Source organism: Lissotriton vulgaris, chromosome 9 (genome assembly GCF_964263255.1).
Source record: "Lissotriton vulgaris chromosome 9, aLisVul1.2, whole genome shotgun sequence".
NCBI classification, from domain to species: Eukaryota; Metazoa; Chordata; class Amphibia; order Caudata; family Salamandridae; genus Lissotriton; species Lissotriton vulgaris.
The window spans coordinates 304561432-304705610 of NC_141697.1; the positions used below are offsets into that span (position 1 = coordinate 304561432).

The 144179-nt window shown below is 41.3% G+C and overlaps 1 pseudogene; it reads right to left on the bottom strand.

The window, feature by feature from the left end:
• Positions 1-7325: 7325 nt before the first annotated feature.
• On the bottom strand, positions 7326-112324 carry LOC147690039 (small ribosomal subunit protein eS1 pseudogene; annotated as a pseudogene).
• Between the last annotated feature and the right edge of the window lie 31855 nt (positions 112325-144179).

The window sequence follows — 144179 nt, forward strand, 5'->3', positions numbered from 1 at the left end:
AAACTGAACTGGAATCTGCCTTGTGATGTGATATATGTACAAAGAGGTTGTATTGCATATTGTCCATTTACATGGGCTGTAAAAATAAACAAACAAATCAACATTAAAAAGGCAGGTTGAATTTTACAATCCCCTGCGTCTGGCAGCAAAATGCAGGGATGTCCGCTCTCAAGAGGCAGTATATCAATTCAATTCAAAAATCTTTTATTTCGATAAAAATCATAAAAGACACATTAACAGGACAATTTACATTTATGGCTGATTAAACCAAATCCAGCAGCAAATAGCATCCAAAAAGCAGTAAGACATTACATAAAGTCAATCTCCATCGTTAAAAATATAAATAATTAATAAATAAAATAGTGGTGGATTTTTTGACCATTTTAAATAGAAACCAACTTTTCAATTTATAAAAAAAAAAAAATCGAATTATTTAAAAACACAGAAATAATTCCAACTCTGTATTGCTCTAAGACAGTAAAGTGACAAAGTGCAATTTTATGTGATTATATAAATACACACAACACATCAATATGTGCTAAGACCTCGGGCTCGTGTGATCCACATCCAGTGGAGAAATTTTGCAACAGCTATAACCACAGGCTGTGAGTTATTTGTTTTTAAAATCCTCAGTGCCTCACAACCTGTTTGTATACCTAGCTGGAGGCAAATGGGTCTCAACCATATCCTTCTTGGTACTTTATATTCGGGGCAAACGAATAGTATGTGGCCAATACTTTCCCTTTTGGAGGGACAAAAGGGACAAGTGGCACCGGAACCACTGTGCCATTTAGCAGTGTAGCTGTTAATGGTAACGTACCAATCCTAAACTGATGGTATCTTTTCCTATCTCCGGGAACAGTTATATAGTCCCAATAGCCCTCCAAGGCTGCTGTATGCTTGATGTCTAAAAAAGCAGCGGTCAGGGAAGGGCCACTACAGCGACCAAACCTTTTCTGGGCTACCAGACTCCAATAAAGTTCTCTAAGGCGATTCCTCGGTGGGAAGACATTGGCCTCAGGGTCTTGCCAGAGAGTTAATAACCCCATTGCTTTATATGTTACCCCAACCTCCCTCATCCATGAAATCTTATGGGCCCTGTCTGCATTTCGTACATCCATTTAAACCAGAGCATACTGGGAGAGTTCTGGGGTAACCCACAGTCTTCTCCAGAAGGCTATCGTTCTGTAGTGAGCCATGTCCTCCAAATGCAGGCAGCCTAGGTCATAAAAAAAAGGTGTCAGGGGGGTTGACGCCGGGAGAACTGTAATTCCCCATAGGAATTTATTTTGTGCTATCGTTAGACAACTGAGGTTACTAAACCCTCACAATTCTTCCCCATAGAGAACAGATGAGCCAATCTTCGCATCATAAATCTTAAGAACTGGACTAACCGGCCTGGTGTGGGAGAGATAGAATTCCTTTGTTAAGGCCCCTGCCAATTGTGTGTGTTTTATGGCCAATTGGTTAGTATGATGTTTCCAATCCATTTTGGAAGCCAGGGTGATACCCAAATATGAGAAAACCTCTGTCTGCTCGAGCTGTACCCCACTCACGAGTGCCCTGCCTCTGACTTGCTTAGATTTATGTAAGACCATAAACTTGGTTTTATTAACGTTTATAACAAGTCCATGGTCTTTGCAAAATAATTCAAAAGCATCTATGGCCTTCTGTACGCCCTGCTAGTTTTTTTTCATTAAAAGGGTGTCGTCGGTGAACATCAAGAGGGGGATCAGCTTCCCATCCAACGTGGGGGAATCAGTTGGTTGGTTCTCAAAATAGCTGATCACCCTGTTGATGTACAACGAAAAGAGGGTCGGTGCCAAAACGCACCCTCGGCGCACACCCCTGGGTATTGGGAGTTTTTCTGTAACGCTCCCCTGTTGATTCCAGTGGACTTGGGCATAATTACCCTTGTGTAAGTTAATTAAAAAGGAGAGAATGTTCAAGGGCATACCCTGTTCTAAAAAGACAGTCCACATTTTATGACGGAGCACCAAGTCGAACGCTGATTTCAAATAAATAAAAGCAGCGTACAGTGTACCCCCCCCAGTACCACCACCCGCCAATAAATTAAAACAAATCTAAATACTTGATCGATCGTACTAGTGTGAGTATTGGAATTGGAAGCACATATTTTTAAGCAGTCCATTTCCCTTAAAAATACATTCCTCTTTGGAAAAACCTCAGGGGGAGCAGGCAGTGGTCCTCAGGGTCTCTACCCAAGGCCATCTAACAAGATTCCAAACGGGGAAGCTTCCCCACTGCAATTCCCATCAATAATCACTGACACATGTCATGGCAAATCCCAGTTAGAAGGGGACATCCTTTTCATGTCCTTCGAATTGCAACTCTCACACAAGAAACTGGCATCATCTCCGATGCAATGACCACGTTACTAAGAATGGGTTAAAGAACAATTTCTTATCAGAAGACAAAAACACACTTTCATATAATAGAAATAGTATCAGGACAGGACGGTAAATAGAATAAGTATTTTCAACACTGATTTTGAAAGTACAGCTTCTGCAAATGCAATACAGTCCATATAAGGCACAGTAGAATTTGAAATGGCGTTACTTCTCATTCACTGCAAAGAAGACTAATGTACTTTAAAACATGACATGCCCAACTTCTTAACCTATTTAAACCACATTTAATAACCTCATTAAATATAGAATTCTTAACTGCCGTAAAGATATTTGAAGAATGGCTTTGACAATGTACCAGTGAAAATGACCATAGTAAAAAAAATCAAATATGAAAAAATCCTAGAGTTTTCCAAAAATTTAAAAATTATACATTTTATTTAGAGGGTTGGTCTCCTCCTCAATGTGGTCTTTCACATGGGAAAAATATTTGTAGAAGTTTGATTTGATGCTCTTACATGACTTTTATATAGTGTAAGGGTAAATGTTTGCATTAATTGCTGTTGGATGTGACTAAAAACTGCTTGGTCATGATGGCAATGAAAAATCACTCGATTTCTGGCAGACGTGGTAAGCAGGTAGAATTAGAATAATACTCAACAAAATACTTCAAATCCATATTTGTATGCCAACCCCCTACATCCTTTGAATGTCAATCCACTCCTGTTAAAGAACCTTTCAAAACTCATTCTTTAGTATTGTCAAGCACTATCAGTTATTTGTTTCAGAATCTTGATACTGCTATTGGCTCATCTGAATCCATCACCCCTTTATCCAACTTGGGGAATTCACCATAAACCTCAGGATCCTTCTACAGAAGATTATTTTTCCTAATCATTGTCTAGTCACTTACTATTTAATACACTTGTAATCAGGGAAATTCTGATGATCTTCAAATAATTTGATTTGTACCTGCTATACATAGTTTACCAGTTTTGATTACATTTTATGTCTCTTTTTTCTTACTTCACAGCAGTTTTTAATTTATAAAATAATAAGAGCTCGTGTCCAAAGTGCCGCTCAGAAACCAGTGACTGGCACTATTAAATGTCAATGCACCAAATACCAAGGCTTTGTAGTCCTCGTTCCACCTCAGACCACCTCTTTATCCCACTGCCAGCCACATCCTGCCCCTTTACATTACTGTTCCGGGTTCCTACTGTCTCCCTAGGTTTTGTTTTTTCTGACTTTCTCTTCCTCCTTCATTCCACGTTGTGTGCCCCACCAGAAACCACCAGCTCAAATTAAGCACTCCTACCATCCACAGCATGTGAAAAATAGAAGAAATATGCCAGATGGTTTATAATTTCATCTCGTCCGCGGTTCGTTTACATAATTTAGTAGAAAAATTATTATTACTTTGTCCTTTTGAACAGGACTGATATATGATGTAAGTCGTTCATCTAATATGGATTTAATTAGGATTCATTGATTTGTATAATGTGCACTTTGGCATGTGAGCACTTTTCCTCTTGACTTCTCTTACGTAAAATTACTATGAATTGTTCTTTGTATTTACTATATAGCGTGATCATTTTCAGTTTTAATTGTATTTTAATTGTATGTTCGATGTACTCTTTCATGGTTATGGAAATAACCTAATAAATAATCTTGATGATGATGATGAAGCACTGCTACACAGTGAAGGAGTTGTGATAAATCATACAGATAGATGATGAGATACATGACATAGACAGAGTAAGGACCCGATTATGATGTTGTTAGGAAACTCTCCCGAACCAATCGGTTCTGGACTAGTTTTGAAACAAATCGGGTCCTGCAAGTCCGGATGACTGATTAAAATGCTTCCTAACATCATTCAGTTAGACTCTCTTTGACTTCAATGGGAGGCTGTGTTCAAAACGAGAACACAGGCTGCCATTAAAAAAAGGGGTGGTTGGGGAAAACCTTACACCTTGTGACGAGCACCCCATGGTGCCTGCCACATTGGGCATGGTTAGGAAGAAGCATCCCTTGGGTACCCCCATGGGCTACATTCATACATCGCTGGATGAAGGGAGGCCCGCAACGGGCCCCCAAAGACTGATTCCGGCAGCTGTTTTGTCTCAGGAAAACCGATTTGGAACTGCTGTCTGAATCAGTCATCATAATTGCTCGTCCAGAACCGTGTCCTCAGAGCTGTACGAATCGGCTCTAAAAATACTCGGACTGTCTGAATGCCGGTTTACGGGCATCGTAATCGGTCTTTGGGAAATCTGTATGATTCAGTCAGAAACAAGGGTTCTGAATCGGTTTCTGCAATACGGAATCTCATCCGGAACCTTTCCTAATAACATCGTAATCAGGCACTAAAATTGAGCCCTATTGCAGAGGATAAGTGACCATAACATATGTTCTTGATTACGACCAGTGATCTATGCATGCTTCATTGACAAAGCATAGCTAAATAGTTCTGTCCTCAAGTGCTTCCTGAACTGCTCACAATTGTGTTATTTCTTAAGATAGTCTCTCCTCTTTCGGCAATTTCAACCGTTTTTAGGTAGATGATGAAGAAACCTTCTCCTTTTCCACCTGAAAATTCTGTCCTAAATCATGCACTTTTGAATCTCTCAGTACCATTTGTTATTGGATGGCTGTCAGGTCTCTTATGCTGAACTTCTCCAATGTGGAGGTCCCCTGCTTGCCTTCCTAACTGCTGCTACCCTCAACTCTCCACTTAGTTCTTCTCCCATCCACACCGTACTATGACTTCATCATTCTGTACTAGAAATATCCGTGTCCATTTTATCTTTGAATCATATGCCATAGTTTATTACTACCACTGACAAGGCAACAAAGTTTCAAGTACTAAATATATGAGAAATGTGCCAGTGTCTCTATTATATAGTACCATGACACTATTATTGGAATAATTCTTAATTCATTAAATTATTGCAATGGCCTACTTTTGGTTTCCTCAATTTTCTCTCCACTGGATGAGGGTCTTAACTTTGCTACCCAATTGTAATTCAATCGGCCCAGGTAAACATCTAGTGCTCCCTTCTGTCATTAAGCCAGGTAGCTCTTAGTGCTGACAGTTGTACCAGAAGTGGTCCACAGCATTTTTTCCTGAATTATCTTAACAAGCTACTGATATAATACACTCTGACCAAAATCCACACTAGAACATTCCGGCCCCACCCAAGCCATTTTATGAAGTTCCCAGACTCTCAAATCTCTGCCTTGTGGGCTCAACTCACTGCAATGTACTACTTCCTCATATTTGAATCTGTCCCTTGCACAGTAAGCTCAAAACCATTTCAAATTGCATTGCTGTGAGATCAAGATATGCACGCCACAAATAACATAACATTAAAAACCGAATGTAAATATGCCTTTTGTCAAACGTCTCTGAAACGTTTGTGAAACTTTAATGTTCTTTTTTGCTCTTAGTGTCTTTCGCTTCTAGAACAACATCCAGCACAATCTCACAATAAGTATTTTCTCCATTGTGTGGATAATAAATTAAAGGAAATTCAACTGAAGGATTCTCTTTCAGATTTGACACTTCCTCTAAAAATTTGCCGATCTTAATTTGCCACCCAAATCTAAATGAAGCCTTTAATGCCTGAAGCTGGAGGCATAGCGGTACAAACAACCAATAATGTTGATGAGAGAGGCTTCCCAGGTACTTAATGACAAGGGGACATTTAAGGGTTCTGGGTTAACTTTGTAATCCAAACTAGCCAGCATAGGGCAATAGTTATCTTGGACTCAAAGTATTTCGTTATTACTGGGTATTCATCAAGAGATGCATGGATGTTACATCATAATCCGCAGTGTAAGAGTCACTGATTGATTGCTAAATAATTGGAAAATAAGTCTGTCTTCCCAACTAATTGACAATCTTAAGAAAGAGTGTTATTCCCGTGGTAAGCTATGGACCACAAGCCACCAGAGAACTACGTGGACATAATGTAATGATGCTCTAAAAAGGTGGGTACATGATATGGTTTCTAAAGTTAAAAATAGCAAAATACGAGATCAGCTTCACTTCTCATCTAATTTTCTGTGTCATTTGAAGACACTAGAGTACTTCAGTTCGCATAGTTTAAAAAGATGTCAGTGCAAAACTAGGTAGCTTTAAAGTGTCATTGTGCTTTAGAGCCTGGGTGAGTGTAAGTTACTTGAAAAGATTTTATCCTTATGAAAAAAGAATGCATGGATGTTGATGTCCACTATAAAATCAATCAGAGAATGGAGGTTGTGGTCAAAGAATTCAGAAGAGACTGGAAATTGTAAACTCCATATCTGAAGGATAATATAAACTAGTGTTCTTCATATCGCACAATACGAATACAATATCATACGACAATTTAGTGACACTAACACAAGTGAGTTACATTGATAAAGATACTTTGAAATGCAGAGGTCAATTACAAGTGTTGAAATAGTCATGATGGAGATGATAATGGTAGTTGTCAGCCACCTCAGGATTCCAAGATTTACAGTAACTCTATTGATCTTGTGGATCTCAAATTGAAATACTAGCCAGAAATAAGGAAGAACCAGGGAAATCAGGACAATGATTTCAGACTGCCCTCTTAATTCCTTTTTACTAAAGGGACACTCCGAGTTCCACATTAATACCTGTTCTATCAACCCCTGGAGTTGTAGATGCCCACAGTATCAGTAACTCAGAAAGGCGACCAAAGCCGCGTTGGTGCAGCGACACTTGTAATGAGGTCTACAGAGAAGTCACAATGGCCAATCCAATCATGCCTAAGCTAAAAAACGGACTTATCTGCAGGTCATCCATTCAGGGTGGCAAGCTAAAATGACCAGATACAATTTATTTGCATACATTTGTATTTTTGTTGTAGGTTTTTGAACAATTGAGACTGATTCTTACGTAGGAAGCTCATAGACATCAGCCCCTTCCACAATTTCACAAGTTTAATCTCCAGCAGGATTCCTCATGACACCCCTTTTACCATGCAGCTCCATTAATTTTCCCTGTTCCAACTCTGGCTTTTTAGCCATCTTAACCTAGTGTACATAAACATTATGACAAGTGTAGATCGACTTGCGAGCCTTCTCAATGTCTTTGCCAACACTGTCTAGGATCAGCTTGTTGACCACTTTTTTCAAGTCATTTGTCGGCACCTCACCGGTCATAATTGCCATAATTTTCCTGTGAATCTGATGCATCTGCTGGTACAGGTCATAGGGTGCTTTTCTTGGTGAAACCAACTGAGAAGAATTGGAAAAGACGTATTCACTTTAAAATGAGACTTAACCTTAATTCAGCCATGGATCACATTTTGTCTAGGGTGGGATTTATTCAGTGGAAACTGGCGCAGTTTTTGCCTTAGAAATCATCTGTAACAAAAAACTCAAATTTCCAGAAGGCCACGACGTCATTCTGGAAATCAGCAAAACTCACCTCAAAAACACAGCCTTTAAGACCCTCTGAGACAATTTTGGTCTAGTGGGTTTGGGTGATTAAAGTCTTTCCAATGTTGCGGGTATTGAACATCGCTGGTGCTATGACATCATACCTATCCTTTTTGGAGAAGGGTTTCAAAATTCTGTTAGCACCTTTCTTGCCTCCTGTGATCAGTATGTTCTTGCCGACTGGTATGTTTGTGCTTGGGGAACTAAAGATATAGATAGCATAATATAAAGAAATAGTGTCCTGTGTTGCAATGCGAGATAAGTTACTCACTGCAACCTGTGTCAAAAGCGTTATTCCTCCCCCCGATATTTGCATTATCCCACAGCTTTAAATGCAATTATGATTCCATCTTTATCGTTTTGTCGTGTAGTTCCTACTAGTCCATAGGATCTATGCATTCTTTGGACAACATAAACTAGGGGCTAGGTGACAAGACTGATTCCGGACACCACTGCAGGATATGTTGGCCTATAGACCAGCTATCTCACAGTGCATCCCCCTAACCTACCAGGAAGAAAACAGTTTCTGGCAACCTCCGAACATGACAACACTGACCCCTCAGGGATCGTGGAAACAGTGCAGAACATTTCGCTCAGTCACTCGTGCTCACTCATTCTCAGTGAAGTATACAGAGACTACATAGTGGGACATTTTCAATATATTTATTGAACCAACGTTATTCTAGTATAGTATACATGTTCTGCAATGATTCATGACAGAAGCAGATAAAAGTTATTACAAGCACCAAAAGTGTGACTAGTAGATATAGCTCTACCATGGTGCTAAAAGAATGTATATACGCCGTCATATAGAACAAGACAATAATCAAGTGTACTCCTACTATGTGAACCATACTCTAAGTGTACCTTGTGTGTAGGTGTAGAGCCAAGAATCCCATCAAGGGACTATCCAACCCCATTACCTGGGGGAGAGAATGAAGGACAACATCTTGTCATGAAGTGGACACCTCTAATGAGATGTCAGACCGCTGTGTGGTGAATTCACAGCATGCATGGACCTCTGGTGTCAGCTGGAGTGCCCCCTTGGCTAATCTATTGGGATGCTCATCTTTTATAATAGAAAGCAGACTTGTGATGTGCGTATAGATTAGGATGGTATGGATATGTAGATAGCTCTGTCGCCCCGAGGATGAAGATAGAGATGACATTTGTACGTAGTGTGAAAAGGGACCTTGTACATAATGTTCAAAGATCTGTGTTTTGCAAAACTATATGTGTAAACAAGTTTGGTTTCAGGGAAACAAATCCAAAATTCTTGCACAGGCAATAATTTGGAAAAGTTTACGGCTGTAATGTTATTGTGAGGAGAGTGTAAGAAATAAGCTTCTTTGCTGCATGGGCATAACACGGTAATATAACAGTTTCATCTTGCCCAATTTTACCTGACAGGTTAATAGATTACTACTACTTCTAATTACTGGTGAGGGCAGTATGTGGGAGCAAATCCTCGTGCCACCTCCCCATGCGAAAGCTCTCCTGTCCAGCTTGCATGCAGTCTGCTACCCTCTACTGCCTGTCTACCTGCTGCCCTCAGTTTGTGCCTCCTCTGCTTGTTTGCTGCTTTGTTTAGCTTTTTCTGCTCATTTACTGCCCTCTGTTGTGCCTTTTCAGCGTGTTTTTCTGCCCTCTGTTTGCCATCTTCTGCTCTGTTTTGCCTTTTCTGACTATTTTTCTGCCCTCAGTGTGTGCCTCCTCTGCTCATTTCTTGCTCTGTTTTGCTGTTTCTGCCAGTTTTTCTGTCCTCTGTTTTGCCTTTTCTGCCACCCGTTCTGGTTTTCTGCTCATATTTATGTCCTTTGTTTTGCCCTCTTCTGCTCTGTTTTGTCTTTTTGGCTCTTTTTTGGGCCCTTCATTTTGCATTTCTGCTGGTTTTTCTGCCCTCTGTTTTGTTTCTTTCTGCTTGCTTCTTCCCGCTGTTCCCCTCTTTCGCCCGTATCCCTCCTCCAGGAAACCCTTTAAGTGTGACGCTCGTTCAGCGGACGTCGCGTGCACTACCTAGGTAGTGCTGTTCAGGTCAGCTGAACGTCGCGGTTCCGCCCACACAATAGAACGTTCCGCACCAGCGCGGAACGTTCAGCGCAGCGGAGGGGTTAATGGAGGCCTCACCGAGACACCATTGAGAAGGTCCCCATGCCAGCTCCCTCCGCGACAGTTCTACTGTATAACTTGCCCACAGTCTGCTACTCTCTGCTGCCTATCTACCTGCTGCCCTCAGTTTTGTCTTTTCTGCTCTGTTTTGCCTTTTCAACTAATTTTTCTGCCCTCTGTTTTGCCTTTTGTGCTTATTTTTTTGCCCTCCGTTTTGCCTTTTTCTACTTGTTCCTTCCCCCAGACCTAACTTTTCAACGGAGACCTCACGCCACAGCACCCTGAAATCCCCACGGGTGTCAGTGTCCTGCTCTACAAATGCTGATAGATTGATTGATACTAACCGGACACAACACATGTGAAATTGAGAAACTACTTGCCATTCTTAACAGGTCACAGGCGAGGGTGCCTGCTAAGAGAGCTTTGTGCAATCTCACAGTTTGGGCTGATAAAACGCCTGGCGTGTTCTAAAGGCAGCACACGAAACTCACATGACAAGAGCCCTGAGTCTGCTTTATTATCATGGATCCTTTGAATGCCATCAGCACATCCTTTGGCATAATTTTTCACGCTCACCCCCGTATCATCTTAAGCAGCTCTCCTCATAGAGGCGCTCTGTGTGTCTGATTCAGATGCAGAACGATGTGAATTATCAGCTTTCCATCACAGTGTAGACAGCATTCTAGACACATCGCCAAGAGCCATGAAAATACCCAAGAAATAATGATATGGAAAGGAGTATTCATTCTTGCATAATGTTTGAAGTCCCTGGAAATATAACACTGAACTTACGGGGGAAACATTAATGCAAATCAGACAGTTGAATGTAGGAATATCACGTCTTTAGTGAAAGTGATACTGATGCAAGGATATACCTGAGGAGAAATATATATACAACTAAAATATAGGGGCATATTACCAACGTTTAGCGATATTTACCGCTAACGATGCTTAGCAACAAATTTTTTAACGCTAAGCATCGCCGGAAATTATCGCAGAGATAACTTGCTATTAGCAAGGTTTATCTCAGTAGTGATAAAAATCCTCGCTTTAACTGCCAATTGAGAGATTATCGCTGGAAAACCAACGATAATCTCTCAAAGTTTGGTGTTAGCTTGATAATAGGGGCTCACAAACTTAGCCATGATATCCACCTTCCATAGGATATCATGGCTAAGTCAGGAAAATACCAGGTGTAAAAAAAGCAGTGCTAACCGCGGTTAGCGCTGCTTTTTTTATCACTAACAGGGTTAGCGAAATCCTTGATAATAGGAGAAATGTCGCTTAACAACATTTCTCCTATTATTTTTCTCTGGAACACCCCCTTTGCATCTCATTAGAGATGCAAGGGGAAGCGTAGAGAAAAAGGGTGCTAACATGCAAATTTGCGTGTTAGCTCCCTGTTGCTGATAGGGAGATAATTTTATCTCAGTTTTCTTGGCTTTTAAAGCCAAAAAAGCGGAGATAAATCCCTTGACAATATGCCCCATATTTACCATACAGACAGGTATGCACTCTGCAAGTCCAAGATTTAGCCAATGATTAGTGGTTATGAGATTTTTGGTTTCCACCATATTCACAGGAAACGCTGCAGAGATTTTTCTTTTTGCACTGTAACTAAAATTCTCAATGATTTCATTCAGAATTTGCAATTATAATAATTTGGGTTCCTTTCTCCCAAAAATCCACTCCGACAAGATGTAGCCTAACAAAGTTGTGGAGCCAGTGGAGCAGGGCAACAGCAATTCAAAGACATGGACACATGGATATAGCCTCTAAACTCCATTTTCTTAACCAGGCACTCGCTAATACTGGCCCTTTGGGACTTTTGTAGGTTTTATTAACTTTCTGTCTGGCCCAGACACATCTTAAGCTGTCTCTCCAGCACCATGAGTTTATTTCATGCACCTAGGCAAGTGCTAGGTTGTCTCATTTTCCTGTTTGCCTTAATCTACCAAAAACAAGTTACATTTGTTTGACAACCAGTATACATAGGGAAAAAGGTGCTGCATAGCCATAGATGGGCCACCTGCAGTTAGGAGTATTGACAGTTTAACCATCTGTGTCGGTTCACAGCAAACCACTATGGTTGCAGAGGCCAGTTGCCAGCGACGTGGAAAATGAGCACCATCAAGCACAAACTGGATTTTGCAAACTCTGCTAGGGCAAGGAACAACTATCCAGCTATTCACTGAACTAAGTACTATCACTTAACTTGCTACATCTGCTTTTATTACTGTTGAGATTAAAGACATTAGTAAGCATAAAGTAAATGTACTCACTAGCCATAATCGTTGTAAAGCAATGTCTTTAAGTATATGGGGGCATATTATCAAGGGGGTTTATCTCCGCTTTTTTGGCTTTAAAAGCCAAGAAAGCGGAGATAAAATTATCTCCCTATTACCTAGCTGTCGCTAACACCAGTTAGCGACAGCTAGTAGGAGATAGCGACCATCTTGGGCCCCACTTTGCATGTCAGTGATATTTATCACTAATGACATGCAAAGTGGGCGTGCCAAGATGTTAGCGACTAAAAACAGTCGCTAACATCGCTATCTCCTATTACCAACATTTGGAGATATTCGCTAAGCGCTAATATCTCCAAAAGCTAACACCTGCCCTGAGCAGTTCTTAGCCATGTTATCCAATGGGAGGTGGATAACATGGCTAAGAGCATTAGCTCGGTAATGCATGAATATCGCTGACTTTTCAGCGATATTCATGCATTGCGGGGATTTTTATCGCATTTGCGATAAACTTTGGTAATACCAAGGTTTATTTGCGGTAGACATCGCCGCAGCTCAGCGGTAAATTTTTGTCTCTAACCAAGCAATAGCGATAATTATCGCTATTGCTTGGTAATATGCCCCTTGGTTACTCCCCAAAAACAACTCTAGTATACATCCAATATGGATCGATCTCAGGCTGACCTCGTTGCCATCACAAACAAATGGCTCTAGGCTTCTTCCAGGTCTGATATTGTGTTGGCGATCCCCACAGGACACAAAATAATTGAGAAGAACAGGTACTTGGGTAGTAGAAACCATGTAGCACTGAATACTTTGAAATGTCACTTTTGGTTTTTCATTGGACAGAGAAAATAAACTGTCTTGCTATATTCCTATCCTATTGACCCAGGTAACTGGTTACTTTTTAAAAGACACTCGTGCTTAGTATGTCCTCAAATAATAGAAAAATAAGTCTTCAATATATTGGCTGACTGCCCTGATATTAGGGATATGCATGTATTAATTGAGTCTTGAAGGCTGTCAGGCTTGGAAACATGTGGGAAAGATTCTGTCACAATGACTGTAAATCTTGAATCTTGTTTCCAGCTACCCACTGGACTACCTTCGCCCCTGCTTTCACCACTAGGTAGACCGCCCTATCGGTCCTGCTTTTGAAACCTTCCAAACACAAAGTGGATTCTTGGTGAAAAACGTGCACCAGCTGTACCTCCTCCAGTTGCCAGGCACTAGTGGGAATGCTGATTTAGTGATTGGTTATTGACGTGTAGATCCAGAATTAATACAATTTTTCACTGTCCCCAAGTGATGCAAAGTCATGCAAAATGGTGCAAGTGGTTTTCCTTTCAGTGTAAAAGGTATTTTGCATTTGAAAGCAGCCCTTTCTTCAGAGTACACAGAGCTTTACACAGTTTTGTGTCCATTTTACTCAAGGGAGAGTCACTAAGGCATCACCGTGCAATTACCCATAGTTTGTGATACAAAGCCCAGTCTCCTAAAATAGGCCGACTGGGATTTGCATCAACAGCTAATTGCTCCTTCAAGCAGCTGATAACAAAGCAAAATATTTTAATTTATCAAAGAACCGCACGCAGTGCATTTCTGCTGAGTTACACAGCCCTCACCCGGTGTGTGGGATCCTTCGGTGCTTGTCTGCATGTAGGAGTGTACCCTGGAACAGCATACTTCTAGTAGAAATCCTATGCTTGATAGTTCAAAGTGACCTCTGCACGGCTGTGAGTTACACAAGGCTGCCTTTAAGAGTACAACTGCAGAGGAAGACAAAACAGCAGGCCAACTCAACCTTGCTCAACACAGTGCAGCAATGTGGATACTGCTTTGAGTTGCATTGAAATTAGAAAATCTTTTGCGTAGTGTGCACATTTACCGCTGTTTACCGTGGACATGGTGTAGTGAACTTTCCACCTCTCTAACTAACTCAGAGACTTATTTGCAAGCCCCTTGCAATTCAAAAGCCTGACTTTTAATGTGTCAAAAACTGATGTCATACACCTGCAACCACAAATCCAATCTTGGAATTGAGTTCAACATGAATGCTAGTACATGTTTTTCTAAGATGATAAGCATTTACCATCTGCTCCTAACACGATTATATGATTTTATGAAAGACTACCTCTAAATCTCTACTCGCTTTGCCATTTTAGTATGGAATATGCCCTGATGTCATTAAACAATTCAGTCAGATGAAAAAACTTCCACAGTAGGCATCTATATTTACTACCCCATACACTTCTTCATGTTTCCACACCCTCAGAATGCTAAATAAGAATTTAAATGACTCCCTAGCAATGCCAGAAAAACCTTCACCCATATCCTCACCATTAGTAAACTGGCCAAGAGAAACGCCCTCAATGCTGGAATCACCAAGCAGCTCCCCAAGCCTGCAAACCATCCAGAAAGCAGCAGCCAGGCTCATCTTTAATCTTCCATGCAGGACTCACATGACACTACGCCTAAGGCAGCTCCACTGGCTCCCGATACACAAGCATGCACAGTTCAAACTGCTCATCCACACCTTCAAAGCCCTTTCCAACACAGGACTGGTATACCTGAACAGCAGCATCTCCTTCCACCAACCTTCCAGACACCTCCGCTCTGCTGTACTTCTTCTCACAGAAATCCCATGCATACACAGGAACAGAACCAACGGCAGTGGCGTAGCTAGGGGGGGGCGGGGTACCGGTCCTCCCCAGGCAGCACCATTTATGAGGCGGCCGCAGTGGCCCTGGAGGCCCGTTGCGGCGGCCTTTATAATTTATTTGGGAATGAACACAGTGTCCCAACTCCCCAAATAAATTATAAAGGTGGCCGCGGCCACAACGGGCCTCCAGTGCAGCGGCCGCCACCCGTGGCCCAGTATTTTAAAAATGCAAAGCCGCCCTTACTGCAGCCTGCACTCCTTCTGACCTGCGTCCATTTGGTAACTGCTGCACAGTGCACAGAAACGCAGGACTTAATTTTTGGCAATTTAATTGAAAGCACTGTTGTTGCAGGCGGCCGTGGTGCTTTCAATAAATTGCCAAAAACGAAGTGCCGCGTTTGTGTGGACTGTGCAGCAGTTACCACTTACCGAACGCAGGTCAGAAGGAATGCAGGCTGCAGCACGGCTTAACTAAGTCCCGGGTTAGTCTCCTCGACCAGGCTGCTGCTGGTCATTAATGCCAGAAGCAACAGTGGAATCGGGATACAGTTTTTAGTGCCATCTCTCGCAGTGGGTGCCTCTGAACACAAACACTTCTGCGCCTCCCTTAACCCACCCCACAATCTTACCTTCACACTAGTGTGAAGGCGGTGCGGTAATGGTGTGGAAACGTGTGGGGGGGTGGGAGCGTGGGAGGGGGTTGGGAGGAAGATTGCAGGAATTAATAGGTGCTAAACAGGGTGCATGCAGCATATTAAAAGAGAACCGATTACAAGCAGTTATGAAGAATAACCATCCCTTTCAGAGGTAGACTGCTACATGCACAACCTTCATGCGGACAGGTCTGTGGGTCCTTCTAAAGTTTGGCAGCCTGGGCCCAGCTCGCCCATGCCAAAAGCCGACCCTGGAGGCAACTCCTTCAGGAGCACACGAAGTTAGAAAAAACTTATCAATGTTGCAGCTGAGCAGTGCCCTGGTTCCATGGCATGCCCTAATAACCAGACTATAAATACTGGGGGCTATGTTAGAGAAAGTTCCCGTGGCCCAGTACTTTAAAAGTGCAAAGCTGCCCGCGCTGCAACCTGCACTCCTTCTGACCTGCGTTTGTTCGGTAACTACTGCACAGTGCACACAAACGCGGGACTTAATTTTTGGTAATTTAATTGAAAGCACTGTTGTTGCAGGTGGCTGTGGTGCTTTCAATTAAATTGCCAAAAACTAAGTCCTGTGTTTGTGCGCACTGTTCAGCAGTTACCACTTACCGAACGCAGGTCAGAAGGAGTGCAGGCTGCAGCGCTGCTTAACTATGTCCTGCGTTAGTCTCCTCGACCGTTGTTGGCCCCCCTCAGAGTCCAGGGCCGTCAATCTTGTAGCGTGCGCAGCGTGCGCAAGCGCTACTAATGACTGCCCTGTAATGACATTTTTGGCCAGCCCTCACTCGCAATTAGAATGTAGCAGTGACGCTTTACGCGCTTCACCGCTATGCTCTCGTCATGAGGAGTCAATTCTGGCCTGGGGCAGTGCTACTTTATACATGCAGGCAGCTTTGGGCGTTTTGCTGGACTGGCTCTCTGGATTACTGTGAGTCTGGCTGCTGCACTGCAGACTCACTACTAATAGGGGAACAAAGTTGAAACCGAACCACCCCTGCCTGCCATAGACCCTGCGTGGAGCGAGTGAGGTAAGAGGAGAGCAGCAGATTAAGAGGGGTGGGTGGCTGAGTCTGTGGCTCATACATGATAGCTGCCAAGGTTTCAGATTGCTATGTGTGGCACTTTCACTTTCAGAATTTCATTGTAATTATGAGTGACATTTCGAATCACTGACATAACCTCGAATGACCGAATATCGACTAGACAAAATATCGGTGACAAATTATCAACTACAAAAATATCGACTCCCAATACTTAAACAAGAAAACACAAAAATATCGAAACCACAATATTGTTAAAAAAACATATCGACTACAACTAAATCGACCAACAATATTATCGCATTTAAAAACATCGATTTTCACATCTTAACGTGAAACATAGCCAAAATATTGAACAAAAAAATATAGAATGCAAATATATCGTCATTTAAACATTATCGTTTTTTCAAAATACATAAAAAATGTTCTTTTAAATGAAATATAATTATTATATTCATCACATAAACAACGTTTGCAAATTATAAAACATTTCTTACCGCACATTATAAACATTCTAGCACTTTCAAGGGAAAAAAGGCATTAACTATAGAAAAAAAGTCCTTCACACATAAAAATAATTGTAATTGGCGTCACCCATATAAGGAAGCTAATTAGCATAAAATTTAAAAACATTCAAATGCACAAATAAAAACTTTCAAAAACAATTAAACTAATGCTATAAAAACTAGATTAAAACCAGCTAAAATTGCAGTCAAAATCTCCAAAGAAAAGGAAGGGGAAACTCTGCAGGATTGCTGAAAGAAAACTGATTGACTTCAACAGAAAACCAACTAGACCTATCAAAAGTAAGTACTACCACCTTTATATATATCCAAAACCTAACTCAAAATGCTCAAACCTGTATTTAAAAAATAAATACCTAAAACATATCTTTTACTTCCACTCTATTGTCTACAGAGGAAAATAAAATAAAGAAGACCTGCACAACATCTGCACTTCTAAGAAAAAATATACAAAGTAAGTATATAATTTAAAACATCACTTACAACCTTATTAGATAGGTAACAAAGTACAAACTAGCTAGCAGAGCACAACCAAAGAAACATAACTGCTTTAAAATGATTGTAACACACTTTCTAAATCTCCACAGGTACTAAATAAATACACAGAAAAGAACAGTTTAAAGAAAAGCAACACCTGAAAAGAACAGTTTGAAGAAAAGCAACACCTGAAATCAACATAGAAATATACAGGTAAATAATAAATGTACAAAATTGTGTTATTAGAATACAACATACTTGATTTAGAAGCTTTTCTAATATTCGATTTTTAATTTCTCCTAGCACAAAAAGGCAAGCATGACTGAAGGAGCAAAATGTATTTATTCTCAAAAAGGGAAAATGCTTCTATGTTCTATGGGATATGTTTACACACAGGAGAAACAGAAAGATATGAAAGTTTTTTGGAAGTGCACAAAATACTATTCTAGCAAATGTTATGGTAGAGCGATTACTCAGGAGACCACTGTTACTTATACTAAGGAACATAATCACCCACCCAATGTAACTGAAATAGAGATTAGAGAAATGCTTGATTCTCTCAAAGAAGCTAGTACTAGTACTGATCAACCAACAACTGCTATTTTGAAACAACATTTAAGTGTACTGCCCCAACATGCCTTTAGCCAACTACCATCTATAGAATCCCTTAAAAGAACTATAGCTAGACAAAAAAGAGCTACCTCAACTACACCTCCCACACCAACAACTTTCGAAGAAGTGCAAATTCCCCCTGAACTCTCTGTAACTCACAGTAAAGAACCATTTATACTATATGACAACAAGTCTAAAGATAAAAGAGTTATACTGTTTGCCACAGCAAACAACATGACTAAACTAAACCAATGCCAAACTTGGATGATGGACGGTACTTTTTCAGTATGTCCTAAACCTTTTTACCAAATGTACACTATCCACGGCCATTTCCAAAATGCAAACATTCCCTTCCTATATGCCCTCCTACGAAACAAACAGCAATCTACCTATCAGGAAATACTAACCCAAGTCAAACAACATACTAATTACTATTTTCCACAAAGAATAATCATTGACTTTGAGAAAGCAATGATTAACAGCATCCTTAAAACATACCCACACACAGCAATACAGGGTTGCTACTATCATTTCAATCAATGTATATGGCGACACCTAAAAAATCAACATTAAGGGGTCGATTCCGATTCGGGAAAAACCGTTCCGAATAGCCGTTCGGAGCGTTTTTCCCGTACGAATCGTACCCTGAAATGTTCCCCGTAGGTACGACGAAGTACGATTCGTACCAGGAGCCGTACTCCGTACTAGTCGTACAAGACACCGTACGACTCTAATCTCTGTACGATTCTCCCTCGGAACCAGCTGTATGCGACATCTGTACGGTTTGCGGCTGGTTTTTACGACCCAGCAAGTACAATACGTATCGGGTGCGCACCGTACAACCCTTTTTCTTCGGGAGCTAAAAACAGCCGTAAAAGCAGAGTTTGTGCCGAAACAGGTACATATCGCCCCCCCCCTGGTACGGTGCGTACCCACCATGATCGCAGGGGTACGCACCGTACCCCTGCGATCATGGGGAGTACGAGCAGTACCCCCATTGTACGATTGGTGTTCGATCAGTGTACGAGCCGTACCCCCATTGTACGATCGGTGTACGAGCTGTACCCCATGTACAATCGGTGTACAAGCCGTACTCCCATTGTACGATTGGTGTACGATCGGTGTACGAGCCGTACCCCATGTACGATGGGGGTATGACTCGTACACCGATCGTACAATGGGGGTACAGCTCGTACACCAATCGTACATGGGGTACGGCTCGTACACCGATCGTACACCAATCGTACAATGGGGGTACGGCTCGTACACCCCATGATCACAGGGGTACGGTGCGTACCCCTGCGATCATGGGGTGTTCGGACCGTATGGTGTGTATGTGTTTGTGTGCTTTTCCGTACGACTAGCCCTTACCTGATGTGGACCGTACGAATTGTGTCCTCATACCCTGGCCCAGATCGTACTCGTCGGTTCGTACGGCATGTGTACGAGTCGTACGGTATGTGTACGAGTCGTACGGTTCACAGTTTCAGCCTTGCAATACGTACGGATAGCGACAATTCGGACGGATTCACGGAATACGGATCGTACTTCGCGACTCGGACGGACGGGTACGATTCGTACGGAGAGGGCTCCGGATACAAATCGTACGGACGGTTTTTTTCCCAAATCGGAATCAACCCCTAAGTATCCAATACGCCACAGACAGCACCTTTGCTTTTCAAATCAAAAAAATAATTTTGCTAGCCTATGTGCCTGTGACAGATGTTGCAGAACACTATAACTTAATAATAGAAAGCCCCTACTATAAAAGAAACGAAGAAAGACTAAGCTCTATGCTTGACTACTTCGAGGACACATGGGTAGGAAGGCTACACCGATCTGGCCATAGAAGACAACCGAAATATCAAATAGCCTGGTGGAATGTCTACCTTAGCACACTAAACAAAGAAGCTAAAACCAACAATGCAGTTGAAGGATGGCATAATGCCTTCCAATCAACTACAGGCAGAGGGACACCTACCCTTCACAAATTACTATAATCCTTACAAAAAAGAGCAGAATTACCAAGAGCTCCGAATGGAGCAATCAGTAACCCTGATTGGACCTAAATTAAGCAAAGAAACTAAAAAAATGTATAGCACACTCCAAAGCCAAGTTACCCTCTATCCAACTAGCAAAGGACTGGAATATCTGTCAATGATCGCTAAAACTATTCTATAAAATATAACAAATACATATGCTACATTAGTCACTTCTAAATATAACAATTCCTACCTTTGTTATATCTAACAATTTGTAATTAAATTATCAAATACATTGTAAAAACATATGTTAAATGTATGATGATAATTTATTTACCAAATGTTACATATAACATAACAATATAACACATTAAAACAGATTTCCCACCCAAAAACATTTTAATTAAATACTTACATTTCCGTCGCTGGTCGAAACGTAATCCAAGGTCAAACAATCCATACCCAATATTTAAAAATATCCATACAATCCAAGGAAGCCCAAAGAAAATGGAAAAATACAAGCAAATCCATGGCGATTCTTCTCCAATGTAATCCACAGTGTGTACCCTTCAAAACCCGAAAATAGTAATTTAATAAAATAAACGCTCCTGGAAAACCTGAAAAATAAAGTATGTGTGTAAAAATAAGAGTATATTTCCGCCAAAACATTAAACCGCGACGATAACCTGAAAAATAGAAATATACATACCCACCCACACAAATACACCCATACATATATAAAAATACATATTTATACTCTAAACATATCCATTACGAACATTTTAACATATTAGCATACCTCTCATACCTACAACTGAAACGCGGTAAAAACCAAATATCGTACACTCTAACTAACACCTAAAACACAATCTAGGATAGATAATACTATCTAACTAAACCTAAACACACCACACATACACTTAAAATAACTTCATTAACTTATAAAATATTATGAAAACAAACATGCCCTCTCCAACATGAAGCAGCATCTAACCGCAACATTTTCCGTCACCAAATGAGCCAAAATGACATTATGCAGTAAAAAAAATAGTCCCTGTATATGTGAAAAGGCTATTTAATTTCTATTTTTGAATACTTTAAAATTAAAAACATAGCCTTACATAATATGTTATTACTGATAAATATTTTTTTAATTATTTATAAAATACCCTTTGTTTAAAAAAATTATTTGCAGTTATTTAACTAACTGTTAAGAAGAAATTATTATTTAAATGTACACTTTGTAATGATTTTACAAGTAAAAATTACTTCTATATGTAACTTTGTGTTAAACATTATGTTAATAAATATGTTAATGTTATTTTGAAAATTACTAATTTGTTTACAATATATTCTGAATTATTAACCTATGTAAAAATGAATAATATTTATATTTTCAATATTAATTTTATTAATTTCTAAATTAACCTATTCCCAATTTGTAACCCACAAAAATGTTACTATTGTAAAAACTTAATACCAATGTATCTATCAATGTTCTCTACTTTGAAAGATGAAAAAATGTATGTACAACAAATATACCAATTATTTTCAACATGTTTATTATTTAAATTGTTATATTTTGTAAGTAATTAGAATAATTGTTATTAAATAAAATGTACACTATGTTATTATGATTGTTTATAAAATGTACAGTTCAAATAAATGTGAATAAACATAAACATTATTTAAATCCAATTGTTATTTTTTTGTATGAATTTATATTTTGACTTGGTATATTTTTTGTGATCATAAACAGTATCTAGTTATTAATTTGTACTGCTAATAAAGTTATTTTTTCAACTTCCCATTTGTTTTTCCATTTCAATAAACTGTATTTCAATTGTTCCATGTAACCCTGTGTATGTCTAATTTTGTTTTATAAAAAAAATATATAATTAAATACTATTTTTAATATTTTGAGATACATTTTTAAATTTAATAATTATTAGTACTTATGTATCAATTTATTAATAAATTTACATTAATTAGAATTACTACTATATTTTTCATATTTTTATACATATAATTCCTGTACTATTCTATGAAGAAAAAAAATAATGTTCTGCAAATCTTTTCCTATTCCCACTTCAGCAATTATAAACTTTGAAAATGTACTAGAAAGTAAACCCATAAAAATTACTATTCCCACTCCACCAAATATAAACTCATAGACGTTGCTGGACACTATAACCATATAAATTACTATTCCCACTCCACCAAATATTAAGTCAGGGAAGGTGCTGGACGCTATAACCATATAAATTACTATTCCCACTCCACCAAGTATAAAGTCAGGGAAGGTGCTGGACGCTATAACCATATAAATTACTATTCCCCCTCCACCAAGTATAAACTCAGGAAAGGTGCTGGACACTATCACCATATAAATTACTATTCCCACTCCACCAAGTATAAACTCAGGGAAGGTGATAGATATTCAACGCATATAAATTACTATTCCCACTCCACAAAGTATAAAGTCAGGGAAGGTGCTGGACACTATAACCATATAAATTACTATTCCCACTCCACCAAGTATAAACTCAGGAAAGGTGCTGGACTCTATCACCATATAAATTACTATTCCCACTCCACCAAGTATAAAATCAGAGAAGGTGATGGATATTCAACCCATATAAATTACTATTCCCACTCCACCAAGTGTAAACCCAAGGAAGGTGCTGGACACTATAACCATATAAATTACTATTCCCACTCCACCAAGTATAAACTCAGGGAATTTGATAGATATTCAACCGATTTAAATTACTATTCCCACTCCACCAAGTATATTTCAATTGTTCCATGTAACCCTGTGTATGTCTAATTTTGTTTTATAAAGTTACATTAATTAGAATTACTCACGCGTGGTGTGCCCCAGGGGTCCTCGCTCAGTCCCACCCTGTTTAATGTCTACATGGCCCCGCTGGAGGACGTGGTTACCCGCTATGGGATAAAAATAGTCAATTATGCCGACGACACACAACTCGTCGTCTCCCTGTCCCAATTAGATAAGAACCCTGAAATCTTACTTAACTGTCTGCAAGACATACACACCTGGATGTGTGAATCCGCGCTGAAACTGAACGGGACAAAAACAGAAATCATGCTGCTGGGCAACAAATGGTCTTCTGTCCCTCCCTCAGCCTGGCCAGACTCCTTTGGTAACATCCCCACGCCCAAGACTGAAATTAAAACACTGGGCTTCTGGCTGGAGCAGGACCTTTCCTTGAAGACCCAGGCAGTTAAGACCGCGGGCACATGCTTCGGGCTTCTCCGATCTATCCGGAAGATCCTCCCCCTCTTGCCCCCCCTGTCCAGGAAACTTCTGGTCCAAGGGCTCATACTATCACGCCTGGACTACGGCAACGCTGCATATCTCGGTGCTCCGGAAACCACCCTGAGCAAACTTCAGCGTGTACAAAATGCCGCGGCGAGACTCATTCTCAAACTTCCCCCCAGAGCCCATACCACACCGGCCCTCAAATCGCTGCACTGGCTACCGGTCCACCAGTGAGTGGAGTTTAAGGCCTTGTGCATCACGCACAAACTCATTAATGGGGTTGGACCTGCCACCCTCAAAGATATGATCACACCGTACAAAGCCCATAGAAACCTCCGCTCGGACAACGAACATCTGGCCACAGTCCCAAGATTCAAGAAGGCGCGCACCGGTGGACGACGCTTCTCGGTCAAGGCCTCCTCCACATGGAACGCACTCCCTCGGCTGCTGCGCGTGGAACCCAGCCACACGCTGTTCCGCAAAAGACTTAAAACCCTCCTCTTCCCAAAATAGTTCCTGGCTCTCGCCTGTCCCGGATTTTACAGTATCATAGCGCGGGGATGCCTTCGGGTCACCAGGCGCTTTACAAATCTCAAAATAAAATAAAAATACTACTATATTTTTCATATTTTTATACAAATAATTCTTGTACTATTCTATGAAGAAAAAAAAATAATTTTCTACAAATTTTTCCTATTCCCACTTCAGCAATTATAAACTTTGAAAATGTACTAGACAGTAAACCCATAAAAATTACTATTCCCACTCCACCAAATATAAACTAATAGAAGTTGCTGGACACTATAACCATATAAGTTACTATTCCCACTTCACATAAAGTCACATAAAGTCAGGGAAGGTGCTGGGCGCTATAACCATATAAATTACTATTCCCACTCCACCAAGTATAAAGTCAGGGTAGGTGCTGGACGCTATAACCATATACATTACTATTTCCACTCCACCAAGTATAAACTCAGGGAAGGTGATGGATATTCAAACCCTATAAATTACTATTCCCACTCCACCAAGTATAAACTCAGGGAAGGTGCTGGACACTATACCCATATAAATTACTATTCCCACTCCACCAAGTATAAAATCAGGGAAGATGATGGATATTCAACCCATAAAAATTACTATTCCCACTCTACCAAGTATAAACTCAAGGAAGGTGCTGGACACTATAACCATATAAATTACTATTCCCACTCCACCAAGTATAAACTCAGGGAAGGTGCTGGACACTATAACCATAAAAATTACTATTCCCACCCCACCAAGTATAAACTCAGGGAAGGTGATGGATATTCAACCCATATGAATTACTATTCCCACTCCACCAAGTATAAACTCAGGGAAGGTGATAGATATTCAACGCATATTAATTACTATTCCCAATCCACAAAGTAGAAAGTCAGGGAAGGTGCTGGACACTATAACCATATAAATTACTATTCCCACTCCACCAAGTATAAACTCAGGGAAGGTGCTGGACACTATAACCATATAAATTACTATTCCCACTCCACCAAGTATAAACTCAGGGAAGGTGATGGATATTCAACCAATTTAAATTACTATTCCCACTCCACCAAGTATAAACTCAGGGAAGATGCTGGACACTATAACCATATAAATTACTATTCCCACTCCACCAAGTATAAACTCAGGAAAGGTGCTGGACACTATAACCAGATAAATTACTATTCCTACTCCACAAAGTATACACTAAGGGAAGGTGATGGATATTCAACCCATATAAATTACTATTCCCACTCCACCAATTATAAACTAAGGGAAGGTGCTGGACATTATAACCATATACATTACTATTCCCAATCCACCAAGTATAAACTCAGGAAAGGTGCTGGGCACTATAACCATATAAATTACTATTCTCACTCCAGCAAGTATAAAATCAGAGAAGATGATGGATATTCAACCCATATAAATTACTACTCCCACTCCACCAAGTATGAACTCAAGGATGGTGCTGGACACTATAACCATATAAATTACTATTCCCACTCCACCAAGTATAAACTCAGGGAAGGTGCTGGACACTATAACCATATAAATTACTATTCCCACTCCACCAAGTATAAACTCAGGGAAGGTGATAGATATTCAACCCATTTAAATTACTATTCCCACTTCACAAAGTATAAAGTCAGGGAAGGTGCTTGACACTATAACCATATAAATTACTATTCCCACTCCAGCAAGTAAAATCTCAGGAAAGGTGCTGGACACTATAACCATATAAAGTACTATTCCCACTCCACCAAGTATAAAATCAGAGAAGGTGATGGATATTCAACCCATATAAATTACTATTCCCACTACACCAAGTATAAACTCAGGGAAGGTGCTGGACACTATAACCATATAAATTACTATTCCCACTCAACCAAGTATAAACTCAGGGAAGGTGCTGGACACTATAACCATATACATTACTATTCCCACTCCACCAAGTATAAACTCAGGCAAGGTGATGGATATTCAACCCATATAAATTACTATTCCCATTCCACCAAGTATAAACTCAGGGAAGGTGCTGGACATTATAACCATATAAATTACTCTTCCCACTCCACCAAGTATAAAGTCAGGGAAGGTGCTGGACACTAAACCCATAGAAATTACTATTCCCACTCCACCAAGTATAAATTCAGGTAAGGTTATGGACACTATAACCATATAAACTACTAATCCCGCTCCACCAAGTATAAACTCAGGGAAGGTGCTGGACACTATAACCATATAAATTACTATTCCCACTCCACCAAGTATAAACTCAGGGAAGGTGCTGGACACTATTACCATATAAAGTACTATTCCCACTCCACCAAGTACAAACTCAGGGAAGGTGATGGATATTCAACCGATATAAATTACTATTCCCACTCCACCAAGTATAAACTCAGGGAAGGTGCTGGACAGTATACCCATATAAATTACTATTCCCACTCCACCAAGTATTAAGTCAGGGAAGGTGCCGGACACTAAACCCATAAAAATAACTATTCCCACTCCACCAAGTATAAACTCAGGGAAGGTGATGGATATTCAACCCATATAAATTACTATTACCACTCCACCAAGTATAAACTCAGGTAAGGTGCTGGACATTATAACCATATACATTACTATTTCCACTCCACCAAGTATAAAGTCAGGGAAGGTGCTGGACACTAAACCCATAAAAATTACTATTCCCACTCCACCAAGTATAAACTCAGTTAAGGTGATGGACACTATAACCATATAAACTACTTTTCACACTCCACCAAATAAAAACTCAGGGAAGGTGCTGGACACTATACCCATATAAATTATTATTCCCACTCCACCAAGTGTAAACTCAGTGAAGGTGATGGATATTCAACCCATACAAATTACTATTCCCACTCCACCAAGTATAAACTCGGGGAAGGTGCTGGACACTATAACCATATAAATTACTATTCCCACTCCACCAAGTATAAACTCAGGGAAGGTGATGGACACTATAACCATATAAATTACTATTCCCACTCCACCAAGTATAAACTAAGGGAAGGTGATGGATATTCAACCCATATAAATTACTATTCCCACTCCACCAAGAATAAACTCAGGGAAGGTGCTGGACAGTATACCCATATAAATTACTATTCCCACTCCACCAAGTATTTAGTCAGGGAAGGTGCCGGACACTAAACCCGTAAAAATAACTATTCCCACTCCACCAAGTATAAACTCAGGGAAGGTGATGGACACTATAACCATATAAATTACTATTCCCACTCCACCAAGTATGAACTCAGGGAAGATGCGGGACACTATAACCATATAAATTACTATTCCCACTCCACCAAGTAAAAAGTCAGGGAAGGTTCTGGACACTATAACCATATAAATTGCTATTCCCACTTCTCCAAGTATAAAGTCAGGGAAGGTGCTGGATACTATAACCATATAAATTACTATTCCCACTCCACCAAGTATAAAATCAGAGAAGATGATGGATATTCAACCCATATAAATTACTACTCCCACTCCACCAAGTATGAACTCAAGGATGGTGCTGGACACTATAACCATATAAATTACTATTCCCACTCCACCAAGTATAAACTCAGGGAAGGTGCTGGACACTATAACCAGATAAATTACTATTCCTACTCCACAAAGTATACACTAAGGGAAGGTGATGGATATTCAACACATATAAATTACTATTCCCACTCCACCAAGTATAAACTCAGGGAAGGTGCTGGACACTATAACCATATGAATTACTATTCCCACTCCACCAAGAATAAAGTCAGCGAAGGTGCTGGACACTATAACCATACACATTACTATTTCCACTCCAACAAGTATAAACTCAGGGAAGGTGATGGATATTCAACCCATATAAATTACTATTCCCACTCCACCAATTATAAACTAAGGGAAGGTGCTGGACATTATAACCATATACATTACTATTCCCAATCCACCAAGTATAAACTCAGGAAAGGTGCTGGACACTATAACCATATAAATTACTATTCCCACTCCACCAAGTATAAAATCAGAGAAGATGATGGATATTCAACCCATATAAATTACTACTCCCACTCCACCAAGTATGAACTCAAGGATGGTGCTGGACACTATAACCATATAAATTACTATTCCCACTCCACCAAGTATAAACTCAGGGAAGGTGCTGGACACTATAACCATATAAATTACTATTCCCACTCCACCAAGTATAAACTCAGGGAAGGTGATAGATATTCAACCCATTTAAATTACTATTCCCACTTCACAAAGTATAAAGTCAGGGAAGGTGCTTGACACTATAACCATATAAATTACTATTCCCACTCCAGCAAGTAAAATCTCAGGAAAGGTGCTGGACACTATAACCATATAAAATACTATTCCCACTCCACCAAGTATAAAATCAGAGAAGGTGATGGATATTCAACCCATATAAATTACTATTCCCACTACACCAAGTATAAACTCAGGGAAGGTGCTGGACACTATAACCATATAAATTACTATTCCCACTCAACCAAGTATAAACTCAGGGAAGGTGCTGGACACTATAACCATACAGATTACTATTCCCACTCCACCAAGTATAAACTCAGGGAAGGTGATGGATATTCAACCCATATAAATTACTACTCCCACACCACCAAGTATAATCTCAGGGAAGGTGCTGGACACTATAACCATATACATTACTATTCCCACTCCACCAAGTATAAACTCAGGCAAGGTGATGGATATTCAACCCATATAAATTACTATTCCCATTCCACCAAGTATAAACTCAGGGAAGGTGCTGGACATTATAACCATATAAATTACTATTCCCACTCCACCAAGTATAAAGTCAGGGAAGGTGCTGGACACTAAACCCATAGAAATTACTATTCCCACTCCACCAAGTATAAATTCAGGTAAGGTTATGGACACTATAACCATATAAACTACTAATCCCGCTCCACCAAGTATAAACTCAGGGAAGGTGCTGGACACTATAACCATATAAATTACTATTCCCACTCCACCAAGTATAAACTCAGGGAAGGTGCTGGACACTAATACCATATAAAGTACTATTCCCAATCCACCAAGTACAAACTCAGGGAAGGTGATGGATATTCAACCGATATAAATTACTATTCCCACTCCACCAAGTATAAACTCAGGGAAGGTGCTGGACACTATAACCATATAAATCACTATTCCCACTCCACCAAGTATAAACTCAGGGAAGGTGATGGATATTCAACCCATATAAATTACTATTCCCACTCCACCAAGTATAAACTCAGGTAAGGTGCTGGACATTATAACCATATACATTACTATTTCCACTCCACCAAGTATAAAGTCAGGGAAGGTGCTGGACACTAAACCCATAAAAATTACTATTCCCACTCCACCAAGTATAAACTCAGTTAAGGTGATGGACACTATAACCATATAAACTACTTTTCCCACTCCACCAAATAAAAACTCAGGGAAGGTGCTGGACACTATACCCATATAAATTATTATTCCCACTCCACCAAGTGTAAACTCAGTGAAGGTGATGGATATTCAACCCATACAAATTACTATTCCCACTCCACCAAGTATAAACTCGGGGAAGGTGCTGGACACTATAACCCTATAAATTACTATTCCCACTCCACCAAGTATAAACTCAGGGAAGGTGATGGACACTATAACCATATAAATTACTATTCCCACTCCACCAAGTATAAACTAAGGGAAGGTGATGGATATTCAACCCATATAAATTACTATTCCAACTCCACCAAGAATAAACTCAGGGAAGGTGCTGGACAGTATACCCATATAAATTACTATTCCCACTCCACCAAGTATTAAGTCAGGGAAGGTGCCGGACACTAAACCCATAAAAATAACTATTCCCACTCCACCAAGTATAAACTCAGGGAAGGTGATGGACACTATAACCATATAAATTACTATTCCCACTCCACCAAGTATGAACTCAGGGAAGATGCGGGACACTATAACCATATAAATTACTATTCCCACTCCACCAAGTAAAACGTCAGGGAAGGTTCTGGACACTATAACCATATAAATTGCTATTCCCACTTCTCCAAGTATAAAGTCAGGGAAGGTGCTGGATACTATAACCATATAAATTACTATTCCCACTCCACCAAGTATAAAATCAGAGAAGATGATGGATATTCAACCCATATAAATTACTACTCCCACTCCACCAAGTATGAACTCAAGGATGGTGCTGGACACTATAACCATATAAACTACTATTCCCACTCCACCACGTATAAACTCAGGGAAGGTGCTGGACACTATAACCAGATAAATTACTATTCCTACTCCACAAAGTATACACTAAGGGAAGGTGATGGATATTCAACACATATAAATTACTATTCCCACTCCACCAAGTATAAACTCAGGGAAGGTGCTGGACACTATAACCATATGAATTACTATTCCCACTCCACCAAGAATAAAGTCAGCGAAGGTGCTGGACACTATAACCATACAAATTACTATTTCCACTCCAACAAGTATAAACTCAGGAGAGGTGATGGATATTCAACCCATATAAATTACTATTCCCACTCCACCAATTAAAAACTAAGGGAAGGTGCTGGACATTATAACCATATACATTACTATTCCCAATCCACCAAGTATAAACTCAGGAAAGGTGCTGGACACTATAACCATATAAATTACTATTCCCACTCCACCAAGTATAAAATCAGAGAAGATGATGGATATTCAACCCATATAAATTACTACTCCCACTACACCAAGTATAAACTCAGGGAAGGTGCTGGACACTATAACCATATAAATTACTATTCCCACTCAACCAAGTATAAACTCAGGGAAGGTGCTGGACACTATAACCATACAGATTACTATTCCCACTCCACCAAGTATAAACTCAGGGAAGGTGATGGATATTCAACCCATATAAATTACTACTCCCACACCACCAAGTATAATCTCAGGGAAGGTGCTGGACACTATAACCATATACATTACTATTCCCACTCCACCAAGTATAAACTCAGGCAAGGTGATGGATATTCAACCCATATAAATTACTATTCCCATTCCACCAAGTATAAACTCAGGGAAGGTGCTGGACATTATAACCATATAAATTACTATTCCCACTCCACCAAGTATAAAGTCAGGGAAGGTGCTGGACACTAAACCCATCGAAATTACTATTCCCACTCCACCAAGTATAAATTCAGGTAAGGTTATGGACACTATAACCATATAAACTACTAATCCCGCTCCACCAAGTATAAACTCAGGGAAGGTGCTGGACACTATAACCATATAAATTACTATTCCCACTCCACCAAGTATAAACTCAGGGAAGGTGCTGGACACTAATACCATATAAAGTACTATTCCCACTCCACCAAGTACAAACTCAGGGAAGGTGATGGATATTCAACCGATATAAATTACTATTCCCACTCCACCAAGTATAAACTCAGGGAAGGTGCTGGACACTATAACCATATAAATCACTATTCCCACTCCACCAAGTATAAACTCAGGGAAGGTGATGGATATTCAACCCATATAAATTACTATTCCCACTCCACCAAGTATAAACTCAGGTAAGGTGCTGGACATTATAACCATATACATTACTATTTCCACTCCACCAAGTATAAAGTCAGGGAAGGTGCTGGACACTAAACCCATAAAAATTACTATTCCCACTCCACCAAGTATAAACTCAGTTAAGGTGATGGACACTATAACCATATAAACTACTTTTCCCACTCCACCAAATAAAAACTCAGGGAAGGTGCTGGACACTATACCCATATAAATTATTATTCCCACTCCACCAAGTGTAAACTCAGTGAAGGTGATGGATATTCAACCCATACAAATTACTATTCCCACTCCACCAAGTATAAACTCGGGGAAGGTGCTGGACACTATAACCATATAAATTACTATTCCCACTCCACCAAGTATAAACTCAGGGAAGGTGATGGACATTATAACCATATAAATTACTATTCCCACTCCACCAAGTATAAACTAAGGGAAGGTGATGGATATTCAACCCATATAAATTACTATTCCAACTCCACCAAGAATAAACTCAGGGAAGGTGCTGGACAGTATACCCATATAAATTACTATTCCCACTCCACCAAGTATTAAGTCAGGGAAGGTGCCGGACACTAAACCCATAAAAATAACTATTCCCACTCCACCAAGTATAAACTCAGGGAAGGTGATGGACACTATAACCATATAAATTACTATTCCCACTCCACAAAGTATGAACTCAGGGAAGATGCGGGACACTATAACCATATAAATTACTATTCCCACTCCACCAAGTAAAAAGTCAGGGAAGGTTCTGGACACTATAACCATATAAATTGCTATTCCCACTTCTCCAAGTATAAAGTCAGGGAAGGTGCTGGATACTATAACCATATAAATTACTATTCCCACTCCACCAAGTATAAAATCAGAGAAGATGATGGATATTCAACCCATATAAATTACTACTCCCACTCCACCAAGTATGAACTCAAGGATGGTGCTGGACACTATAACCATATAAATTACTATTCCCACTCCACCACGTATAAACTCAGGGAAGGTGCTGGACACTATAACCAGATAAATTACTATTCCTACTCCACAAAGTATACACTAAGGGAAGGTGATGGATATTCAACACATATAAATTACTATTCCCACTCCACAAAGTATAAACTCAGGGAAGGTGCTGGACACTATAACCATATGAATTACTATTCCCACTCCACCAAGAATAAAGTCAGCGAAGGTGCTGGACACTATAACCATACAAATTACTATTTCCACTCCAACAAGTATAAACTCAGGAGAGGTGATGGATATTCAACCCATATAAATTACTATTCCCACTCCACCAATTAAAAACTAAGGGAAGGTGCTGGACATTATAACCATATACATTACTATTCCCAATCCACCAAGTATAAACTCAGGAAAGGTGCTGGACACTATAACCATATAAATTACTATTCCCACTCCACCAAGTATAAAATCAGAGAAGATGATGGATATTCAACCCATATAAATTACTACTCCCACTACACCAAGTATAAACTCAGGGAAGGTGCTGGACACTATAACCATATAAATTACTATTCCCACTCAACCAAGTATAAACTCAGGGAAGGTGCTGGACACTATAACCATACAGATTACTATTCCCACTCCACCAAGTATAAACTCAGGGAAGGTGATGGATATTCAACCCATATAAATTACTACTCCCACACCACCAAGTATAATCTCAGGGAAGGTGCTGGACACTATAACCATATACATTACTATTCCCACTCCACCAAGTATAAACTCAGGCAAGGTGATGGATATTCAACCCATATAAATTACTATTCCCATTCCACCAAGTATAAACTCAGGGAAGGTGGTGGACAATATAACCATATAAATTACTATTCCCACTCCACCAAGTATAAAGTCAGGGAAGGTGCTGGACACTAAACCCATAGAAATTACTATTCCCACTCCACCAAGTATAAATTCAGGTAAGGTTATGGACACTATAACCATATAAACTACTAATCCCGCTCCACCAAGTATAAACTCAGGGAAGGTGCTGGACACTATAACCATATAAATTACTATTCCCACTCCACCAAGTATAAACTCAGGGAAGGTGCTGGACACTATTACCATATAAAGTACTATTCCCACTCCACCAAGTACAAACTCAGGGAAGGTGATGGATATTCAACCGATATAAATTACTATTCCCACTCCACCAAGTATAAACTCAGGGAAGGTGCTGGACACTATAACCATATAAATCACTATTCCCACTCCACCAAGTATAAACTCAGTTAAGGTGATGGACACTATAACCATATAAACTACTTTTCCCACTCCACCAAATAAAAACTCAGGGAAGGTGCTGGACACTATACCCATATAAATTATTATTCCCACTCCACCAAGTGTAAACTCAGTGAAGGTGATGGATATTCAACCCATACAAATTACTATTCCCACTCCACCAAGTATAAACTCAGGGAAGGTGATGGACACTATAACCATATAAATTACTATTCCCACTCCACCAAGTATAAACTAAGGGAAGGTGATGGATATTCAACCCATATAAATTACTATTCCCACTCCACCAAGAATAAACTCAGGGAAGGTGCTGGACAGTATACCCATATAAATTACTATTCCCACTCCACCAAGTATTAAGTCAGGGAAGGTGCCGGACACTAAACCCATAAAAATAACTATTCCCACTCCACCAAGTATAAACTCAGGGAAGGTGATGGACACTATAACCATATAAATTACTATTCCCACTCCACCAAGTATGAACTCAGGGAAGATGCGGGACACTATAACCATATAAATTACTATTCCCACTCCACCAAGTAAAAAGTCAGGGAAGGTTCTGGACACTATAACCATATAAATTGCTATTCCCACTTCTCCAAGTATAAAGTCAGGGAAGGTGCTGGATACTATAACCATATAAATTACTATTCCCACTCCACCAAGTATAAAATCAGAGAAGATGATGGATATTCAACCCATATAAATTACTACTCCCACTCCACCAAGTATGAACTCAAGGATGGTGCTGGACACTATAACCATATAAATTACTATTCCCACTCCACCAAGTATAAACTCAGGGAAGGTGCTGGACACTATAACCAGATAAATTACTATTCCTACTCCACAAAGTATACACTAAGGGGAGGTGATGGATATTCAACACATATAAATTACTATTCCCACTCCACCAAGTATAAACTCAGGGAAGGTGCTGGACACTATAACCATATGAATTACTATTCCCACTCCACCAAGAATAAAGTCAGCGAAGGTGCTGGACACTATAACCATACAAATTACTATTTCCACTCCAACAAGTATAAACTCAGGGAAGGTGATGGATATTCAACCCATATAAATTACTATTCCCACTCCACCAATTATAAACTAAGGGAAGGTGCTGGACATTATAACCATATACATTACTATTCCCAATCCACCAAGTATAAACTCAGGAAAGGTGCTGGACACTATAACCATATAAATTACTATTCCCACTCCACCAAGTATAAAATCAGAGAAGGTGATGGATATTCAACCCATATAAATTACTATTCCCACTACACCAAGTATAAACTCAGGGAAGGTGCTGGACACTATAACCATATAAATAACTATTCCCACTCAACCAAGTATAAACTCAGGGAAGGTGCTGGACACTATAACCATACAGATTACTATTCCCACTCCACCAAGTATAAACTCAGGGAAGGTGATGGATATTCAACCCATATAAATTACTACTCCCACACCACCAAGTATAATCTCAGGGAAGGTGCTGGACACTATAACCATATACATTACTATTCCCACTCCACCAAGTATAAACTCAGGCAAGGTGATGGATATTCAACCCATATAAATTACTATTCCCATTCCACCAAGTATAAACTCAGGGAAGGTGCTGGACATTATAACCATATAAATTACTATTCCCACTCCACCAAGTATAAAGTCAGGGAAGGTGCTGGACACTAAACCCATAGAAATTACTATTCCCACTCCACCAAGTATAAATTCAGGTAAGGTTATGGACACTATAACCATATAAACTACTAATCCCGCTCCACCAAGTATAAACTCAGGGAAGGTGCTGGACACTATAACCATATAAATTACTATTCCCACTCCACCAAGTATAAACTCAGGGAAGGTGCTGGACACTATTACCATATAAAGTACTATTCCCACTCCACCAAGTACAAACTCAGGGAAGGTGATGGATATTCAACCGATATAAATTACTATTCCCACTCCACCAAGTATAAACTCAGGGAAGGTGCTGGACACTATAACCATATAAATCACTATTCCCACTCCACCAAGTATAAACTCAGGGAAGGTGATGGATATTCAACCCATATAAATTACTATTCCCACTCCGCCAAGTATAAACTCAGGGAAGGTGCTGGACATTATAACCATATACATTACTATTTCCACTCCACCAAGTATAAAGTCAGGGAAGGTGCTGGACACTAAACCAATAAAAATTACTATTCCCACTCCACCAAGTATAAACTCAGTTAAGGTGATGGACACTATAACCATATAAACTATTTTTCCCACTCCACCAAATAAAAACTAAGGGAAGGTGCTGGACACTATACCCATATAAATTATTATTCCCACTCCACCAAGTGTAAACTCAGTGAAGGTGATGGATATTCAACCCATACAAATTACTACTCCCACTCCACCAAGTATAAACTCGGGGAAGGTGCTGGACACTATAACCATATAAATTACTATTCCCACTCCACCAAGTATAAACTCAGGGAAGGTGATGGACACTATAACCATATAAATTACTATTCCCACTCCACCAAGTATAAACTAAGGGAAGGTGATGGATATTCAACCCATATAAATTACTATTTCCACTCCACCAAGAATAAACTCAGGGAAGGTGCTGGACAGTATACCCATATAAATTACTATTCCCACTCCACCAAGTATTAAGTCAGGGAAGGTGCCGGACACTAAACCCATAAAAATAACTATTCCCACTCCACCAAGTATAAACTCAGGGAAGGTGATGGACACTATAACCATATAAAGTACTATTCCCACTCCACCAAGTATGAACTCAGGGAAGATGCGGGACACTATAACCATATAAATTACTATTCCCACTCCACCAAGTAAAAAGTCAGGGAAGGTTCTGGACACTAACCATATAAATTGCTATTCCCACTTCACCAAGTATAAAGTCAGGGAAGGTGCTGGATACTATAACCATATAAATTACTATTCCCACTCCACCAAGTATAAAATCAGAGAAGATGATGGATATTCAACCCATATAAATTACTACTCCCACTCCACCAAGTATGAACTCAAGGATGGTGCTGGACACTATAACCATATAAATTACTACTCCCACTCCACCAAGTATAAACTCAGGGAAGGTGCTGGACACTATAACCATATAAATTACTATTCCCACTCCACCAAGTATAAACTCAGGGAAGGTGATAGATATTCAACCCATTTAAATTACTATTCCCACTTCACAAAGTATAAAGTCAGGGAAGGTGCTTGACACTATAACCATATAAATTACTATTCCCACTCCAGCAAGTAAAATCTCAGGAAAGGTGCTGGACACTATAACCATATAAAGTACTATTCCCACTCCACCAAGTATAAAATCAGAGAAGGTGATGGATATTCAACCCATATAAATTACTATTGCCACTACACCAAGTATAAACTCGGGGAAGATGCTGGACACTATAACCATATAAATTACTATTCCCACTCAACCAAGTATAAACTCAGGGGAGGTGCTGGACACTATAACCATACAGATTACTATTCCCACTCCACCAAGTATAAACTCAGGGAAGGTGATGGATATTCAACCCATATAAATTACTACTCCCACACCACCAAGTATAATCTCAGGTAAGGTGCTGGACACTATAACCATATACATTACTATTCCCACTCCACCAAGTATAAACTCAGGCAAGGTGATGGATATTCAACCCATATAAATTACTATTCCCATTCCACCAAGTCTAAACTCAGGGAAGGTGCTGGACATTATAACCATATAAATTACTATTCCCACTCCACCAAACATAAAGTCAGGGAAGGTGCTGGACACTAAACCCATAGAAATTACTATTCCCACTCCACCAAGTATAAATTCAGGTAAGGTTATGGACACTATAACCATATAAATTACTATTCCCACTCCACCAAGTATAAACTCAGGGAAGGTGCTGGACACTATTACCATATAAAGTACTATTCCCACTCCACCAAGTACAAACTCAGGGAAGGTGATGGATATTCAACCGATATAAATTACTATTCCCACTCCACCAAGTATAAACTCAGGGAAGGTGCTGGATACTATAACCATATAAATCACTATTCCCACTCCACCAAGTATAAACTCAGGGAAGGTGATGGATATTCAACCCATATAAATTACTATTCCCACTCCACCAAGTATAAACTCAGGGAAGGTGATGGATATTCAACCCATATAAATTACTATTCCCACTCCACCAAGTATAAACTCAGGGAAGGTGCTGGACATTATAACCATATACATTACTATTTCCACTCCACCAAGTATAAAGTCAGGGAAGGTGCTGGACACTAAACCCATAAAAATTACTATTCCCACTCCACCAAGTATAAACTCAGTTAAGGTGATGGACACTATAACCATATAAACTACTTTTCCCACTCCCCCAAATAAAAACTCAGGGAAGGTGCTGGACACTATACCCATATAAATTATTATTCCCACTCCACCAAGTGTAAACTCAGTGAAGGTGATGGATATTCAACCCATACAAATTACTATTCCCACTCCACCAAGTATAAACTCGGGGAAGGTGCTGGACACTATAACCATATAAATTACTATTCCCACTCCACCAAGTATAAACTCAGGGAAGGTGATGGACACTATAACCATATAAATTACTATTCCCACTCCACCAAGTATAAACTAAGGGAAGGTGATGGATATTCAACCCATATAAATTACTATTCCCACTCCACCAAGAATAAACTCAGGGAAGGTGCTGGACAGTATACCCATATAAATTACTATTCCCACTCCACCAAGTATTAAGTCAGGGAAGGTGCTGGACACTAAACCCATAAAAATAACTATTCCCACTCCACCAAGTATAAACTCAGGGAAGGTGATGGACACTATAACCATATAAATTACTATTCCCACTCCACCAAGTAAAAAGTCATGGAAGGTTCTGGACACTATAACCATATAAATTGCTATTCCCACTTCACCAAGTATAAAGTCAGGGAAGGTGCTGGATACTATAACCATACAAATTACTATTCCCACTCCATCAAGTATAAACTCAGGGAAGGTGATGGATATTCAACCCATATTAATTACTATTCCCACTCCACCAAGTATATACTCAAGGAAGGTGCTGGACACTATAACCATATAACTTACTATTCCCACTCCACCAAGTAGAAACTCAGGGAAGGTGCTTGACACTATAACCATATAAATTACTATTCCCACTCCAGCAAGTAAAATCTCAGGAAAGGTGCTGGACACTATAACCATATAAAGTACTATTCCCACTCCACCAAGTATAAAATCAGAGAAGGTGATGGACACTATAACCATACAGATTACTATTCCCACTCCACCAAGTATAAACTCAGGGAAGGTGATGGATATTCAACCCATATAAATTACTACTCCCACACCACCAAGTATAATCTCAGGGAAGGTGCTGGACACTATAACCATATACATTACTATTCCCACTCCACCAAGTATAAACTCAGGCAAGGTGATGGATATTCAACCCATATAAATTACTATTCCCATTCCACCAAGTATAAACTCAGGGAAGGTGCTGGACATTAAAACCATATAAATTACTATTCCCACTCCACCAAGTATAAAGTCAGGGAAGGTGCTGGACACTAATCCCATAGAAATTACTATTCCCACTCCACCAAGTATAAATTCAGGTAAGGTTATGGACACTATAACCATATAAACTACTAATCCCGCTCCACCAAGTATAAACTCAGGGAAGGTGCTGGACACTATAACCATATAAATTACTATTCCCACTCCACCAAGTATAAACTCAGGGAAGGTGCTGGACACTATTACCATATAAAGTACTATTCCCACTCCACCAAGTACAAACTCAGGGAAGGTGATGGATATTCAACCGATATAAATTACTATTCCCACTCCACCAAGTATAAACTCAGGGAAGGTGCTGGACACTATAACCATATAAATCACTATTCCCACTCCACCAAGTATAAACTCAGTTAAGGTGATGGACACTATAACCATATAAACTACTTTTCCCACTCCACCAAATAAAAACTCAGGGAAGGTGCTGGACACTATACCCATATAAATTATTATTCCCACTCCACCAAGTGTAAACTCAGTGAAGGTGATGGATATTCAACCCATACAAATTACTATTCCCACTCCACCAAGTATAAACTCAGGGAAGGTGATGGACACTATAACCATATAAATTACTATTCCCACTCCACCAAGTATAAACTAAGGGAAGGTGATGGATATTCAACCCATATAAATTACTATTCCCACTCCACCAAGAATAAACTCAGGGAAGGTGCTGGACAGTATACCCATATAAATTACTATTCCCACTCCACCAAGTATTAAGTCAGGGAAGGTGCCGGACACTAAACCCATAAAAATAACTATTCCCACTCCACCAAGTATAAACTCAGGGAAGGTGATGGACACTATAACCATATAAATTACTATTCCCACTCCACCAAGTATAAACTCAGGGAAGATGCGGGACACTATAACCATATAAATTACTATTCCCACTCCACCAAGTAAAAAGTCAGGGAAGGTTCTGGACACTATAACCATATAAATTGCTATTCCCACTTCACCAAGTATAAAGTCAGGGAAGGTGCTGGATACTATAACCATATAAATTACTATTCCCACTCCACCAAGTATAAAATCAGAGAAGATGATGGATATTCAACCCATATAAATTACTACTCCCACTCCACCAAGTATGAACTCAAGGATGGTGCTGGACACTATAACCATATAAATTACTACTCCCACTCCACCAAGTATAAACTCAGGGAAGGTGCTGGACACTATAACCATATAAATTACTATTCCCACTCCACCAAGTATAAACTCAGGGAAGGTGATAGATATTCAACCCATTTAAATTACTATTCCCACTTCACAAAGTATAAAGTCAGGGAAGGTGCTTGACACTATAACCATATAAAGTACTATTCCCACTCCACCAAGTATAAAATCAGAGAAGGTGATGGATATTCAACCCATATAAATTACTATTCCCACTACACCAAGTATAAACTCAGGGAAGATGCGGAACACTATAACCATATAAATTACTATTCCCACTACACCAAGTATAAACTCAGGGAAGGTGCTGGACACTATAACCATATAAATAACTATTCCCACTCAACCAAGTATAAACTCAGGGAAGGTGCTGGACACTATAACCATACAGATTACTATTCCCACTCCACCAAGTATAAACTCAGGGAAGGTGATGGATATTCAACCCATATAAATTACTACTCCCACACCACCAAGTATAATCTCAGGGAAGGTGCTGGACACTATAACCATATACATTACTATTCCCACTCCACCAAGTATAAACTCAGGCAAGGTGATGGATATTCAACCCATATAAATTACTATTCCCATTCCACCAAGTATAAACTCAGGGAAGGTGCTGGACATTATAACCATATAAATTACTATTCCCACTCCACCAAGTATAAAGTCAGGGAAGGTGCTGGACACTAAACCCATAGAAATTACTATTCCCACTCCACCAAGTATAAATTCAGGTAAGGTTATGGACACTATAACCATATAAACTACTAATCCCGCTCCACCAAGTATAAACTCAGGGAAGGTGCTGGACACTATAACCATATAAATTACTATTCCCACTCCACCAAGTATAAACTCAGGGAAGGTGCTGGACACTATTACCATATAAAGTACTATTCCCACTCCACCAAGTACAAACTCAGGGAAGGTGATGGATATTCAACCGATATAAATTACTATTCCCACTCCACCAAGTATAAACTCAGGGAAGGTGCTGGACACTATAACTGTATAAATCACTATTCCCACTCCACCAAGTATAAACTCAGGGAAGGTGATGGATATTCAACCCATATAAATTACTATTCCCACTCCGCCAAGTATAAACTCAGGGAAGGTGCTGGACATTATAACCATATACATTACTATTTCCACTCCACCAAGTATAAAGTCAGGGAAGGTGCTGGACACTAAACCAATAAAAATTACTATTCCCACTCCACCAAGTATAAACTCAGTTAAGGTGATGGACACTATAACCATATAAACTATTTTTCCCACTCCACCAAATAAAAACTAAGGGAAGGTGCTGGACACTATACCCATATAAATTATTATTCCCACTCCACCAAGTGTAAACTCAGTGAAGGTGTTGGATATTCAACCCATACAAATTACTACTCCCACTCCACCAAGTATAAACTCGGGGAAGGTGCTGGACACTATAACCATATAAATTACTATTCCCACTCCACCAAGTATAAACTCAGGGAAGGTGATGGACACTATAACCATATAAATTACTATTCCCACTCCACCAAGTATAAACTAAGGGAAGGTGATGGATATTCAACCCATATAAATTACTATTCCCACTCCACCAAGAATAAACTCAGGGAAGGTGCTGGACAGTATATCCATATAAATTACTATTCCCACTCCACCAAGTATTAAGTCAGGGAAGGTGCCGGACACTAAACCCATAAAAATAACTATTCCCACTCCACCAAGTATAAACTCAGGGAAGGTGATGGACACTATAACCATATAAATTACTATTCCCACTCCACCAAGTATGAACTCAGGGAAGATGCGGGACACTATAACCATATAAATTACTATTCCCACTCCACCAAGTAAAAAGTCAGGGAAGGTTCTGGACACTATAACCATATAAATTGCTATTCCCACTTCACCAAGTATAAAGTCAGGGAAGGTGCTGGATAATATAACCATATAAATTACTATTCCCACTCCACCAAGTATAAAATCAGAGAAGATGATGGATATTCAACCCATTTAAATTACTACTCCCACTCAACCAAGTATGAACTCAAGGATGGTGCTGGACACTATAACCATATAAATTACTACTCCCACTCCACCAAGTATAAACTCAGGGAAGGTGCTGGACACTATAACCATATAAATTACTATTCCCACTCCACCAAGTATAAACTCAGGGAAGGTGATAGATATTCAACCCATTTAAATTACTATTCCCACTTCACAAAGTATAAAGTCAGGGAAGGTGCTTGACACTATAACCATATAAATTACTATTCCCACTCCAGCAAGTAAAATCTCAGGAAAGGTGCTGGACACTATAACCATATAAAGTACTATTCCCACTCCACCAAGTATAAAATCAGAGAAGGTGATGGATATTCAACCCATATAAATTACTATTCCCACTACACCAAGTATAAACTCGGGGAAGATGCTGGACACTATAACCATATAAATTACTATTCCCACTCAACCAAGTATAAACTCAGGGGAGGTGCTGGACACTATAACCATACAGATTACTATTCCCACTCCACCAAGTATAAACTCAGGGAAGGTGATGGATATTCAACCCATATAAATTACTACTCCCACACCACCAAGTATAATCTCAGGTAAGGTGCTGGACACTATAACCATATACATTACTATTCCCACTCCACCAAGTATAAACTCAGGCAAGGTGATGGATATTCAACCCATATAAATTACTATTCCCATTCCACCAAGTCTAAACTCAGGGAAGGTGCTGGACATTATAACCATATAAATTACTATTCCCACTCCACCAAACATAAAGTCAGGGAAGGTGATGGACACTAAACCCATAGAAATTACTATTCCCACTCCACCAAGTATAAATTCAGGTAAGGTTATGGACACTATAACCATATAAATTACTATTCCCACTCCACCAAGTATAAACTCAGGGAAGGTGCTGGACACTATTACCATATAAAGTACTATTCCCACTCCACCAAGTACAAACTCAGGGAAGGTGATGGATATTCAACCGATATGAATTACTATTCCCACTCCACCAGGTATAAACTCAGGGAAGGTGCTGGATACTATAACCATATAAATCACTATTCCCACTCCACCAAGTATAAACTCAGGGAAGGTGATGGACATTCAACCCATATAAATTACTATTCCCACTCCACCAAGTATAAACTCAGGGAAGGTGATGGATATTCAACCCATATAAATTACTATTCCCACTCCACCAAGTATAAACTCAGGGAAGGTGCTGGACATTATAACCATATACATTACTATTTCCACTCCACCAAGTATAACGTCAGGGAAGGTGCTGGACACTAAACCCATAAAAATTACTATTCCCACTCCACCAAGTATAAACTCAGTTAAGGTGATGGACACTATAACCATATAAACTACTTTTCCCACTCCACCAAATAAAAACTCAGGGAAGGTGCTGGACACTATACCCATATAAATTATTATTCCCACTCCACCAAGTGTAAACTCAGTGAAGGTGATGGATATTCAACCCATACAAATTACTATTCCCACTCCACCAAGTATAAACTCGGGGAAGGTGCTGGACACTATAACCATATAAATTACTATTCCCACTCCACCAAGTATAAACTCAGGGAAGGTGATGGACACTATAACCATATAAATTACTATTCCCACTCCACCAAGTATAAACTAAGGGAAGGTGATGGATATTCAACCCATATAAATTACTATTCCCACTCCACCAAGAATAAACTCAGGGAAGGTGCTGGACAGTATACCCATATAAATTACTATTCCCACTCCACCAAGTATTAAGTCAGGGAAGGTGCTGGACACTAAACCCATAAAAATAACTATTCCCACTCCACCAAGTATAAACTCAGGGAAGGTGATGGACACTATAACTATATAAATTACTATCCCCACTCCACCAAGTATGAACTCAGGGAAGATGCGGGACACTATAACCATATAAATTACTATTCCCACTCCACCAAGTAAAAAGTCATGGAAGGTTCTGGACACTATAACCATATAAATTGCTATTCCCACTTCACCAAGTATAAAGTCAGGGAAGGTGCTGGATACTATAACCATACAAATTACTATTCCCACTCCATCAAGTATAAACTCAGGGAAGGTGATGGATATTCAACCCATATTAATTACTATTCCCACTCCACCAAGTATATACTCAAGGAAGGTGCTGGACACTATAACCATATAACTTACTATTCCCACTCCACCAAGTAGAAACTCAGGGAAGGTGCTTGACACTATAACCATATAAATTACTATTCCCACTCCAGCAAGTAAAATCTCAGGAAAGGTGCTGGACACTATAACCATATAAAGTACTATTCCCACTCCACCAAGTATAAAATCAGAGAAGGTGATGGATATTCAACCCATATAAATTACTATTCCCACTACACCAAGTATAAACTCGGGGATGGTGCTGGACACTATAACCATATAAATTACTATTCCCACTCAACCAAGTATAAACTCAGGGAAGGTGCTGGACACTATAACCATACAGATTACTATTCCCACTCCACCAAGTATAAACTCAGGGAAGGTGATGGATATTCAACCCATATAAATTACTACTCCCACACCACCAAGTATAATCTCAGGGAAGGTGCTGGACACTATAACCATATACATTACTATTCCCACTCCACCAAGTATAAACTCAGGCAAGGTGATGTATATTCAACCCATATAAATTACTATTCCCATTCCACCAAGTATAAACTCAGGGAAGGTGCTGGGCATTAAAACCATATAAATTACTATTCCCACTCCACCAAGTATAAAGTCAGGGAAGGTGCTGGACACTAATCCCATAGAAATTACTATTCCCACTCCACCAAGTATAAATTCAGGTAAGGTTATGGACACTATAACCATATAAACTACTAATCCCGCTCCACCAAGTATAAACTCAGGGAAGGTGCTGGACACTATAACCATATAAATTACTATTCCCACTCCACCAAGTATAAACTCAGGGAAGGTGCTGGACACTATTACCATATAAAGTACTATTCCCACTCCACCAAGTACAAACTCAGGGAAGGTGATGGATATTCAACCGATATAAATTACTATTCCCACTCCACCAAGTATAAACTCAGGGAAGGTGCTGGACACTATAACCATATAAATCACTATTCCCACTCCACCAAGTATAAACTCAGTTAAGGTGATGGACACTATAACCATATAAACTACTTTTCCCACTCCACCAAATAAAAACTCAGGGAAGGTGCTGGACACTATACCCATATAAATTATTATTCCCACTCCACCAAGTGTAAACTCAGTGAAGGTGATGGATATTCAACCCATACAAATTACTATTCCCACTCCACCAAGTATAAACTCAGGGAAGGTGATGGACACTATAACCATATAAATTACTATTCCCACTCCACCAAGTATAAACTAAGGGAAGGTGATGGATATTCAACCCATATACATTACTATTCCCACTCCACCAAGAATAAACTCAGGGAAGGTGCTGGACAGTATACCCATATAAATTACTATTCCCACTCCACCAAGTATTAAGTCAGGGAAGGTGCCGGACACTAAACCCATAAAAATAACTATTCCCACTCCACCAAGTATAAACTCAGGGAAGGTGATGGACACTATAACCATATAAATTACTATTCCCACTCCACCAAGTATGAACTCAGGGAAGATGCAGGACACTATAACCATATAAATTACTATTCCCACTCCACCAAGTAAAAAGTCAGGGAAGGTTCTGGACACTATAACCATATAAATTGCTATTCCCACTTCACCAAGTATAAAGTCAGGGAAGGTGCTGGATACTATAACCATATAAATTACTATTCCCACTCCACCAAGTATAAAATCAGAGAAGATGATGGATATTCAACCCATATAAATTACTACTCCCACTCCACCAAGTATGAACTCAAGGATGGTGCTGGACACTATAACCATATAAATTACTTCTCCCACTCCACCAAGTATAAACTCAGGGAAGGTGCTGGACACTATAACCATATAAATTACTATTCCCACTCCACCAAGTATAAACTCAGGGAAGGTGATAGATATTCAACCCATTTAAATTACTATTCCCACTTCACAAAGTATAAAGTCAGGGAAGGTGCTTGACACTATAACCATATAAATTACTATTCCCACTCCAGCAAGTAAAATCTCAGGAAAGGTGCTGGACACTATAACCATATAAAGTACTATTCCCACTCCACCAAGTATAAAATCAGAGAAGGTGAAGGATATTCAACCCATATAAATTACTATTCCCACTACACCAAGTATAAACTCAGGGAAGATGCGGAACACTATAACCATATAAATTACTATTCCCACTCCACCAAGTAAAAAGTCAGGGAAGGTTCTGGACACTATAACCATATAAATTGCTATTCCCACTTCTCCAGGTATAAGGTCAGGGAAGGTGCTGGATACTATAACCATATAAATTACTATTCCCACTCCACCAAGTATAAAATCAGAGAAGATGATGGATATTCAACCCATATAAATTACTACTCCCACTCCAACAAGTATGAACTCAAGGATGGTGCTGGACACTATAACCATATAAATTACTATTCCCACTCCACCAAGTATAAACTCAGGGAAGGTGCTGGACACTATAACCAGATAAATTACTATTCCTACTCCACAAAGTATACACTAAGGGAAGGTGATGGATATTCAACACATATAAATTACTATTCCCACTCCACCAAGTATAAACTCAGGGAAGGTGCTGGACACTATAACCATATGAATTACTAGTCCCACTCCACCAAGAATAAAGTCAGTGAAGGTGCTGGACACTATAACCATACAAATTACTATTTCCACTCCAACGAGTATAAACTCAGGGAAGGTGATGGATATTCAACCCATATAAATTACTATTCCCACTCCACCAATTATAAACTAAGGGAAGGTGCTGGACATTATAACCATATACATTACTATTCCCAATCCACCAAGTATAAACTCAGGAAAGGTGCTGGACACTATAACCATATAAATTACTATTCCCACTCCACCAAGTATAAAATCAGAGAAGGTGATGGATATTCAACCCATATAAATTACTATTCCCACTACACCAAGTATAAACTCAGGGAAGGTGCTGGACACTATAACCATATAAATAACTATTCCCACTCAACCAAGTATAAACTCAGGGAAGGTGCTGGACACTATAACCATACAGATTACTATTCCCACTCCACCAAGTATAAACTCAGGGAAGGTGATGGATATTCAACCCATATAAACTACTACTCCCACACCACCAAGTATAATCTCAGGGAAGGTGCTGGACACTATAACAATATACATTACTATTCCCACTCCACCAAGTATAAACTCAGGCAAGGTGATGGATATTCAACCCATATAAATTACTATTCCCATTCCACCAAGTATAAACTCAGGGAAGGTGCTGGACATTATAACCATATAAATTACTATTCCCACTCCACCAAGTATAAAGTCAGGGAAGGTGCTGGACACTAAACCCATAGAAATTACTATTCCCACTCCACCAAGTATAAATTCAGGTAAGGTTATGGACACTATAACCATATAAACTACTAATCCCGCTCCACCAAGTATAAACTCAGGGAAGGTGCTGGACACTATAACCATATAAATTACTATTCCCACTCCACCAAGTATAAACTCAGGGAAGGTGCTGGACACTATTACCATATAAAGTACTATTCCCACTCCACCAAGTACAAACTCAGGGAAGGTGATGGATATTCAACCGATATAAATTACTATTCCCACTCCACCAAGTATAAACTCAGGGAAGGTGCTGGACACTATAACCATATAAATCACTATTCCCACTCCACCAAGTATAAACTCAGGGAAGGTGATGGATATTCAACCCATATAAACTACTATTCCCACTCCGCCAAGTATAAACTCAGGGGAGGTGCTGGACACTATAACCATACAGATTACTATTCCCACTCCACCAAGTATAAACTCAGGGAAGGTGATGGATATTCAACCCATATAAATTACTATTCCCACTCCACCAAGTATAAACTCAGGGAAGGTGCTGGATACTATAACCATATAAATCACTATTCCCACTCCACCAAGTATAAACTCAGGGAAGGTGATGGATATTCAACCCATATAAATTACTATTCCCACTCCACCAAGTATAAACTCAGGGAAGGGAATGGATATTCAACCCATATAAATTACTATTCCCACTCCACCAAGTATAAACTCAGGGAAGGTGCTCGACATTATAACCATATACATTACTATTTCCACTCCACCAAGTATAACGTCAGGGAAGGTGCTGGACACTAAACCCATAAAAATTACTATTCCCACTCCACCAAGTATAAACTCAGTTAAGGTGATGGACACTTTAACCATATAAACTACTTTTCCCACTCCACCAAATAAAAACTCAGGGAAGGTGCTGGACACTATACCCATATAAATTATTATTCCCACTCCACCAAGTGTAAACTCAGTGAAGGTGATGGATATTCAACCCATACAAATTACTATTCCCACTCCACCAAGTATAAACTCGGGGAAGGTGCTGGACACTATAACCATATAAATTACTATTCCCACTCCACCAAGTATAAACTCAGGGAAGGTGATGGACACTATAACCATATAAATTACTATTCCCACTCCACCAAGTATAAACTAAGGGAAGGTGATGGATATTCAACCCATATAAATTACTATTCCCACTCCACCAAGAATAAACTCAGGGAAGGTGCTGGACAGTATACCCATATAAATTACTATTCCCACTCCACCAAGTAAAAAGTCATGGAAGGTTCCGGACACTATAACCATATAAATTGCTATTCCCACTTCACCAAGTATAAAGTCAGGGAAGGTGCTGGATACTATAACCATACAAATTACTATTCCCACTCCATCAAGTATAAACTCAGGGAAGGTGATGGATATTCAACCCATATTAATTACTATTCCCACTCCACCAAGTATATACTCAAGGAAGGTGCTGGACACTATAACCATATAACTTACTATTCCCACTCCACCAAGTAGAAACTCAGGGAAGGTGCTTGACACTATAACCATATAAATTACTATTCCCACTCCAGCAAGTAAAATCTCAGGAAAGGTGCTGGACACTATAACCATATAAAGTACTATTCCCACTCCACCAAGTATAAAATCAGAGAAGGTGATGGACACTATAACCATACAGATTACTATTCCCACTCCACCAAGTATAAACTCAGGGAAGGTGATGGATATTCAACCCATATAAATTACTACTCCCACACCACCAAGTATAATCTCAGGGAAGGTGCTGGACACTATAACCATATACATTACTATTCCCACTCCACCAAGTATAAACTCAGGCAAGGTGATGGATATTCAACCCATATAAATTACTATTCCCATTCCACCAAGTATAAACTCAGGGAAGGTGCTGGACATTAAAACCATATAAATTACTATTCCCACTCCACCAAGTATAAAGTCAGGGAAGGTGCTGGACACTAATCCCATAGAAATTACTATTCCCACTCCACCAAGTATAAATTCAGGTAAGGTTATGGACACTATAACCATATAAACTACTAATCCCGCTCCACCAAGTATAAACTCAGGGAAGGTGCTGGACACTATAACCATATAAATTACTATTCCCACTCCACCAAGTATAAACTCAGGGAAGGTGCTGGACACTATTACCATATAAAGTACTATTCCCACTCCACCAAGTACAAACTCAGGGAAGGTGATGGATATTCAACCGATATAAATTACTATTCCCACTCCACCAAGTATAAACTCAGGGAAGGTGCTGGACACTATAACCATATAAATCACTATTCCCACTCCACCAAGTATAAACTCAGTTAAGGTGATGGACACTATAACCATATAAACTACTTTTCCCACTCCACCAAATAAAAACTCAGGGAAGGTGCTGGACACTATACCCATATAAATTATTATTCCCACTCCACCAAGTGTAAACTCAGTGAAGGTGATGGATATTCAACCCATACAAATTACTATTCCCACTCCACCAAGTATAAACTCAGGGAAGGTGATGGACACTATAACCATATAAATTACTATTCCCACTCCACCAAGTATAAACTAAGGGAAGGTGATGGATATTCAACCCATATAAATTACTATTCCCACTCCACCAAGAATAAACTCAGGGAAGGTGCTGGACAGTATACCCATATAAATTACTATTCCCACTCCACCAAGTATTAAGTCAGGGAAGGTGCCGGACACTAAACCCATAAAAATAACTATTCCCACTCCACCAAGTATAAACTCAGGGAAGGTGATGGACACTATAACCATATAAATTACTATTCCCACTCCACCAAGTATGAACTCAGGGAAGATGCGGGACACTATAACCATATAAATTACTATTCCCACTCCACCAAGTAAAAAGTCAGGGAAGGTTCTGGACACTATAACCATATAAATTGCTATTCCCACTTCACCAAGTATAAAGTCAGGGAAGGTGCTGGATACTATAACCATATAAATTACTATTCCCACTCCACCAAGTATAAAATCAGAGAAGATGATGGATATTCAACCCATATAAATTACTACTCCCACTCCACCAAGTATGAACTCAAGGATGGTGCTGGACACTATAACCATATAAATTACTACTCCCACTCCACCAAGTATAAACTCAGGGAAGGTGCTGGACACTATAACCATATAAATTACTATTCCCACTCCACCAAGTATAAACTCAGGGAAGGTGATAGATATTCAACCCATTTAAATTACTATTCCCACTTCACAAAGTATAAAGTCAGGGAAGGTGCTTGACACTATAACCATATAAAGTACTATTCCCACTCCACCAAGTATAAAATCAGAGAAGGTGATGGATATTCAACCCATATAAATTACTATTCCCACTACACCAAGTATAAACTCAGGGAAGATGCGGAACACTATAACCATATAAATTACTATTCCCACTACACCAAGTATAAACTCAGGGAAGGTGCTGGACACTATAACCATATAAATAACTATTCCCACTCAACCAAGTATAAACTCAGGGAAGGTGCTGGACACTATAACCATACAGATTACTATTCCCACTCCACCAAGTATAAACTCAGGGAAGGTGATGGATATTCAACCCATATAAATTACTACTCCCACACCACCAAGTATAATCTCAGGGAAGGTGCTGGACACTATAACCATATACATTACTATTCCCACTCCACCAAGTATAAACTCAGGCAAGGTGATGGATATTCAACCCATATAAATTACTATTCCCATTCCACCAAGTATAAACTCAGGGAAGGTGCTGGACATTATAACCATATAAATTACTATTCCCACTCCACCAAGTATAAAGTCAGGGAAGGTGCTGGACACTAAACCCATAGAAATTACTATTCCCACTCCACCAAGTATAAATTCAGATAAGGTTATGGACACTATAACCATATAAACTACTAATCCCGCTCCACCAAGTATAAACTCAGGGAAGGTGCTGGACACTATAACCATATAAATTACTATTCCCACTCCACCAAGTATAAACTCAGGGAAGGTGCTGGACACTATTACCATATAAAGTACTATTCCCACTCCACCAAGTACAAACTCAGGGAAGGTGATGGATATTCAACCGATATAAATTACTATTCCCACTCCACCAAGTATAAACTCAGGGAAGGTGCTGGACACTATAACTGTATAAATCACTATTCCCACTCCACCAAGTATAAACTCAGGGAAGGTGATGGATATTCAACCCATATAAATTACTATTCCCACTCCGCCAAGTATAAACTCAGGGAAGGTGCTGGACATTATAACCATATACATTACTATTTCCACTCCACCAAGTATAAAGTCAGGGAAGGTGCTGGACACTAAACCAATAAAAATTACTATTCCCACTCCACCAAGTATAAACTCAGTTAAGGTGATGGACACTATAACCATATAAACTATTTTTCCCACTCCACCAAATAAAAACTAAGGGAAGGTGCTGGACACTATACCCATATAAATTATTATTCCCACTCCACCAAGTGTAAACTCAGTGAAGGTGTTGGATATTCAACCCATACAAATTACTACTCCCACTCCACCAAGTATAAACTCGGGGAAGGTGCTGGACACTATAACCATATAAATTACTATTCCCACTCCACCAAGTATAAACTCAGGGAAGGTGATGGACACTATAACCATATAAATTACTATTCCCACTCCACCAAGTATAAACTAAGGGAAGGTGATGGATATTCAACCCATATAAATTACTATTCCCACTCCACCAAGAATAAACTCAGGGAAGGTGCTGGACAGTATACCCATATAAATTACTATTCCCACTCCACCAAGTATTAAGTCAGGGAAGGTGCCGGACACTAAACCCATAAAAATAACTATTCCCACTCCACCAAGTATAAACTCAGGGAAGGTGATGGACACTATAACCATATAAATTACTATTCCCACTCCACCAAGTATGAACTCAGGGAAGATGCGGGACACTATAACCATATAAATTACTATTCCCACTCCACCAAGTAAAAAGTCAGGGAAGGTTCTGGACACTATAACCATATAAATTGCTATTCCCACTTCACCAAGTATAAAGTCAGGGAAGGTGCTGGATAATATAACCATATAAATTACTATTCCCACTCCACCAAGTATAAAATCAGAGAAGATGATGGATATTCAACCCATTTAAATTACTACTCCCACTCCACCAAGTATGAACTCAAGGATGGTGCTGGACACTATAACCATATAAATTACTACTCCCACTCCACCAAGTATAAACTCAGGGAAGGTGCTGGACACTATAACCATATAAATTACTATTCCCACTCCACCAAGTATAAACTCAGGGAAGGTGATAGATATTCAACCCATTTAAATTACTATTCCCACTTCACAAAGTATAAAGTCAGGGAAGGTGCTTGACACTATAACCATATAAATTACTATTCCCACTCCAGCAAGTAAAATCTCAGGAAAGGTGCTGGACACTATAACCATATAAAGTACTATTCCCACTCCACCAAGTATAAAATCAGAGAAGGTGATGGATATTCAACCCATATAAATTACTATTCCCACTACACCAAGTATAAACTCGGGGAAGATGCTGGACACTATAACCATATAAATTACTATTCCCACTCAACCAAGTATAAACTCAGGGGAGGTGCTGGACACTATAACCATACAGATTACTATTCCCACTCCACCAAGTATAAACTCAGGGAAGGTGATGGATATTCAACCCATATAAATTACTACTCCCACACCACCAAGTATAATCTCAGGTAAGGTGCTGGACACTATAACCATATACATTACTATTCCCACTCCACCAAGTATAAACTCAGGCAAGGTGATGGATATTCAACCCATATAAATTACTATTCCCGTTCCACCAAGTCTAAACTCAGGGAAGGTGCTGGACATTATAACCATATAAATTACTATTCCCACTCCACCAAACATAAAGTCAGGGAAGGTGATGGACACTAAACCCATAGAAATTACTATTCCCACTCCACCAAGTATAAACTCAGGGAAGGTGCTGGATACTATAACCATATAAATCACTATTCCCACTCCACCAAGTATAAACTCAGGGAAGGTGATGGATATTCAACCCATATAAATTACTATTCCCACTCCACCAAGTATAAACTCAGGGAAGGTGATGGATATTCAACCCATATAAATTACTATTCCCACTCCACCAAGTATAAACTCAGGGAAGGTGCTGGACATTATAACCATATACATTACTATTTCCACTCCACCAAGTATAACGTCAGGGAAGGTGCTGGACACTAAACCCATAAAAATTACTATTCCCACTCCACCAAGTATAAACTCAGTTAAGGTGATGGACACTATAACCATATAAACTACTTTTCCCACTCCACCAAATAAAAACTCAGGGAAGGTGCTGGACACTATTACCATATGAAGTACTATTCCCACTCCACCAAGTACAAACTCAGGGAAGGTGATGGATATTCAACCGATATAAATTACTATTCCCACTCCACCAAGTATAAACTCAGGGAAGGTGCTGGATACTATAACCATATAAATCACTATTCCCACTCCACCAAGTATAAACTCAGGGAAGGTGATGGATATTCAACCCATATAAATTACTATTCCCACTCCACCAAGTATAAACTCAGGGAAGGTGATGGATATTCAACCCATATAAATTACTATTCCCACTCCACCAAGTATAAACTCAGGGAAGGTGCTGGACATTATAACCATATACATTACTATTTCCACTCCACCAAGTATAACGTCAGGGAAGGTGCTGGACACTAAACCCATAAAAATTACTATTCCCACTCCACCAAGTATAAACTCAGTTAAGGTGATGGACACTATAACCATATAAACTACTTTTCCCACTCCACCAAATAAAAACTCAGGGAAGGTGCTGGACACTATACCCATATAAATTATTATTCCCACTCCACCAAGTGTAAACTCAGTGAAGGTGATGGATATTCAACCCATACAAATTACTATTCCCACTCCACCAAGTATAAACTCGGGGAAGGTGCTGGACACTATAACCATATAAATTACTATTCCCACTCCACCAAGTATAAACTCAGGGAAGGTGATGGACACTATAACCATATAAATTACTATTCCCACTCCACCAAGTATAAACTAAGGGAAGGTGATGGATATTCAACCCATATAAATTACTATTCCCACTCCACCAAGAATAAACTCAGGGAAGGTGCTGGACAGTATACCCATATAAATTACTATTCCCACTCCACCAAGTATTAAGTCAGGGAAGGTGCTGGACACTAAACCCATAAAAATAACTATTCCCACTCCACCAAGTATAAACTCAGGGAAGGTGATGGACACTATAACTATATAAATTACTATCCCCACTCCACCAAGTATGAACTCAGGGAAGATGCGGGACACTATAACCATATAAATTACTATTCCCACTCCACCAAGTAAAAAGTCATGGAAGGTTCTGGACACTATAACCATATAAATTGCTATTCCCACTTCACCAAGTATAAAGTCAGGGAAGGTGCTGGATACTATAACCATATAAATTACTATTCCCACTCCACCAAGTATAAAATCAGAGAAGATAATGGATATTCAACCCATATAAATTACTACTCCCACTCCACCAAGTATGAACTCAAGGATGGTGCTGGACACTATAACCATATAAATTACTTCTCCCACTCCACCAAGTATAAACTCAGGGAAGGTGCTGGACACTATAACCATATAAATTACTATTCCCACTCCACCAAGTATAAACTCAGGGAAGGTGATAGATATTCAACCCATTTAAATTACTATTCCCACTTCACAAAGTATAAAGTCAGGGAAGGTGCTTGACACTATAACCATATAAATTACTATTCCCACTCCAGCAAGTAAAATCTCAGGAAAGGTGCAGGACACTATAACCATATAAAGTACTATTCCCACTCCACCAAGTATAAAATCAGAGAAGGTGATGGATATTCAACCCATATAAATTACTATTCCCACTACACCAAGTATAAACTCAGGGAAGATGCGGAACACTATAACCATATAAATTACTATTCCCACTCCACCAAGTAAAAAGTCAGGGAAGGTTCTGGACACTATAACCATATAAATTGCTATTCCCACTTCTCCAGGTATAAGGTCAGGGAAGGTGCTGGATACTATAACCATATAAATTACTATTCCCACTCCACCAAGTATAAAATCAGAGAAGATGATGGATATTCAACCCATATAAATTACTACTCCCACTCCACCAAGTATGAACTCAAGGATGGTGCTGGACACTATAACCATATAAATTACTATTCCCACTCCACCAAGTATAAACTCAGGGAAGGTGCTGGACACTATAACCAGATAAATTACTATTCCTACTCCACAAAGTATACACTAAGGGAAGGTGATGGATATTCAACACATATAAATTACTATTCCCACTCCACCAAGTATAAACTCAGGGAAGGTGCTGGACACTATAACCATATGAATTACTAGTCCGACTCCACCAAGAATAAAGTCAGTGAAGGTGCTGGACACTATAACCATACAAATTACTATTTCCACTCCAACAAGTATAAACTCAGGGAAGGTGATGGATATTCAACCCATATAAATTACTATTCCCACTCCACCAATTATAAACTAAGGGAAGGTGCTGGACATTATAACCATATACATTACTATTCCCAATCCACCAAGTATAAACTCAGGAAAGGTGCTGGACACTATAACCATATAAATTACTATTCCCACTCCACCAAGTATAAAATCAGAGAAGGTGATGGATATTCAACCCATATAAATTACTATTCCCACTACACCAAGTATAAACTCAGGGAAGGTGCTGGACACTATAACCATATAAATAACTATTCCCACTCAACCAAGTATAAACTCAGGGAAGGTGCTGGACACTATAACCATACAGATTACTATTCCCACTCCACCAAGTATAAACTCAGGGAAGGTGATGGATATTCAACCCATATAAATTACTACTCCCACACCACCAAGTATAATCTCAGGGAAGGTGCTGGACACTATAACAATATACATTACTATTCCCACTCCACCAAGTATAAACTCAGGCAAGGTGATGGATATTCAACCCATATAAATTACTATTCCCATTCCACCAAGTATAAACTCAGGGAAGGTGCTGGGCATTAAAACCATATAAATTACTATTCCCACTCCACCAAGTATAAAGTCAGGGAAGGTGCTGGACACTAATCCCATAGAAATTACTATTCCCACTCCACCAAGTATAAATTCAGGTAAGGTTATGGACACTATAACCATATAAACTACTAATCCCGCTCCACCAAGTATAAACTCAGGGAAGGTGCTGGACACTATAACCATATAAATTACTATTCCCACTCCACCAAGTATAAACTCAGGGAAGGTGCTGGACACTATTACCATATAAAGTACTATTCCCACTCCACCAAGTACAAACTCAGGGAAGGTGATGGATATTCAACCGATATAAATTACTATTCCCACTCCACCAAGAATAAACTCAGGGAAGGTGCTGGACAGTATACCCATATAAATTACTATTCCCACTCCACCAAGTATAAAGTCAGGGAAGGTGCTGGACGCTAATCCCATAGAAATTACTATTCCCACTCCACCAAGTATAAATTCAGGTAAGGTTATGGACACTATAACCATATAAACTACTAATCCCGCTCCACCAAGTATAAACTCAGGGAAGGTGCTGGACACTATAACCATATAAATTACTATTCCCACTCCACCAAGTATAAACTCAGGGAAGGTGATGGACACTATAACCATATAAATTACTATTCCCACTCCACCAAGTATAAACTAAGGGAAGGTGATGGATATTCAACCCATATAAATTACTATTCCCACTCCACCAAGAATAAACTCAGGGAAGGTGCTGGACAGTATACCCATATAAATTACTATTCCCACTCCACCAAGTATTAAGTCAGGGAAGGTGCTGGACACTAAACCCATAAAAATAACTATTCCCACTCCACCAAGTATAAACTCAGGGAAGGTGATGGACACTATAACTATATAAATTACTATCCCCACTCCACCAAGTATGAACTCAGGGAAGATGCGGGACACTATAACCATATAAATTACTATTCCCACTCCACCAAGTAAAAAGTCATGGAAGGTTCTGGACACTATAACCATATAAATTGCTATTCCCACTTCACCAAGTATAAAGTCAGGGAAGGTGCTGGATACTATAACCATATAAATTACTATTCCCACTCCACCAAGTATAAAATCAGAGAAGATAATGGATATTCAACCCATATAAATTACTACTCCCACTCCACCAAGTATGAACTCAAGGATGGTGCTGGACACTATAACCATATAAATTACTTCTCCCACTCCACCAAGTATAAACTCAGGGAAGGTGCTGGACACTATAACCATATAAATTACTATTCCCACTCCACCAAGTATAAACTCAGGGAAGGTGATAGATATTCAACCCATTTAAATTACTATTCCCACTTCACAAAGTATAAAGTCAGGGAAGGTGCTTGACACTATAACCATATAAATTACTATTCCCACTCCAGCAAGTAAAATCTCAGGAAAGGTGCAGGACACTATAACCATATAAAGTACTATTCCCACTCCACCAAGTATAAAATCAGAGAAGGTGATGGATATTCAACCCATATAAATTACTATTCCCACTACACCAAGTATAAACTCAGGGAAGATGCGGAACACTATAACCATATAAATTACTATTCCCACTCCACCAAGTAAAAAGTCAGGGAAGGTTCTGGACACTATAACCATATAAATTGCTATTCCCACTTCTCCAGGTATAAGGTCAGGGAAGGTGCTGGATACTATAACCATATAAATTACTATTCCCACTCCACCAAGTATAAAATCAGAGAAGATGATGGATATTCAACCCATATAAATTACTACTCCCACTCCACCAAGTATGAACTCAAGGATGGTGCTGGACACTATAACCATATAAATTACTATTCCCACTCCACCAAGTATAAACTCAGGGAAGGTGCTGGACACTATAACCAGATAAATTACTATTCCTACTCCACAAAGTATACACTAAGGGAAGGTGATGGATATTCAACACATATAAATTACTATTCCCACTCCACCAAGTATAAACTCAGGGAAGGTGCTGGACACTATAACCATATGAATTACTAGTCCGACTCCACCAAGAATAAAGTCAGTGAAGGTGCTGGACACTATAACCATACAAATTACTATTTCCACTCCAACAAGTATAAACTCAGGGAAGGTGATGGATATTCAACCCATATAAATTACTATTCCCACTCCACCAATTATAAACTAAGGGAAGGTGCTGGACATTATAACCATATACATTACTATTCCCAATCCACCAAGTATAAACTCAGGAAAGGTGCTGGACACTATAACCATATAAATTACTATTCCCACTCCACCAAGTATAAAATCAGAGAAGGTGATGGATATTCAACCCATATAAATTACTATTCCCACTACACCAAGTATAAACTCAGGGAAGGTGCTGGACACTATAACCATATAAATAACTATTCCCACTCAACCAAGTATAAACTCAGGGAAGGTGCTGGACACTATAACCATACAGATTACTATTCCCACTCCACCAAGTATAAACTCAGGGAAGGTGATGGATATTCAACCCATATAAATTACTACTCCCACACCACCAAGTATAATCTCAGGGAAGGTGCTGGACACTATAACAATATACATTACTATTCCCACTCCACCAAGTATAAACTCAGGCAAGGTGATGGATATTCAACCCATATAAATTACTATTCCCATTCCACCAAGTATAAACTCAGGGAAGGTGCTGGACATTATAACCATATAAATTACTATTCCCACTCCACCAAGTATAAAGTCAGGGAAGGTGCTGGACACTAAACCCATAGAAATTACTATTCCCACTCCACCAAGTATAAATTCAGGTAAGGTTATGGACACTATAACCATATAAACTACTAATCCCGCTCCACCAAGTATAAACTCAGGGAAGGTGCTGGACACTATAACCATATAAATTACTATTCCCACTCCACCAAGTATAAACTCAGGGAAGGTGCTGGACACTATTACCATATAAAGTACTATTCCCACTCCACCAAGTACAAACTCAGGGAAGGTGATGGATATTCAACCGATATAAATTACTATTCCCACTCCACCAAGTATAAACTCAGGGAAGGTGCTGGACACTATAACCATATAAATCACTATTCCCACTCCACCAAGTATAAACTCAGGGAAGGTGATGGATATTCAACCCATATAAACTACTATTCCCACTCCGCCAAGTATAAACTCAGGGGAGGTGCTGGACACTATAACCATACAGATTACTATTCCCACTCCACCAAGTATAAACTCAGGGAAGGTGATGGATATTCAACCCATATAAATTACTACTCCCACACCACCAAGTATAATCTCAGGTAAGGTGCTGGACACTATAACCATATACATTACTATTCCCACTCCTCCAAGTATAAACTCAGGCAAGGTGATGGATATTCAACCCATATAAATTACTATTCCCATTCCACCAAGTCTAAACTCAGGGAAGGTGCTGGATACTATAACCATATAAATCACTATTCCCACTCCACCAAGTATAAACTCAGGGAAGGTGATGGATATTCAACCCATATAAATTACTATTCCCACTCCACCAAGTATAAACTCAGGGAAGGTGATGGATATTCAACCCATATAAATTACTATTCCCACTCCACCAAGTATAAACTCAGGGAAGGTGCTCGACATTATAACCATATACATTACTATTTCCACTCCACCAAGTATAAAGTCAGGGAAGGTGCTGGACACTAAACCCATAAAAATTACTATTCCCACTCCACCAAGTATAAACTCAGTTAAGGTGATGGACACTTTAACCATATAAACTACTTTTCCCACTCCACCAAATAAAAACTCAGGGAAGGTGCTGGACACTATACCCATATAAATTATTATTCCCACTCCACCAAGTGTAAACTCAGTGAAGGTGATGGATATTCAACCCATACAAATTACTATTCCCACTCCACCAAGTATAAACTCGGGGAAGGTGCTGGACACTATAACCATATAAATTACTATTCCCACTCCACCAAGTATAAACTCAGGGAAGGTGATGGACACTATAACCATATAAATTACTATTCCCACTCCACCAAGTATAAACTAAGGGAAGGTGATGGATATTCAACCCATATAAATTACTATTCCCACTCCACCAAGAATAAACTCAGGGAAGGTGCTGGACAGTATACCCATATAAATTACTATTCCCACTCCACCAAGTATTAAGTCAGGGAAGGTGCTGGACACTAAACCCATAATAATAACTATTCCCACTCCACCAAGTATAAACTCAGGGAAGGTGATGGACACTATAACTATATAAATTACTATCCCCACTCCACCAAGTATGAACTCAGGGAAGATGCGGGACACTATAACCATATAAATTACTATTCCCACTCCACCAAGTAAAAAGTCATGGAAGGTTCTGGACACTATAACCATATAAATTGCTATTCCCACTTCACCAAGTATAAAGTCAGGGAAGGTGCTGGATACTATAACCATACAAATTACTATTCCCACTCCATCAAGTATAAACTCAGGGAAGGTGATGGATATTCAACCCATATTAATTACTATTCCCACTCCACCAAGTATATACTCAAGGAAGGTGCTGGACACTATAACCATATAACTTACTATTCCCACTCCACCAAGTAGAAACTCAGGGAAGGTGCTTGACACTATAACCATATAAATTACTATTCCCACTCCAGCAAGTAAAATCTCAGGAAAGGTGCTGGACACTATAACCATATAAAGTACTATTCCCACTCCACCAAGTATAAAATCAGAGAAGGTGATGGATATTCAACCCATATAAATTACTATTCCCACTACACCAAGTATAAACTCAGGGAAGGTGCTGGACACTATAACCATATAAATTACTATTCCCACTCAACCAAGTATAAACTCAGGGAAGGTGCTGGACACTATAACCATACAGATTACTATTCCCACTCCACCAAGTATAAACTCAGGGAAGGTGATGGATATTCAACCCATATAAATTACTACTCCCACACCACCAAGTATAATCTCAGGGAAGGTGCTGGACACTATAACCATATACATTACTATTCCCACTCCACCAAGTATGGAAAGGGGCGACCACTCGGTCCCCCCGAACGTATGGCTGAGTGCCTCGATCCCCCCGGGAAGCCATTTTTGGGCGGGAGGCGCGTCTCGGCTGGTATGCCCGAAGCGGCGTAGCCGGGGCGCGCTTTTTCCCGCCCTAGAGTGGGCTGGCCTAGACACCAACGCAGCCAGCCACGCCCTCGGGGCGGGCAGGGGCGGGTTTTCGCCCGCCCTGAAGACGGATAAAAGAAGGCGCAAGACCAGAAGACGTCCTCTTGTTCTTGTGCTCCGAAGCTGCACCTCCTCGCTACACGTGAGCTCGGGACAGAACGAAGAGCCAATTTTGAGCGTTTTGATCCTTTTCTTTGTCTTCCAGATACTTCCTCGGAGAGATGCCCAAGAAAGGCGCAAAGAGAATGACGACCGACCAGATGGTGCGGGCCCTTTGCAAAGAGGTGTCCGACATAAAGAAACGGTTGGCGGAGCGAGATGGGGAGGAGGGTTCGGGCCCTGCGCCGGCTGGAGGGAGACCTAAGAGGCCGAGAAGGGTTCCAGCCGGTGGAGACGCCCCGGTTCCCTCTGCCCCGCTCGAGGCGCCGACCCCAGTACCGGTCGAGGGGAATCCAATCCCCGTTGTCGTCACCCCGACACCCAAGGAAGACATGCCCCCCGAGCTGGCAGCACAGCTAGCAGCATGGTTGGGGGATAGCAGTGATGGCGCCACGGCTGCCGAGGCACAGGCGCTGATAAAAGGGCTTCGTGAGAAGAAAGAGGCAGCTAGAGTGGCTGCACCGTTGGCAGGGATAGACAAGCCGCAAGCGGCAGAAGCTGCGTCCGGTTCAGGTAAGCGGCCATTGCCGATTGCACGGGACGAGTCAGCACCTTCTCGTAGAGAGAGATTGGGACAACATGTCCCCTTAGCGATAAAGGAAAAGATCTGGGCAGGGGAATACGTGAATATTTTTTCCTTGCTTGTTGATCATTATGATGTGGAGCATGTAAAAAGTCAGAAGGACCTAATGCATCCGAGTGTTTGGCGCGCAAAAATGGCCGCCTTTAAGGTAAATGAGAATATTGGTAACTGGGGCAATGCGTGGGGTATTTTTACATCAATTTTGGGGGAACGTAGGCCCGAGCTGCTTCCTGAGTTTCCCGTTTACCAATCAAGGATTATGAGTTACTCGACAGCGTATCAAGGTAACCATTGGTTTTGTTATGATAATCTGTTCAGGAAAGAAAAAGAACATAACAAGAGTTTGACTTGGGATTGTTACGATTCTTTAACATGGGATAAAATGAAAGAATCGGGAATGTTAAGAATGCCATTGGTTGGGAGCAATGTTGTTGATTACTCCCGCCAAAATGTGGGGTCGCCCTTTCGACCAAGTTCGAGCACCGACGACCAGTCGAGGCCCGCAGGCAATACAGGGAGAAAGGGTTTCTGTTATAACTTCAACAGAGGGAAATGTACCAGGCCTCCGGGATCATGTAAATTTAGACACGAATGTAGTACGTGTGGGTCATCCCATCCTGAGTCAGCGTGCAGAGCCAGAACGAGTGAGAATGGGGGTAAGGGAGGCGCCAAACAGGTCTAAGCTAGGCCGAGGGGCGCCTTTACCAACTCCGATTGATACCTTGGCAATGATTCCCTGGCTCAGCGAATACCCGGATCGGACTTCTGCCGGGATGCTGCGGAACGGTTTTACACATGGTTTCCGCATCCCGGTAGGGGACTTTCAGGGTGTAGGGGTGTGCAAAAATCAACTTTCCGTTCTACAACATACATCTGTAGTGCAAGAGAAAATTCAGAAAGAGGTTAGCCGGGGACGGGTCGCCGGCCCGTTTAGTGTACCCCCGGTACCGGATTTTGTTTGTTCTCCGTTAGGGGTGGTCCCCAAGAAGGACCCAGGTGAGTTTCGATTGATTCATAATCTGTCTGCTCCACATGGTCTTTCAGTGAACGACGCAATTGATCCAGAAGTTTGTTCGGTGCGATACGCATCTTTTGATGAGGCAGTAGCCATCTTGAATCGCCTGGGGCCCGGGACGTTGATGGCGAAATCGGATATCGAGTCAGCGTTCCGGTTGCTCCCGGTACACCCAGACGATCAGCGTCTTTTGGGATTCGGGTTCCAGGGATCATTTTACATGGATAGGTGTATGCCAATGGGATGCTCTATATCATGTGCTTATTTTGAGCAATTCAGTACTTTCCTGCAATGGGTGTTCACTAAGAAAACGGGTTTTCGAAATGTAATGCACTACCTTGACGATTTTTTGTTCCTTGGTCCCGCCCAAAATCCCGAATGTGCCCAGGCCTTAGATGAATTCTGTGTGTTGATGGGTCAATTTGGCGTGCCGTTGGCACCGGGTAAAACTATGGGTCCCACGACTTGCCTCGAGTTTTTGGGGATCGAGTTGGACTCAGGGGAGGGGTGTTTTCGTTTACCAGCTAGCAAAGTGTTTAAATTCAGGACAGCCCTCCAAGTATGTTTGAATACACCTAAGGTTACACTGCATCAGTTGCAACAATTAGTGGGGAAGTTAAACTTTGCCTTGAGAGTAATCCCAATGGCTCGCCCCTTTTCCCGCTCCATTGCCCAAGCGATGGTTGGCCTGAAGGAGGGTCATCATCGAACGAGGTTATCGGCTGAGGTCCGCCAGGACATGCGGATATGGTTAGCATTCTTGGCGGACTTCAATGGCCGAGTCGTCTGGAACAAGCCAGCCGTGTCCTCGGAAGAGCTTGGGCTATGGACGGATTCAGCAGGAAGCATAGGTTTTGGCGCCATCTTCGGCACAAACTGGTCTGCTCAAAGATGGCCCTTATGGTGGCACGAGAAGGGGCTAACGAGTAATATTGCTTTCCTTGAATTATTTCCCATTCTCGTGGCCCTGAGAACCTGGCCAGAAGGTTTCAGAGATCATTCTGTCATTTTTTGGTCCGACAATATGACCGTGGTAGAATGCATCAATAGTCAGTCAGCCCATTGTAAATTGATTTTGAGGCTGCTTAAAGAAATCGTCCTACTTTGTATGCAACTGAACGTGGTATTCAGAGCAAAACATGTCCCAGGGGTGATGAATCAGGCTGCTGACGCATTGTCTCGTTTTCACATGCAGGCTTTCTCGGGTTTCCTTCCCTCAGCGGACCCGGAGCCGGCACCCTTCCCCGAAGCTCTCTGGTCTCTCGGTGCCCCGAACTTCGTCACCTCGTGGGAGAGAGTCTAGCACCCAGGACAAGGAAGGCATATGAAGGGGCGTTCCAGGCCTATTTAGCCTTTTTGGGGGCAGAGAGAGGGGGTCTTTGGGGTCAGGAAGAGTGGGTAGTGCTCTTTCTTATGTCTTTGCACAGGGCTGGGAAATCGGTGGCTACGGCCCAAAGGCATCGTGCCGCCATTTCCTTTGTTGCCAGGGCCCATGGCATCCGGGACCCAACAGCGTCTTTCACAGTACAGAAAGCGCTGCGTGGGTGGCAACGCCTAGAGGGTCGCAGAGTAGACGTGAGACGACCGATAGGTCTAGACAGGTTGTCCCAGTTACTGGCCACACTCCCGAACACATGCTCGTCCCCTTTTGAGACTTGTTTGTTCCGGACTGCATTTACGCTGGCGTTTCACGGGGCTATGAGAGTTAGTGAGCTGGTTGCAAGGAACAAACAGGATGTGACGGGGGGCTTGTGCAGGGAACATGTTCAGATCAGGGGGGATGCGATGATTGTCTCCTTTCTCAGGTCTAAGACTGACCAAGATGGGAGAGGGGACTGCACGATCATTCGCAGGAACCCCGAGTCATCCATGTGCCCGGTACAGTGCTTAGAAAATTACCTAGCACAGAGAGTGGCATCATGGGGGGGGACATTGTTGAGGCATGCAGACGCCACCCCGCTGACGAGGTTTCAGTTTCAACGGGTGCTTGCAATGGCCATTGCCGCAGCGGGTTTGGACCCGGGCGAATTTGGGACCCACTCCTTTCGTATAGGGGCTGCCACTGAAGCTACAGCCAGGGGTCTTAATGTAGAACAAGTGAAACGTGTGGGGCGCTGGTCCTCCAATTGTTATAAGAGGTACGTGCGATTGCACATGTTGTGAAGCTGTAATCATGTACTCACGCCTCTTGTCTTTTGTTTGTTTTCAGTTGCGCAAGCCTACGCGGCAGGGCAGACTGAGCAGTCAACCCAACACCGGGCCAGCGGTCGCACGTCACCGGCTGTGAGGAAGGAGGTGTGGGTCGTGGGCCACTCATACGTGAGACGGGCCGCAGACGTATTCAAAGCAGGTGACATGATTCACGTACCTGGGGAATACGGGTACAGAGTGTCCTTCTACGGAAGGGGCGGTCTCTGTATTGACCAGTTTCAGGAATTTTTTGAGGGCTTGTTAGAGCGGATAAGGTCACCGCCGTCCATAGTCATAGTGCATTTGGGGGGCAATGATTTGGTCACCACCGGTAGACGACTTCTCCTGGAGGCTATGCTTTCCACGGTAAGTTGGTTAGCGAGGAGAGTTCCGGGGTGCCTAATTGCGTGGTCTCATATGATCCCACGAAAAGTGTGGCGGGGGGCTATATCGATCCCTGCTTTGAATCATTCCGTTAAAAAATTGAATAATAAAGTGAGTAGGTTGTTCCGTTCCAAGACATTGCATTCGATCTCGCATAATTGTATTAATGATGACAGTATGTATCTGGGGGATGGTGTGCATTTGTCGAGGGCGGGGAATGAGTTACTCATAGGAGACTTCCTAGCCTGGTTAAAATCTTTAAAACATGACCTTTAGGTAGGAGTTTTTGTGGGGGGTCCGGATAGCCGGTCAACTATCCGGACCTGTGGCGGTAAGGTCATGATCGGTGAGCACTAATTGGTAGATCCCTATGAGTAGGCGTCACCCAACACGGATGGGAGCGCTCGGGAGAGGTGGCCATTGGCCCCTCAGTGGGGAGGCGGTCCCGTCTAAGGGCGGGTCGCCGGAAGTAAAGGAAAGGCGGTCAAGGCCCCTTCCTTTGTAGGAGGGGTTACAGCCCCCTCCTGGGGAATTTCCCGGGGCCAGTGTCATCTGCGACGGCAGATGCGGTAAGTTGTGTGGGGTGGGGAGAGGTCAACGATACCTTCTAGATACCACACACAAGTGTTCGAACGACCTTTAAATGGCGTCGAGTCTTAAGTGCCCCCGTCAAGTCAAGGGAAATTGTTCGTAGTTGCACTTGAGGTAAGCCTCTGTGCTGTCGCCCCTCCCACGTGGGAGGGGTAAGTCTGGTTAGGGATCTTGACACCGGTTATGACCTTGCCGTTGGCCCTTAAACGTTAGGATGTACAATTTCAGTGTTATTAGAGAATGTTTTTGTAGGATGCTAGTTCGGCTAGGAGAACCTCTGTATTAGAGATTATGTTAAGGTTAGCCAAACATCGTAATGTGATAATGAAATTGTACATAACATGAAAACGTTTAATGTTTAATTTTTTGTTTTAATAAATACGGCCGGGGATGGTCACTCCATCCCACATCCAAAAACTTTAAGAACTGTTTCCGGTTTCCCTCCTTTTGGGGATTGTGTTGAGAGGGGGTGGCGGGTATCTCAGCCATATGGAAAGGGGCGACCACTCGGTCCCCCCGAACGTATGGCTGAGTGCCTCGATCCCCCCGGGAAGCCATTTTTGGGCGGGAGGCGCGTCTCGGCTGGTATGCCCGAAGCGGCGTAGCCGGGGCGCGCTTTTTCCCGCCCTAGAGTGGGCTGGCCTAGACACCAACGCAGCCAGCCACGCCCTCGGGGCGGGCAGGGGCGGGTTTTCGCCCGCCCTGAAGACGGATAAAAGAAGGCGCAAGACCAGAAGACGTCCTCTTGTTCTTGTGCTCCGAAGCTGCACCTCCTCGCTACACGTGAGCTCGGGACAGAACGAAGAGCCAATTTTGACCCACCCACCAGCCCCTGAGGACAGCAAGTTGTTGTGCAATAAAGTGAATTGATAAGTTTGTTTTTTCCATTTCGTTTACAGGCTGTGACAGTATCAGTTTGTGGTTAATCATAATAAAGTATGGTGAATATCGTCTAGGTTGTTACGATTAAAATGATTTGATGTAGTGTTGCATTTCTAGCATGTTCTTTCGGTCGTAGCGACCAATGTTTTATAGGTTTAAGAATTGTCGTATTTATTTTTTGGTAGGCGGTAAGGTCATGATCGGTGAGCACTAATTGGTAGATCCCTATGAGTAGGCGTCACCCAACACGGATGGGAGCGCTCGGGAGAGGTGGCCATTGACCCCTCAGTGGGGAGGCGGTCCCGTCTAAGGGCGGGTCGCCGGAAGTAAAGGAAAGGCGGTCAAGGCCCCTTCCTTTGTAGGAGGGGTTACAGCCCCCTCCTGGGGAATTTCCCGGGGCCAGTGTCATCTGCGACGGCAGATGCGGTAAGTTGTGTGGGGTGGGGAGAGGTCAACGATACCTTCTAGATACCACACACAAGTGTTCGAACGACCTTTAAATGGCGTCGAGTCTTAAGTGCCCCCGTCAAGTCAAGGGAAATTGTTCGTAGATGCACTTGAGGTAAGCCTCTGTGCTGTCGCCCCTCCCACGTGGGAGGGGTAAGTCTGGTTAGGGATCTTGACACCGGTTATGACCTTGCCGTTGGCCCTTAAACGTTAGGATGTACAATTTCAGTGTTATTAGAGAATGTTTTTGTAGGATGCTAGTTCGGCTAGGAGAACCTCTGTATTAGAGATTATGTTAAGGTTAGCCAAACATCGTAATGTGATAATGAAATTGTACATAACATGAAAACGTTTAATGTTTAATTTTTTGTTTTAATAAATACGGCCGGGGATGGTCACTCCATCCCACATCCAAAAACTTTAAGAACTGTTTCCGGTTTCCCTCCTTTTGGGGATTGTGTTGAGAGGGGGTGGCGGGTATCTCAGCCATATAAACTCAGGCAAGGTGATGGATATTCAACCCATATAAATTACTATTCCCATTCCACCAAGTATAAACTCAGGGAAGGTGCTGGACATTATAACCATATAAATTACTATTCCCACTCCACCAAGTATAAAGTCAGGGAAGGTGCTGGACACTAAACCCATAGAAATTACTATTCCCACTCCACCAAGTATAAATTCAGGGAAGATGCGGAACACTATAACCATATAAATTACTATTCCCACTCCACCAAGTAAAAAGTCAGGGAAGGTTCTGGACACTATAACCATATAAATTGCTATTCCCACTTCTCCAGGTATAAGGTCAGGGAAGGTGCTGGATACTATAACCATATAAATTACTATTCCCACTCCACCAAGTATAAAATCAGAGAAGATGATGGATATTCAACCCATATAAATTACTACTCCCACTCCACCAAGTATGAACTCAAGGATGGTGCTGGACACTATAACCATATAAATTACTATTCCCACTCCACCAAGTATAAACTCAGGGAAGGTGCTGGACACTATAACCAGATAAATTACTATTCCTACTCCACAAAGTATACACTAAGGGAAGGTGATGGATATTCAACACATATAAATTACTATTCCCACTCCACCAAGTATAAACTCAGGGAAGGTGCTGGACACTATAACCATATGAATTACTAGTCCGACTCCACCAAGAATAAAGTCAGTGAAGGTGCTGGACACTATAACCATACAAATTACTATTTCCACTCCAACAAGTATAAACTCAGGGAAGGTGATGGATATTCAACCCATATAAATTACTATTCCCACTCCACCAATTATAAACTAAGGGAAGGTGCTGGACATTATAACCATATACATTACTATTCCCAATCCACCAAGTATAAACTCAGGAAAGGTGCTGGACACTATACCCATATAAATTACTATTCCCACTCCACCAAGTATAAAATCAGAGAAGGTGATGGATATTCAACCCATATAAATTACTATTCCCACTACACCAAGTATAAACTCAGGGAAGGTGCTGGACACTATAACCATATAAATAACTATTCCCACTCAACCAAGTATAAACTCAGGGAAGGTGCTGGACACTATAACCATACAGATTACTATTCCCACTCCACCAAGTATAAACTCAGGGAAGGTGATGGATATTCAACCCATATAAATTACTACTCCCACACCACCAAGTATAATCTCAGGGAAGGTGCTGGACACTATAACAATATACATTACTATTCCCACTCCACCAAGTATAAACTCAGGCAAGGTGATGGATATTCAACCCATATAAATTACTATTCCCATTCCACCAAGTATAAACTCAGGGAAGGTGCTGGACATTATAACCATATAAATTACTATTCCCACTCCACCAAGTATAAAGTCAGGGAAGGTGCTGGACACTAAACCCATAGAAATTACTATTCCCACTCCACCAAGTATAAATTCAGGTAAGGTTATGGACACTATAACCATATAAACTACTAATCCCGCTCCACCAAGTATAAACTCAGGGAAGGTGCTGGACACTATAACCATATAAATTACTATTCCCACTCCACCAAGTATAAACTCAGGGAAGGTGCTGGACACTATTACCATATAAAGTACTATTCCCACTCCACCAAGTACAAACTCAGGGAAGGTGATGGATATTCAACCGATATAAATTACTATTCCCACTCCACCAAGTATAAACTCAGGGAAGGTGCTGGACACTATAACCATATAAATCACTATTCCCACTCCACCAAGTATAAACTCAGGGAAGGTGATGGATATTCAACCCATATAAACTACTATTCCCACTCCGCCAAGTATAAACTCAGGGGAGGTGCTGGACACTATAACCATACAGATTACTATTCCCACTCCACCAAGTATAAACTCAGGGAAGGTGATGGATATTCAACCCATATAAATTACTACTCCCACACCACCAAGTATAATCTCAGGTAAGGTGCTGGACACTATAACCATATACATTACTATTCCCACTCCTCCAAGTATAAACTCAGGCAAGGTGATGGATATTCAACCCATATAAATTACTATTCCCATTCCACCAAGTCTAAACTCAGGGAAGGTGCTGGATACTATAACCATATAAATCACTATTCCCACTCCACCAAGTATAAACTCAGGGAAGGTGATGGATATTCAACCCATATAAATTACTATTCCCACTCCACCAAGTATAAACTCAGGGAAGGTGATGGATATTCAACCCATATAAATTACTATTCCCACTCCACCAAGTATAAACTCAGGGAAGGTGCTCGACATTATAACCATATACATTACTATTTCCACTCCACCAAGTATAAAGTCAGGGAAGGTGCTGGACACTAAACCCATAAAAATTACTATTCCCACTCCACCAAGTATAAACTCAGTTAAGGTGATGGACACTTTAACCATATAAACTACTTTTCCCACTCCACCAAATAAAAACTCAGGGAAGGTGCTGGACACTATACCCATATAAATTATTATTCCCACTCCACCAAGTGTAAACTCAGTGAAGGTGATGGATATTCAACCCATACAAATTACTATTCCCACTCCACCAAGTATAAACTCGGGGAAGGTGCTGGACACTATAACCATATAAATTACTATTCCCACTCCACCAAGTATAAACTCAGGGAAGGTGATGGACACTATAACCATATAAATTACTATTCCCACTCCACCAAGTATAAACTAAGGGAAGGTGATGGATATTCAACCCATATAAATTACTATTCCCACTCCACCAAGAATAAACTCAGGGAAGGTGCTGGACAGTATACCCATATAAATTACTATTCCCACTCCACCAAGTATTAAGTCAGGGAAGGTGCTGGACACTAAACCCATAATAATAACTATTCCCACTCCACCAAGTATAAACTCAGGGAAGGTGATGGACACTATAACTATATAAATTACTATCCCCACTCCACCAAGTATGAACTCAGGGAAGATGCGGGACACTATAACCATATAAATTACTATTCCCACTCCACCAAGTAAAAAGTCATGGAAGGTTCTGGACACTATAACCATATAAATTGCTATTCCCACTTCACCAAGTATAAAGTCAGGGAAGGTGCTGGATACTATAACCATACAAATTACTATTCCCACTCCATCAAGTATAAACTCAGGGAAGGTGATGGATATTCAACCCATATTAATTACTATTCCCACTCCACCAAGTATATACTCAAGGAAGGTGCTGGACACTATAACCATATAACTTACTATTCCCACTCCACCAAGTAGAAACTCAGGGAAGGTGCTTGACACTATAACCATATAAATTACTATTCCCACTCCAGCAAGTAAAATCTCAGGAAAGGTGCTGGACACTATAACCATATAAAGTACTATTCCCACTCCACCAAGTATAAAATCAGAGAAGGTGATGGATATTCAACCCATATAAATTACTATTCCCACTACACCAAGTATAAACTCAGGGAAGGTGCTGGACACTATAACCATATAAATTACTATTCCCACTCAACCAAGTATAAACTCAGGGAAGGTGCTGGACACTATAACCATACAGATTACTATTCCCACTCCACCAAGTATAAACTCCGGGAAGGTGATGGATATTCAACCCATATAAATTACTACTCCCACACCACCAAGTATAATCTCAGGGAAGGTGCTGGACACTATAACCATATACATTACTATTCCCACTCCACCAAGTATAAACTCAGGCAAGGTGATGGATATTCAACCCATATAAATTACTATTCCCATTCCACCAAGTATAAACTCAGGGAAGGTGCTGGACATTATAACCATATAAATTACTATTCCCACTCCACCAAGTATAAAGTCAGGGAAGGTGCTGGACACTAAACCCATAGAAATTACTATTCCCACTCCACCAAGTATAAATTCAGGTAAGGTTATGGACACTATAACCATATAAACTACTAATCCCGCTCCACCAAGTATAAACTCAGGGAAGGTGCTGGACACTATAACCATATAAATTACTATTCCCACTCCACCAAGTATAAACTCAGGGAAGGTGCTGGACACTATTACCATATAAAGTACTATTCCCACTCCACCAAGTACAAACTCAGGGAAGGTGATGGATATTCAACCGATATAAATTACTATTCCCACTCCACCAAGTATAAACTCAGTTAAGGTGATGGACACTATAACCATATAAACTACTTTTCCCACTCCACCAAATAAAAACTCAGGGAAGGTGCTGGACACTATACCCATATAAATTATTATTCCCACTCCACCAAGTGTAAACTCAGTGAAGGTGATGGATATTCAACCCATACAAATTACTATTCCCACTCCACCAAGTATAAACTCAGGGAAGGTGATGGACACTATAACCATATAAATTACTATTCCCACTCCACCAAGTATAAACTAAGGGAAGGTGATGGATATTCAACCCATATAAATTACTATTCCCACTCCACCAAGAATAAACTCAGGGAAGGTGCTGGACAGTATACCCATATAAATTACTATTCCCACTCCACCAAGTATTAAGTCAGGGAAGGTGCCGGACACTAAACCCATAAAAATAACTATTCCCACTCCACCAAGTATAAACTCAGGGAAGGTGATGGACACTATAACCATATAAATTACTATTCCCACTCCACCAAGTATGAACTCAGGGAAGATGCGGGAAACTATAACCATATAAATTACTATTCCCACTCCACCAAGTAAAAAGTCAGGGAAGGTTCTGGACACTATAACCATATAAATTGCTATTCCCACTTTACCAAGTATAAAGTCAGGGAATGTGCTGGATACTATAACCATATAAATTACTATTCCCACTCCACCAAGTATAAAATCAGAGAAGATGATGGATATTCAACCCATATAAATTTCTACTCCCACTCCACCAAGTATGAACTCAAGGATGGTGCTGGACACTATAACCATATAAATTACTACTCCCACTCCACCAAGTATAAACTCAGGGAAGGTTCTGGACACTATAACCATATAAATTACTATTCCCACTCCACCAAGTATAAACTCAGGGAAGGTGATAGATATTCAACCCATTTAAATTACTATTCCCACTTCACAAAGTATAAAGTCAGGGAAGGTGCTTGACACTATAACCATATAAATTACTATTCCCACTCCAGCAAGTAAAATCTCAGGAAAGGTGCTGGACACTATAACCATATAAAGTACTATTCCCACTCCACCAAGTATAAAATCAGAGAAGGTGATGGATATTCAACCCATATAAATTACTATTCCCACTACACCAAGTATAAACTCAGGGAAGATGCGGAACACTATAACCATATAAATTACTATTCCCACTCCACCAAGTAAAAAGTCAGGGAAGGTTCTGGGCACTATAACCATATAAATTGCTATTCCCACTTCTCCAAGTATAAAATCAGAGAAGATGATGGATATTCAACCCATATAAGTTACTACTCCCACTCCACCAAGTATGAACTCAAGGATGGTGCTGGACACTATAACCATATAAATTACTATTCCCACTCCACCAAGTATAAACTCAGGGAAGGTGCTGGACACTATAACCAGATAAATTACTATTCCTACTCCACAAAGTATACACTAAGGGAAGGTGATGGATATTCAACACATATAAATTACTATTCCCACTCCACCAAGTATAAACTCAGGGAAGGTGCTGGACACTATAACCATATGAATTACTATTCCCACTCCACCAAGAATAAAGTCAGCGAAGGTGCTGGACACTATAACCATACAAATTACTATTTCCACTCCAACAAGTATAAACTCAGGGAAGGTGATGGATATTCAACCCATATAAATTACTATTCCCACTCCACCAATTATAAACTAAGGGAAGGTGCTGGACATTATAACCATATAAATAACTATTCCCACTCCACCAAGTATGAACTCAGGGAAGATGCGGGACACTATAACCATATAAATTACTATTCCCACTCCACCAAGTAAAAAGTCAGGGAAGGTTCTGGACACTATAACCATATAAATTGCTATTCCCACTTCACCAAGTATAAAGTCAGGGAAGGTGCTGGATACTATAACCATATAAATTACTATTCCCACTCCACCAAGTATAAAATCAGAGAAGATGATGGATATTCAACCCATATAAATTACTACTCCCACTCCACCAAGTATGAACTCAAGGATGGTGCTGGACACTATAACCATATAAATTACTACTCCCACTCCACCAAGTATAAACTCAGGGAAGGTGCTGGACACTATAACCATATAAATTACTATTCCCACTCCACCAAGTATAAACTCAGGGAAGGTGATAGATATTCAACCCATTTAAATTACTATTCCCACTTCACAAAGTATAAAGTCAGGGAAGGTGCTTGACACTATAACCATATAAATTACTATTCCCACTCCAGCAAGTAAAATCTCAGGAAAGGTGCTGGACACTATAACCATATAAAGTACTATTCCCACTCCACCAAGTATAAAATCAGAGAAGGTGATGGATATTCAACCCATATAAATTACTATTCCCACTACACCAAGTATAAACTCAGGGAAGATGCGGAACACTATAACCATATAAATTACTATTCCCACTCCACCAAGTAAAAAGTCAGGGAAGGTTCTGGACACTATAACCATATAAATTGCTATTCCCACTTCTCCAGGTATAAGGTCAGGGAAGGTGCTGGATACTATAACCATATAAATTACTATTCCCACTCCACCAAGTATAAAATCAGAGAAGATGATGGATATTCAACCCATATAAATTACTACTCCCACTCCACCAAGTATGAACTCAAGGATGGTGCTGGACACTATAACCATATAAATTACTATTCCCACTCCACCAAGTATAAACTCAGGGAAGGTGCTGGACACTATAACCAGATAAATTACTATTCCTACTCCACAAAGTATACACTAAGGGAAGGTGATGGATATTCAACACATATAAATTACTATTCCCACTCCACCAAGTATAAACTCAGGGAAGGTGCTGGACACTATAACCATATGAATTACTAGTCCCACTCCACCAAGAATAAAGTCAGTGAAGGTGCTGGACACTATAACCATACAAATTACTATTTCCACTCCAACAAGTATAAACTCAGGGAAGGTGATGGATATTCAACCCATATAAATTACTATTCCCACTCCACCAATTATAAACTAAGGGAAGGTGCTGGACATTATAACCATATACATTACTATTCCCAATCCACCAAGTATAAACTCAGGAAAGGTGCTGGACACTATAACCATATAAATTACTATTCCCACTCCACCAAGTATAAAATCAGAGAAGGTGATGGATATTCAACCCATATAAATTACTATTCCCACTACACCAAGTATAAACTCAGGGAAGGTGCTGGACACTATAACCATATAAATAACTATTCCCACTCAACCAAGTATAAACTCAGGGAAGGTGCTGGAAGCTATAACCATACAGATTACTATTCCCACTCCACCAAGTATAAACTCAGGGAAGGTGATGGATATTCAACCCATATAAATTACTACTCCCACACCACCAAGTATAATCTCAGGGAAGGTGCTGGACACTATAACAATATACATTACTATTCCCACTCCACCAAGTATAAACTCAGGCAAGGTGATGGATATTCAACCCATATAAATTACTATTCCCATTCCACCAAGTATAAACTCAGGGAAGGTGCTGGACATTATAACCATATAAATTACTATTCCCACTCCACCAAGTATAAAGTCAGGGAAGGTGCTGGACACTAAACCCATAGAAATTACTATTCCCACTCCACCAAGTATAAATTCAGGTAAGGTTATGGACACTATAACCATATAAACTACTAATCCCGCTCCACCAAGTATAAACTCAGGGAAGGTGCTGGACACTATAACCATATAAATTACTATTCCCACTCCACCAAGTATAAACTCAGGGAAGGTGCTGGACACTATTACCATATAAAGTACTATTCCCACTCCACCAAGTACAAACTCAGGGAAGGTGATGGATATTCAACCGATATAAATTACTATTCCCACTCCACCAAGTATAAACTCAGGGAAGGTGCTGGACACTATAACCATATAAATCACTATTCCCACTCCACCAAGTATAAACTCAGGGAAGGTGATGGATATTCAACCCATATAAACTACTATTCCCACTCCGCCAAGTATAAACTCAGGGGAGGTGCTGGACACTATAACCATACAGATTACTATTCCCACTCCACCAAGTATAAACTCAGGGAAGGTGATGGATATTCAACCCATATAAATTACTACTCCCACACCACCAAGTATAATCTCAGGTAAGGTGCTGGACACTATAACCATATACATTACTATTCCCACTCCACCAAGTATAAACTCAGGCAAGGTGATGGATATTCAACCCATATAAATTACTATTCCCATTCCACCAAGTCTAAACTCAGGGAAGGTGCTGGATACTATAACCATATAAATCACTATTCCCACTCCACCAAGTATAAACTCAGGGAAGGTGATGGATATTCAACCCATATAAATTACTATTCCCACTCCACCAAGTATAAACTCAGGGAAGGTGATGGATATTCAACCCATATAAATTACTATTCCCACTCCACCAAGTATAAACTCAGGGAAGGTGCTCGACATTATACCCATATACATTACTATTTCCACTCCACCAAGTATAAAGTCAGGGAAGGTGCTGGACACTAAACCCATAAAAATTACTATTCCCACTCCACCAAGTATAAACTCAGTTAAGGTGATGGACACTTTAACCATATAAACTACTTTTCCCACTCCACCAAATAAAAACTCAGGGAAGGTGCTGGACACTATACCCATATAAATTATTATTCCCACTCCACCAAGTGTAAACTCAGTGAAGGTGATGGATATTCAACCCATACAAATTACTATTCCCACTCCACCAAGTATAAACTCGGGGAAGGTGCTGGACACTATAACCATATAAATTACTATTCCCACTCCACCAAGTATAAACTCAGGGAAGGTGATGGACACTATAACCATATAAATTACTATTCCCACTCCACCAAGTATAAACTAAGGGAAGGTGATGGATATTCAACCCATATAAATTACTATTCCCACTCCACCAAGAATAAACTCAGGGAAGGTGCTGGACAGTATACCCATATAAATTACTATTCCCACTCCACCAAGTATTAAGTCAGGGAAGGTGCTGGACACTAAACCCATAATAATAACTATTCCCACTCCACCAAGTATAAACTCAGGGAAGGTGATGGACACTATAACTATATAAATTACTATCCCCACTCCACCAAGTATGAACTCAGGGAAGATGCGGGACACTATAACCATATAAATTACTATTCCCACTCCACCAAGTAAAAAGTCATGGAAGGTTCTGGACACTATAACCATATAAATTGCTATTCCCACTTCACCAAGTATAAAGTCAGGGAAGGTGCTGGATACTATAACCATACAAATTACTATTCCCACTCCATCAAGTATAAACTCAGGGAAGGTGATGGATATTCAACCCATATTAATTACTATTCCCACTCCACCAAGTATATACTCAAGGAAGGTGCTGGACACTATAACCATATAACTTACTATTCCCACTCCACCAAGTAGAAACTCAGGGAAGGTGCTTGACACTATAACCATATAAATTACTATTCCCACTCCAGCAAGTAAAATCTCAGGAAAGGTGCTGGACACTATAACCATATAAAGTACTATTCCCACTCCACCAAGTATAAAATCAGAGAAGGTGATGGATATTCAACCCATTTAAATTACTATTCCCACTACACCAAGTATAAACTCAGGGAAGGTGCTGGACACTATAACCATATAAATTACTATTCCCACTCAACCAAGTATAAACTCAGGGAAGGTGCTGGACACTATAACCATACAGATTACTATTCCCACTCCACCAAGTATAAACTCAGGGAAGGTGATGGATATTCAACCCATATAAATTACTACTCCCACACCACCAAGTATAATCTCAGGGAAGGTGCTGGACACTATAACCATATACATTACTATTCCCACTCCACCAAGTATAAACTCAGGCAAGGTGATGGATATTCAACCCATATAAATTACTATTCCCATTCCACCAAGTATAAACTCAGGGAAGGTGCTGGACATTATAACCATATAAATTACTATTCCCACTCCACCAAGTATAAAGTCAGGGAAGGTGCTGGACACTAAACCCATAGAAATTACTATTCCCACTCCACCAAGTATAAATTCAGGTAAGGTTATGGACACTATAACCATATAAACTACTAATCCCGCTCCACCAAGTATAAACTCAGGGAAGGTGCTGGACACTATAACCATATAAATTACTATTCCCACTCCACCAAGTATAAACTCAGGGAAGGTGCTGGACACTATTACCATATAAAGTACTATTCCCACTCCACCAAGTACAAACTCAGGGAAGGTGATGGATATTCAACCGATATAAATTACTATTCCCACTCCACCAAGTATAAACTCAGGGAAGGTGCTGGACACTATAACCATATAAATCATTATTCCCACTCCACCAAGTATAAACTCAGTTAAGGTGATGGACACTATAACCATATAAACTACTTTTCCCACTCCACCAAATAAAAACTCAGGGAAGGTGCTGGACACTATACCCATATAAATTATTATTCCCACTCCACCAAGTGTAAACTCAGTGAAGGTGATGGATATTCAACCCATACAAATTACTATTCCCACTCCACCAAGTATAAACTCAGGGAAGGTGATGGACACTATAACCATATAAATTACTATTCCCACTCCACCAAGTATAAACTAAGGGAAGGTGATGGATATTCAACCCATATAAATTACTATTCCCACTCCACCAAGAATAAACTCAGGGAAGGTGCTGGACAGTATACCCATATAAATTACTATTCCCACTCCACCAAGTATTAAGTCAGGGAAGGTGCCGGACACTAAACCCATAAAAATAACTATTCCCACTCCACCAAGTATAAACTCAGGGAAGGTGATGGACACTATAACCATATAAATTACTATTCCCACTCCACCAAGTATGAACTCAGGGAAGATGCGGGAAACTATAACCATATAAATTACTATTCCCACTCCACCAAGTAAAAAGTCAGGGAAGGTTCTGGACACTATAACCATATAAATTGCTATTCCCACTTCACCAAGTATAAAGTCAGGGAATGTGCTGGATACTATAACCATATAAATTACTATTCCCACTCCACCAAGTATAAAATCAGAGAAGATGATGGATATTCAACCCATATAAATTTCTACTCCCACTCCACCAAGTATGAACTCAAGGATGGTGCTGGACACTATAACCATATAAATTACTACTCCCACTCCACCAAGTATAAACTCAGGGAAGGTTCTGGACACTATAACCATATAAATTACTATTCCCACTCCACCAAGTATAAACTCAGGGAAGGTGATAGATATTCAACCCATTTAAATTACTATTCCCACTTCACAAAGTATAAAGTCAGGGAAGGTGCTTGACACTATAACCATATAAATTACTATTCCCACTCCAGCAAGTAAAATCTCAGGAAAGGTGCTGGACACTATAACCATATAAAGTACTATTCCCACTCCACCAAGTATAAAATCAGAGAAGGTGATGGATATTCAACCCATATAAATTACTATTCCCACTACACCAAGTATAAACTCAGGGAAGATGCGGAACACTATAACCATATAAATTACTATTCCCACTCCACCAAGTAAAAAGTCAGGGAAGGTTCTGGGCACTATAACCATATAAATTGCTATTCCCACTTCTCCAAGTATAAAATCAGAGAAGATGATGGATATTCAACCCATATAAATTACTACTCCCACTCCACCAAGTATGAACTCAAGGATGGTGCTGGACACTATAACCATATAAATTACTATTCCCACTCAACCAAGTATAAACTCAGGGAAGGTGCTGGACACTATAACCAGATAAATTACTATTCCTACTCCACAAAGTATACACTAAGGGAAGGTGATGGATATTCAACACATATAAATTACTATTCCCACTCCACCAAGTATAAACTCAGGGAAGGTGCTGGACACTATAACCATATGAATTACTATTCCCACTCCACCAAGAATAAAGTCAGCGAAGGTGCTGGACACTATAACCATACAAATTACTATTTCCACTCCAACAAGTATAAACTCAGGGAAGGTGATGGATATTCAACCCATATAAATTACTATTCCCACTCCACCAATTATAAACTAAGGGAAGGTGCTGGACATTATAACCATATAAATAACTATTCCCACTCAACCAAGTATAAACTCAGGGAAGGTGCTGGACACTATAACCATACAGATTACTATTCCCACTCCACCAAGTATAAACTCAGGGAAGGTGATGGATATTCAACCCATATAAATTACTACTCCCACACCACCAAGTATAATCTCAGGGAAGGTGCTGGACACTATAACCATATACATTACTATTCCCACTCCACCAAGTATAAACTCAGGCAAGGTGATGGATATTCAACCCATATAAATTACTATTCCCATTCCACCAAGTATAAACTCAGGGAAGGTGCTGGACATTATAACCATATAAATTACTATTCCCACTCCACCAAGTATAAAGTCAGGGAAGGTGCTGGACACTAAACCCATAGAAATTACTATTCCCACTCCACCAAGTATAAATTCAGGTAAGGTTATGGACACTATAACCATATAAACTACTAATCCCGCTCCACCAAGTATAAACTCAGGGAAGGTGCTGGACACTATAACCATATAAATTACTATTCCCACTCCACCAAGTATAAACTCAGGGAAGGTGCTGGACACTATTACCATATAAAGTACTATTCCCACTCCACCAAGTACAAACTCAGGGAAGGTGATGGATATTCAACCGATATAAATTACTATTCCCACTCCACCAAGTATAAACTCAGGGAAGGTGCTGGACACTATAACCATATAAATCATTATTCCCACTCCACCAAGTATAAACTCAGGGAAGGTGATGGATATTCAACCCATATAAATTACTATTCCCACTCCGCCAAGTATAAACTCAGGGAAGGTGCTGGACATTATAACCATATACATTACTATTTCCACTCCACCAAGTATAAAGTCAGGGAAGGTGCTGGACACTAAACCAATAAAAATTACTATTCCCACTCCACCAAGTATAAACTCAGTTAAGGTGATGGACACTATAACCATATAAACTATTTTCCCCACTCCACCAAATAAAAACTCAGGGAAGGTGCTGGACACTATACCCATATAAATTATTATTCCCACTCCAACTAGTGTAAAATCAGTGAAGGTGATGGATATTCAACCCATACAAATTACTACTCCCACTCCACCAAGTATAAACTCTGGGAAGGTGCTGGACACTATAACCATATAAATTACTATTCCCACTCCACCAAGTATAAACTCAGGGAAGGTGATGGACACTATAACCATATAAATTACTATTCCCACTCCACCAAGTATAAACTAAGAGAAGGTGATGGATATTCAACCCATATAAATTACTATTCCCACTCCACCAAGAATAAACTCAGGGAAGGTGCTGGACAGTATACCCATATAAATTACTATTCCCACTCCACCAAGTATTAAGTCAGGGAAGGTGCCGGACACTAAACCCATAAAAATAACTATTCCCACTCCACCAAGTATAAAGTCAGGGAAGGTGATGGACACTATAACCATATAAATTACTATTCCCACTCCACCAAGTATGAACTCAGGGAAGATGCGGGACACTATAACCATATAAATTACGATTCCCACTCCACCAAGTAAAATGTCAGGGAAGGTTCTGGACACTATAACCATATAAATTGCTATTCCCACTTCACCAAGTATAAAGTCAGGGAAGGTGCTGGATACTATAACCATATAAATTACTATTCCCACTCCACCAAGTATAAAATCAGAGAAGATGATGGATATTCAACCCATATAAATTACTACTCCCACTCCACCAAGTATGAACTCAAGGATGGTGCTGGACACTATAACCATATAAATTACTACTCCCACTCCACCAAGTATAAACTCAGGGAAGGTGCTGGACACTATAACCATATAAATTACTATTCCCATTCCACCAAGTATAAACTCAGGGAAGGTGATAGATATTCAACCCATTTAAATTACTATTCCCACTTCACAAAGTATAAAGTCAGGGAAGCTGCTTGACACTATAACCATATAAATTACTATTCCCACTCCAGCAAGTAAAATCTCAGGAAAGGTGCTGGACACTATAACCATATAAAGTACTATTCCCACTCCACCAAGTATAAAATCAGAGAAGGTGATGGATATTCAACCCATATAAATTACTATTCCCACTACACCAAGTATAAACTCGGGAAAGATGCTGGACACTATAACCATATAAATTACTATTCCCACTCAACCAAGTATAAACTCAGGGGAGGTGCTGGACACTATAACCATACAGATTACTATTCCCACTCCACTAAGTATAAACTCAGGGAAGGTGATGGATATTCAACCCATATAAATTACTACTCCCACACCACCAAGTATAATCTCAGGTAAGGTGCTGGACACTATAACCATATACATTACTATTCCTACTCCACCAAGTATAAACTCAGGCAAGGTGATGGATATTCAACCCATATAAATTACTATTCCCATTCCACCAAGTCTAAACTCAGGGAAGGTGCTGGACATTATAACCATATAAATTACTATTCCCACTCCACCAAGTACAAAGTCAGGGAAGGTGCTGGACACTAAACCCATAGAAATTACTATTCCCACTCCACCAAGTATAAATTCAGGTAAGGTTATGGACACTATAACCATATAAACTACTAATCCCGCTCCACTAAGTATAAACTCAGGGAAGGTGCTGGACACTATAACCATATAAATTACTATTCCCACTCCACCAAGTATAAACTCAGGGAAGGTGCTGGACACTATTACCATATAAAGTACTATTCCCACTCCACCAAGTACAAACTCAGGGAAGGTGATGGATATTCAACGGATATAAATTACTATTCCCACTCCACCAAGTATAAACTCAGGGAAGGTGCTGGATACTATAACCATATAAATCACTATTCCCACTCCACCAAGTATAAACTCAGGGAAGGTGATGGATATTCAACCCATATAAATTACTATTCCCACTCCACCAAGTATAAACTCAGGGAAGGTGATGGATATTCAACCCATATAAATTACTATTCCCACTCCACCAAGTATAAACTCAGGGAAGGTGCTGGACATTATAAGCATATACATTACTATTTCCACTCCACCAAGTATAAAGTCAGGGAAGGTGCTGGACACTAAACCCATAAAAATTACTATTCCCACTCCACCAAGTATAAACTCAGTTAAGGTGATGGACACTATAACCATATAAACTACTTTTCCCACTCCACCAAATAAAAACTCAGGGAAGGTGCTGGACACTATACCCATATAAATTATTATTCCCACTCCACCAAGTGTAAACTCAGTGAAGGTGATGGATATTCAACCCATACAAATTACTATTCCCACTCCACCAAGTATAAACTCGGGGAAGGTGCTGGACACTATAACCATATAAATTACTATTCCCACTCCACCAAGTATAAACTCAGGGAAGGTGATGGACACTATAACCATATAAATTACTATTCCCACTCCACCAAGTATAAACTAAGGGAAGGTGATGGATATTTAACCCATATAAATTACTATTCCCACTCCACCAAGAATAAACTCAGGGAAGGTGCTGGACAGTATACCCATATAAATTACTATTCCCACTCCACCAAGTATTAAGTCAGGGAAGGTGCTGGACACTAAACCCATAAAAATAACTATTCCCACTCCACCAAGTATAAACTCAGGGAAGGTGATGGACACTATAACCATATAAATTACTATCCCCACTCCACCAAGTATGAACTCAGGGAAGATGCGGGACACTATAACCATATAAATTACTATTCCCACTCCACCAAGTAAAAAGTCATGGAAGGTTCTGGACACTATAACCATATAAATTGCTATTCCCACTTCACCAAGTATAAAGTCAGGGAAGGTGCTGGATACTATAACCATACAAATTACTATTCCCACTCCATCAAGTATAAACTCAGGGAAGGTGATGGATATTCAACCCATATTAATTACTATTCCCAATCCACCAAGTATATACTCAAGGAAGGTGCTGGACACTATAACCATATAACTTACTATTCCCACTCCACCAAGTAGAAACTCAGGGAAGGTGCTGGACACTATAACCATATAAATTACCATTCCCACCCCACCAAGTGTAAACTCAGGGAAGGTGATGGATATTCAACCGATATAAATTACTATTCCCACTCCACCAAGTATAAACTCAGGGAAGGTGCTGGACAATATAACCATATAGATTACTATTCCCACTCCACCAAGTATAAACTCAGGGAAGGTGCTGGACACTATAACCATATAAATTACTATTCCCACTCCACCAAGTATAAACTCAGGGAAGTTGATGGATATTCAACCAATATAAATTACTATTCCCACTCCACCAAGTATAAACTCGTTGAAGGTGCTGGACACTATAACCATATAAATTACTATTCCCGCTCCACCAAGTAAAAAGTCAGGGAAGGTCCTGGACACTAAACCCATAAAAATTACTATTCCCACTCCACCAAGTATAAAATCAGGTAAGGTGATGAACACTATAACCATATAAAATACTATTCCCACTCCACCAAGTATAAACTCAGGGAATGTGCTGGACACTATAACCATATAAATTACTATTCCCACTCCACCAAGTATAAACTAAGGGAAGGTGATGGATATTCAACCCATATAAATGACTATTCCCACTCCACCAAGTATAAACTCAGGGAACGTGCTGGACACTATAACCATATAAATTACTATTCCCACTTCACCAAGTATAAAGCCAGGGAAGGTGCTGGACACTAAACCCATAAAAATGACTTTTCCCACTCTACTAAGTATAAACTCAGGGATGGTGATTGACACTATAACCATATAAATTACTATTCCCACTCCACCAAGTATAAACTCAGGGAAGGTGCGGGACACTATAACCATATAAATTACTATTCCCACTCCACCAAGAATAAAGTCAGGGAATGTGCTGGACACTATAACCATATAAATCACTATTCCTAGACCACCAAATATAATATATTTTGTACCACACTATTAAGATACTAAATCAAAAACCAAACCTAATTTTGTTAATTTAATAACAAAAAAATATATATAAATATTTGATAAAAAAATTTTCTTTTTAAAAATTTTAAATAAATATTAAAAATATTTATACATTTTTATCAAACTAATCCAAAAAAATAAACACTAAATAATAATGAATGTAACTATTACCAATAAAAATCATAACTTTAACCAGATAAATGAAAAATCTTTTTTCTAAATATTTCCAAAATTTAATTTTTAAATACATTTCTATAATTAAATTCCAATAATTATTGAAATAGTTCCAATCCTATTCCTCTATATTAAAAAAAACAATATTATTACAAACAATTCATACACAAATTTTAAATAAAAATGTTTTTTATTATTTTAATTTATATACATTTGCTAAATTAGTGCCATACACAAATTATTTTTATAATTATATGTGAAATTTTAAATAGAAATAAATTTATAAATTTTGTTTATCCATTTTATAATATTATTTAAATTTATTAAATTAAATTTTGTAAAGAAATGTAAATATTTAAATTTTGAATACACTTCCCACACCATACCCCAAAAAACCCACAACCCGCTCCTTTATCATTTTAGTTTAAATTTAATTTGAAATTAATTTGGTAATTTTGTTTTTAAATTTTAAATTATTATTTACATTTTTTAAATTAATGTTTTTTAAATTTTAATATTGAATTTTTATACACTTCCCACCCTATTCCCCTAAAAACCCACAACCCGCTCCTTTGTAATTTTTGTTGAAATTTTAAATTGAAATAATTTTGGTAATTTTGTTTTTAAATTTTTAAATTTTAAATTTTTTTAAACTAATTTTATAAATTTAAGTTTAATATTTAAATTATTCTTACCAATATCGTACATACATTTTAACATTTATTGAAATTTTGTATATATATTTTAAAACACTTCCCATCCTATTCCCCTAAAAATCCACAACCCGCTCCTAAAAAATATTATACATTTTTATCAACTTTTTTTTTTAATTTCAACAATAATTGGTATAATTTACATTTTTTTATAATTTAAACAAACTTTTATTTATTTATTTTAATACACTTTCCACCCTATTCCCCTAAAAACCCACAACCCGCTCCTAAACATTATTATACATTTTTACTATATTTTTTTTTCTCAAATGAAAAAATTCTATATTTTATAACAATAAATTAACTAACATATTATTTATTTTAAACTAAAAAATCAACATTGCTATATTTTAAACAGTCAACATTTAAAATATCGATATTTTAACAGTCGATATTCTGACATTTGATATTCTGACAGTCTATATTTTAATTTTCGATATTTTTTACTAATATTAAGAAACAATATTGTTTACAATCGATATTAATAACTCGATATTTTTAACTTCGATATTTTTAACTAAACATACAAATCGATAAAAATAACTTTGATATCACTTACCTCAATATTACTGCCATCTCGATATTCTGGAGTCGATATTCTGTCCAGTCCAAATAAAAAACTCGATATTTTGACTGCATACCTGACATTTCATCGTCTAGAAGTCACACTTTCTCAGGGGCAAAAATTGAAATCCCTCAATAAAGATGAAGGAAACATATGAATTCCAGAAATTGCACCCATTTGATTATGGGGAAACTCTTAACATTTTGAAACAGGTGCAAAGCTGCTGATCTTTGCAGCACGCATTTTAACCCTATATCTGCCATAGACCCTGCCTGGACCGAGTGAGGTAAGAGGAGAGCATTAGATTCAGAGGGGTGGGTGACGGCGTCTGTGGCTCATCCATAGCTGCCAAGGTTTCAGATTGCTATGTGTGGCACTTTCACTTTCAGAATTTCATTGTAATTATGAGTGACATTTCAACGTCTAGAAGTCACACTTTCCAGGGGTAAAAATGTAAATCCCTCAATAAAGATGAAGGAAACATATGAATACCAGAAATTACACCCATTTGATTATGGGGAAACTCTTAACATTTTGAAACAGGTGCAAAGCTGCTGATCTTTGCAGCACGCATTTTAACCCTATATCTGCCATAGACCCTGCCTGGAGCGAGTGAGGTAAGAGGAGAGCATTAGATTCAGAGGGGTGGGAGACGGCGTCTGTGGCTCATCCATAGCTGCCAAGGTTTCAGATTGCTATGTGTGGCACTTTCACTTTCAGAATTTCATTGTAATTATGAGTGACATTTCAACGTCTAGAAGTCACACTTTCCAGGGGCAAAAATGTAAAATCCCTCAATAAAGATGAAGGAAACATATGAATACCAGAAATTACACCCATTGGATTATGGGGAAACTCTTAACATTTTGAAACAGGTGCAAAGCAGCTGATATTTGCAGCACGCATTTTAACGCTATATGCACAATTTTATGGACAGTCAAAACTGCTACTAGACAAGTAACTATCTAGCAGGGGCTTTTACACCCACGTCTAAGTCCATCAAGCTTTCTGCACCTTGCTATTCAGTGAAGATGTATGAGATACATGGATGGCCTGTCTGCCCCCTAGTTATTCAGTGAAGAGGTATGAGACACATGGGTGGCCTGTGTGCGCCCTTGTTATTCAATGAAGAGGTATGAGGTACTTGGGGGGGCCTGTGGGCGCCCTTGTTGTTCAATGAAGATGAGTGAGATACATGGGTGGCCTGGGTGTGTGCCCTTGTTATTCAATTAAGAGGTATGAGATACATGTGTAGCCTTTGACCGTGTCATGTATGTGCATGTAACTTGCATGATCGAGGTAACTATTAGCAGCAATACTACGTGTCTCTCAGACATCTTTCAAGTGCTCACAATCTGAGGGATAGCCCCGGGCTCCACAAACTCTAGCTACGCCCCTCACCAGCGGTGCATACACAGTAACCAGTGGTGGCTGCCACCAAAAAGTTCAGGTGAGGCGTGGTCAGAAGAGGGATAGGAGGGTAGAAAATCAAATGAAATTACTTACCTAGCTGCCGGCCACCACCTTCGCAGAGCTTTGTCTTTTTCAGTTCCTGTAGGAAGCACAAGGGCTCCCCTAAGCAAATCACACAGCTGCTGGCATCATGAAAGCTGATACAGAAAACAGTTGGTCCCAACAGGAATTATTCAAGTCATGTATCAGTTAGTACCTGATATCACAAATTAAAAATACTTTGAGACATTGGTATCAAATTTGTTTAAACAGAATATTCATTAATCACTTCTAGTCACAATATTTCATGCGACACAGATGCTCCCCAGTGAGTGGAAAGTCGGTGTAAATAAGAATGCTCGTGAATAGATAAGAAGAGAATGAGAATTACAAGTGAGAATATATATGGTGTAAGCAATGATTTCAGATAAAGACCAGCTGAGGATACTTTTTCTAATTAAATTATCCACAAGTCATTAGATACACCATTAGAATAGCCCAATCCCAACTTCACCGCACGAGTAAAACTACAGTGGGTTCAAGGGGAGCCACTGTGCCAATTTGTATCATACACGTTTACACGTATTCCAGAAGAGTTTATTGAGTTATTGATTGCTCCTATCTGTCCTGAAGAAGAACCCATTGCAAGGTTCCATTGGTCCTCCTCCCTTTCGGGGTTAAAACATCAACATCTGTAACCCTATCGACCTGGACTGCAAAATACGTCCACATCAAGATAAACACAGGATTCAAATGGTGTATCTAATAACTTGGGGATGCGCGAACAAACAGAGCAGCAGTTTCCAGGTTCTGGGGGCAGGACCACAGCATCCACCAGGCTGTGCTGGTTGAGGCACGTCACCCTTTCCTCGCCAGGAGGCGCATAAAAGCAATACCGGGCTCCCGCAGTGCGGGACGCACGCGGGTGAAGCCCAGGCCAAGGGAGGGTCCGTCTGTGCCCTTCAGAGCCAAGACGAGGCGGGGCAAGACCAGGCTCTTTATAATTCATTCCATAGCTAACTTCTGAGTGCACTTTTATTTGGTACGTTTTGCCCCTAATGTTGGAAAAAAGGGGGCTTGGCTTGTAAACTCATTCACTGTGGGTACTACACTGCTGGACCGGGGAGCAGCCGTCTATACCTGGGAAAATGTCGCCTAAACGGAAAGGAGGGGGTACAAAGGTGAACACACCGAAGCAATTAACAAGTTCAACCCTGGATTGCTATTTTCTTAAAGCAACGAAGGCAATCAAAAAAGAAATTGAGTCGGCCGAGTGACGGATGTCGGTTGGAGGAGGGGTGGTAAACAATCAAGCAACCCTGGGTACTTTGAACCTTACCCAATTCACTACGCCAAATGACATTGATATTGATGCCAACATTGAGAGCGAACCATGTAATCTAAACTTGTGCCCAGTAGATGACACAATCTTAACCTTGGATCATCTGGGCTCAAGGGTGGGAGTGACAGTAGATCATGGTGGTGGTGCTAAGAAAAAGAGGAAAGTGAAACATACTAGTCAAGCTTCCTATATCCGTAATAGATCAAGGCATAAGGCAAAAGAACTAGCATCTGATGAGGTTGATGCAAGTGATGAATGTCATGTGACAAATGGCCTAATCACCCCAGGCAACTTGGATGCCTCAGTGGCTTGTATAGTGGACGCACTAATTGTGCGCCTTGATCAATCGATGTCAAAAATTCTTCCTCCAATAATTTCGAGATTGGAGAAACTTGAGGCATCTGTAGATCTAATGTATAAATGTGTCAAAGGAATTTCAGGGCATTAGGGAGGCAAGCGTAATAATGGGGGAAGTGGCATAGAGGTCAGTTCAGGTAGGGAGCAAGGTCTCCGAGCACCCCCTAAAAGGGCCGAGGGTAAAACAGGGTGGATGGATAAATCAAACAGTAAGTCTATACTAGAGCAACCCACTATACCTCCTAGTGTAACACTCCCAACACAGGGAGGATTTATCCCTTGTGGAGTACAAGACAAGGTAAATACTCTATCTAGACCAGCAGGCATTGGTACCAACCTATGTAATGTATCTGGCAAGAGGAGGGAAAGGTGCTCTAATGAACCACCTAAATCCAACCCACAACCCGGGCCTATTGGAAACTCCAATGGCGCTAAAACAATACTACATCTTCCCCCTGAATGTTCCCCGTATGTGGTTGTGCTTGCAAATGTTGTTCCCCTAATGGAAAACAAATGGGAATCTTTTATTGAACTAAAGAACAAAGTATGCCATTGGCTATCTCAGCACACAAACGTTTTTTTCAGGATATCCTGTATGTAAGGCGGGTGGACTGGATTGGTGCTTCTGTGAAGTCTGTTGCTCTGGATTGCATAGTTATAAATTGCAAATCCCCACATATGACCTCGTGGCTTCTTAGTTGGGGCTCCGAGCTGGAAGCACTCAGGGATGGAAGAGGACCTAAGTTATTCCCCCTTGCTTTCTTTTATAGTCACTTTGTACAGGAAGTATGGCAGATTAAGGGAAGTAGGGCTCTCCCACAGCATGAACTTAACCCTAAGCCACCTCATGCACCTGAATTAAGAAATAGATTCCAACTGTTGACAGGCCTGGATGATCTAGACTGACTAGATATGAGCAGGGACATTGCACCTCCTGAGTTAGAGGGCACGAGAGGCACAGACCTGACAAAATCGATTGTCTGGCCTAGAGAGGTAGCTGTCATCCCTAAATCCCCTACTGTATGCAACTTTTCGCTGATACAGCCAGAAGGTGGGGGTGAGGGGGGGCATCCCTCCTTGAAAGGGATCCCTGGACCATAGAGAAAAAGGTCCAGGATCTGGAAATTATGTCCTGGAATGTGGCAGGTATTACACAGAAACTACACGATCCAGACTGGTGTACCATGATGGATACATTTCACATTTGCCTTTTGCAAGAAAACTGGGCAGTTATAAAAGTGTACAGGGTTGGCTATACTACTTTTAGTATTGAAGCCAAAAAGGGGCAAATGGGTCGACCTGTAGGTGACCTTATGATTTGGATTAAAAACACAATAGCCTGCAAACTTAAAGTTCTCGATTTAGGCTCGGCGGATATTTTAGGGCTGTCATTAGGGCTTGCAAAAGGGAAACCCCCAAAAAAGTTAATTCATTTATATAATCGTTGTAGTAATCAACACAAACTTTCTGACACTATAACTACACTGTCAAACCATCTAGAACTAGATAGAGGGAACCATCTATTGATATTTGCTGGCGATTTCAATGTTTTGTTTGAGCTGGCAGATTATATCCAGGAACTAATAGCTGATGAGGATGAAGTGAGAGGCATTAAGAAACTAGAAATCCCGCCAATAAAAAAGAGTACAAGGGTTGCACAACAGGTCATGTCCTTGACTATTTATTTTGGTGTTCGGGTCTGTAATGGCAGAACAACATCTGATAGAAATGCGTGCCATAAATTCCAGAGAGGGTCATGCAGATCCAGAATAGACTCCTCTGCCTGAGCTCCCACCTGAGGCAGTACCCTTTGTGGTAGTTTTAACAGGGGTGCCTGTGTTAGGACCAAATAAAAGGGAGGGTTTTGCCCAACTAAAAAATAAGATCATGCATTGGCTCAGCTTATATAGGCCAATTGCAAATCATGTTAATGGCGAAATTGTCCATGTACGTCGCCTACATTGGTTGGGGGGCAGACCCAAAGATATTGATGGTGATGTGGTGGTGGTGAACTTTAGAGACCCAAACGCTGTCCAATTCATTTTGAATTGGCAGACATGTAATGCGAAAAATATAATCATCCCCAAACCGCAGACTTACTTTTACCCGAGGTCAGTGGTGTTTCCACCACAGCACCATCCGCCGCAGTACCAACCATCACAGCACATACCTGTAATTCAACCTAGTAATCATCCCATGGTACAGAACGTTGGGAGCAACTATTATCCCTCATACCCTCCTCCCCCCCTCTTACAGAATGCAAATAATATGCATTACATCCCATGCCCTGTGAGAGCACCAGACCCGTTGGGATGGAATTATGTATCGGCCAAGACACACAATACCATGAAAGGTAGGATGGACAACCTTAAACCCTTTACACTGCTAGAAACCTTTAATAGGTACGACATCTTCAGCGGTTTGGAAGATTGTGATTGATGCCATGAGGAGTGGGGGTGTGTGGGGCTAGATACATCGAGTTTTGGGGATATGAGCACTAACAGTTCGAACGCAATGGCCAATGCTGTACCATTTGTTGACGATGTTAATGATGTACTGACCAACACTGTGTCCCCTTGTATGGGAAGATTTGTCTTTGATAATGCTATTGTACCCCATGGTGTAAAAAATCTAGAGGAGCAGGTGTTGCAGACAACCGTTCCGCATACTAATTCACATTTAGAGGTAATGCCCTTGGCGACTCAATCTGTGCACGAGGAGATGCTCAGGGTTATTATTGAGAGATCAGTTATTACCGAAACCCCGACTAAAATGATCTGTTGGAACATAGCTGGCGTAGAAAAACACCTAAGGGACCCTGAGTGGGCAAACTACATAGATTCCTTTGATCTCTGCCTTTTTCAGGAAACTTGGGCAGTGGAGACGCCACATAGGGTGGGTTACAAGACCTATGGGAATGGTGCGATACCCTGTAGACGTGGTATGCCGTCAGGGGGACTTCTGATATGGGTGAAAATTAATTTAAGGGTAGACATTGAGGAGATACCCACTAACTCTGCAGATATACTAGCTTTAAAGATCACAGCTTATAATGGGAAGAACTTATTTCTTATAAATGTTTATAACAGGCCTTTACCCTCCTCAAGAGAATCACTGACCATTGCTAACTTAGATTGTCTTCTGAGTAGACTAGATCCCAGGGAGGATTTTGTTATTTTGGCTGGCGACCTAAATTGCAATTTCGAGCCAGTTTTGGGTCTTAGTGAAATTTTTGATGAGGAAGACCAAGCAAACAAAATCCCTATCCTGGAGAATGTAAAACCGGTTAAGTGTACAACATTGGGCTTGCAATTGATTAATCTATGTACGGTTCACTCACTTAGGGCCTGTAACGGACGGTTACCCTCCGACAGCTCTAGAAAACCAACATTCACCAGGAACAACTACAAAAATAACTTAGATTTTGTGATTGCTTCTGTCCCCCTCTGGCCTCATCTTTTGGACCTTGAAGTAAGGGAACGGTTCGAAAGCGATCACTATCCCTTAAACTTGACTTCGGACGCTTATTTGCTCAACGATATGGCCCAGCACCCTATACTTGAGGAAAGTGATGCTGTTAATTCTGAGATCCATATCAGTAATAATAGAAGATCACTAAAATGGCCATTTATTTTGGATCACAGTGACATTCTAAGTGAAATATGGCAGGTACTTTTGGCCCTTACCTAGCTGCAATAGGCGATGATGAAAGTAAAACTTCATTTCTCCAAACTCACCAGAAATTCTTTGCAGACCTGAGGCTACTAGTTACTAAGATGCCAAAAAAAAAACAGCAGAATACCCAGAATCTGTCCTACAGCAAGCCATGGTATGACAGATCCTGTAAAGAGTCAAAAAGGGAATTGCTAATGGCAATAAAGAGTAAATTACCAACAGATGTCAAAAGAGCTAGGAGTAAGTACAAATCTGTCCAGAGAGCCGCAAAGATAGCATGGGAGGAAGACAAATGGGCTGATTTGTTGCTAGCTGCTAGGTCACGGGACAATGTGGCCTTCTGGAGGCTGGTCGCAAATGGGAACCATGCAGGTAGGGTAACTAAAGATGTCTTTTTGGATGAACAAACTTGGGTCACACATTTTACAAACCTATATAAGAAATACGAGGACCCACACATGAATACAATCCCAGAAAAATTAGAACCTCAAGTAAACCATTTGGACTTCACTTTAGGAGAAACAGAGTTAGCAATATCACAAATTAAATCCGGGAAAGCTCCAGGCCTGGACAAAATCCCGGGGGACCTATACAAGCACGATCTAGGAGTATGGGCACCTTATATTAATTATCTGTGCAATACATTTTCACGTACATTAGAATATCCTGAAAGTTGGAAGGGAGCGGAAATCGTTTTAATTTTTAAAAAAGGAGATCGGATGGACCCGTGTAATTATCGGCCAATAAGTCTAATGGACATTTTACTGCAAATCTACTCACGACATATCTTATTACGCGTGAGTAATTGGCTAGATGAAAATGATTTTTTAACTAAATTCCAAGCCGGTTTTAGACCGAAGGTCAGCACAATAGACCAAATCTTTAGATTCTGCTGCCTCTATTGGAAGTACGTAGTGATTAAGAGGTGCCATCTTTATGTTGCCTTTGTAGATCTAAGGGCCGCTTTTGACTTGGTGCCTCGTAATCTCTTATGGGAAACCTTGAGTGCAGCAGGTATCCCAAATAATCTTGTCGTTCAGATCAAAGAGTTACATGAAGGGAACTTTGCAAGAGTAAGATGGGGCCCACACGGTGAATTAACTCATAAAATACCCATCGAACGTGGTGTACGTCAGGGTTGTGTCCTGGCGCCGACGTTATTTTCCCTTTTTGTAAATGACATCCCTTCCTTTCTAGGTAGATGTAAAAATGACTCTCCCAAACTGAATGGCGAAAAGGTGACATCTTTGCTATTTGCTGACGATACGATTTTGATATCCCAAACGAAAAATGGCTTACAGACTTTATTGAATACTTTCAATGAATACTGTAGCCAAAAGGGGTTGGAGATCAATGGCAAGAAGACCAAATGTATGGCCCTAAATCCAATTAAACCGGATAAGGGCTGTCTAACATTAAATGGAATCAAGTTGGAATCAGTGCCTTATTTCTCCTACCTAGGGGTGACTATCGATTCTAAATTTACTTGGAAAGCCCAAATTGATAAAAGTAAATTAATCTATGCCCAGAATGTAAAACCAATTCTTAGGGAGCATAGTATGAGCACAAGTAAAGCGGTGTCCCCAGTGATGGAATTATTTAAATTTAAGGTCCAAGCATCTGTCCTTTACGGTGCCGAAATATGGGGTACTGGGTAGCCTTGTAAGGATCCCTAGAGGCACCCCACTAGTTCCCCTGGAGCTTGACCTAAATTTCAAAAGGACAGATTACCATGTGTTGATCCGACCTCTAATGCTGTGGGTAAGACTATGGCAGGTACCCGAACTCCAAGATTACCGAGACGGGTTGAAGGAGATTATGATTTTGGATAGCCAAAGCAATACCCCATGGCTAAGACATATCAAGACATGGTTGAACAATATAGGATTGCAACATTTTTGGGAGAATCCAGAGCAATTACCTGCAAACCCCAAAATAATCCTAAAAAGGGCCTTCTGGGCTTTTATGTTAAGTAGGACTGTAAATAATATGACCAATGGTACCTTGGTTGCAAAATTCCTAAACTTTAAGGATGAACCGCTCTATGAGATATTTATGGACGAGATAGAGCCGCCTCTTGCCAAAACGTTGTTTTTAAAATTTCGGTATGGGAATTTATTAATTAAAACCACGTTGGCAAGATGGGCTAGGAATCGCGATTCAGAATCCGCAGTATTGAATGAAACTTGCCCTATGTGTGACCTCAACCAGACTGAAAATGAACAGCATATTCTATTTTTTTGTCCCTTCTATCTACAGGCGAGAAAGAAGTGGATTAAACCAATATGCCTATTGTTAGGCCTGAGGTCATGCTCGCAGGCTCTGAGAATCCTAACAACAAATACATCTCAGAACATAATATTTAGTGTTAGTAGATTTTTACTCTCTATCTTTTATCAAAGAAAAAAAATAGGGCTACAATTGTAACTGAACTGATTGCTTGGGATGGACATGATGGTCTACCCCATGTTTTAAGAATGTATGTTTCCGCTCAATTCATCCTCCGACTTGTATTGTACTGTACTGTATTGTACTCGTATGTATTGTATTTTTGTATCTTAGTGATAATATGTTTTAATAACTTCACGCGCCAAATCTTCTTCGAACGTTCGAAGAAGATTTGGCGCGTGAATTGCCGGGACGCCGACTGAGGGTATCGAATGGGACCCTGACAGGTAACTACCTTAATGTGACTGTGCCTTCGGAGCCGATTAGGGATCCACGAGTCTAAACAAGTGATAATGAACAACATGCACATCATATACTCTAAGGATAACAGCCTGCAATAATCTACACAGCTTATCGGTACTGTGGAGGAAAAAGCAGGAGAGCCTTTTCAAGGAGTACTTCTCTTTGAAGCTATAAGGTGATTACCATATTCGCAATTTGCATCTTGTGACTGACTCTGGTTACCAAAATCCAGATAAAGGATTGTAATGGCTGAGTTTTTGGCTCTATTTAGCAGTGATATAGACCTTAGTCTTGCTCACATCTAGTATAGGTATTCTTAGCCTGTGTTGGCCCTTTTAAGCCCTTTCTTCCAGACCTAGAAGAGGATAGCTGCTTAATATGATAATAGATCCTTTATTCTTGACTCTAACCTGTCTATTGCCTATTGGCTTTGACATACTTGACACATTGGTATGGTTTATGTAGGTATTCTGACAGAGCTAAGGGGCATTTCATCCCTTTCAGGCCTACAGGCCTAGAGCTAGAGGGACTCCATCTTGATGAAGCTGAGAGGCTTTTCAGGGTAAAGGCAAAGTTTATAGTTATAACTGTTGTTCGCCCTAAGCGGACCGGAGAGAACCGGCCAGAGCTGAATCTAATCAGGAATTGTTCCCGGGCTCAGGTCTCTAGACGAAACAAGCAGACTGGTCACTGTGGGAGCGTCTAGCGCAAGGAGCCTGGTGCATGGGATTGGTGGGAGGAAGCTGCTGGCTGGAACTTTCCATGAGGAAACAGCATTCCATATCAGTGAAGTGCAGAGGCGGAGCCAGTGAGTCGAGTGGAGGTGGCGTAGCCAGTCAGTCGTGTTAAGGTGGAGGAGTGGTAAGCAGTGGAGTGGAGTTGGCAGAGAGAGAGGGTTCAAGCTGGAGAGAGCTGAGTTGAATAATGAGCTGGAACTGAAGGAAGCAGTCAGAAGCAGTTACTTATCAGGAGGAGGTGTGAATAGCTGGAGTCTGAAGTAATGCCTTTTAGAAGAGACGGAGGAGAGATCGTGGACTAACATGTGGGAGCAGATGGAGTTATTTGGACATTGGTGCAGAGACAGAGTGAACGAGCTAGTGGAATGAAAAGCATCAGAGCGGCAGGAACCATTAGATTGAAGCTGGAAGGTGGAGACAGTTCGTGGGGGAGAGGAGTCCAGTGCAAAGTGATCAGCGCAGAGGTGTACCCAAGAGTGCAGGAGAGAGAGAGAGTCTGAGATGAGCCAAGGCACAGACGAGAGAGGAACCCAGATGACAGCTAGAACAAGACTACACACTAATCAGGTGAACTCTACCCTTAATCTTGTCCTTATTCCCTAAGCTATTGTATGTCTAATCTTTTCTCTTTCAGCGGTGTGTTCTATCTATAGTCTTTGTCAGTTACAGATCTGTGTAAATGTTTATATTGTTCTAATAAAACCCCCAGTTTGTAGTAAACTAAAATGCGCCTTGTATCCTTGTTCAATCTAGGTAAATGTATCTCCTAGGTGTTTATTAGGTACATGAATGGATGAGTAATCCCAATCAGGTAAGTGGTGATCACATAAATAGGGAGTGAGTGGACCTATGATGCCAAGAATAAGAGGTACATTATATTAATTGGCTAACTCCTAATATTGTAGTAGCAGACCCTTAGTGAAGAGACTTCCCAATATATATATATATAGGTGTTCATAGGAATGTGGTCGTCGTTGATATGCGGCATTAGTGAGAACGTTGGGTAGGAGACCAGCGTGTATACCCACTGGATTGTGGCTTGAATAAGTGAGAGCGTCAGGGGGGAGACTGGCGTGGAGGTTTGCCGGATTGCGAACCGTTTGGAAAGGAGAGCATTGGGTTCTGCAGGCCCATGTGTAGACGCACCGGATTGTGTGTCATATCTGCCCTAGGGTAGATCAGTCTGGGTCTGAGTGGCCGCGAGACTAACTGATGTATGAGTGTGGTGTAGGGTATGGATATCCTTAGTAATCAGTGAGTATTCTTAGTATCCCTATAGATTTAGTGGTGTTTTTAATAATATGAGCTTGTATATTGCGAGTTCCCCATCCTCAGGTAGGTACCCAGGTGCCTGGATGGATAGTCCTGAGGAGGGATGTGATTACGTTCTGGCTGGGTTGGAGGGGCCCCTAGGGGCTGATCCCATCTAATCAGAAAATCCGGTCATTACATTTGGCGTAGTCGGCATCTTACGAATCCTGTGTGTCCTGGCCATGTGCTTAGAGAGTTTCCCATGTGTTGTGTGGGAGTGCCCTGAGCGCCGGTTCCATCTGGCGTAATGTTGCAGTTTATGTAGCCTGTGTGACCTATGGGCTTGAACAGTTGCAGCGTGAGGAGATTGCATTACATCATGGCATTTGGCTTATTCAGGGTGGAAGGAATGGTTTTCATCTTGGTGTTTAAACTGTCAGGGTTGAAGGATGGCATTACATGAGGGAGCCAGTTACATCTTTGTGATGGTCCAATCGTATAAATGTGTGTAAAAAATGCTTTTAAATTGCCCATTAAATTGCTTGCTGCATCTGCTTATGCTGTGCAATGTGAAATGTGTTCATTGTTATATGATCTGTGGAGTTCTTTACATATAGCTCCTTGTAAATATGGCTTGTGAATAGCGCCATATTAATGTGGCTTGTGAGGTGCATGTTCTCATGTTGATCTGCTGTGTTCCTTGTGCATTGCGCCTTGGATATATTGTTTGTGAAAAGCTTGTCTTGTAAATATGACTTGTGAATAGCGCCATGTTAATGTGGCTTGTGAGGTGCATGTTCTCATGTTGATCTGCTGTGTTCCTTGTGCATTGCGCCTTGGATATATTGTTTGTGAAAAGCTTGTCTTGTAAATATGACTTGTGAATAGCGCCATGTTAATGTGGCTTGTGAGGTGCATGTTCTCATGTTGATCTGCTGTGTTCCTTGTGCATTGCGCCTTGGATATATTGTTTGTGAAAAGCTTGTCTTGTAAATATGGCTTGTGAATAGCGCCATGTGGTCATGGCTTGGACAGGGCATGTTATCATTACGTTAGGCAGGAGAGAGCTGGATCTCTCTCAGGTGCTTGGGGATAACGTTTTGAAAATGTGTGTACGTGTTATCTGTAAACGTGAAGAGATGTGTTCATGATTTTCCCATGTATCTGCAGTCATTGGGAATTGATTGTGCTTGAGCTGCCAAAGGGTTAATATCTTGAATTGAGATGGCAGTCTTTATTTTTAACATGCTGTCAACACGCATGGTTATCTGACCTGACTATAAAAGTCAGTGGATTATTTGATGGTTTGATTTTGACTTTTATTGATTCCTTGGTCTGCCTATGTGCTTTGTCGGCTTCTTGACGGAAAGGTAACATCTTGGGCTTTGCGAAGGGTTCTGTTCATTTCACATTCTTTTTGAAATGCGTCTACGAATTTGTGTGGGTTTGCCTTGGAACTGATGCGGTTATAAATCAACCAGTCGGATTGAGATTAGGGTTTGCACGGAGAGAGCTGTGTTCTTTTAAATGCGCTTCTTAATATGCATCCACTGACATGTGGAGAATTATTTTTGAATGCATGATTTAAAATGAGTGAAATGTTAAAAAGATGGCCCTGTTAGAGTGCACGCTACGGGGCTGTTTTCATTAATTATTTCTTTGAGGGTTTTCCATCTAGAAAGGAATGTGCTGGTTGCAATGATCACAGGTTGAGAATAATCAATCTTGCCCGACAGTGCATGGTAACATGTGCTTTTAATTAGTGAAAGGCAACCGTGTGCTTTTGAAAACAAATGTGTGTTCTTATTATTATTTTCCCAAATGCAAACTGAAACTTTTTTTATAAATGTGTCTGTATGCAGCAAAACCGGCATTGGTAAGTTAATATACTCAGTTAGAAAATAAATAGCTGTTTCATAATATATGAATGTGGCCCTTTTATTAGGTTGGATTAAATAGTTTGCGCTATAAATTACACTGTAATGCATATTTACATGATGCCCCTGGTTGAACTAAATACAATGTTGAAATGTGTCTGCATTTTATGTTGTTTTAAAATTATTTCTCTTTCAACAGCTGACAATAGTCCATGATAATTCGGTTTTTTTTTAAATACAGACTGTATAATCTTGTGTGCAAAACTTAGTTGCCCCTTTCTAAATAAGTGCCCTTATTTTAATTATCTTGCCTTTAGCTGAATTAGTTAGACAAAAGTCTTTTTAGAAACTGGAGCTTTTAAGTAGCAGTACATTGTAACAGAATTGTTTTTTTTTAAATGCTGGCTTTTGTTAGTTAGAGCAATCAGGCCTGGGAACAAGCTTGCAAGGAATTTGTTTGTCGACCTTGGCAGACCAGCTGGTTTGTGAAGACGTGTTTTTTCCGCTGCAGGCTTCGACTGCAGCCTGTCCTGTTTTTGATTGGCCATAATCCAATTTTGTTCCGCGGACGGCATGTTTATGTAAGGGTGGGGTTAACTCGCTCTTCCTGGCTGTTGACGCAGGCAGCTTCATTGCCTGCTGATAAGGAATTCTTGCACACTCTTGGCCCTTGGCAGTAGGCCTGGGCGGGCTTCTCTGATCAGGGAATGGGAGGCTTGCAGTGCCCTGCTCCTGCTGTGAGATCATCATTTGGCAGTGATTCAAATTACTTCACACTGTAGCCTGGCTCCTGCTCTGAAGGGAGAAGGCTGTCTCACAGAGGATTAGGGTATGTTAGGCCCTGCTACATATCATTAAAACTTAGATTTTGAATGTTTTTAATTAATTAGGATATTTTCTTTTCAATAATGAAAGGCACCCGGGGTGCTTTTTAAATAAAAAAATTTATTTTGCAAGATTAATGATACTTGTTTTCTTGTCCTAGGATTGCTGGGTTGTGGTGTTGGTGCGTGGGTGCCCCCCCCTCCCCCCCTCTCCCACTTCCTTTTCTTATTTTAGTTTTTTACTTTCATGTTTTTATGTTAGTTTATTATTTTTGGAAGATGGAACCAGACCAGACCAGACCGGAAGGGTGATGAATGGCCGCATCGGAGGAAGTGTCCGGATACCGAAGATGCTGGGTGGTGACTTACACTGATGACCCCAAACTTGACATTGGACTCTTTTTTTTTTTTTTTTGATGATACCAAGCAAATAGATTTGGTTATATAATTCCTTGGCCTGCATTATTCCCATGTTTTCAATCACTACAAGCAGGCCCCACTTTTAAAGCAAAAACATGTCATCATGGTTGCCAATGAAGGACTTTTTTTTTTTTTTGAATGGTGGTGCACACATGTGTTCCACAGTGTGAAGAAACTAAGTGACATATATATACACCAGCTATCTTGTAGAAATGGGGTTGTTTTTTACTGTTCTTACATTTTCACCTTGATTGATCAAATGGTGGTTACCTTAGACTTTGGATTGTTCTGGGAGGTGTGTCTTTTAGTATGATTATGTATTAATGTTTGCCCAGACCTTGAAAATAATTTGTCATGTCTACTTCTCAGATTTCATCAAAATGTTTCCTTAAATTGACAAATGTCAGTAGGCCTCATTTAGGCCCATTGTTATTTTTATTCCACAAACTAGCCCCTACACCAATAGATTTCATGAGTCATCATTAGCTTAAGTTGACTATAGTAGGTAGGCCTCATTTAGGCCCTTTGTTGTTTTCTCTTTAGAAGTTGGAACACATTTAGTTCTTAAGTTGTCCGAAGTAGGTAGGCCCCATTTAGGCCCCTTGCTGTTTTCATTCAACACATAAGTCCCTACATCACTAGATTTCACCAGTTATCACTAGTAGTTGAGGCACATTTAGTTTGAGGATGCTTTGGTTAGTTTCTGTTGTTATCAGATCCAATCTCAGATATGTTTCAGCATTCGAATCAAGGGTGCTTTAATTTGTTTTCAGTTGGTTGTTAGGTTTGTATTCCCTACAATTGAGTTTCAGGTGGAATTTCCTTAAGTTGTCATTCTTTTTAGAGAGTTTTTTAGTTTTGATTTGTTGATAGATTGTGTTGATGTTTGTTTATATGGATGTAGTTGTTTATTGATGTTCGCAAGATAAGGATCTAAGGGTGGAATGTAATGGCTGAGTTTTTGGCTCTATTTAGCAGTGATATAGACCTTAGTCTTGCTCACATCTAGTATAGGTATTCTTAGCCTGTGTTGGCCCTTTTAAGCCCTTTCTTCCAGACCTAGAAGAGGATAGCTGCTTAATATGATAATAGATCCTTTATTCTTGACTCTAACCTGTCTATTGCCTATTGGCTTTGACATACTTGACACATTGGTATGGTTTATGTAGGTATTCTGACAGAGCTAAGGGGCATTTCATCCCTTTCAGGCCTACAGGCCTAGAGCTAGAGGGACTCCATCTTGATGAAGCTGAGAGGCTTTTCAGGGTAAAGGCAAAGTTTATAGTTATAACTGTTGTTCGCCCTAAGCGGACCGGAGAGAACCGGCCAGAGCTGAATCTAATCAGGAATTGTTCCCGGGCTCAGGTCTCTAGACGAAACAAGCAGACTGGTCACTGTGGGAGCGTCTAGCGCAAGGAGCCTGGTGCATGGGATTGGTGGGAGGAAGCTGCTGGCTGGAACTTTCCATGAGGAAACAGCATTCTATATCAGTGAAGTGCAGAGGCGGAGCCAGTGAGTCGAGTGGAGGTGGCGGAGCCAGTCAGTCGTGTTAAGGTGGAGGAGTGGTAAGCAGTGGAGTGGAGTTGGCAGAGAGAGAGGGTTCAAGCTGGAGAGAGCTGAGTTGAATAATGAGCTGGAACTGAAGGAAGCAGTCAGAAGCAGTTACTTATCAGGAGGAGGTGTGAATAGCTGGAGTCTGAAGTAATGCCTTTTAGAAGAGACGGAGGAGAGATCGTGGACTAACCTGTGGGAGCAGATGGAGTTATTTGGACATTGGTGCAGAGACAGAGTGAACAAGCTAGTGGAATGAAAAGCATCAGAGCGGCAGGAACCATTAGATTGAAGCTGGAAGGTGGAGACAGTTCGTGGGGGAGAGGAGTCCAGTGCAAAGTGATCAGCGCAGAGGTGTACCCAAGAGTGCAGGAGAGAGAGAGAGTCTGAGATGAGCCAAGGCACAGACGAGAGAGGAACCCAGATGACAGCTAGAACAAGACTACACACTAATCAGGTGAACTCTACCCTTAATCTTGTCCTTATTCCCTAAGCTATTGTATGTCTAATCTTTTCTCTTTCAGCGGTGTGTTCTATCTATAGTCTTTGTCAGTTACAGATCTGTGTAAATGTTTATATTGTTCTAATAAAACCCCCAGTTTGTAGTAAACTAAAATGCGCCTTGTATCCTTGTTCAATCTAGGTGAATGTATCTCCTAGTTGTTTATTAGGTACATGAATGGATGAGTAATCCCAATCAGGTAAGTGGTGATCACATAAATAGGGAGTGAGTGGACCTATGATGCCAAGAATAAGAGGTACATTATATTAATTGGCTAACTCCTAATATTGTAGTAGCAGACCCTTAGTGAAGAGACTTCCCAATATATATATATATAGGTGTTCATAGGAATGTGGTCGTCGTTGATATGCGGCGTTAGTGAGAACGTTGGGTAGGAGACCAGCGTGTATACCCACTGGATTGTGGCTTGAATAAGTGAGAGCGTCAGGGGGGAGACTGGCGTGGAGGTTTGCCGGATTGCGAACCGTTTGGAAAGGAGAGCATTGGGTTCTGCAGGCCCATGTGTAGACGCACCGGATTGTGTGTCATATCTGCCCTAGGGTAGATCAGTCTGGGTCTGAGTGGCCGCGAGACTAACTGATGTATGAGTGTGGTGTAGGGTATGGATATCCTTAGTAATCAGTGAGTATTCTTAGTATCCCTATAGATTTAGTGGTGTTTTTAATAATATGAGCTTGTATATTGCGAGTTCCCCATCCTCAGGTAGGTACCCAGGTGCCTGGATGGATAGTCCTGAGGAGGGATGTGATTACGTTCTGGCTGGGTTGGAGGGGCCCCTAGGGGCTGATCCCATCTAATCAGAAAATCCGGTCATTACAAGGATATAGATATCTATCGCATCTCGGGATCCCGGCTCAGGAAATATTCACATTCGTCAACTACCATTACGCCCTGAAGAAGTTCCGCCTGACGGAACGAAACGCGTTGGCTGGTTTTTCAATTGGAACATTAAAGGAATTTTGAACACTTTTTTGCAATTACGGACTCAGCGTTCTCTTATTTGGAACATTCCTTTCAAACACAGACTTCATCACCGACATATGGTGTAAATCTGACGGTTGGAGCGGTGCATTTCAAACCTTGGCTCAATATATTTTGGTCGATATCGATCTATGGCCAAATGTAAAGGATATAATGGTCCAGAATAGGTCTGATAGTGACCATAATGCCCTTGTATTAACAATGTCTAACCTAGTAGTGTGGCAAAGGGAAACCATTCAAAAAAGTGCTCCCGTGGCAGCACAAGTAATATTGAGAAAAGGATAAGGTGGCCGATGATACTATCTGATGGGAAGTCTCTCCCTAAGATGTACCAAAAGGTTGAGATAGCTCTTTCTGATCTTATACAGATTAATGGTGGGGTGGCAGATACCATGACAATCTTTTCACGTCTAAATGCCAGGCTTAGAGCCCACTTCTCTAGGGAATATGGAAAAAGTATTCCTGTAAGACACAACGCTCCCTGGTTTAACAGGAACTGTGAACAAGCTAGAACTAATTTGATAACTGCAATTAAAAATAAATCACCACAAGCCATTAAAGAAGGCAGGAAAAGTTATAAGGCTGTGCAAGGGGAGGAAAAAAGTGAATGGGAGGGTGAAAAGTGGAGGTCACTTCTGGTGGCATCTAAAGAGAGAAATAGTCAAGTTGTTTGGCGTCTTATAGCTAAGTAGACGGCAAATCCCAAAATAGTGAAACATTTCCATCTGCAACCTCACATTTGGGAGGAGTACTTTCGGAACCTGTACTTAGTTCAGAGTGACCAGCCTGTTATGCCTCTGAGGGTAAATCTATCCAGTTTGACCTCTGAGAACGATAGGCTGATCATGGTGGGTGAGACCATATTGGCTATTAAAACCCTCAAATGGGAAGGCACCTGGCTTGGGGGTCCCTTACTTACTTCAGTCTTTAATGGCATTATGGGAGGAGGTGAGATTCCGGGGTCATGGAAAGGCGCCAAAATCATCCCAATATACAAGAAAGGCAATAAGGGGTCCCAGGAAAATCATAGGCCAATTAGCCTCATAGATGTCTCCCAGAAAATCTTTGGTAAAGTCAGAATTCATCCATGGATCGAGGAACATAACATCCTCTCCGATCTCCAGGCAGGCTTCAGGATGTCTACGAGCACAACTGATCAGGTGTTCAGATTTCTGATGTTAGTCTCAAAAGAAGTTACCATCGCTATAAGCCACCTGTATGTTGTGTTCGTGGACCTCTAGACTGCTTTCGATTCCATTGATCGATCCATCCTGTGGTCTGTTCTGAGAGATATAGGCCTGCCTTCATATTTAGTTGACATCTTGATCCATCTGCATTTTAATACCTTTGCCAGAGTTAGATGGAACAGTGATGGTGGCCTAACCGGAAAGATCCAGAGCCAAAAAGGTGTCAGACAAGGGTGTGTCTTAGCCCCCACCCTATTTTCAGTATTTATTTAGGGGATTATAGGTGATCTCTTCAACTGTGATGGTGATCCTCCTAAAATGGCGGGTAGTGTGGTACCCTGCTTGCTCTTTGCGGATGATACACTCCTAATGTCTAAAACCCCAAGGGGAATTCAGAATCTACTAATTAGTTTCGAAAGGGCTTGTCAAGTTCGGGGACTGACAATTAATTTCAAGAAAACCAAGTGTATGGTGTTTCACCCATATAAACATGACAAGGGGAAATTAATGTTGGATTCCCAAGTCCTAGAGCGTGTTAAGGTGTTTGATTATCTTGGGATCCGTATCAGTGAGAATCTAGCATGGTCTTATCAAATTGAAAAGAGTTCCATTTGCCTTCAACATATAAATAGTGCGATTGCCAAGAGATCCAGAGCATCCCAGTTTAGACCCATTTCTCCACTACTTAAGTTGCACCAGGCCAAGGGCCTGGGAGCGGCACTATATGGAGCGGAGCTGTGGGGTCTCGAAAATCTACAGGAATTGAATCTCGCTGAGAATAAATTCATTAGGGTCATTCTGAATCTGCCAAAGAATACTCCCTTGTTACCATTGAGATTGGACCTGGGGCTCAGATCGATTGGCCACTTTGCAATCCTAAGAGCCCTGACTTTTTGGATCAGGATCTGGGATAGTAATACACAAGTTCCCATAAAGGAAGCCTTGATAGAGCTGATTGCTCTTCACAAACATCCAGGACATATAAAATGGCTACATTTGATCAAGGATTGGTTTTTCAGATTAAATCTGGCTTTCCTATGGGAGGATACTGGCTTGATTAAAAGAAGTATGGTTCCTACATTAAAACAAAGGTACTAGGAATTCCAAGATCGATCTAGTCTTGAGTGCAATGTACATGGCTCCTTGACATCTAGCTTTTTAAATGTGAAGGCTTGTTATGATTTTGAGGTATGTTTGGATGATATCGAGCCACCCCAAGCTAGAGTATTGTTTCTCCAATTTAGATATGGGACTTTACCCCTCAATAGTTGGAGAGCAAAATGAAGAAACACTGGCTTGATTTCACTATGCCCTGCGTGCCTTTCTGCACCTGAGTCCAACATACATTTTCTTTTTCATTGCCATGCATACGATGACCATAGGGGACAATGGATTGTACCATTTTGTAGGTTACTGTCTTGTAGTAGGCCAGCCGAGGCATTTAGAATATTTTCATCTGACACCACGAGGTGATTGACTTTTGCTTTTTCCAGATATTTGTTATTTGCTTGGTGGAGGAGATCCAAGATAATCAAATCTTCTCCGGGGAGTAGATTATGATCTCTATATTGTTTATTTAAGCCTGTATTGACGCTGATGTATTGTAACTGTTTCTTTGAATCTGACTATGCCCATATAAGAACACATTGACAGATGAATTACGACTGTTATTTGATTTGTTCATAATTAAGTTTGCTGCTAAAGGGGCTTGGGATCAAATGTTTTTTAACTAGTATTTTTAAATTGTTGTTTTATGAAAAGTTTTTATTATCTTAAACTGTATTACTTGTTGCAATGATCAAGTGATTGATCGAATAAAATATTCTTCTTCTTCAACTTGTGAATAATTCAATTAGGAAAAGTATCCTTATCCGGTTTATATCTGAAATCATTGCTTACACTGTATATATTCTCACTTGTAATTCTTATCCTCTTATCAATTCACCAGCACTCTTAATCTACACTGACTTTCCACTCACCGTGAAGCATCAGTGTCTCATGAATTAATGTTTAGAAGGGATTAATGAATATTCTATATAAATAAATTTGATACCAATGTCTTAAAGTGTTAAGCAATTTATTTTATCGGGTACTAAGTGATACATATTTTGAATAATTCCCGTTGGGACCAACTATTTTCTGTACCAAGTATTACCCAGGTTCTGCAGCCCACTGGGTTGCCCCATTATTTTGTAATGTTATCACCATGACAGAAGCTTTGTGATTGGTTTGAGTGCTGTGGTTCAGCACTCAGACAGGGACAATGAGCCTGTGCATGTTCTCTGCAAATGCCTATACCATACAGCCGGTGGAGTACAAGATGGCTGGCCAAACCGTCATGAACACTTAAGTGCCCCAAGCACTCCACCCTTGCTGGCTGTGACTACATCCATACCCAGCCCCGTCCCACAAACCATCCTCACTAATGAAAAATAAAATGATAATAACGTTGCGTCATTATCATTCTATTTTTGCTTTTTTCACTGCTCTTAGAGCAGTGGGACAGTGCTCCTCTGCCGTAGCGAAGGAGCCACTGCTTACAACAGAACCAAATATCCATCCTTTTCTTTCATCAAACCTAATGCGTGAAATGACCTTGCAATACATATGAGAGCCTTCTAACTCTCTTTGTGAGTTTTGCAAGTAGCTGAAGGCATGGCTCTTCGAATAACCCATCCTGCCTTTGAGGATATACTCCGCACTGTGCACAGCGACAGGCAACCCTCATGGTTGAAAGCGTGCTCTATACATACAAGTAACTTAATATGACATAATATATCATAACATATCATAAAATACACATGTATCTTCTGTTCAAGTTTCTTTTTTTACTGAAATATACAATTTATGATATATTAAACAATCCCACAGCCTGTAATGGTATGCCTGGTATCTGCTATTCGATCACTGTGGATCAATTCCCTTCCACTTACTTCTACAATCAACCAAACAGAGAGAATACACTAAGGCCTCAAGGTCCAGAAAACGGAATGATGCAGCATAGATGATGGGAGCAATACCACCATACTACTTCATATTACTTCTTCAGATAAAAGCAGAGGTGAGTACGTAGAACATGCCCAAATACAATAATACTCTAAATTCTTGTGATATAACCTCGGAAGGCTTACAGTGGTAGCACCAATGAATACCTGAAAGTAGCTCTACAGAGCAGTGCATTCACCTAATCTGCTACGAAAAACAAAAACGTGCAAATAAGGTAACTCATTCTTGACAGCGACGGAAAACCTGGTTCACATGAGTAGGTGAGCATATAGACATTTTTCACAAACATGCAAAAAAAACTAAATACATAATATGAAAAGCCCATCTGATAAGTAGCACATTTTCATAGAATTTCAAAGCTCCCAGTACTTTTAGAAAGGCATGTTCTATGCAGGTTCTCCTGATGGAAATTGGAAACTCAGAATTTGGATGTCAGCAGATAGAGCCACTTTCCATGGTGCCCTTTAACTTCAGTGATGTTAGTAACAGGAGTTACCGGCCTCACTGGAATAGCGAGTCAGTTGAGACCACCACAGGTGTGTTGCAAGTCATGCAGAATTAATGGGGGAATGAGACTGAAATTAAAAACTCTCCTGAACATTTCTTATTTCACTGTGCATCCTATGGGTCTTGCTTGTAATCAGTTGGCAATTTTCCAGAATTACTGTTCCTGACAGCAATGGTAATACCTAAGGGGTTGAGCGGTTTACCAGCTACATCACTGAGGCACTCGTAAAGAGACTGAATTAATTTTGGGTATCTCTCTCTACCTTATTGTTAGGATTTCATTTTTCTTATTTCTCCAACAAATTCCCTTTCATTAGATATTCCATAAAAATGTATGTTTTTCTCTTGGGTATTTATATTATTTTCTACTGAAAAAGATTGCACCCTCATTATCAGATGTTCTCTGCTTGGGTATCTTGTTTTCCCCTGACCTGTTTCAAGACTTTCTGCAGTGGATCGTGGTACCATGGTCTTATAGCTGTATTATATAAATGTTCATGGATTTTTCATTTCTCCCCAGTCTGTCCCACCCTCATCTGGATGTCATCACCAAGTGACACAGAAAGTATACCTCTTTTGAAACCAGGCTCTGGAAATATTAGAAGAGTTTGGTTTCAGTTTTCATCTTTGATTGACATGCATCAATATCCTCTAGCCACCAAGAACCACAAGATTGATTAATTTACGATCATGTTACTAAATAAAATGTTCTTTAACAGTTGTTAAACAACGAAAAAATGGCTGGTCAACATGCATTGATACAGACTTAGCTGCGCACAACTTAAGTATATTTATATCGATCTAACAATGTTATTTCTTTCACAAATCCAATTTATTTATGTTACTTCACAATGAATATCATCAACATTGAAGTATTAATTTTTCAATTAACATTTTTCATTACATTTCTCAACAGTCCATGATTTGATGTATAAACAAGAAAGCAAATAATCAATACAAAATTAGGTTGGTATTCGCCCAATGCATTTCGGGACACTGGAAAGGTCCCTTCGTCAGGAGCCTTCACCATCATCACCCGTGTTGTGTGTGTGAAACAAAAAACGTCATACAGTTACTTACACCAATGGATAGGGAGCCTCTCTCTCAATAAGTTTCTATTTGACTGACGTCAACAACTATAGGCGTTTCCTGCAATCATAATTCAAAAAGTTCCTTAGCTAAACTCATTCTCAGACTTCATCTTAATCCCTACTTGCATATGTACCACACCACATTACTTACCTATTTTCTTTCTCTCAAGTGAGAACTGTTGATTAATTTCCGCTCCAAACCTCGTGAATTTCACCAACTCGAGATAACCTGTCAGATGTTAACAAATGGGCAGTCACTATTTCATATCCTCAATCTACCGGAAAAACAGCTTTGATTTCCTTGATAGGAATCATCTGCCAGGTGCTGGCAGCTCATTATAGCTTCTTGCGCAGCGTGGTGAGCGCGCTTCGCTTTTAAGTGCCCGTTTTATATTTTTGTTCGTTTTATGTATTTTTTCCCCTGATTTTAATCGGAAGTGCTTTCTGGGCTCTCCCCTTACCTGCACAATAATTGGTTGAGCACCGCTGCTTGAGCGGGCCCGGTTCCGGGGTGGTCGAGGGTCTCCCGAGTTTGCCAATCGGGCGCCATCTTGGGAAGGGCATTGATGCTCTTTCAGCGCCATATTGAGTGTCCTGGTGGTGCGCTTTGCTCCTCACCTGGAGGCACTACTTAAGGTGGTCCTCTTAGTGTTTGCACCTTGATAGGAATCATCTGCCAGGTGCTGGCAGCTCATTATAGCATCTTGCGCAGCGTGGTGAGCGCGCTTCCCTTTTAAGTGCCCGTTTTGTATTTTTGTTCGTTTTATGTATTTTTCCCCTGATTTTAATCGGAAGTGCTTTCTGGGCTCTCCCCTTACCTGCACAATAATTGGTTGAGCACCGCTGCTTGAGCGGGCCCGGTTCCGGGGTGGTCGAGTGTCTCCCAAGTTTGCCAATCGGGCGCCATCTTGGGAAGGGCATTGACGCTCTTTCAGCGCCATATTGAGTGTCCTGGTGGTGCGCTTTGCTCCTCACCTGGAGGCACTACTTAAACCAGTCCTCCGAGCGGGTCGGCCTTCGCTTTGCCTGAGTCTTGCCAGAGTCCTGCCCGTCTGCGCCTTACTCACAATTCATAAGACTTAGGAGAATAGTGACCAAACCAGAGAAGTGCATTGATTATATCAATGAATACAAGGAGAACTACAAGAGGAGAGGTTATCCTGAATATTATTGGAAGAAGCTCAGACCAAGGTACTTAAGGAGAATCGAGATACATTATTGATGAAGAAGCAAAAGATTGAAAAAAAACGGAATGTATTTGTGTCAAAATATTCGACTAACTCCCAGAAAATTAAAAACATCATAAAGAAAAGATGGGAACTCTTGCAACAGGAAACTGACTTCCAAAACATTTTCATCGACAAACCTTTATTTGCCTATACTCGTTCGAAAAACATCAAATAGCTACTGAGTCACACAGAAAAAAAGCAAAAAAACTTCAAGGGAATGCGCAGATGCACTAATTGTGTACACTGTAATAATGCGATTACAAGCAAGTAATTTCACATCTACAGTCGGGGAAATCAGTGCAATTAAAATTTGAAGGTGATTGTAACACAAATCAGGCCATTTACTCGATTAAGTGCCCATGTGGGCTACTTTATATAGGAAAGACTGAGCGCAAATTAAAAATCCGCATTTGAGAACACAAAAGTAGGATATGCAATAAGTCTTTGACATCCCCCTTATCAATGCATTGGCAAGAAAAACAACATACAATAGCTCAGTTGAGATTCCAAATTATTGAGGTAGTGCAATGTAGGGAAGGTACAGACTTGAATAAAAAATTGCTACAGAGAGAAACATTTTGGATAAAAATGCTAGGGACTCTGACCCCAGTGGGTCTTAATGACCGTATTGAACTGAGTAGTTATCTGTAGATAAAAAGTTCCAGAAAAGATCGGATTGTATTTGCTGTGTTCAAATATGTTTCAATTGTATGTAAAGAAAAATGTCCAGATATGATTTTGACACCCGTTTAATCCATCACTTTTTTCAAATTGTTTTCACCGTTATCATTTTTAGAAATTCACTATCCTCACTTTATTTTATTTTATTTCATTGTCATTCCGTTCATTATCTTTATCATTTGTTCGGGTTTCGTGTTATCAAATAGTCATTTGTTGTTTTTTTGAACTAAGTATGGTGTCAGTGTTTACACAAAAAGAAGGATAAAGAGATGGTTGTTGATTGAATGCCGTTTCCGTCAGGGAATAGCAAGAGTTCTTTGGATTGGTAGATGCAAAGGACGCATAACCAATAGGAAACGCTGGTGGAAAAGCTAAAGTCTGAAGCATCTGGTTTGATTTTTGCAAGCCGGAGGATTATTGATACTGAGGCACGGAGAGAGGGCGAGTTTGGCGTTTGGAGATACTTGAGATTCTTATAAGGTGAGAGCTTTGGCGGCAAGGAACTGATCGCTTTTTGGTGATTTTTTTTAATAAGCGCGAGAAATAGACTGACGGCTTTTTAATAATTCGACAGGTTTTGTGACCGTTGAGTGTCGAGTGGACGCCGGGAGTAGAAATGCCATAAGGAACTTTTGACGTGGTGCAAGGTATGCATATATGAATCTTTTAGCTGTTTTTCCGGTAGATTGAGGATATGAAATAGTGACTGCCCATTTGTTAACATCTGACAGGTTATCTCGAGTTGGTGAAATTCACGAGGTTTGGAGCGGAAATTAATCAACAGTTCTCACTTGGGAGAAAGAAAATAGGTATGAAGTAATGTGGTGTGGTACATATGCAAGTGGGGATTAAGATGAAGTCTGAGAATGAGTTTAGCTAAGGAACTTTTTGAATTATGATTGCAGGAAACGGCTATAGTTGTTGACTGACGTCAGTCAAATAGAAACTTATTGAGAGAGAGGCTCCCTATCCATTGGTGTAAGTAACTGTATGACGTTTTTTGTTTCACACACACAACACGGGTGATGATGGTGAAGGCTTTGTTCTTGTGTTTTTTCATGGTGATGACAACTTATGATTTTCTCATACATTGAAACGTTTTTTAATAAAATTGACTGATATGCCTGTAAATTATATTTATTTTGCAGTGATGCCCCTGACGAAGGGACCTTTCCAGTGTTCCGAAATGCATTGGGCGAATACCAACCTAATTTTGTATTGATTATTTGCTTTCTTGTTTATACATCAAATCATGGACTGTTGAGAAATGTAATGAAAAATGTTAATTGAAAAATGAATACTTCAATGTTGATGATGATATTCATTGTGAAGTAACATGAATAAATTGGATTTGTGAAAGAAATAACATTGTTAGATCGATATAAATATACTTAAGTTGTGCGCAGCTAAGTCTGTATCAACGCATGTTGACCAGCCATTTTTTCGTTGTTTAGAATACAGAGTTTTGGGTATCCTCTATTAGGTGCAGCACACAGATCAAAATAACCAGTAGCAATCTGTTTAATATTGAGTAAATAGGTGTGCTCAGAACACATTTATCAGTCTTTAACAGTTGTTGGCTACCTCTAGGGAGAACCTTTCCAACTTGGTAAGATTAGGTTACTGCTTCCGCATTCTCTGGAAGATGTCTTTGTAATTTCAGGATGCCGACTAGTGCAGACAGATTGTCCCTTAATGATGTTAAATTTTACACATGATACACAAGGTTGGGCATTGAGGAAGTTGAAAAAGTTTACGAAAAATGTACTATCCATTAAAATAGAAATGGGCCTTAACATTATCATAAAATGTGTAATGAAATAGACGTTAGGAAAATGTGCCGTTATTAAATATGCAAATGTGAAACTGCTGCTTATTTCTGCAGAAAACACTCATTTCTATCATTCTTGCACTGCTAGACCTCACTATTCTTTTATTCTCCTGTAACCCTTTAAGAATACAAATGTTTTTTTTTCAAAAGATGATCTAACATTATAACTGAACTAAAAAACCTGACTTCTTTGTGAAATGCGCTGTTTCCTGAAAATGTTATTTTTCTTCTGCTTCATACCAAATGATTTCTCTGTGTTTAGATTGTTTCCTCTGCCACATATTCATAATGAACAAGTGTATCAATGAAAGAAAATGCTTGCTGCAACTTACATTTTGTGACCTAACCTGGATACCCACTTTAAATCCTTCCTTTCACAGAACTGCTCATTGTTACACAATTGGCAACTAAGCCGCTAATAGAGTAGGCTTGCAAAAAGGTTCTCCTCAGAACCTTCTTAGATGCATCATTTTGTATTAAGCTGAAGTCACATCTAAGTGACTTCATGATGACATGGATGCTTTCATTGTGGAAATCGTGGATGACGACAACACACCATTTGGAAGATCTACCTCCATTGGACATTGATGACATTTACACCTGTTTTTGCAACATGTTTATTGGCCTTCTTTATAGTTTGTGTTTCTAGCTAGAGAGTCAAGGCATTTTAGGCACTCCTGTCATGCCCCTTAGTACTTTATGGCACTAGCTCCAATCATAATAAGCTATTGCTAACTGTGATGTTCTTCAATTGTCCTTGCTCTAAGCGAGAAGACTTCCTATCCTTATGTCAATTATAGCTACTGCTGTGGTTCTTTTCTTCTACTTGTCTTAATGGTTGCTACTGCAGCTGTTTGGAGAACTCAGCTGAGTCTCAGTTAATGCCCTTTATGGGGTTCTTCCTTTTGTAGTTATCTGACTTTGCTACAGAATTTGCTTGCTCTTTTCCAAAGGGAACTCTTTATGGGTTCTCGTTAGGATAGGCTAGGTCCTTTCGTTTTGAATAGGGACTACAATTCTGAATGGAACATGCTGTTATTTTCTATGCTTGTTCTAATGATAATTAATTTTGATAATTTATGTAAATGGATCTGTTTTGACTAATCTCAATAAAAGAACTAAGCATGGGCGGAAAATCCGTTCCGCTCGCGGATTTTGCGGATTTTGGGTAAATTCACAATCTGCGAGACTCGCAAATTTCCCGCAAAATCCACGAGCGGAACGGATTGGGTCAAAAGTTCAAGCTGACTTTTTGTAACTATTTTAGAATGACACCAGCAAGCTGCCAGAGCCTCTAAAATAGTTACAAAAAGTTAGCTTCAACAGGAAGCACTAATAGATAAAGTAAAGCAGGTGCTAGAGTTGAATCTCAAATTCAGTTACACAATCATTAATCACCCCAAAATTGGGGTGATTAATGACTGTGTAACTTAATTTGACCTTCACCTCAAGCACCTGCTACACTTTATCTATTAGTGCTTCCTGTTAAAGCTGACTTATGGCTGAGGGCAGAAGGGCACAAATTGGGACAGAGGGCATGAGTTAGGCAGAGGGCAGAAGGGCACAGAAACAAGTGGGGCAGAGGGCAAAAGGGCACAAACAAGAGTGGGGCAGAGGGCAGAAAGGCACAAAAACAAGTGGTACAGAAGGCAGAAGGGCATAAAAAACAAGAGGGTGGCAGTGATGAACCAGGCAAAAAAAAAACGCGAACACGCATAGCGCCCCGCGAATACGCAAAGTTCCCCGCGAACACCTGCGAACACCCGCGAACACGCAAAAATAAAAAATCCGCTAATTTGCGCAAATTCATGAATTTTGCGGATTGCGAATTCGCAAAACCACAAATTCGCGGATCGCGAATTCGCAAAATTCGCCCATGCTTAACAAGAACAAAAATACCCACTGATCTCTTAAAGAGAAAATATACTTTGGAAACGTTATCAAACCTCTCTTTATTGGCTGAACATCAAATGCAAATAATGATGTCTAGTTTGTGTGATGCTCCATTCTACTACAATCTACTTAGGGAGGCATCGAAATTCGAGTTTCTCAATGTAAGTTTTAAGGTGACGCTATTTCTAAAAAATGTCTTTAAGATTTCTGTTCTCGCAGCAAAAACAAGAAGCAGTGGCCTAAGAACAATTGATGTGTGTTCAATTAAAAGCCTTTACATATTACTTTCATATCACATTGATGTTTGCTTCACACTTTGCTCAAGTGATTTTTGTGCTCACATGTAAAACAGAGTGCAATGTTGGAGATATCACATTATTTAAAATAAAAATGCAATCTTTCAGGCGCTCTAAATAAAATAAATGAATATCAAAAAATGTGTCATTCCTAGCTTTAGGCAATGTTTTTGGAGAGTAGGGATTTCAAGCTCATAGCAGAATACATAGCAGCACAAACAAAGGCTGCTTGAAGTACAAGAATGCGATGTAAGACTTTCAGGCAGTAGTGACGATAGCAGGTAGATAGAATATTAAAAGCGTTGTTGGCATTTCAGAAAAAAACGTCACTGGTCCCAAGTTAATCATTCATCACAGCAACTGTCAGATAATGTTTTCTATTGACATTAATATGTAAGTGTGTGCATGTAACCTTTGAAGGTTCTTTCAGGAGTCGCATATATTTACATTTCATCCATGATGTTGTCCTACTCAACACGCCATTAGCAACCTTTGTTTTTATCTGCCAAGATACAACGGTCTGCGACGTTAGCAAACTATGAACTTAAATCGTGAGCAACATTTTGATTTAATGTGTTATGAAGATTGATAAGACACTGTACGTTGAACCAACAGGAGGATTCCTTATGTTGAGAACATAGTCATGTACTCTGTAACTAACATTATGATTATCAGTAGGTAACTGCAAAGCATACTTAGTCAGTCCGGCTGGAATAGAACACTCAAAAAAGATCAAAAAAGGTACCCAATAGACCAAACAGAGATGCATGCAGCGCTTATATTGATTATTAGTAAGGCATCTGCTCATAGGTAACATGGTTGGCGAAGGAGCAGCAAAACTGCATATTTTCAGTAAGAGAACAAGCATTGCTCACTGAAAATTTATTAGATTAAAATAATTCTCAGTAGCTCTCAGCTAAATCTGTGTAGGAAGAGCAACGAGAAAGATGGCCCAGAACATTGAAAATACAAAAAGACTCCTGAACAAACATTCCCTGGATATGTTATTTGTATCCTGGTGTGGAGTGGGATTCCATACATGCACATGGAATCTTACACAGCTAGATCCTTGGGACTGCTGTTCTGAAAATGTTGATATTGAATTGTGAAACAGTTGGAGGAGCTTGAATAAGCTGGATGAGGTGTTTTAAGGAGTTACCAATAAAGGATCTTATGTAATCATCACAACTCGAGTCCTTCCCAACCTTATGACAATGGCGACGAGTGGAAGCAACCTTGAAGCAACCCTGAACCAACCATGAAACTTTAACTTCAACAGCTTTGTACATACAGCTGCCTGAGATTTCACCTTCGTTGTGAGTGAAACAGAACTTTATAAGTACCTATTAGCACGCACATCTAACAAGAACCTAACCTTGCGGCACCATCCATCTGTTCTGTGGATTTTGATGTTTACGCTGCTGCGTGTTTCTTAATTGGCAACTTTAATCTCTTAGGATTACCTTAATCACTCTCATGCTAGAGACTGGAGCTGGCCTCATTTGCCTCTTCATATTGGTATCCACCTTTATTTTATTTTCTATTTTTTGACGTTTTGCGATGGGCTGGGCAGATCGAGAACAAGCTTGTTTCTACGCACAGCCTAGCAACAGCCCCCGTATCCAATAAACTTTGCATCATTAACATGTATGCAGCATGGTGAGGCTGCCAGTTGTCTAGTAACAGCATGTGCGTGTTCTACACTCCATATGATTTGTGTTTTGCCTACAGGCATAACAACATGTGAAGCTTCAAGTTGCCTAGCAATGGAAAGGGCGCCCTCACTCACACTACAATGGATTGGATTTGCATTATTTCTACTTGGCAACAATGCTTCATGGCATGCACAGCCTATAATGGCATGTGCTCCCATCAAATCATGACATTCATGAGCTGCAATGCTTGTCTCTAACTAGACAATTCTGGAAGATTACCAACACAGTGGTTACCTAATCTCTAGCAACGTTATCCACAGTGGCCATCATGGACTGGGCACTGGCAACTCTTCCGTTTGTCTACAGTAATTGCTTCATCTTCCATTTGATCTTCATGAGTATGGCTGCGCTTTCAATGCTCTGCTCTTCAAGGGGTCTTTAGACAAAGTTCATTTTGCAGTAACAAGATTCCCAATTGCATCAGCTACACCAAGAAATCTCTGCTTTGAGGCACTTCTTTCACTATTCATTGTTTATTGTTTTGCATTATTTTTTCCTTACAGGTTTGGAGATTGGGTATTTATCATATACGGGTGCATAGTTTTAATACATTGTGGTGTATGATTATATTATTTTATTTAATCAGAAGTTTGTATTTGTTAAACATTATCTAGAAGTTTATTATATCAGAAAGCAGAATAAAACTCCTTCTCCGTTTTTCCTTTCTTCTTCAGGGAAGCCAACCTTCCACTGGTCAAAATGGAAAAAAGGTATTCAATCATTATGCCAGACTTTGTGGGAAATTCTTGAGTGCTGAAAAGAAAGCATATCGGTTACCACTTTGCCTAGGCCCAAAGGGCCAGTATGTATAGGAACATCTTCCAGATTTGACTGACAGTGATGCATCTGGTCTGCATGAAATTGAAATATGCATGAAAAAACTTGATTTACATTATCTCACAAAATTTTGTACGGTACCACAACATTATCACTTTGGGAAGCGAATGCAAAAACCAGGTCACTCTGTTGAAGAGTATATTGCTTTATCACAATAATTGGCTTCTATCTGTAAATTTGAGGCTTTATGTGAAGAACGTTTCGGAGACAAGTTCATGTACATGTTGGGTTGTGTAAATGACAAAGCAAGGGAATATTTGCGGCAAAAAGATAACATCCCCTCCGAGTGAAGTGTTGACCATGAAGAAAATGCTAGAACACTCCATAGCATGTGTTGAAAGATTCTGTGTCACAAGAGAGAGGTGATAGGGACAAGATGTGAAGAACAAAATGTTAAAAAAGAATGTTAGCAGTAAAGATAATTCAAAGGAGTTTAAGAAACAACTCTGTTATTTTCTTTGGATTAGCACTTCTCATTTGGCCAGTAACAAGGAGTGCAAGATGGGAATCTACATGTAAAAAATGTGATAAAGAAGTCTGATTTGTGACATACTGTAGTCTGTGTGGTAGCAATGGGTGAGTGAGTAAAGTAGAGTGAGAGCAGGATGGTAACTGATAGTATTCTATTACAAATTGGAGTCAAATGCGAGGATGGTCACTTGGATCAACTGCAAGTAGAAGGCGTGAAAGTGAAAATGTAGTTTGATTCTGGTTCCAAAATTGTTCTCATATCTCAATTGTTTTATGATAAAGAAATAAAGGGAAGGTCAGACTTGTTTAGCCTCATTTAAGACCTCTGGGTTATAGAACTGAACTTATCAATCTCTTAGGTTATTTTTGTAGGTGAAATTGAGTTTAGTGGGAGCTTAACTTCTGGAAAAGTGTATGTTTCTTTGTGAGGTGATTCTCATATTAGCTGGATCCATCAAAAGCAATTGAGGTGTACCTGGACCTAAATGAGTCCCCTGCTATCAGGTTGAGACAGATGATTGAAAAAGTCAATACTAGCAATTCTCCTGTAACTGGCTGTCCTATGAAGAATCCAAAGTATGAGGATGTATTTGCTAATGTCATTAGAGAGGAGTTTGGATGTTTAAAGAATTATAGTCATTTCATAAAAACTAAGCCAGGATCAGTATCCAAGGCCTGTAAAGTGAGGGGTGTTCCTTTACTTGTAAGAAATGTGATAGCCTGCAAATTGGAAGTGTTAGAGTCTAGTGGTATAATTGAGAAAATTGAGGGGTCTGACTGGTTGTGGCCAGTTGTCATGGTGGGGAAGGCGAACAGGAAATTGAGGCTGTGTGTGGACTTGAAGGAAATGAACCAGTGTGTTGTGGTAGATAGATGTCCATTGCCTAGTATTTTTCTTCTCTGGACTTAACGTCTGCAAATCATCAACTCAAGTTGTATCCCTTGTCGCAAGAACTGACATCATTCATCACTCCATTTGATATGTATATATGTCAGGATGCCTTTTGGACTTACATTAGCTTCGTCTGTGTTTCAGAGGATGATAGAGGATGCTTTGAGAAGGGTCCTAGAAGTGAAAATATATCAGGATGATGTATTGGCATTTTGGTGTTCAATCTAGAAACATGATGAACAATTGTGTACAGAGCTGAGGAAGCTAGATTTGAGTGGTCTCATGTTGAAACTGAAAAAATGAAAATTCAAGGTCGACAACATTGAGTACCTGGGTCATCAGATTTCTGTGAACTGCATTTACACACAAAAGGATTTATTAACTGCAACTGGTGATATGCCTTGCCCGACCTATAAAGAGAAGCTGGTAAAATTCTGAGGCATGGCCAAGTACTACAGCAAGTTTATAGCTAACTTTGCTAAGAAGAGTAAGAGCATGTGTGTTCTGCTGAAGAAAGGCATATCATTTCCATGGAAGGATGATTGTGAAAAGGAGTTTAAAGAGCTGAAGGCAGAGTTGAAGAAGGCCCCTAGTATATCAAGCTTTGAGCCGAGTCAGGTGACGCTAATGACTGATGCTAGTTGAAGGGTTTAGGGGCAGTTCTCATCCAGGTAATTAACGGTGAGGAAAGAATGATTTTGTTTATTTCTAGGAGTTTGAGGGGTGCTGAGTTGAAGTATTCAGTTATAGAGAAGGAAGCATTAGGTAGTTTCTAGGCCATGATAAATATGAGGACATTTTTGTGGGGATCTAGTTTTGTGATGAAGACTGATCACAATCCTCTGAGAGAGGTCTTCAGGTAAAAGGAAATTGATGCTATTTCCAGGAGGATATGTAAACTGGTCATTGTGCTACAAGAGTTTGATTATGCTTTCATTTATGTTCCTGGTACTAAGAATAGCCTAGCTGATTGTGCTTCGTGCTTGTGCCTGGAAACTGATTCATGCGAAATTGAAGGCGATTCTTTTGGTGGTGAGTTATATAAATGAAGATGAGTAGATGGAAGAGTTAGAGAAGTTTGAGAAGTTGAAGCAAGTTATGAGCTTGGTGACTTCTGGATGACCTAATATGTGGGGGCATTGTCAGGTAATGAAGGGCTACTTGGGGGTGAAAGAAGAGTTGAAAGTATGAGGAGGTCTTCTCTTGGCAGGTGATAAGTTGATTCCTCAAATTGTTTTGATAGATTGGATAATGTTGTTAGCTTATGAGAGTCATTGCAGCATTTTGAAGACCAAAATGAGAATGTGTGCTGATTTCTGGTGGCCAGGAGTAGATATGATGGTGGAAAGTAAAGTGAGGGCATGCACTGATTGTTGTTAGGAAATTGAAAGATGGTCCTTGGGAGAAGATGTCTTTGGACATTGTGGGCCCTACTCATCTCTCAAGTGTTGACCATTATTTAATAGGCTGCATAGATTTGTATTCAGGGTGGCTAGAAGTGTTGATTGTGACATCCATTGAGACACGTGTGGTGATACAATTTCTTAATACATTATTTGATCATGAAGGCTACCCTTCAGTCTTTCTTAAAGATTATGGGATCCTGTTAACATCAAAATACACGGAGAAATTTCTTAAGAACAGGGAAATTGTTCATAAAATTCAGCATTATATCATCCTAAATGTAATGGTTTTCTTGAGACGTTCAATAAAGTTATAAAGAAGCTATTCAATGGACAAGTGCAAGTGGAAAATCATGGAAGGATGAAGTGTGTGATAAGGCAAAGGTGTACAGACTCACCCCCCATTTTACTATGGGTGTGACACATTTTGAATTATTTAGATGCAGGAGGCCTAATAGTTCAATGTGCCCAAGTTGGATGCAAAAACAATATTGATGAAGGAGAAAGGAAGATGGGTGATAAGGCACAGAAAGAGTGGAGGAGATATGGAGAGGATGAAGTAAGAGTTTGATAAATATAAATGAAATATAGAGAATTACTTTATAAATAAAGCAAGACCAAATGACAAAAATCCAATCAGCACAAGTCGAGATATGAATTTTTAAAGTTTAAATGCAAAAATAGCACTTAGAAGCAGTAAACGCTTGAAGAGTTAACTGGTCACACTGGAACGGGACAATGTCAAGAGTTCAGGTCAACCACAATGGAGCGTGGGCCGGAAACAGGGCACACACAGGGCCTGCTGGGCACAAGTACCTTGATCCTGATCGCAAACAACAAGATGTGGGGTGCAGATTAGTGATGTGTCTGATCCCTATGCATTTGAGGGTAATACGCCAGATTTCTTCAAGCACCGATGGTGAGCCATTAGTTCCTTGTGTGATGCGCCGGTTCCGAGGTGAAGCAGTTCTGAATTGGATTCAATGGGTTTCTCCACATTGTAGAGGTAATGTATTGATCTTCTCCACGCAGTGGCGTCAATACATCGGTGTGGAAGCATGAGTTCAGGAGGTGATGCGATTGTTCCAAGTGCCATGCATAGATCTGGTTCCCGCAATGGTGGCTATGTATCAGTTTCGATCGGTGCAATGAAGTTGATGTGTGGGTTCTAGGAGATGCAGCACTTTACAATGGCCCAGGACTGTGCTGGCACCACTTTTCAGAGCAAGACTTGCAGCAAGCAACGTCCAGGTGATGTTTGTAGGTTGAAGAGAAGTCTTAGATATCACTGAGGCTTTAGAACAGGAGGCAAGCCAACAAGTTATTTTAGATACTTAGGTTCTGGGATGTAGAGAGGCAGGTCCAGTCCTTCTGACTCCTGGGAAGAGGGCAGCAGGTCAGCACAACAAAGCAGTCCCTCCAACAGCACAGCAGTCCTTCCTGGTAGAATGTCCTCAGTTTCAGAATTGTTCTGTGTTGGTGGTGTCAGTGGTCCAGTACTTACACCCAGTTGGGCCTTTGATGTGGGGGAAACTTCTAAGACATGCATTTGAGGTGCACACATCCCCGTCTTTCATGTACTGGCTCCAGTTTCATGGCAGGGGGGTATGCAGCCCCTTTTGTGAGGACAGGACACAGCCCTTTTCGGTGTAAATGTTAGCTCCTCTCTTCCATCTTGCCAAGATGGCCCATCAGGATGTGGATGGCTCATCAGTCATACCTAAGCTTCCTTTGTGTGTGGCTTTCTAGAGGGAATGCCAGCTTTCACCCACCCCTGATGTGTATTCAGAGACAGGCAGAAGCACCAAATGGTTACAGTAAGAAACTGCCAACTTTCTAAAAATGTCCTTTTCACAATTGCAATTTAAAATCCAACTTCAAACGGAAGTTGTGTTTTTAAATTGTGATTCCAGAGACCTCAAGATTTGGGGGTCCGATCTCTTCCCAATTGGAAATTGCACTTATAAAATGTAATAAGGCAATCCCAATGTTATCCTACAGGAGAGACGGGCCTTGCAGTAGTGAAAAACACATTTAAATACATTTCAATACCAGGGCATGCAAAACATAAAAGTACAAGTCCTACTTTTTAAATACACTGTACCCTGCCCATCGGGTGTCCAGGGCCTACCTTAGGGGTGATCTATGAGTAATACAAAGGATGGTTTGGGCCCAGGAAGTGGGTTACCTTGCCTGGTCGACATGGCATTCTAAAACTGCACACACAGGCACTGCATTAGAAGGCCTGATACATCTTTAATGGGCTGCTTAAGTCCGTGTCACAATCAGGGCTGCAGGCCCACCAGTAGAATTTAATTTACAGGCCTTGGGCGCATGTAGTGCACTGTACTAGGGACCTATAAGAAAATTAAATATGGCAATCATGGATAGGCAAATGTTACCATGTTTTGACTATAGAGCACATGGACTTAAGCACTGATTAGCAGTGGTAATTGTCCAGATTCCTAAAACCAGCAAGAATGAAATCAACAAAAACAGTGAAAACAGGAGGGCTGAAGGTAAAAGGGAAACCCGCCAAGGATGCCAAGTCTAACAGGTATGATGCAAACTGTGAAGCTATTGCTTGTATACTGCCTTGTTGTCAGACCAAATGATCAGCATAAACTCAGGCAATCTGTCGGGCCAAATATGTAGGGCAACAGAAATGAGGAGGAGTCCAAAGACTGTTGTCTTCGACCTGTGTGTGAAGGCCAGGAAACAGGCCTTTGTTGGTATGTTATGTTATGTTATATTATGCTATGTTACATTATCAGGATTTGTAAAGGGGGACTTATAATTCGAGTGAATCTAGGAACTGGGATTCCAAAAGCGAGTAGGAGTCCCTTATGTGTAGACGGAGGTCGTTCCACATTGTGGATGTGAGAAAGCATCCTGTTCTGCTTTTGCAGGGACAGAGAGAGGGAGAGGCAGAGCATAGGTGTATGGTAGGCTGGTAGAAGTGGAGGCAGCAGTTGAGATAGGACGGTCCAATATTGCGCAGTGCTTTGTGTGTATGTGAGGAGTTTGAATTGGCAGCATTTGTGTATTGACTGACAGTAGAGATCTCTGAAGTGATGCATGAAGTGGGTGCACTGAAGGAGGTCCAGGATAGGTTTACCAGTGGCATTCTGGATGGTTTGAAGATGGTGGAAGAGGTGGTTGGGGATTAGGGCACAGAGTCCATTGGTGGATTCAGGTATGCTGGTGCTTAGGGCTTGAGTGACAATACAGTATTTGTGCTCTTGGGAATCCATAAGGAAGATTATTTTGGAGGCTGTGTACCTTGTGGAAGCAGGCACAGCTAACTGCATTCACATGTGTGGCCATATTGAGTTTCACATCTGATACGAGTCATACGTTACATGCATGTTTGGTAGGGGACGGAATTGGACAAGGCTATGAAGGTCATCAGTTTAAGTCCTGGGGGGAGTTCTTGTTCCCGAAGATGAGCACTTCCGTCATGTCCATGATGAGTTTCAGGCAATTGGTTCTCATCCATTCTTCTGAATATGTGACGTTACAAGGCAATCAAAATGATTGTGGTACGTTACATCGCAGTTTTTACAACGCAATTCGTTCAACGACTTGCGCTGGAGGGCGCTAGACTTAGGAATAGTATGATTTACTATTCCAACACCAGTTTACGTACAGAAGGGAAGGTGTTGAAATAGTTAATCATACTATTCCTTAGCTACCCACAAGGGAAGGTGTTGAAATAGTAAATCATACTATTCCTTAGGTACCCGTAATGTAAAGGCTTTGCAATGCAATGCCCACATGGTAATGGAGGCTTCCCATTCTGCTACATGGATCATGCATTTGGTGAAGTTGACCTGGTCATGGGAGACATATTTGACATAGAGAGGATGAGCTGGTAGTCATACACAGGAAATGCTAATAGATCTAATAATGGCAGCGATTGGTGTCATGTAAATGTTGAACAGCGTAGGGCTAAGGAATGATCCTTGAGGGACTCAGCAGATCAGTTCCTGGGCTCCGATGTGTAGGGGGGAGTCTGACTCACTGTGTGCTCCTAATAGGGAAGGAGCTTATCCGGTCAATTACTGGGCCTTGGATGCCTGTAGAATGTAATCATTTGATGAAACTGGAGTGTGAACGCTGCCGAGAGGTCCAGCATTATGAGGACAGCGGTTTCTCCTTGCTCTAGGGTGTGTATATCATGTGTGGTGGCGATAAGTGCTGTCTCTGTATTGTGTTTGCTATGAATGCTGGATTGGGAGGGGTCTAGAAGTTTGTGGAGTTCCAGGTGGTTAGCAAATCGCTGGTTGATTTATTTCTTTATCATGTTTGCTGTGTATGGTAGTAGAGAGATGGTTTGTACATTGCTCAGTTTGTTGGTGTCAGCTGATGTTTTTTTTAAGGAGGGCTGTGACTGCAGCATGCTTCCAGTCCTCAGGGAAAGTTGCAGACTTGATGGAGTAGTTGATGATGTGGGTGAGTAATTTGCTGATCGCAGATACTCCTAGGTTGTAGATATGATGTGGACATGGGTTTGGCCCAGGAGTGGATAGTCTTCATGATTGAGGTGGTGTCTTTCTTCGTGAGTGTTCTCCAGTTGGTTGGGTAACTGTAAGAGTAGTAGGTGTGCAGTTTGCTGTTGATGTCCTCAGGATTTGGTTGCATTTCGGTGTTACTGTAGATCATCTCAATTTTGTTGTGGAAGTCATTTTAAAGGCCATTCCAGAGTTCGTGGGAGGGGTGATGTGTTTAGAGGCGTCTTGGGTATTGAAATCCTTAATGATAACAAATATCTCTTTGCTGCTGTTGGAATTGGCTTTGATCCAATCCAATGGTATCTTCGCTTGGTAACTCTTAGGAGATGGTGGTAGTGCCCGAGGATGGCCTCTTAGGTTGATCTGGTGTATGTATTGTGGTTGGCTCTCTACTTTCTTTCCAGGTTGTTTCAGTATGGAGTCCCTGAGTTCTTCCATGTACCAAGAGGCCTTTTGTTGATTCTGTGATGTTTATGAGTTTTGATGGGTGCAGGAACATACTAGGCAGTTCCCAAAAGGGCTGCAACACCCTGTCTGGCCGAGGCACATGTAAACAGCTGTGCTTGTTGGCTGTACGTCCATGAGGATTACCATAAACAGGATCCATTGAAAGTTTCTATAAATGTCATCCACATTCACAAATCCTTCTTCAAGCCTGCATCTAGTCTGATGAAATTGTGTTCACTGTTGAGACCACAACTGCTCGTAAGAGGTTCTTTAGAAAAAGACTCTACATACTGGAATGATATGGGCCACAAAATTAAGCTTCCCTGTGATAAAGCCTTCAGTGAGGACTTTTCCTTTGACAATACCGCCAAATTGCTTTAGAGAATGACTCTATACTGTCCTGTATATCAAACTAAGGGGAATGATTCAATTGAGGTAGACAGAGGCCAGAATAAAAAATCAAATATTTCAATGGGTGCGTTACCTCTGACACCATAAATAACAATACATTTTCAATCACAGATGTCCCTTTTATTGACTCTGTGGTTGCATACGAAATGTCTCTTTTTCATCAAAAAACTTTTTAACAGTTAAGTGTCCCTTCACCAAGTACATTTAAATCTCTTCTATATTTTGAAGTGAACATCACATTTGTACACAATACATATATACAATACATGAATTTACTGGACTACAAAGAATATTATTAGAACGTTAAAACATGGAAAACAACTTTTTTAAATTTGATTTTCCCATACATCATATGGTATTTGATTCACTTCAAACATTACTGTGAGTTACTACACTTGTGTCAGGGGAAATACCTATACTGTATGGTTTCTCCAAATCACTTAGTGTCCTACTTTTTTCGTGCCAGAACTAAGTCCCACTTTGTTCTTGGCACTCTCTATTGTTAAGGTCCTGATAGGGGTCAGAGACTATTATACAACTTATCAGTGTGAGTCAGAACTATCCGGCTCTACTAGCTAAATCAGACAGCTTCCCTTGGAGTCTTCATTAGCTCTGAACTGCTAAATAATACTGATGCGTTTCGACAGTATAGATGTGGGACCATCCCTTTATACAAAGGTCTTCATCAGGGCAGGATAGAATTAGGGCAGGAAATCGTTGAATCTGTGTGGGGGATAATCATATACCTGTTTTTAGTGTATATATACATTATTGGTTAAAGTGATGTGTAACTAACATGATTAACGGAAATTACTCCATCGGCCATTGTCCCAGGGATGGAGACCACCCGCATATAAGATGGCAGTCCCCCAAATGAAATGCTGCAGTGTTAAAAAAGCACTGTTTACATTTCCCTGCACTATGTGGCAGGCGCCATGCGGTGCCTGCCACATGGTGCAGGAAAATGTAGGTGGGCACCACAGGTGCACCCCAAGTGCCCACACCAACTGCCCCTGCACAAGGGGGGCCGCCAACAGAGCCCCAAAGTATATCCCGCCAGCCTTGGCAGTTTAACCACCATTGAAAGGCGGGATCCAGCATCCTTATCCGGCAGACGGTGCCTGCAAGCACCACCACCACTCTGTGGATGCGGCGTGGTCCGACAGGCAATCATAATGATAGCCTCTTTCAGATCCATTGTGGATGAGCTTTCCGCCTGCCGGGTACACCGCCTGCCATCTTAATCTGGTGGGTGGTAATTGGCCTTAGGACCGCCATCGTAATCAGGCGCAAAATTACTCTTATTACTCCAGCATAATTAAAATTTCACCCATTGCTAGTCTGACTTGCAACCACTGGTTCGAATTAAGCACTGCTGAAACTTCTCTACTACACTTTAGTTATACTTCTCCATGACTAGACCCTGTAGTGGGTACTTTCCAATTGTGACGTCTATCAGCATGGCAAAGCATCCAGTTGGTGATGTTTTCCTTAGATTTACCCCTTTCATTTCATACTGCAGATTTCCATGCTACAACCCCAAACTGTTTCTGTCTCTTTCCTTATGTGTTATAAAACTGAAATAAATAACAATGTCCTGAATGTGCCATGCTTTCTCCTTAGCCTTCCCTCAAGCCCCTCTGAGTATGAAGTCAGTAAAACCTTCATAAAATGGGGTGCAGAGCTTATCTTTTCCAACCTGCATATCACTGTCTGTTTTCTTCTTACCCACTCCAATCACAATCACATCATTATCCTTGTTAACTGCATTATGACATTCAGCCAGCAACTCACCCCACATTTTGCTCTGATCCACCAAGGGGCTGTTTGTGATGGTAACTATCACTTCTGCAATGTTTATGGTTTTCTCCATTTCCACAACAGAAGAGTGTTCAATCCTACTGGAGACAAATTTGAGTGGGATCCCTTTCTCTGCTAAGAAAGATGCCAATTCTTTCACAAGCTATTTGTTGTTTTTTTAGGTCTCACCTATGCATCTTGCATGCGCTACATAGGAAAAAGCCCTTTTGAAATCGATTCCGTTTTGCAGTCAAAAATGTGCATGCATTGCATTGCTTTGAATGGCAACACGTGCATGTTTGGCGATTCCCTTGCGGGTGCGAGCTTTCAAGCCATCTGTTTGTAATTAACAGATTGTTCCTGCTCGCTCCTGCAAGGGAAACATGTGCAGGCCCACTCCTCTCTACCCTCCCCCTCCTGCCTTTCGTCAAACTTTTTTAATGTATTTTTTTACTTTGAGCGTGAGGCGCACACGCTTGTTTTAAGCAGCACCTACTTCAGGCAGGCTGATGTGCAATTGCATTGCTACACTCAGGGGTACATTAGTATGCCATCCTATTGTGAAATGGGAACACCTGGTATAAGGGCGGGGGTCCCGTGGGGGCCATTAGGATGCTCCTGCCACAGTGGCAGGGGCATCCTGCATTCCTGACACTGTGGAGGGCAGTGCACTCAGCACCACCCGTCACAATGCCAGGAAGGCATGTTGTGCACTTCCATGCACAACATGGAAGGCACGTGCGTTGCCTGCCATGTTGTGTATGAAACTGCAGGAGGGTACCATAGGTACCCCTATGTGTACCCCCCACTCCCCAGAGTCCCAGGGGGCCCACAACGGACCCCCACAAGCAATTCCCGGCTGCCCAACGAAGCCACGGAAAGGCAGGTCCACGTCATAATGCTAATATGGATGGCTGTGTCTCCCAGACATCACCCCCATGTTAGCAGCTTTTCCGCCCGGTCGACTCTTTGACCGGGCGGAAAACCGGCAGACGGTCTTCCCATCCGCCGGGCTCCCCCCGCCAGGGTAATGTGGTGGGGGGAGAATTCGAAGCGGCGGAGGTTTTTTGTGGGCAAATCGCCACCGCCAATACGAGCGGTGGTGAACCGCCCGCAATCATAATGGAACCCTTAGTATTAACATTGCTATGAATAGCATTTAAGTCCGTCCACACAACTGATATGGTGGGACCAGTGGCAGGTCCTTTGCAAAGGTTGGTCGACCTTAAATTGCCTACTGCAGTAGTCCGGTGTTAAACCAGTAGAGGGGAAGCTTTTGCTCACAGTGTGTGTGATAAAATGGCAAAATAGTGAAATTAGATTGCAGCACAATGTGTTGAATTAAACCATATAATTAGCCTTTTTCTTACAAAATTTAGGGACACGCAGCAACAATGTGTTTCTATGTCGCTGCAATATTCCAGTGGCACAGCACATAATCCAAGGTTCCTTGCTGCATAGTCCACCCGCTCAAGTATTTGGCTCTTAGATCTAGTAGCCTCGATTAACGGTAAATGAGATTAACATTGCAAAACACCCGGCCACGTACACAACTTGAACAAAAAAACTGGGTAAAAGGGTCACAGGATCTCTTCAGGGTGGCCTCAGCCATTAACAGTCCCCAGCATAATGCACATTTGAAGTAGAGCACGATAAACATCAGTAACACCCATTTATCATCCCTTCCGAAACAGCAGCAGTGGCCACGGGCACAAGCATCCCAGTCCCCAGCAGAGCACACAGCTCCCACAGTCCTTCTTGCAATGCCAGTCACAAAGCTTGGCCAGAATCTAATGGATCGTAATTTGGCTCTATCCCACTTGACTGACAATCACCGGTCCTGAAACCACTGAACTCTGGCACAATTCTCTCCACGCTTCCTTAAAAAATATGTACTTCTATTTATTAGTATTATATCTAACATGAATCAAATAAGGGAACTTTCCCCATTAACGAAATCCAATTTATGAGTCAGGCATTAAGAACACCAACATCGATACATATCCAGAAACAACTGCACCAGATAAAGGATCTGGTTAACGTTTCACAAGAGACTTGTGAAATGACATGTTGAACCGGCTAGTTGCACAAAAGTTAACTGCAAAAACACTGCTCCGAAGAAAGCGGAAATGCAATTTGGAGCACTGCAGCTAACAGGGTACATGCACCTAGCAGCACACTGACATTTTTTCATGCGTTTGGTAGTAGAAGACTGTAACATACCCATTAGGCTGCAGGAACCGGCTCAGGCATGGCTGGTGGTGGCGGTTCTGGTTTTCCTCCTTTCAGCTCAGACTTGGAAGCTGTTGAGAAGATCTCATCCTTGGGCTCAACAATGCCGACATGGCCTGGCAGTGGCTTCTTGAACGCAATCTTCCCACTTGGGTCTCATGGCAGCATAATTTTCACTTTGAATCCAAGCACACCTCGCCATGTAGTCATCAAAGCCCAAACTGCCAGCTTTTCTTCCCCTGCCTCTGCCCCCTGTGGACTTCAGCTAACTATCCGATACTGCCTGGAAGGTAAGATTTTTTTTTCATGCGGAGGGCAAAATGAAGACCTGATAAGGACCTATCTCAACACCTGTTTTTTTAACTCAGGACCCAAGACACTTTTTGGGAAATGTGCCACGAGAAAACGTATGCTACCTGTTGTGTACTAGCAAAGTCAGCCTTCACCAAAGATGTAGACCTTTTTTGCCACTTTGACCGCCAGTGCCACCCTTAATGGCCGTTCATATCAGGCAAGTCCTCAAGCACAACCGCAAGAGAACCAGAGGAAACAACCTTTCAGGCTCTCTCTGAGTCGCTACAGCGCCGGAATAAGGGGCCCAACTAGAGCCATATTTCAGGGGAGGCTATGAAAAAATGTCGGGGGAGGGGCTAATTCTTCCAGCAATAGGCATAGACAGAGTGGAGATGCAGGGGCTCTTAGAATGGGTAAACAAACAACAAAGCGTTATTAACAAGCAAATGGTCTTTAAAGACCTGTGAAGTACTCTGGTGAGGCTGTGGGTGTGCCCGGGAAGTTGTCTCAGCCCGGACTGCCACACACATGGGGGGGGCTGAAGCCTTTAGAGCCCTATGGGCATTGCGCGACCGGCTGGAATCACCATTCTCGGACGCACATTGAGCGTGAACACGCTTCGGCATTCTTCAATCAACTCTAACTAGTCGCAGGCGAGACCATACCCTGATCTATTAGTACTGACTGAATTAGTACACGTAACGATTGGACGCTACCAAGCGGGCGGGGGCGTAAAATCTATTTACAAGCATTAACACTGTTATTGGTGGCTACTTGATTGATGGACCAATGCCCATTTGGCTAAAATGGCTTTAGCACCACTCCCCCTCTGTAACCCGGACGGGCTCAGTCTTACGACAATGGATTGTTCTAGAAGCCGTGTGCGCTGGGGCTATTGCACTTTAGCAGGCAGTCCAAACACCTCTAAAAAGTAGAGCCGGCTTTGATTTTTAAAACAAATTATGTTTGTGCTCCCTGCTGTGTACCTTTCTCCGTCCCATTTGTAAGGTGTCAAAGAATGCATTGGGACAGAGAAGATTTGGCTTAACGGCTAGGGCAGCCGACCTTGAAGCAGGTTCGAGTCTGGCAGGAGACTAAACATCCTGTGATGTTGGTTAAATCGCTTTGCCTAAAAATGAAGGTGTCCAGCTGATGCTCCAATAAAACGCTCTGATAGATTCGGGTCGAGTTCCCGTTATACAAAACTGCAAAACAGATGAAAGGCCTCATTACCTTATATTTACCCATTGACAAGCACACTGCAGCAGTTACTTTTCACAGCTTCACTTATAACACGCATTTGCATTGAAATGCAATAGATCTCGCATGACTGATAGTGGGAGCTATTGACGCAGCTAATAATAATGCAACACCAATAGCTCAAACTTTGAGTAATGCGAGACCCATTGCATTGCAAATGCTTGTTTTATTTGGAGGCGCCCTCCTATATAAAGCCTTTTCCGAGACTCAGATCGAGCCCCTGATTGGGCCCTTAGCATCTAACGTAATAACCAATAGGCCACAGATATACTCTTGCAGGGTGACAGGAGTTCTAAAGAAACATTGTCATTTTGCTGCAACTTCTTCAATCCTTAACACCAGGATTTCAAAGTAACATCAATGCCAAAGGAGATCAGCAACCACACAGGTATTGTGCTTAACCAAATCCGTTTTAAAGAAAACATTTAAAACATTGGCCTGTTTCTGAGACTATTTATGGTATGCTTGAACTCCATGATAATGTCAAGGCTAAGGTGAGCCCAACAAAGCTTTGCTATGGCTTCTAATGAAAGTGCTATTGAAAGGCAATCTTTTGAAGAAAGGACTGGCACGTTGCAGAATTTGTGGCAGTTCGAAGACTAAGACTAAGAGTAAGAGTAAGGGGCATATCTATCATTTTTTTATACAGAGCAACACAGATGCACTGTATTTAACATTGTACAGTGCAATCTGGCCCTTTCCGAGTCCTGGGGCACAGCATTTTAGGTAGGATTAATTTTGTGCAGGGGGGGCACCTTCCTGCACAAAAACAATTCTGAGAGGAATTTTCCTCTTTCTACATGTGCTGCAGAAAGCAGCACACATAGAAAGCGGAAAAAACCCAGAGAAATAAAGCTTGTTCTCCTTTCTATGCCTCGCTTCAGGAGGCATAGAATGTTGACGCATGCCCAGGTGTACCATTAATGGTAAATCTGGGAATGAGCCAAAATCCATCGGTTAATAGAAGGGAATAGCCACGCATCCACCCTTGAAACGCCGCCCTGTGGCAGAGTAACACAAAGCAGTGTTGTGTGCTGCTTAGCGCTACTCTAGATTTTGCAAGGCATTTTGGGACACTCAAGGTGGCTGGGCGTGGCTTGATAAATCTCATTTAGGATTTGCGCCGTCCTTGCACCCCTTGCGAGGCACATGGACAACACAAAACCTTGATATACCCCTCAACTAAAGGAGGTCAGCAATGAAAACAAATATCATTCACAATTAACTCACTTTTTAAAAGAAACATTTGAATGAAAAGATGGCATGATATTGAGTAGATCTAAATACCTAATATTGGATTTACCTGGCAATTTAAAGGCTGAAAGAAGGTCAGGAGCATTGCAGGTATTGTACATAATGAAACAGCTTATAAAGGCACATATATCAACCTTAGTGAATTTGGTCTTACAGAAAATTAAACATTGGCATGCTTACTGAGAATGTTGTGTACTTAATGCAAGGCTTCCATGGTACTATCCAGTGCCGAAGTTGGTAAAAAGTTATTAGTAATACGGGAATTCCAGTAAATGTCAACACCAAAGAAGGTAAGTCACAACACAGACATCATACTTGATAAGCAAAGTATTTAAAGGAAAAATAATGTCATGTCATGTTACTGAGACATTTAAATAAATAATACCAGAATGTCATGGTTATCTCAAAGGGAAATAGAATTCATTAACAAGGACATGTATCATGCATAATGAAGTGGCTTTAAAGCAAGCATTAAAAAGAGAACATTAACATTTTACTAAGACTAGTAAATACATAATACTGGAATTCCACAGTAATGTCAAGGTCAAGGCAGGTCAGGAACAAGTGCAAATTTCTCTCCTCATGAAATTGGTTCTAAAGAAAACCTTTAAATTAAAATATTGGCATATTTACTTGCAATGTTCCCTACATTTTTCCGGTGTACATGGCAACGTCACGGCCAAGGGAGGTCGGAAACACACACAGGTATCTCCTCCGCTAAAACTGTTTTTAATGGAAACATTTAAAAAACCATTCGCATGTTAGTGTGCCTGTTATTTACCAAAAGGTCAGGAACAACAAATGCTGCTATCACCCCTAACGAGGGTGTAAATGAAAAACCTTTAGAATAAGCATTGCTATGTGAACGCGACTCTTTTTAGGTAAAAGTAACTCTGTGCTGTTTGATCTCAACCTGAACAATGGCAGAAATCACTGGCCTCTGGACTTGCGCACTATCTCATGGCAGACAAGTACCTTAGAAAGGCCAGTGGAGCAGTGACAGAGCCATGACCAGTCGGATTCTGCTGGCATACAATTGTCTGGCCTATCTTTTCGGAGACTATACGCCTGACTCGTTTTCCAGCTTTTATTGTGTTTACCGGCTGGTGCTTGCATGATATGTACCTGTCTTTGCAACAAATCAGCGGTGCTCCCTGAGCAAAGGTTTTGCTTGCTACGAAACATACTACAGTCCTAGGTGTGAGAAGTTGGCCCGATATGCAACGTTCGCTATTCTAGCGACCGCTATGTATCGTTCCAACGACCCTTATGGTGTTTGGTTGTAAGTCAACCTATAGACCAGCTATCCTAGTAGCGTGGATACGAGCAGTCTAAGGCTAAAGACTCGAGAGGGCGCGTTAAGCCAGCTGTTTACCACACATGTACCCCTTGAACACCCAGTGAAAGGACACCACACAAGTGTTATGAAAATAAACAATATATTTATTAAGAATCACAACAGCCCTGTACTCTTTATGAGGACAGGGTACTAAGCACAAACCAAATCTCTTTAGCAAATACTTCAAGTGCACAGTTTAAAGACAAGGGTCCGAGGACACGGAAAGGTTAAGGCAAGTCAGAAGCGACGGACTCGGGACCCTAGAGTAAGGAGGCTATGCGGGCACCGAAATGCCGAGTTACCTAGCCACGAGGGCTGCGGCTGCACAAGTCTTACAGGCGTCGGGGTCTTCGCTGACGAGCCAGGAGCCGGAAGAAAAGGAGTTGCTGGCCGGCGACCAGTGGTGAATAGTTCGTAGAGATTGATGAAACCTGAAAGCAGAGGGGACCAAGTTCGTACTACTAGCCAGTAGTCAGAGGGTACCAGGAAGGCACCAGTTGGCCGTCACCTCGACCAGGTGAGTGGGCGACGCTAGGCTCTGCAGTCTCTCGGACCAGGAGGCGTTGTCGGCGACCACGGTGGAGGTGCGAGCTGTCCCACGAAGGATGGCATTGTTGTCGTCTTGGGTGGACCAGGAGGGTCCGGGAATGCTTCTCAAAAAGATGGAAGCAAGGGCCAGTCTGGAGCAACCAGACCGGCAGTGATGATTCTCGGATGTCGTCAAAGAAGCGCACAAGCCAGCGGCTAGTGACCAGACAACGTGCTGAGCAGCGAGCAGAAGGGCCCCACGCAGATCGTGGAGATGCTGGGAGGCTGCACTTCGGAGCTGGAGCGGCTCAGGGTCGGGGCTTCTCGGACCCCAGAGCACTCACCAGAGAGTTACCTCGATGGTCGTGCTGGTTTTTAAGAGCGTGCAGGTTCTGATGATGGCCGGTCCCTCGAGGTCTCGTCGCACCCACAGATCACAGCTGAGCTGATGACGTGGGTAGAGGTCAGAGGTGCCAGGGAAGCCGGTTCTCGTCGAGCTGGGCCGTCGGATTCCTTGAGGAAGGACTTACAGCAAACCGCAGAGTTCTTAGATGGTGCCCGCTGATGCAGGGTGACTACTCCTTAGCCACAAGGGAGAAATCTTGAGAAGAGTCTTGAAGTCCTTTCGTAGAAAGTATTCTTGATTCAAAGATGATCTAATTTGGAAGGGTCCCCGCTCCGGCCTTTATCCTAAAGAAAGGGGTGGGTACATGACTAGGTCCTGCCCTAAGGGTGGGACCAGGAAGGGGGGTAGTTACACCCCTCTCCCCTGCCGGACTTTCCCCAGGCCAGGGCTGTCGCCCCTGGAACTGGTTCTAACCGGCAGATGCGTAGTGAGCACCGGGGTGCCACTCCGCAGTCACCTTCTCGCAAAAGCCCTACCTACCCAGAATACACAAACCCTGTCTGGGACGGTGCGAACACCGCCCTCGACAGGAAACCCTTTGTCCAAGCGCTCCTCGCTGGAAGGACTCCCAGCAGCAGGAGGTCAGACTCGTGTCTGTGGTGGCAGCATCCATTTTGTGGAGCTGAGGCTTTCGTTAACTTTAACCGGGGTTCACAGTTACGTACATGTCGTGTCCCTCTAGAAGGGCGGGATGCTAACCTCGTCGCCAGGGTTGGTGAGAGGGCAGCACCCCGATTCGTATGACACCTTACTCGACATGTCTTGATAACGCGACACCGAAGTTACCGATGTGGTACGCGTTTATCATGGAACAGCCATTGGGTCTTTTCTCCGCAAGCTGCAACCGGCTCGGCTCGGGCCAGAACACAGTTCACGCGAGCCCATGCACTCTGCCTTCAGGATTGTCAAGGCCTGCCATAGGAGTGACTGATAGGAACTCGGGTGTCCATTGTAGGGTTAGGTATAGAGCTACTATACCTAAAGCAAAGGGTGATTACACGACTTCGCCCCAGCTGTCATGCAGCCAGTTGTGTCAAATTTAGGAGGCCAGCCAGGGGTGGCATAATACATGCTGCAGCCCCTGGCGGCCCTGGGTACACCTATGCCCTGGGTTACAGGGTCTGATAAGGTGGCCCAGTACCAATTGGTAAATGCACCTAGGGTACATATCGTAATTTAGAGAGAGAACAGCCAGGCTGTGGGTCTGATTGGCAGGCCCACAGCCAGAGAAAGTCGTAAACCAGTGAAACAAAAGCAAAAAATCTGGGTGATCATAGGATTGCAGACCCTACTCTCCTACATGACCCCCCCCCAAACGTCGGAACAACTAGCTAACCTTGACCAGGTGAGTCTTCTTGTTCTAAGTGGAAATATCTGGAGAGCCCATCGGCATTGCCATGATCAGTACCAGGTCTATGTTCCACTGTGAAGTCCATCCCCTGTAGGGAAATGGACCACCTAAGCAGTTTGGGGTTTTCACCCTTCATCTGATTTAGCCACAAGAGGGGCTTATGGTCGGTCTGAATCTTGAAGTGAGTGCCAAACAAGTATGGCCTCAGCTTCTTCAGGGCCCAAACCACAGCAAAGGCCTCCCTCTCAATAGCTGACCAATTCTTCTCTCTAGGGGTCAGCCTCCTGCTTATAAAAGCAATGGGCTGGTCTTGACCATCAAAATTCAGTTGAGAAAGAACAGCTCCCACACCCAACTCAGAAGCATCTGTTTGGACAATGAATGGTTTGGAGTAGTCCGGACTCTTGAGGATAGGCGCCGTGCACATGGCCTGCTTTAGGTCATCGAATGCTTTTTGACAGCTCGCTGTCCACTGAACCTTTTTTGGCATTTTCTTACTTGTCAGTTCGTTTAATGGTGTCACGATGGAACCATAGTTCCTGACAAACTTCCGGTAGTAACCAGTCAGGCCCAAGAAAGCTCGAACCTGAGTCTGGGTGGTTGGAGGAGCCCAGTCCCTGATTGACTGTATCTTGCTCTCCAGTGGCTGAACCTGACCTCCACCTACAAGGTGGCCCAGGTATACAACCTGTGTCTGCCCTATCTGGCACTTGGTGGCCTTGATAGTGAGGCCTGCTGCTTGCAGCGCCTCCAATGTCTTCCGCAGGTGGACCAGGTGATCCTCCCAGGTGGAGCTAAAGACAGCAATATCGTCAAGATACGCCGCACAGAAGTCATCCAGCCCAGTAAGGACGTGATTCACCAACCGTTGGAAGGTGGCAGGTGCATTTTTCAGACCAAAGGGCATCACCACGAACTGATAATGCCCACCAGGGGTTGAAAATGCGGTTTTAGGCTTGGCGTCCTCAGCTAACCTGATTTGCCAATACCCAGCTGTCAGGTCAAACGTACTTAAGTAGTTGGCCGAAGCCAGCCTATCAATAAGCTCGTCTGCCCTTGGTATTGGGTGGGCGTCAGTCTTAGTGACTGCATTGAGACCCCTGTAGTCTACGCAGAACCTCATCTCTCTCTTACCACCCTGGGTGTGAGGTTTCGGCACTAGAACTACGGGACTAGCCCAAGGGCTATCCGAGGGTTCAATGACTCCCAGCTCCAACATTTTCTGCACTTCACTTTTGATGCAGTCTCTAACGTGATCGGGCTGCCTGTAGATTTTACTCTTTACGGGCAAGCTGTCACCAGTGTCGACCTCATGGGTGCACCAATCGGTCTGACTGGGTGTCAGAGAGAACAGATGTCGGAACGACTGAAGAACCTGTTTACAGTCGCTCTGTTGATGTTCGGAGAGGCTGCCACAAAAGACAACACCATCTACCGAGCCATCGTCAGGATTCTGAGAGAGCAGGTCGGGGAGAGGGTCACTCTCCTCTTCCTGTCCCTCATCTAGGGCCATGAGCAAACTCATGTCCTTCCTGTCGACATATGCTTTTAGCCTGTTGACATGAAGCACCCTGTGGGGGCTCCGGGGAGTTCCCAGGTCGACCAGGTAGGTGACCTCTCCCTTTTTCTCCAGGATGGTGTGGGGCCCGGACCATTTGTCCTTGAGTGCTGCTGGGGCCACTGGCTCCAACACCCACACCTTCTGTCCGGGCTGGTAAACAGTCAAGACAGCCTTTTGGTCATGCCAAGCTTTTTGGAGTTCTTGGCTGGCCTTAAGGTTTTCGGATGCCTTCTCCATGTATTCAGCCATCCGCGAGCGGAGGCCGAGCACATAGTCCACTATGTTGGCTGCAGGCTTTTTGAGAGGTCTCTCCCATCCTTTCTTCACCAAACACAGGGGTCCTCTTACAGGATGCCCGTACAAAAGTTCAAAAGGGCTGTAGCCAACCCCCTTCTGTGGGACTTCTCTGTAGGCGAACAAGAGGCAGGGGATCAGGACGTCCCATCTACGCCGAAGCTTTTCCGGTAGTCCATGAATCATCCCTTTTAGGGTCCTGTTGAATCTCTCAACAAGCCCATTGCATTGTGGATGATAGGGTGTAGTGAACTTGTAGTTGACACCACATTCCTTCCACATAGCAGTTAAGTAGCTCGACATAAAGTTTGCACCTCTGTCGGAGACGACCTCCTTAGGGAAGCCCACTCTGGAGAATACTCCAACTAGGGCTCTTGCCACAACAGGTGCTGTAGTGGTCCTAAGGGGAATAGCTTCAGGATACCTGGTGGCATGATCCACTACCACCAGTATAAACTTGTGCCCTGATGCTGTCGGTGGTTCCATGGGACCGACGATGTCGATCCCCACCCGTTCAAAGGGCACCCCCACCACAGGCATTGGTATAAGGGGGGCCTTTGTCGTGCCACCTGACTTACCACTGGCTTGGCAAGTGACACAGGAGCGGCAAAACTCCTTGGTATCTTCGTTCATGTGAGGCCAGTGAAAGTGCGAGACAAGCCTGTCCCACGTTTTCGTCTGGCCTAAGTGACCTGCTAAGGGAATCTCGTGGGCCAAGGTAAGTAGGAAACCACGCTGAGACAAGGGGACGACCAGCCTCCTGGTCATGCCAGGCTTGGGGTCTCTTGACTCAGTGTACAGGAGTCCATCTTCCCAGTATACCTTGTGGGTACCTGTGGCGTTCCCAGCAGCCTCAGCAGCAGCCTGCTGTCTGAGGGGTTCAAGAGAAGGGCAGTCTAACTGGTCCTTCCCCAGATCTTCCCTTGAGGGTCCCCCTGAGCCCAAGAATTCAACTTGATCAAGTTCGAACTCTCTCGGCTCAGTTTCCCTCAATTCCTGTAGGTCAGCCTCCTCTGAGACTTGATCCTCGACCTGGGGCAAGGGGGAAGGCGCAGCCTTAACCCTACTGCTCTTTTTCTTGGGAGGTGTCTGGTCCGTTGTTCCAGGATCCAGCACCTGTTCAGTGGGGCATTTCCTGACCTGTGACCTAGTCACAGCGAACACATGTGCTGGCAAACCTAACATTTCCATGTGAGTCCGGTGCTCCACTTCTGACCATTGTGACGACTCCAAATCATTGCCCAACAAACAATCCACTGGGAGGTCTGGACTAACTACAACCTTCTTTTGGCCAGTTACCCCTCCCCAGGAGAAAGCTACAATTGCCATACTGTGATTGGTAGTGACATTGCTTGCATTGGTCACCAGGAATTCTGTACCTGGCATGATCTGTCCAGGGTCCACGAAGTTAGGCGTCACCATGGTGACGCTGGCACAAGTGTCCCTATAGGCCTGAGCCATCTTTCCATTTATGAAAGGCGTCTGTCGGTATTTGCCCAGCGTATTGGGGCTTACGTCAGGGGACACGTCCGCGTCCCCTGTACTGACAAGGACAGCCTGAGTGAGTGTGCCAACTAAGTTGTCACGCCCCTCAGAACCCAGGGTTAACCCTACTAAACCCTTGGGAGGCGCACTACCACTGCTGGCTGTACTAGGGGGCACAGGTGCCTTAGGGGCTGCAGTGGCAGGAGTCTGCCCTCCTCCTTTCTTGGTGCACTCACTAAACCAGTGAGATTTACTTTTACAGTACTGGCACCATCGTTTGGATTGGCCTTCTTTCTTCTTTTGGGGAGCCTGACCCCCACCCTCTTTGGGTTGTTGGGGACCTGTCGAAGACTTCTGGTCATTTTGTTCCCCCTTAGAATCTTTACCCTTCTGGTCTGCTTTCTTCTGACCACCTTGATTCTGGCCCTGGTTCTGTTTGACTCTCGTACGAACCCATTTGTCTGCCTTCTGTCCCAATTCTTGGGGAGAGGTCAGATCCGAGTCGACAAGATGCTGATGCAACAACTGGTTCTGACAATTGTTTAAAATTTGTTCTCTCATCATCAAATTATACAATCCTTTGTAATCAGTAACCTTACTGCCCAGCAACCAGCCCTCAAAAGCCTTAGTGGCACAATCGACAAAATCAGACCAATCTTGAGACTGCGTTTTCTGGGTATCCCTGAACAGCACCCTGTACTGCTCAGTGGTTAGGCCGAACCCTTCAACGAGTGTATTCTTCAAGACTTGGTAATTGTTAGCGTCCTCTACCCTTGTGGTGAGGAGCTTGTCTCTTCCTTTACCTTCAAAGGAGAGCCACAAGATAGCCGCCCACTGACTCTGGGGAACACCTTGCACAGTGCAGGCCCTCTCCAAAGCAGTAATCCATTTGTGGATGTCGTGCCCTTGTTTAAAGGGGGGCACTATCTTCCCAAGGTGTTTCGTATCGAAACTCTTTTCCCTATTACTAGGTACATTGCTGCCACCAGTGGGGACTGCCCCACTTAACTGTTGCTCTCTAGCAAAAGCAAGCTTTTCCTTGGCCAGGGCAAGTTCTTCCCTTTCGATCCGCAGATTAGCTGCCCTTTCCTTCGCTTCGTACACTCTCCTCTGAGGGGACGTCATCCCTCTTTGAGAAGAGTTGTGAGAGCCGTTGGTATGAAGGGATCTGCCAGAGTCTCTTGACAGAGATCGGGCTCGTCCATTCCCCAGGTTAAGCGGAACCGACAGTAGCGCCGGGGTTCCCCCAGTACCACTATCGTGTCTGCTTAAGTTGGACCGTGTTAGTCTGACGACTTCTACCTGTCCCTTATCTGCCTCGTCCCCAGAGAGATCCTCATCCTCATCCTCCTCCACATCCTCGTTCTCGGTTGCGAGGTGAATGAGGTCAGGATCGTCTCGGGTTCCCTCGAGGGGAGGCATGTCTCCTTCTGGATTAGAAGAGCTACGAAGTTTCTCAGCTCTCCTGGCATCATAAGTCTCCAAGAGACCAATCAGAAAGGACGTTGTGGGGTTAGACCCCAGCTGAATCTTCCGGGAGTGACACAATCGTCTTAACTCCTTGAAGCTCAGTACAGTATATCCTGAAGGGATGACCTGTGGAGGGTCAACTGACACAAGGGGAGACTCAGAGTTTCCTCCTTGGCCCGACATACTGTTTCTAGTGTGGTGTAAGTGATGCACCTACCTACACTATGTGTTTTCCTACTGTACCCTCGCTAAGAGTTGTAGCCAAGGTGTGCTAAGCCTTGAGGAGCTACAACAGCTGGTTCAGTAGAACTCAGAGTATTCTAAGCTTCAGTTATATGTACTAACAGTACTTGTGCGATCTTTCAACAAGATATTCTTAGGATACGTGTGGTAAAACAACAGCAAGCTCAAATCCCAACCGCTGCTCACCAATGTGAGAAGTTGGCCCGATATGCAACGTTCGCTATTCTAGCGACCGCTATGTATCGTTCCAACGACCCTTATGGTGTTTGGTTGTAAGTCAACCTATAGACCAGCTATCCTAG